At 38.4% G+C, this 144,179-nt stretch overlaps 4 protein-coding genes across 5 annotated transcripts; 1 reads left to right on the top strand and 3 right to left on the bottom strand.

The window, feature by feature from the left end:
• Nucleotides 1-38,775: 38,775 nt before the first annotated feature.
• LOC140236223 (uncharacterized) lies at nt 38,776-43,809 on the bottom strand. The gene is made up of 2 exons (XM_072316189.1): nt 43,146-43,809; nt 38,776-42,359 (listed from the first exon to the last, which is right to left on the bottom strand). The coding sequence occupies exons 1-2, from the start codon at nt 43,807-43,809 to the stop codon at nt 38,776-38,778; spliced, it is 4,248 nt and encodes a 1,415-aa protein (XP_072172290.1).
• A 35,091-nt stretch (nt 43,810-78,900) lies between these two features.
• LOC140236195 (uncharacterized) lies at nt 78,901-83,323 on the bottom strand. Its single transcript, XM_072316163.1, has one exon. The coding sequence runs from the start codon at nt 83,297-83,299 to the stop codon at nt 79,043-79,045; it is 4,257 nt and encodes a 1,418-aa protein (XP_072172264.1). The 5' UTR covers nt 83,300-83,323; the 3' UTR covers nt 78,901-79,042.
• An 8,212-nt stretch (nt 83,324-91,535) lies between these two features.
• Nucleotides 91,536-120,034, bottom strand: LOC140235688 (NADH-cytochrome b5 reductase 3-like). Its single transcript, XM_072315708.1, has 9 exons — nt 119,904-120,034; nt 103,641-103,790; nt 102,612-102,684; nt 101,836-101,942; nt 98,722-98,851; nt 95,986-96,069; nt 94,566-94,651; nt 93,725-93,824; nt 91,536-91,981 (listed from the first exon to the last, which is right to left on the bottom strand). The coding sequence occupies exons 1-9, from the start codon at nt 119,922-119,924 to the stop codon at nt 91,809-91,811; spliced, it is 924 nt and encodes a 307-aa protein (XP_072171809.1). The 5' UTR covers nt 119,925-120,034; the 3' UTR covers nt 91,536-91,808.
• Nucleotides 120,035-121,363: 1,329 nt separating this feature from the next.
• Nucleotides 121,364-136,058, top strand: LOC140236082 (uncharacterized). Of its 2 annotated transcripts, none has more exons than XM_072316057.1 (8): nt 121,364-121,461; nt 123,164-123,341; nt 124,580-124,685; nt 127,597-127,742; nt 129,963-130,076; nt 131,455-131,565; nt 132,646-132,907; nt 135,095-136,058. In XM_072316057.1, exons 1-8 carry the CDS (start codon nt 121,429-121,431, stop codon nt 135,558-135,560), a joined length of 1,416 nt encoding a protein of 471 aa, XP_072172158.1. In that variant the 5' UTR covers nt 121,364-121,428; the 3' UTR covers nt 135,561-136,058. The 2 variants fall into 2 exon arrangements, with proteins under 2 accessions (XP_072172158.1, XP_072172157.1); XM_072316056.1 differs by having other exon boundaries at nt 132,643-132,907.
• Nucleotides 136,059-144,179: the final 8,121 nt, after the last annotated feature.

Here is a 144,179-nt window from a genome sequence, read left to right as displayed (position 1 = left end):
AGATCATAATGCGAAAAAATATGATGAGGCCTGCGTAAAAGCAAGCTTGTATAGAGCCGCATGTCCCGTGATAAAGTCAGATTAGGGGAAACATAAGTACAGATATTTTTTTTTTAGACCATACTATAACTGGGGGATCCGATTAAAACGAACAAAGATCAAATCAAAAAAGTGTTACTAAATAAAATACAGAATAAAATACAGAAAGGTCACATGTTGCAACTATAACCTACTACAAGTAAGGACATTGAGAGAACAACGACTGAGATTGTAAGGATTTAAGTGGGTGTGGAGGTATAGATGATGACGTAACAGTTTGGCATAAATCCAAATGGAAGGTGGGCTAATAGAATTTTGTCGTGAATACAAAATATACACACAAGGACAATGGAGCTCAGGAGTCAAAATTCCAGCGGGGTCCTAAACCATGCAGACAGCTGCCACGCGCAAGAATTCCAACAATCGAAAGTAACAATAGGCGTTTTCACATCAGCCCGATAAAAATCCAAGCTCGAGATATCTTTCGTGATTGCGAATTAGCGCGCTATTTCATTTCTTATTCACATCAGCCCGAAGAGAATTAGCCTGCATTTTTGTCGAGCTAATTCGACAGCTGAGTATGTGCAAACAGCATCAGTAATGTGTGTGCCCTCTCAAAAATTCCTCATGATTTGTGTGCAGTTTGCCTCAGTTGATCGGGTCACACACGCTAGGCATAATGGGATGCATCGCGCTAATTTCTCGAGTCGTTTTCACATTATCAAATAGCGTGCTACTATCCCTCTATTTCAGTTATTTCCCGAGTTGGACTAGAGAAATTTTCTCGAGCAGAGCGATACAATTAGCGCGCTAATTTGTGTTCACGTTATCAAATAGCGCGCTATTTCGTGATCGGGTTAATTTCCCAAGCAGAAAATAGCGCGCTATTTCGAAACATCGGGCTGATGTGAAAACGCCTAATAAGTGCTTAGAGAGCGCAACAGGCAGGCTGATCGAAAATAATAATGTACATGGTTAGGATCCCGTCGGACGACTAATAGAAGTTAAAGGAGACCTCCGGATGATTTTCAGATTTTTACATTTGAACAACTATGAATTAGTTCTACTGAGGACAGAGTTTCAGAATTTGTGATAATTGGGATGAAGAATAAGAATATTTTCAAAATTTAGAACCAATTGCAATGAACAAGGATGATGACATGGCAGAGTCACCATAAGAATGCATGAGTTGGGGCTCAAGGAAGTAGAACAAAAGAAGAAGGCATGCATAGATTATACACAGGTGAACTTGCAAGCAAGCGGTATTGTAATGAAATTACACTGCTACATTTCTGAAATATGTGAACCTCCTTTGTCATCATCCTTGTTCAGTGTTATTTGTTTAAGGTTTTTAAAAGTATTGTTTCTCTGCTCAAGAACCACAATAAATTCCATAAATCTATACATGGAGTTGTCGATTTATGTACTACATGATGTGAAATTATGAAAATCGTCTGGAATGTCCCTTTAAATAAGATAGACAATGGGGAAAATACTGAGCAACAAGTACTATACAATATGCATGCCGTAGCTGCTCAAAAGATATTGTTTTAATTTTCGTTTGAATGAGGCTAAAGTGGTGCAGCTTGTAAGTTCCGTAGGGAGTTCATTCTAGTAATAGGCCCAATGAACATAATAGTTTTTTTTTTTTTTTTTCGCAAAAAAAAAAAAAAAAAATTGTTCGGGTACGTGGAAGGTGATACGCATAACGTGGGCGGGTTGGATAATCATGAACTGTATAGTTTCTTGTAAACATTTGAGAAAATGCATCTGGTAATTGGCCAGTTGAGAATTGAAACATAAACAGGCAAACGTTGTAAGAAAATAACTCAGGAATTTTCAAAATTTTATTGCTCACAAAAAGTTCATTCGTGTGCAATAAGTATCCAGGGTGGTTTACAATTCTAATAACGCGTTTTTGCACAATAAATAACGAATCGATAAGGTTTTTAGAAGCATTTCCCCACGCCAGAATCCCATAATTAAGATAGGGAGATATCAAAGTTGAATCCTCTGTAGAATACTACATGGAAAATAATAACTAAGTTTGTTTACAACCCCTGTATTTCTAGCAATAATTCTACTTACATAACCAACATGGGTTCTCCAAGATAAATCACTATCAATGTAAAGACCCAAAAATTTTGTACTATTGACCTGTGACAAATCAATGTTGTTGATCTTGACAGAGATAGGTAGTACAGGTGGGGAATTACTAAACAAAATATAATGAGTTTTTTCAATGTTTAAGGAAAGTTTGTTTGCAAAAATCCAAGATTGAACAGAAAGAAGTTCTTCATTTATTATGTTTATAAGCTCATCAGGATTTTGATGAGAAAAGAACAAATGTGTATCGTCTGCAAAACAAACGAAGGAAAGGATCTTAGATGAGTTCTGAATATCGTTAATATACAAAATAAAAAGAAGTGGACCTAACAGGGAACCCTGAAGAACACCGCAAGAAATTAACTTAGGTTGGGAATCGTGACCGTGGATACTTACAAAATTGTTTTCTATTTGTCAGATAATCAGAAAACCATTCTAGCGCCTTACCCCGAATTCCGTAATGATTTAACTTATAAAGTAAAATATCATGATCTATTGTATCAAACGCCTTTGAAAATCAAGAAAAACACCAACAGTATGAGATACATCATCTATATAGCATGAGCTATCTTATCAATAAACTTGAGTAATGCGTGAGTTGTACTATGTTTTTGCGAAATCCAAATTGAGAATCAGTAAAAATTTTTGACTGAAGAAGAAAATTAAGGGTACGTTTATACACAAGTCTTTCGAGTATCTTTGAAAAGGAAGTTCAAAGAGAAATAGGACGATAATTATTAACAAAATCTTTTCGCCCTTTTTTAAAAATGGGAACAACTCTGGCTACTTTCATTTTACAAGGAACTTTACCACTAGATAAGGATTGATTTAAAATAAAAGTAAGAGGTGAAATTATTTGATAAGTCACGTTTTTTACCAAAAAGTTTGTGATTCCATCGTATCAGGAACTTTTTTTGTTATTTAATCTATCAACAATCTTTATTATTTCATCTTCAACAATCGGTACAAAAAATAAAGATGCCACATTTCTATCATCCAGAAAAGAGTGAAATTCTTGCTGCGCTGAAGGGATTTTGTCAGCCAGATTTGGGCCAATGTGTACAAAAAAAAAAAAATCATTAAAAACTTCAGATATGTCTATGGGGTCATCAATACGAACATCATCCTCTTGAATATAAGTAGGAGCATTATTGTCAGTATTACATTTCAACGCCTGATTTATCACCCTCCACGTACCCTTCACATCATATTTGCATTTATCGAATTGATTCATAAAATACATCCATTTGGCTAACCGTAATGAAGAAGTGAGGATATTACGATACCGAGTATATCGGGACGTATTCATAACAGTGGGTGCTTTACGATATTTACGAAACAATTTATTTTTCTTATTGATAGATTTTAAAAGTGATTTAGTAACCATCATCATTGTATTTTCACGTGCAATGAGGCATCAGTGAGGCAGATCCAGTTTGTCAAACACCTCTTTCTTTCTTTTTTTCCTTTTTTTTTTTTTTTTGACTGGCGGCACGAAACATGCTCAGGTTAGAAAAGGACTGATAACGCCTCCAATATCTTCTCGAACTTCCTTAGAAAATAGATAACAGTGTTTTGTGCTTGACTTATTAGGTATAGTGAATATTGCTCTTTATGCATGCAAACAAAGTGAATGACATATCAGTTATAACATTTGGAAGGTATAACTCTTTAGTCTTCGAGAAAAGTTAGTCAAGACCTGCATCTATGAATTAAAAGAAACGAGACTTTAATGATTTGTGTGTGTGTGTGTATGTGTGTGTGTGTGTGTATGAGAAGAACGATAAAGAAAGTTTTTTTTTCTTAACTTATTACGTTGGCTATAATATATATTGCCAGGAAATGCAAAATAGATAAGAAATAAAACGTGTCAATTCAAGGCGAAGAGGAGACATTTTAGTTCTGAATTGTATCTGAGAATCACTAAAAGTTCAAGAAAATATCTAAAATCGTTCAGTTAAAAGTGAAGGCATAGATGTCAGCAACCAATTACATTAATGAAGCCAATGCGAGATATGTGTAAAGGACTGTAAGTAGAGTTTAGAATAATATTCATTTCAATTCAACTCATTTGAAAATTGTGTAAAATTATGTGAAATTGAATTGAATTGTTGTAAATTTTGGAACGTAATGTCACCTTATTGGTCAGAATATCAAGAGGGAAAGCCATGCAATTAAGTGTTCGCGAATTACCTTCATGTCTATTTAACTTTGGATGACCCATCATCATACAGTTATAGGGAAGACAGGCTACTAATCTTTCTTCATTAACTGAAAACACAAAATTATGCACCGGAACCCCCTCCCCCTTTTATCATTACCGAAAAATCATTTTCCCCAATTTTGGGACGTAATGTCACCTTATTGGTCAGAATATCAAGAGGGAAAGCCATGCAAATAAGTGTTCGCGAATTACCTTCATGTCTATTTAACTTTGGATGACCCATCATCATACAGTTATAGGGAAGACAGGCTACTAATCTTTCTTCATTAACTGAAAACACAAAATTATTCACCGGAACCCCCTCCCCCTTTTATCATTACACAAAAGTCGTTTTCCCCAAGAATTGCAACTTAATCACAAGGTTCAGAATTTTTGTGCTTTACACATAAAACGGAAACAAAAATAAGACGCCTAACTTATAAGCCTAGAACTCCACAGTGATGCTAAATGGATAAACTATCACCAAAGTCATAGAAAGTGTATTATGATTTTGAAAACAACCTCTTACTGTCGCGATACTAATGGACAATTTAATGTCACCACTAATGCTCTGTTTCTCGAACAACATATCGTAACACTATGTGATGTTGAACATTGCAAATCTCGTCATTTGATTATAAAGTGTGACATTTTACTCTTCTTTTGCTTTTTATAACTGGCAGCATGCATAATGACATATGAAGCAAAGATTTTAAAACGGGAAACATGAGTGAATATGGTACTCTAAAGTACAATTCAAGGCATCAGCTTGTTAATACGACAACATAATTTTTTTTTTTTTTCGTATTCACTTTCATGTCAGGAAGAGGTCATTGGAGCTTCAAAAGCAGTAATATGACTTATGTAATTTGCATACGTGCACGATTGCTTCTAAACTATACTACTTATTATATAACATGCATGTGTATAGCCTATTCTATGTCAGCATTTAATAGAACCGTTACCATTCCTATCGTTGGAGTCTATACTATATCAATGCCAACTTACTTGATCTTCGGGTGCAGTGCCCATTAAAATGGCATGTAGTTTTCTTCACCTTATCATTTTGTTCGCAGGGTACAGTTCGTTCGAGATCCTCTTTTCCAGCTCCTATAGTTCCAGCATCTTTCCCAACCTGACCGATGATGAACTGATTGACCAGTGTGAGTATGGATTAGATTTTTTGAAGTGCCGAGGGCGTTGGTTTATAAAACTGGTTGCCATGGTGATGTTTTCATAGACGAACAGGGACCCCGAACTTTTTTTTCTTTTGAGGGGGATGACTGCGATCACGGTCATAGTACCCGGCATCCTTTCTCACCCCTAACACCACCGCTTTAGTAGACGGGGTGGGGGGGGGGGGGGGGGGGGGGGGGGGGGAGGGGAGGGAGCTGTTTTGACGAGCCAAAAAGTGAGGGATGTAGTCCCCATCCGCCATCCCTGGTTCCACGGCCCCTCATGAGATGAGCAAGGCATGAGAGTTTTCAGATGCACGATTGGCGGCATGCTGCAAGCTCTGATTGCTGGTGTAAGTTGAAGGGATAAATGCAAAGAGTAAAGATAGCAGTATAACAAATTTTACCAGTGTTACAAGACATATTGGTTGTCCTATCCGAAGCTTATCCTTGGACATGTAGTGGTTGTTTGTTAGAGCGAATAGGTCTAATCCATGAAATTGTTTTTGTTTCCTCTATCAATTGTTCTTGTTTCTATTGTCTTTTAAAGGGGAGGCTATCAAATGCGGGAATGAGTCTTGCCACGCGCCTCTCGCCAATCGACTCTGCCGATGTGACCCTCACTGTAAACTCTTTAACGACTGTTGCCATGACTACAGTGTCACCAAAGATGAAGATGATACTGCCTTAGAGACGATGATGGATCCTAGTCTGTGGAAGTGCTTCTTCTTTGAGCACACTTGTGCCATTATCTCCTATGAATTGGGCTCAGTCGGTTTTCAGTTGGTGTCTTCTTGTCCACATTCCTGGACCGATGTCCGTGTGCGAGACGCGTGCAACCTTGAAAACGAGGATGATCCCGTCGTTGTCGACGAACGAGGACTTCATTTTCGAAACAAAGAGTGCGCGCGCTGCAACGGCGCGGACATGAACTCGTTGGAAGTGTACTTGCAGTTCGAGGATCATCCCTGCCCTTTGTTTGACTACAAGTGCGCATTCTTTCCCTATGCCAATGGATCACTCCTGAATGACTGGATTCCGGAACCGCACTTTTGTTTCCATGATGTTGTCTCTTCCTGCCCCGCTGATTTCCCGACAGATGACATCACCAGCAAAGAGTGCGAGGAAGATTACGCGCCGGTTTTGCTTTCAAAACTCTATAGGAACAGAGAGTGCGCGTCATGCAACGGTGGCTACCCGTTCTCACAGTTCAAAGAGCCGCAGTGTCCAGGTATCAGTAAAACCAAAGATATTTCTTTTACCTGCTTTGGAACCCCGCTTTCTCAAATCCCTATATTTTTCTTCGACTACACAAAAGAGCAGTATATCGTAGCTAAGGTAACATTTGGTGTTTCGTGCGCAGCTCTCACAGTTACCTTCCTCACGTACAGCTTCTTCGCCTCTTTGAGGAACATGCAGGGAATCCTCGTCATGCACTTTATGGCAAACCTCTTTGTCGCCCAACTTCTCCTGCAGTTTGTTGCCCCTAGCCTCCGACTGCATAGTTACCTAGATGCCCTATACAACGACAACCAGAAAGAAGGGTCGATGCCATGTGTTGTCGTTGCCGCACTTTCACATTTCTTCTCGTTGGCGGCGTTCTCTTGGATGAGCGTCATGGCCTTTGACCTCAACCGGAACCTATCCAAAACAACCGGTCCGTCAAGAAGCAGATCCCTGAACAGAAAGAAGCTTTTTCTGTATGCATTGTTTGGCTGGGGAGTACCTGTAGTCATCGTAGCGACATGCACTGGACTTCACATCCACTCCTCGACGGAAGGTCGCTACGAGCTTTTCTATTACGGAGGCGGAGACTGCTGGCTGCACCCTGAGAGACGCGCCATCGAAGCCTTCATCGCGCCCGTGGCCGCTCTCCTTCTGGGAAACTTCGCGCTTTTCGTTGTGGTCATCATTCAGCTGAGGAAAATCAAGAAGGAATGCGCAGTGTTGCATACCGGGGAAAGCAGTGACCAGCGACGGAGGGAGTTGGCTAAGTCCCTGCGTCTTTATATCAAGGTATGCTTCATTAATTCACTGATTCCTCTGCTCGATTGATAATAGTCGGAACCATGATCAACATCGTCAAAGTGATAATCGACGTTCCCCAGGTTCAAATTATGTCCTAAGTACCAGGCCCTTTCACATGACATCTCCACATGGTTTATGCTATATGTAATAGTAAGGTTTTGGTAGCGGTTCCCCTTTAAAGCTCATAAACAGGTTATCCGATTTGGTTTATTTTTTTTTCAGTGAATCAAGAGTTAAAACTTAGTATGAACTAACATATTCGATTTGCAGAGGTAAGGCAGTTTTCCTTTCCTTCACAGTTCCATTCTAATTTTCTAGAATTTCATGTTCATGCATGGTTAGCCATGACCGACACTGATAGAAAGAACACAGTGTCCCACAGTGTGTTCACAGTGTGTTCACAGTGTGTTCACAATTAATGTGTTCACAGTCGACTATGATGTGAAAACGCTCGAATTTAACCGTGTGAAGGTGATTTCACACTGTGGTGTGGTTTTTCGCAGAGAGTTCATAAAGCAATGTTCTGTTTCACACTCTGAATTTAACAGTGTGAAGAGATTTCACACTGTGCTCACACTGTGCTCGCACTGTGTTACACGTTGTGTTTCACACTCTGGGACACAATGCTCTTTCCAGCAGGGGAATTTTAGCAGTATTTCAAAGGGGAAGAGTCTTATCATGATAGAAATCAGAGATCAAAATACATACATCGTATGTCATTAACTGATGATGGTCACTAATTGCTTAAAGAGTACACTTACTGACCACATAACCTTTTACATTTAAGCTTCTCTTTGAAAAACTCAAAAGGGATCTTCAGCAGAATTAGACTCTTCCCCCTTTTTTTTTTTTTTCCGAGATGGGCTATCATTATAACATATAATTATGAAGTAGTTGAGATGTGTGTAGGGTTTGCACTGAGTCGACTTCATTGCTCTATGTGATGGAAGTGTTCTGCCGTCGGATGGGCTCTGGTTTGAGGTTTGGAAAGGGTTTTGTTTTTCCTTTGTCCGTTTAGTCTGAACAAACTTTGTTATGTTGAGTTATGTGAGGGAAACCAGTGTCTTTTAAGACTTTTCGGGACAGATTGTCGTCATTTGCAATTTTTTTTTTTCTCATTTGTAATTTATTCGGCTAAGGAAGAACCAAAGTGGGGATGTCAAAATTCATTGCTTTGACATAATTCAATTTTAATTTTTGACCCAATGTTTATAATAGGTTGAGGCCATTGGATTAATTGTGTATCGGATTGATATTCGGGAGGATTTGATGTCGGGCATGAGTTTTTCTGAGATGGGCTATCATTATAACATATAATTATGAAGTATAGTTGAGATGTGTGTAGGGTTTGCATTTAGTCGAGTTCATTGTTCTATGTGATGGGAGTGTTATGCCGTCGGGTGGGCTCTGGCTTGAGGCTTGGAAAGGGCTTTTTTTTTTGTCCATCTAGTCTGAATACATTTTGTTATTTTGAGTTATGTGAGGGAAACCAGTGTCTTTTAAGACTTATCGGGACAGATTGCCGTCACTTGCAATCACTTCTTCATTTGTAATTTATTCGGCTAAGGAAGAATTAAAATGGGAATGTCAAAATTCATTGTTTTGACATAATTTTATATTAATCCGTGGCCCTATGTTTAGGTTGAGGCCACTGGATTAATTGTGTATCGGATTGATATTCGGGAGGGTTTGTTGTCGGGCATGAGTTTTTGTGAGACGGGTTAGCATTATAACATATATATATATTTTTAATGTATATGAATATAAATTAAAGGTTTATAATAATGGTGTGTCCCCATCCGGTTCTGGGCTTTTCCAGGGTTTTTCCGGTTCCCCGGGGCTGAGTCGTCTCATGTGATATTAATAATTTATGTAATTTACTGTGATTGTTATGTTAATGTGCGCGGAATGAATGACCGTGTCTCATTGTGAATAATTTATGTATGCGGAATCGCCCCACTTTATTATATTGGACTCACTGGAATACAAAATAATGCAAATGTTTGTTAAATTTCAATAGGTATGTTAAATGCCGTCAAGAGAAAAGTGTATCATGTATGTACTACACTTGGCCGAGTTCTCTTCTTCTTCTTCTTCGTCTTCTTCTTCATGCTATTTTACTTTTCTCCTTTTTTCTTTCTATGTCTCCATTTTCTCTACTCCTAATCTTTCTGGTCTCATTTCTTATCCTTTTGCCTGCTTATACAATATTTTTCACACTTTGAATATGTGTAGGATTATGTCAAAGTTATGTGTATTTATGTACGTAAATCTTCTGTAACATTGTGTGATATTTATGTATATGCCCTGCTTATTCTGTTCATCCAGTTATGTCCTGGGCTTTTATGTTTTGTATCTATGTATTCCTTTGTTCGATTTGTATATCAATAAAGTGATGAAATATAATATATTACTTAAAATGGAAACAATTACACTCTTCTGAGCCCCAGGGGGCCCAGAAGCACCAATCTGAATATCGTTCGAAAATCTTTCTGTAAAACGATATATGAAAGAGGTAATAATATAATTATGCTGCAAGTAGGTTATGTTCGTTTGTGAGTGCGGATTCAAGTTTGTTCATTTCAGTTTCAGGGGTTCCTCGTTGGATCCCAGCAAGGATGTCTAAGAATGTGCATCTTCAAGCTCTACATTACACTAAATTTTCAAGATGCTGCTTTTATTTCTGAGATTGTCGTGAACCCGACCTCATTACATAAAAATTAATGTATATTTTAGATAAAGATGGATATACCACGCATAAAAATCGCTGTATCTAGATTTCGAATCAATGAATTTGGCATTCCAGATTTCTTGCCTCTTTGGTTTCGGTTGGCTCTTTGGATACGTGGCTGCCTTCGTACGTCTCTCTCAGCTGTGGTACGTCTTCATCTTGCTAAACTCCATGCAGGGAGTTCTCTTCTTTTTCGCCTTCGGCATGAATGAGCGAGCCCGTAACCTGTGGAGGGACGCGTGGAGAAAACGACTGGACTCGCTGCACGCGCGCTTGCGCAGTAAATCGAATGACGTTCCTGGTAGTGTTCCTACGTTGCCCGACCACCAGCCAAATAGCGGTGACACGAGCACGAAAACTACTTCTATTGATACCTAAACCCTCAAGACACTTAAAACGCGTTGTATTGAATAATGCTGAATATGATATCACCCCTGTATGTGTATAATTATGCACTTGCCTAAATGTTTCAACACTAATATGTACAGATGTGTCCTTGTGGTCGGAGTAGATAAGTGCAAGGTTAATCTTAAACTTATAACCTTGTTATATTACTCACTTGTTATATACAGTAGGGCCTACTGTATCGTATAAGTTATTGTATATTATGCGTATACCTTTCATGGTCAAACATAGGTACATAGGATATCGGGCAGTTGAGAACTTCTTTCTTTGATCAAAAAAGTATTGCTTAATGATTCTTTGTCACCTTATAATAAAAAGAAAAAGAAGAAAATTTAACGAGCATAGTGAGCAGCCGAAACAAAAGTCTGAAAGGTCATTTGTTTTGGAACTTACTTCAGAATATGCTTATAAAAATATGAAATGAATATTGAAGATTTTTATAGTGTCTCTTCAAACGTTCATGTATATTATACTGCAAATTCAATGATACTTATTACTCATAACTACTCATTACTCATAAATATACGTTAAATGAATTTAACATAAAAATGTTATATTGGCATATTGGTATTGCTGTTTGTTTTCTTTTGAGTGTTCAACGTCCTACAAGCTCAGCTTTTTAGTGGAACATCCTTTCCCATCCCTATATGATTAGGCCTTCTTCTTCTTTTTTTTTTTACATTTACAAAGTGTGCATGTTCTTTTTTTTTCGCTAATACCATCCGTGCATTTTACATTGTTGTAACGATGTAACTCAAATTGACACAGGTTAATGCTTTGTATCAGGTAATCTTTTCTTCATGTTAATTAATAAACTATTGAATTGAACTGAATTGAAGAGAAGTGAATTGAAATATATATATATATATATATATATATATATATATATCATTTTTTTTTAATGGAAAGCTTCTAGTGAGGAGAACTTTATTAAAGTACAAAAACCCGAAGTGTTGAAAGAGTAAAGTTCTCAAAGACATAGATATTAGGATAATAATTAAAGATCAATTAAAGAAGGTTTGGAAACGAGCCAAAACAAAATCATTATTCAAATGTGATGGTGGTACTGCAGGTACTGCACAAAACAATCCTACATCCGTCTTGCCTGAAGCGTTTTAAATTCAGTGAAGCAGACACATATATACTTGATTAGATACTCCTCATAATCAAATTTCACAAAAATGATATCAGGAAATCTTTGGATTATATTAGAAAAAGGGGAGGCATGCAGTGCTAATGGTAAGCTTGCGCCATTTCAGGTAGGGCCTAATTATGCAAAGATGCTTTGTGTACACTACTGATCTGATGAAAATTCATACAATGTACCTGTGATAATAAAATGGTGTAGTGCTCAGTCAACCTCACCTATTTAAGTCGCATCCAAAGGGCCCGCAGAAATCATTCGACCAACGTAAAGTTCACCTCACACAATTTAGAATCAACTCATGTCAATATCCAACCGGGGTAGAACCCTTTTTTTTCCCCGACTTGTGCGGGTCGCTTTAAGGTTGACTGTATTCTGTAGGACGGTGCCAACGCGTTCAGAATCGCTCAACCAAGCAGGTGCGTGTGTGTATCTCCACTGATCGGAACAGTTTAAGTACAGTAATTGGTTTCTGCTGACAGATACCAGTGGCAGACATTGGATGACACCAGTGTATTCAGTGTATCCTGATCCAGCAATCATGCACGAATGCGAAAAGGTGGTTAAAGAGCAAATCTTTTTCATGTTCGTGTTGGTTATAACGGACTTTTCATTGAACTGTTGAAATCGAATAAGAAAAAGAATTTTACAAGCTTTTACCAAAAAAGTATGAAGATTAGTCTCTATCAATATGATCTATGCAGATTGTATCGGGATGTTATGTCTGTATAAAATTCGCATGATCCCAGTTATCCGGATCCATATTACCCAAATTGATTGCCTGTTATGAGTTTTGACATTTTCATCTTCTTCTTTAAAACTGATGGCTGCTCTTGACCAAATATCCGGATGTATGATACAGATATATTGTATTAGTCCTCTGGATGCGCTTTGGGCGACAATGACTGTACATAACAAACATGCGTGTAACCACCCTTTTGACCTATACCTTGATGTAGTCATCCCTTGTAGCAGCTTGTACCTATGTCTTGATTATTATTGTCTTACATTAAATCATAATGCATTCACCAATCAGATCATTTTTGGATGGTTTCGTTTTCTATGTATTGGATATTACAAAATTCTGTTGTAACAAACGCAAACAGAAAAACTGACCAGAAATGAATATTATTTATTAGTTAAAAATTGAGCAAAGAAAATGGGATAACATCGGGATTCGAACCCGAGACCTCCGGACTGCTAGCCCGGTGCTCCATCGACTGAGCTATAACCCGAGACCTCCGGACTGCTAGCCCGGTGCTTCATCGACTGAGCTATAGAAAGTTCAGCTATAGAAAGCTCAGTCGGTGGAGCACCGGGCTAGCAGTCCGGAGGTCTCAGGTTATAGCTCAGTCAGTGGGGCACTGGGCTAGCAGTCCGGAGGTCTCGGGTTATAGCTCAGTCGGTGGGGCACTGGGCCAGCAGTCTGGAGGTCTCGGGTTCGAATCCCGATGTTATCCCATTTTCTTTGCTCAATTTTCCACTAATAAATAATATTCATTTCTGGTCAGTTTTTCTGTTTGCGTTTGTTACATATTCAAAAAGCTGCATCACTTCGGTGATCCCTCGCATTTGTCTCCAAGTTGAATTATCATTCGGGTTTATGCCAGGTTCAAGTGTGTACGTGTGTGTCACACACAAACACACTGCTATAGCTTCTGACCATTCGAGCATTGAGAATTTGGGGTTTCGAGGGCGAACACTGAACTAGGGCTTTCTATAGCTCAGTCGGTGGGGCACCGGGCTAGCAGTCCGGAGGTCTCGGGTTCGAATCCCGATGGAATCCCATTTTCTTTGCTCAATTTTCCACTAATAAAATTATATTGTGTGAAATTCCATTATGTATTGAATGATAACAATCATAATGATTAATAATAATTTCTAGATATGTTATATTGTTTTTTGTGACTGAAAGCCGAATAAATAATAACAATAACAATAATGATAATAATTATAATAATAGTAATACTCCGGCATTTGACTTTCTTAATTGTATTTTCTCATTGATTGCTTTGCAAATGCATGTTGACCTATGTTGATTTATGAAACCTTGAACATCACTTATTACAAATATGTGGCCAAATGAATATTTAAATACGTGTCCTATATAATTTTATTTCATATAAAGTTCTACTATTTATTTACTGATTACTTCGATAAGCCAACAAAAATGAAAAACAACTCCAAACCAAGATTCTACCATTAGTGACATCATCTGTGAATCATTGCTAAAGTATTTAAATGTGACTGACGAAGAAACTGGATGGAATGCGCTTTTCCCTAAACTGAGCATAACACACATAAATTATTTTAGCGCAACTTTATACTGCGATAAACAAAATACATTGCAGAGAAACATCCAAATTATACTCGATCTAATCTATAGGGGAAAGTACATTCAAATGCCTTTTGTTAATACCATTAGCACTTTCTTAGTGAACGAATGTGGATATAATCAACAGAATCTTTGTTTTTAAGGTATTTTATTTTTATGTTGGCGTATTCCAACATAATCCTGAAGAGAAAATAGTGGAAAATTATCATCAGAGTGTTATGGCATCTTATTATTATGCACATTTTTATTCTTCATTTTGTATTTTTTTTTCTTCTTTGGCCTGTAAGTGATCGGGAGTCATGAACCGATACATTAAGTCAACATTTGCACAATTATGTAATTCCTTTAAGAAGGGTAATCTTAAGTCTCTTAATTGTACGTGGCAAATGGATGCGGTTTGCTGACTTCGCACGTCCGTCGTAACGATGGTGATGGGAAAAAGAGCGAATAGCTTTGCAACCCATGTAAGGTACTGCTCAGAGATTAGAAAGGGCCCGTTTGATTGCTATGCGAGCTATAGACACGCTCCATTAAGATGATTACCTGACATTTCTTACATACATGAACCGTCAGGCAGGCTCTCTTTGACATTAATCAATGTCTCGGGGATGTTCGTTATTACAAAGGTTCGTTAATCCGAAAATTATATAAGGTTCATTAATCCTCGCAAATGTCAAAGAAGATGCGAGCAAATGCGACCCTTTCTGAATAACTTTACGAACCTAATTACGCATTTGGGTTAAATAACCTTCAAAATGACGAACCGCTTTTCGTTTTCGGATTAACCACAAACAACCAAAACAACGAACATCTTTTCGTTTTCAGATTAACCACGGATGAAACCTTCGGAATAACGAGTTTTATTTTGTTTTCGGAAAGAAGAACCTATGGGATAACGAAATCACATTATTTAAATTTCAGATATTGTACTAACGAACCTTCGGAATAACGAATATTATTTCATTTTCGTATTCATGAACCTTAGGAATAACGATCCTTCGGAATAGCGTATTATATTATATATATATATATATATATATATATATATATATACTATATTATATACTATATATTATTGTATACTGTAACACATTTATCACGTGTGACATTGTCAGTTAGCTTCTCTGTTACATCAATATGTTAACGTAATTTCGTTTATACAAAGAGTGTCGGTAATGTCAGTGGCATTCATACTAACACGTGGATTTTATTGTGCAACCCACTATACTCACACTCTTAAAACATCCAAGTCATGTTTGACCCGGAACGGTGTGTGACCCCAACGGACCCAGTTCCAGGTCAGTTCTGACTCGGATGTTTTAAGAGTGCACGAAGGAATATAATAAGGTAGAAATAAAATTTCTAAACGAAAAATGAAATACAGATGTCATCACTAGACATTTTCGCAAAAGAAAGAAATATATATCTATGTTATTTGAGTGAGTTGTAAGAATGAGTTTCGTGCAATGACTACAGCGTGTCACTCCAGATCCGTCTTCAAAACTATATTACTAAAATGTCTTTGTAATATAAAATCTCTCTGACACTTCATAATTCAAAGGATTATTTTGATTCAGTATTATACTCCTGATGTCTCTCTTTCCCATACCTTGCATTGAAGCTTTAAACCCAGCACTGATGACGATACTGAACAAGAGGTGAGAATAATGAGTGTGCTATTTAAGAGATCAGTTGGGATGGGGGGGGGGGGGTCTTACTACACGGTTCGTGGTTGGGAGCCTCTGTATTTTTCATTACCTAATCGTTCAGTCAGGTGCAATATTTCGGTATATGACATGTATGTTTCGTAATAGTTGACTTATTGACGTATATCTATATCCTTTGTAAATGGGATTCAATCTATCTGGTTCAGGTCATTATCACACGAAAGAATTGTTCTTTGTATAAACTGCATGCAGTAATCAATCCCCACCGCACCAATGAGGATGATGCATAATAATGATAATGTTAATGATAATGTTAGTAGTAGTAGTAGTAACAATAATAATAATAATAATAATAATAATTATTATTATTATTATTATAATGTACTAATACTATCTGACTAATGATAAAAATAATAGTGATAATAGTAATAATAACAACACTGATGATGACAATAATTACAATTATAATACAATGTCTTGCTCTCTTATTCATTTAAACATCATAAATGCGTGAAATAATGCGAACTGTCAGTTTAAAGGGCATAGCATAAGAACCGAATGCCCGAAGTGCTCTGTATTGGATCGCCATTAGTATTAAAACACAACTCTCATGCGAAGATTGCTTGACACGCAATAGCAAGCGTGAAAGAAGTCTGCCTCACTTCAAACAATTGCCGGATTTGGGGGGGGGGGGAGTGGGACGGGAGACCACATTGGCGCCACCCCCCCCCCCCCCCTGTTTTTACCCGGAAGTGCGAAAGCGGCGCTAGTTGCTTGTTAGCTCATGAAACCCGGAAATGCCCCCCCCCCCACACACACACACACTTTAGAAAGCGTGGCGCCGGCGTTGTCATAGGAGGCATTATGTGCCTAAAAAGCCATAAGGATGGCTACCACAAACACAATGGACTCCCATTTTAACGAAGTCCTCGGGACCAGCAGTTTTCTTTCGTTGTATCGAAATTTCGTCGTAACCGAACAATAGAAATACATAGATCGGATAATGCTGCGGCCTGAATTTTTACTTCGTTGTAACCTCAATATCGTTATAACAGTGCTCGTTATAACGGGAGTGCACTGTAATGCCTATAATGAATAATGTGACAACTCATGTAATTTTCGTATCAAAGTCGATCACAATGCTTCAAATTTTGATTTTTGTACTCATATCGCAAGGTTTGTTGGAAGTCACAAGAAAAGATGACAATAAACATCCTTTTAAAACAATGACAACTATTCAAATTCAAGAAATTCTACCATCGAGGTGTTCTCATTGCAACTGGTTGACAAATTGCCCTACATCGGCGTAAATAAGCACTGAATTGATCAATGTTCTAGTAGTAGCCATGATAAAAATCATGGGCGTACATTTTCGAGCAGGATTTACGTCGATGTAGGGCAATAAATTTGTCAATCAGTTGCAATGAAAACACCTCGACGAATTCCATGCACTGGAATGATTACGCAGTACCCGCTGCATGAAGGATTAGAACCAACACCCTTACGGAACATACGGACATACGGAAGCTTTTAAGTCACGGTAACTAGTGCCACCACGAAAATGAAGCAATTCCCCAGTGACTCCGGAAAAGGCGAGGAATTATCTTGTCATTGCCATGGCGCCCACTACTTGTATTAAAGGGGATGGCTAGTACCTGATCAGTGGGAATCAGTGGGAATGCTGGGGGATGATTGTTCCAATCCTTGTGGGATTCATTTAAGAGTACATTATATTATATATATATATATATATATATATATATATATATATATATATATATGAAGGGTTTGTTTGCAAAAACCGATAAGTCCATTTTTGAAGATTTTCAAGTACGATCTCTGTCATGAAGTACAAAATAATACCTTTTAAATGATATATTGGTCACTACATATAAAGGTATATTTTTGAGGTTATGGTCAAAGAAGCAAAACATTTCTTATTATTCTCTTTATTTTTCTTGACCTTTAATCGCAAATATCTCCATTTGGCAAATATGGATTTATCGGTTTTTGCAAACAAACTCTTCATATATATATGTATATATATATATATATATATATATATATATATATATATATATATATATATATTGTTGTGTGAAAATTATATACTTCAGGATGGTCTCATATTCAAGTAATTTGCAGTTTAATGTTTCCAGGTTAGCTTGCCTGTACAGTGACGGGACATTGAACTGCACATTACTTGAATATGAGACAGTTCTGATGTCTGAAGCAAATAATTTTCACACAACAATAATTTATACTCTTAAATGAATCCCACAAGAATTGGAACAATCATCCCCTAGCATTCCCACTGATTCCCACTGATCAGTTACCAGCCATCCCCTTTAATACAAGTAGTGGGCGCCATGGCAATGAAAAGATAATTCCTCGCCTTTTCCGGAGTCACTGGGGAATTGCTTCATTTTCGTGGTGGCACTTACCGTGACTTATAAGCTTCCGTATGTCATACATCGTTATGCTTGTTGACATGACTTTTGGAGAGATTGACAATCCCCTGCCACCATGTCTTATTCGACTGGCATTTAATCTGTCCGGATCGATAAAACTCAAAATTTATCCTATATAACAAAGATTTCTTGTTTGTTTGATTGTCCGTTTCTTTTATTTTTTCTAATCAAATGCTCGAAAGTACTTTCATGGAAGTTGGAGGATACTAATGATAAACAAATCCAAGTGTTTTTCAGGTTTTCAACTATCGTTTGTAGTATCGATTTTGACGCAACTGAGTGCACGTCCGCATCAGATGCACGACCACAATCATGGCAACATTGAACCCTCCGTCTAATTAGTTTTGCAATCCTATTTCCATTATACGTTTTGTTTATTAACCTTGTTTGTGCCATTGAGTCTAATACGCACAAATTTCGCACACACACATACACACACACACACACCTATATATACAGGAAATTCAATGTGGCATGCAGTGGGTTATACATAAAAGTGCAATTCGCCATAATCTGGGGCATATTATTAACTGCTGCCATATGAGATTTATAATGGTTTTAACCCCCCTCCAACATTCTGTCAGTGACATTACGAGTTAAAGGGGAAATTCAGTCCAAATACAAGTAATTCGTCTGGTAAGAAAGAGTAAAATATTACGAGTTCAACGATATAAATTTGATTGAAATCGGATGAAAAATAAGGAAGTAATGACATTTTGAAGTTTTACTATTTGTGGGGGAAACAGTTATTGAACAGTAAATATGAATATGCAAATAGCAGAGTGAGCATGTCTTATACCCTCACAACTTACCTTATAGTTTGTACATAAAGTTTTGAAATATCAAATTTTTCATTCAATCGCAATTAGGCCCGAGGCTCAAATCCTCATAATTATATCTAACTAATAACTATTCTGAGGTTATTCAACCAGGAATAACGTCATGTTTCAGACTTCAATGACAGAAACATTGAATTTTCTTCATTTTTTTTTTCTACACGATCAATGCAAAATTGTGAGGGTATGACATGGTTAGCTCACTCATTTGCATATTCCTACCCATTCACTGTACAAGAACTATTTTGGAAAAATTATCAAACTTTAAACTTTCATAACTTCCTTTTTTTTTTTTCATCCGATTTCAGTAAAATTTCTACCGTTGAACTTGTAAAATTTTACTCTTTTCTATCAAACTAACTTATATTTGTACTGGATTTCCTCTTAAAGGGAGTTCTCCTGAATTTATTTTTAGACTTCTGCATTTTAATACGGTAATAGAGGAAGACAGAGGGAGAGTGAGGTAGAGAAATATAGTGGTTATTGTCAATTCGTAATAGTGTAGGCTTTCATTTATTCATTTTGAAATGTGTCCGAGTTCCTCCTGAATATCTATGTACATTAATGATCGAAGTTTGGTTGGAAATATACAACATCATTCATTCATCCTTCGCAAGCTACTCGTTTGTTTTACATGTGTTATACCGTGTGTATATATATATATATATATAATATAATATATGATGTATATATAATATATGATATATATATAATATATATATATATATATATATATATATATATATATATATATAGATAGATATATATGTATTTCTCTGTGAAATAAAAACAGTAACAGCATCATACTTGGCGTTTACTTTGTTACTTTGTGTGTTTAAAGCGTTTTTCGAGCTCTATATGAAAAATTTTACATCATGATGGCTATGCAACATGAGAAAAGTTCATTGCCGGGCAACAGACTAATGGTAACGTTTTGTATTTTTACCCCTCTTTCCTTCTTGACAAAAGAACCATCAGATTCGAAAGTATACCAACTTCTCTGAGATTACACCTTATTCCTTTCCGAGCCAGCGACTTGGGAGAGTGTGTACTCAAAGCACACAAACGGTTGAAAAGAAATAATTGACAAAGAAACATTTACGATCAAACCAGCGAATGTCCTCTTGAAATGGAGAGTTTGTTCGCAAAACTCTTTGACCTCAACTTTTCAAGCGGCAGATTCATCATGAATTAAAGCAAAATAAAAACCTCTCCGGTGATACTTTACTTCAAGGAATATTCTTGAAGTTCTGATCAATAATACGACGTGAAGTTGGTGTTAAACTTTCGATCTCAATACAAGATATTATCTCCTGAATGTTCAACTGTTGACGCTAAAGCCTTCATCAGCGGAATGATCTGTCTTCGTCTTGAACACGTGACGGCCAATAAGCGGGTCATAGACTTTCGGAAGTTTGCAGCTCACCACCCCTGCCCCGTCTTTATTGTGAGAAGATTGATAGACCCTGTAGCGGTGACAGCTAGCGAAATTACCGCAAGTGTAACACCAATTTCAGTTGAGCTCCGATGAAGATGAGCTGCTATAGGGCCTACATGTATTCTAACAATACATGTTTGTGATCATTTCCTTCGTTTTTCCCCTACTGGTTGGAACGCGGTCGGCAACAGTGTGTTCACAAAGTCAACTATGTGAAAATATTCGAATTCGTGTGAAGATGATTTCACACTCCATAGTGTGGTTTTTCAGTGTCCACATGTTGATATTCTGTTTTACACTCTAAATGATTCAAAATGTGTTCACAATACTAAAAACAAAACAAAAAAAAACACGCTAACAATGTGATGAGATTTCACAGTGTGTTCAAAATCTGTTCACACTGTGTTTCGCATTATGTTTCAGATTGGGGGCCACTGTCTGCTCTCCAGCAGAGTTAGCAGCTAATATTGATTGCAAATACTGCTCAAATTAAAACGAATGGATTTTAAACGTTTTACGATAAAACTATGCACTATGCATTCTTTTCTCTCAAACTATCAAAGAAATAGTATAAAGTGAAACAAGAATCGACAGCTCTCTATCTGTACTCACTTACCATCAAGAAAAAAGCAGACGGCGAAAGGAAATTGACGACATGTTGAACAAAACAGCCTCCGTTACTTTGAATTTCTTGATCCATTTATACGGGTAAATGACTGATTTCCTGAGACACAAATAATAATGTTAGCCATTTATTCAAAGAAAAGGATAATTTCACTAAAACGTTTGGCGAATTAATGTTGGATCTAAATTAATGGGCTGTGTCATTTCTCAGCGTTTGAGCCATTATCCAAGGTCCAGTCACGTATACAAGTTAAATATTTTCAGCGTTTAGGATAGAATGAATAGAAATTCAACATGCAGCTTGGATAAAAAACAAAAACAAAAACAAAACCTGGAAAACTTTGTTATGGAGGGTGTCTTTCTTTTAAGTTAACGCCCATATAAGCTTCAAGCGTTACTAAACAAAACGCCATTGCTGTTCACAGTGTGTCTTTGGAGTACGATACCATTTGCTGGAGGAGACGGTTCTTTTAGCTATCGCGTCTGAAAGTTATAAGCTCACTACTCAAATTGACAATACAGTACAACGTAGTAAAAACTGATTTGTGTGTGTGTGTGTGCGTGTGTGTGAGATGGGGCATACTGTACTACTCGCCACATCAGGAGATGAATTAGAGGTGCAAAATCTGTGCTTTTTTTCTAGTCTGCTTCTACAAGCTTTACAACATTACTTTTGTCGTTTTCTGTCGAATCTTGATCACACCAGCGAGAGCTTTTGAAAGTGCCTAGATCTTTGTTAATTATGTCATGAGAACTCTTCCACTTCCGATCAGGAATATGGTGAACATTGAAGACAGTTTACATGCATCTATCAAAATCGATTTTAATACACATTGTTCATATTTTGTAGATTTATCAATACTTTAATAAAATATACTGATTAACATTTTTACTTTGGTTGTTTCTATCCCTAACTTACATTTTACATGTTTTAGAGCTATTTTGAAGTCCTTGAAATGCTTTTTTTTTTCTCATAATTGGCATTTAGTATACATTGCAATCAAAGTATGCGTTATAGCTCCAACTTTCTCACTTGAATTCTCCGTCAGGGAGCTATTCATACATACAATGTACTAATCAAGCGCATTCCGTTCACTTCTACGAATGCAATTTCCTAAAGAGGATTCCAGGCATGTGCAGGTTCAAGCACAAAAAAAAAGAAAAAAAATAATAAATAAATAAAAAGACGAAATTTTGTAAAACAATATCAGCGCCCAGCAACTTAATGACCACTAAGAGCCACGAGAATCCATACTATCATACGTATAACTATTGATTTATATTCCGATGTACGGAATCCTGAAGACGCCTGAAGCGCAGAAAGTTTGTTACAACTATCGAGAGTTATTAGACACCCATGCTGGATTACAATGATAATTATCTTATTTTAAAGGGATATCAGACAAATGAAAAACAAATCGACATCTTGTACCGCTTTGAATCATGTTTAAGCAATTAAGCAATGTTTCATTCATCCTGGAAATATAACACTCTCTCTCATCTGTTTTTCACATTTTTGCAGGCCTATATACCGTTCATTACTGTAAACTGACGAACTACACACTGGACATCAAAAGCAGTCTTCCAGTCCAGCGATGGTGCGCTGAACTGTATTGACAAATTACAATTTGTAATAACCTTTGAACTAATTGTCCAAGACACATGTATTCCTCGAACTTTTTCTCACACACTGATATTGCTGCAATCTCTCAATCCACATACAATGTAGCTATTAGTGCTAAACTTCTCCTTTAAACTTAAATCCCGGAACTCTCAGGGAAGACACTTAATTCACTCAAGTACACGGTAATTGAGATTTGCAAAGGAGTGTGTTGATTTATTCCACTGCCCATCACATTGTACCACAAGGTGGCGCTGTTGATACATTGTTAATTGTGGTGTGCACACTGCACATCTATCAAACTCTAAAATACAATTGTTTCCCTCATTCTTTGAAAGTTAATATCATACAGTCATAACGTACAATGTGTAGACTGATCAATTTGAATAAACACTAAAAACAAACTGACATTGATTTCCATAATGTATAGTGCATCATGCATGTATACAGGAACCAACTGCGGTTGTAAATAATGGAAGCCCATAATACATTGTATCTTGTATAAGGAACGATGGCACACAATCCATTCATGCATGCACTGGCCAAAGCTTCTGACGCTTTTTGATCTGTGCATGTCTATAACAAATTGGTTTTGCAAGCACTGTGGAGAGTGCACTTTTTAATTGTCCTACAAGTAAACGTATTCATAAATAGGCTTCCATATTCCGTCTTGTTTTACCGTCAATTAAAAATTGTGCAATATCTCCTAAACACAACTGTTCACTTTGTGTTCCAATGGTATAAAGGGTGACTTTTCAAAAGACATACCACCTCAATATACATTATCACCGTGGGTGTCATAAGAAATATGGGCGGCATTCCCAAGATTACCAAATTACTTTCCGACATGACTCTGATAACAAATATGGGTGACTGTCCCAAATAAGACTTACCAACTTACTTTCAATTATCACTTGGCTCTTAAAATGTGGGTGACTTTCCTAATAAGACTTACCAATTTACCTTCCATTATCACATGGCTCTCATAGCAAATATGGGTGACTCTCCCAAATAAGAGTTACCAACTTACTTTCCATTATCAGATGGCTCTCATAACAAATATGGGTGACTTTCCAAAATAAGAGTTACCAACTTACTTTCCATTATCTCACGGCTCTCATAATAAATATGGTTGACTCTCCCAAATAAGAGTTACCAACTATACTTTCCATTATCACATGGCTCTCATGATATCGGTGACTCTCCCAAATAAGAGTTACCAACTTACTTTCCATTATCACATGGCTCTTATAACAAATATGGGTGACTTTCCCAAATAAGACCTACCAACGTATACTTTCCATTATCACTTGACTCTCATAACAAATATGGGTGACTTTCCAAAATAAGACCAACTTGAATACTGCTTGTACTTCACATTATCACATGGCTGTCATGACAAACGTGTGACTTTCCCAAATTAATCAATATACACTCTACTATCCAGCTTTATCACTTCAACTTGTAGTCACTCACGTAGGCTAATGTAGCTGTTTACATTGGCTTCTTTAAGCTGCTTGGAGTTTGCTTTCGAATTGTCTTAGCTCGAAACTGATGTCAGTTAGGAACTACGAGTCTCAAAGTGTGATTCGTTTCATTCATATTACATACAGCTTGGTGTTGAATCATTACTTGTTTCACACTAAGGTTTCTCTGTTTTTCTCAAGCATGTCAAGTGCACACAATTTACTCGTAGACCAACACCTTGCTCGTTTGCGACCTTGTAGGATCAAATTTCCATGCGTGCAAGCACCCTTGCTTTTTCCGAAATAATCAATTTGAGTGTTTGGTTTGTTTGAGCCTCAGTGTCTCCAAAACTCAAGTCTGGCAAGTCTCTTGCAACACTGTTGTAGCAATGTGTCTGCTTTGTGTTGTTTCGCTCTTTCCGCTCAAGCACTTCAGTTTATCTCGTTGTAGAAGACTGTCAGCGATGGGCAAGTTGTTTCCAAGCCCCTGACCGAATATAGTCTCTGTGCTACTGAGCTTTTCACTCCAACAGTCCAGGTGTCACGCCAAACCAAGGAGGTATGAGAGAATATACCTCCTTGGCCAAACTAAGGCTCATGCAGAAGTCGCCTCCCTTTTGTGTAGTGAGTAGCTTTGTGAGTTTAACAGCATTCTCGACTTTGATACTGCTTTTGCGGGGTACGTGTATTAGGGAGAACTTGTTGTGTGCCAGAATGCTATCATCACCTGCCTCTAGGGGCCCTGAAATCCAAATGCATGTTGATTTGTGTTGATTTATGATACCCTCAACATCACTTTTGCGGCAAAACGAATATCTAGAAGCATTCCATATATTTTTAACCATTTTTTCTTCTATATTTCTTCAGATTACTTGGGAACACAAAAAAAAAAAAAAAAAAATCCATCCAAACCAATATTCCTCAAATGACCTCATCTGTCAATCATTGCTAAAGTACTGAAATGTTTAACAAAAGACAATGGAATGCACCTTCCCCTTGGCTCAGCATAACTTGCATGTTCCCTCGTCATGTCTTTTGTTAGTCACTATCACAAAAAAAAAACATACCTTTGCTACTGGACATCCTAGGGAGCGCAAGACTAACACCTCTTCATTGTCATCATCATCAACTACAGGGTTGTACAGTGTACTACTGTTTCATCTTCAGTCTTATCCAGTGCCTTGAATTGACATTGTGCTTTGCATTGTCTTAGTCTCCATTTGCCTTTATCAGCCTGACAAACCGCTTGCAAAGTGATTATCCTTGCCATACATAGCACACTTAATGTATGAGGACGTCGTCTACAACCTCATGTGAACCATCGCAGTAATATTTGCATTTCGACACAAATTTACCTGAGACTGTTTGTGCTTTGTCCTTGGTTAGAACAGTGACTGACTAACTTCTGCTCGGACTTGCTCGGACACATCATTTCCTTTAAGATGTGGCTGCCATACAGTATCTGTATAGTGTCCAAACTCTGCGAGAGGTTCTTTGGCATTTTTTTTTTTTTTTTATTTAATGCGGTCTCAAACACGAATGATACTGTCTGCATTAACGGACCACAGCCACAAGATTTTACCAGTGACTGTAGCTTTACAACAAATGTATCGGAACTATCAGAGCCTAGTGTACAATTCTTGAATTTGTACCGTTCATAGATTGCATTTGCTGCTTCTTGAGCACTGGTTCACAAATCAAGTACAAAACTCATTTTCTGACTGTTTAAGATGGGTAGTTATTGTGGGGCACATCTAGGTCATCTGCATGGTATTCTTAAACATAGTTACAAATTTTGCCAACGAATCTTGTCATCGGCTTTGCATCTAAGCCTGTTATGATTTCATTGAATAATGTCCCACATTGCTGTTTGAATATCTTCCAAGTTGATCTAAACTTGCAAGTATCAATTTTGGGTAGGGGTGGTGTTGGCAATGGGTTCACACTTTTCACTCATGACTCTTAGCTTATTTGATTACTGTGTGTGACCGACATTTACTAAACCTCAGCACATATAGACCCTAATTATAAATACACTTTCAAGTACATTGTAGGCCTAATATTACTGCCTAAACAAGGTTAAGTGAACTTGTAGTGAACTAATAGGCATATACTTGTATTATACAGATGGACAATGACGTAGCAGACATGAATCATTTTCTTAAATGTCAGGATAGATCCCAGGTCTGAGGACTAGTGCTGATAACAGCTGTTTAGGATTGGCGAAAAAACAATGAATAAACCAGTTCTATAATGAATACATTGTATTGTATTCAGATTTTATGCATGCTTTGTTCACAATAGTCACCCTAAACAACCACAACAGCTTATTGCAAGGGGCTTGCCGTAACTAGCAATAACTAAAGCGGCCTGGGATGATTGTTCTAATCCTTGTGGGATTCGAAGAATATTTGCTTCAGAATGGTCTCATCTTCAAGTAATGTGCAGTTTTATGTTTCGTGTAGAGTTCTGTGCGGTGACTCCTTCGAGGGAAGTCGACTTTGACGCCGCGGAGGGCGCATTGACTATTTTCGGGAAAGGAGTTCTGTTGGTAGAGGGTCTGGAAACCAGACTATACCCTATCAACTCTTTGCACCTTCATCGCAGCAAAAGCTCCTTCAACTGTACATTCCATGATTTAAAAAAAAAGGGGGGATTACGAACTCCCATGACTGCCCCCCCGACTGCCTCTACAGGTCAAATATCAGTAGGGATCGAGGTTAGAGGGCTCGCACCCGTAAATACAATGGAATGCCCCACACCCCTTCACAAATTCGTACCAAAGATACCAAAATAAATGAAGAAAAAATTAATTAAAAATCAGTGATGTAGTTTGGCAAAAAACTGAATAGCTGTAGGTATTGAGTATGAATTTCTCTACAAACTTGTTGGTTGGAAGATGAAAGTTTTTCTGATGGAATTTGAGGGGACTATATTTCATTGGGTACGTGTACGGAAAATAGGTGATTTGTTGAGTGACAAGAACTCGTAGTCTGGCTTTGCTGACCCCTGGACAGAATTTGGGCTGAAGATTCCACCCTGAAAATTTGATGGATGAAAGGGTACTCTCACTTATCCAGGCTAGTGAAGCTGAAACACCTCATTTCTCCCAGATAATTTACAGATTTTTTTTTGAAATTTGATTTTTAACACACATTCCTTTGGGGAAATGTTTATGGGTGTGAGCCCTATAGAGGATGCATGCAATGCACACAAGTCTATAGGAAGTATTCATCCCATACAAGCTCTGCTGGTTTATGTTGATCTATTGTGTCAGATCTCTTCCCCCCCCCCCTTCTCCTTCCTATCCCCCCCCCCCTTTACCCCTCTCCTCTACCCCCCCCCCCCCCAACTCTGGTTGGCTACAATTTGTTTTCTTATTATGTTGTTGTGTAGTACTAGATCTTTGTATATAGCAGTCATCAGTATCACACAACTTTGAATGACTGTGTTATTTTAATGTAGGCCTATTTTTTTTGTTTTGGCTACCACTGAAACAGGTCAAAATTCATAAAGTTAGTCTGTTTGACAAAACAAAGTCTTTTAAAGTACTTTGTGGGCAATAAGGTGATGATGACACCCCCATAATCAAGGATTACTGCCTGCATCTATGTATTCATCTTATGAAGAACTGATCAACACTGCAAGATTTATTAAAAAAAAAAAAAAACCCAAAGGGCATGATTTTCAAAAGTGTCCCTTTGAGAAGCTTTATATAACCCTTGAATGTGTAATTTCCCATATGATGTAGGGCAAATATCATCAAAAACACATTTATGATATTAAAGAGTCAAATGAGAAATATGACTTCCACTTTACTACCTCATCTCCCTGCCTAGCCTTTCACAAAGGCAGTTCGCTATAATTTCACTACTCGCACACAGATACACAGCGCGCGACCGGTAAGCTGAGAGGGAGCTTGCTCCCGGCGTCCGATCGCTGTGGCGAGCGAGTCCAGAAATTGTTAATAGATATTTGCTTTGGCGATTGAGAGCCACAGTTCAGTTTGGGGAAGAGATGGACCTATTTTACTTTGTTTTTGCTAGTTAGCTGATTTGGGAGCATGATTAATATATATATTATGTTTGTATATATATATATATATATATATATATATATATATATATATTACTTGTAAGCTTATCGGGCACCACAAGATTGTAGCAAGAAATGAGAAGACAATATTGGGCACAACGATGCGCCACAATGCGATTGGGAACCTCTGAGGTAGAGGGCCTAATTGGCAAAGAAAGTTAATCCCAGACTCTCCAACTTCTGCTATTCTCTCTACAACTCGAAAGAAAAGACCCTGCAGCAATGTTCATTCCCATTAAAGTTTAATCCCCACTTTGTACAAGGCTGATTACATTCGGGGTGATGGGTATTCAATTCAGAACACTCATGCAATCCCCTGCGGAGCCTGTGCACATAAAATCACGCACTCAGTTGCGCTCACTTCGTTCGCCCCCATTCACTCACCACCATGCCACAGCGAGAGGGCCTTGGCAAAAGGCTAATCCCAGGCTTTCCCGCTAGAGATTTTTTTTTTTTCCCGTAACCCTAATGGGCTCACACCCATAAACATTTCCCCAAAGGGATGTGTGTTAAAAATCAAATTTCAAAAAATTCTGTAAAATAGCTGGGAGAAATGAGGTGTTTCAGCTTCACTAACCTGGATAAGTGAGATATACCCTTTCATCCATCAAATTTTCAGGGTGGAATCTTCAGCCCAACTTCTGTCCAGGGGTCCGCAAAGCCAAACTACGAGTTCTTGTCACTCAAAAAATCACCTATTTTCCGTACACATACCCAATGAAATATAGTTCCCTCAAATTCCATCAGAAAAGCTTTCATCTTCCAACCAACATGTAGTTTGTAGAGGAATTCATACTCAATGTCTACAGCTATTCAGTTTTTTTTTCCTAACTACAGCATTGATTTTTAATTAATTTTTTCTTCATTCATTTTGGTATCTTTGGTACGAATTTGTGAAAGGGGTCTGGGGTATTCCATCGTATTTACGGGTGTGAGCCCTAATGCGTCGAAACTTGTGCACTGATAGTCTTTGCTCAAGTGACACAATTGGCAATTTCGACGCGTTAGGGTTATGGAAAAAAAAATCGCTTCCCGCTAATTGCTTCCCGCTACTCTCTCAACTCAACAAGTCGATACAAAAGACCCTTCACAGTCAAAGTTCATTCCCATTAAAAGTTAATCCCCATAGCACTTTGTCCAGATCTAATTACATTCGAGGTGGCTATTAATTCAAACAATGCAATACCCAGCCGCCGAACGGCGCAAAAACTTTCTTGGCCACATACAAAAGAGCTGTAAATCCCTCGTGCCATTACAGGCCCTTAAAAAGAACTACTTATTTCCTCTGGGAACACTTGTCGCCTACCCTGACAAATGCAAGAAAGGGTATTAGAACCCAGTCAACTTCACCATCAGTAAATGCACTAAAGCTATTATATTATACTACACATGTATAGGTCTATAATATCTTATTCCTGTACAAAGTTTACCCAATCAGACCCCCAGTAGGGACCCAGACAACTTCAAAAACTTACTGAACACTGCCTTTAACAAAATTGTGTTTCAGCACCACCCTAAAAAATGGGGAAAAAAACTGCATTCACCAGAAATGTTAGTCCAAAATTCAGGAAGGGAAGACAAATAGTAAAAAAGGCGTTTTCATCTCTCCATTCTCTCTTTTACACTATCAAATAGAGGCACAAACTAAAACATCACAGTGGCCGTTATGAGCAATGGCCTTGATGAGGTATGGAACAGTATGTCAAAGAAAAAAATACAATCAGATTTTCGCATTGATAACACTCATTATTATGAAACTGTCTCAATGCTAAGTTAGGGTCTTAAAATATAACATTTTAGGTCTATTTTGCAGAAAACCCCGTTCAGTTTGGTTAAGCGGTCACAGAGAAATGTGGATTGTTGTAAAGCATGTCATGAGTCTGATTCTTCTAAGTTCAGCACTTGGATGCTCTTGTGTGTGAACACAACAGACAGAACCTGGAGGGAAGAGATTCCTGACTAATGCTCTCCAAAATTCCTCATTTCTCTTTGACCACTGAAGCAAATCGAATGGGGTAACCTGCAAGGTGCCAGGTAAAAATGGCAGAGGTAAAAATGGCAGAGGTAAAAATGGCAAAGGTGAAAACGGCAGAGGTAAAAATGGCAGAGGTAATTATGTTAGAAGTAATAATGTAAAAGGTAAAAATGGCAGAGGTAATTATGATAGAAGTAATAATGTAAGAGGTAAAAAAGTCAGAGGTAAAAATGTCAGATTTAATGTCAGAGGTAAAAATGTCAGAAGTAATGAGAGCGATTTCGGCAGAGGTATGGAAAGGTATGAAAAGGTTTTGAATAATAACCTAGCCAGAGCAAACTGTATCTATCGAATTATCAAATCCAAACTGCAGATTTGAATATTTATGAAATTATGTTTTTGAAAAAAAATAGATCACTATCATTATTCTGAGTTTGATTCAAGTGCAGCGGCGTAATCTGTCTTTTCATAGGAATATTAAACCAGCTAAGAGCCTAGTAGAGCTATGGGAAATTATTATTATTATTATTATTATTATTATTATTATTATTATTATTATTATTATTATTATTATTATTATTATTAAAACTATTACTATTATCATTATTATTATTATTATTATTATTATTATTACTTTTATCATTACTGTTATCTATTATTATAAGGGGGTTGGGTTCTAACAATACGTTGTTTCGCCCAATGAAGTTATCACACACACACACACACACACACACACACACACGCACGAACCCACTTTTGGTATAAACATATACTTTTATACGTAGATATACATACTCTCACATGTTACACACTCTTACACAAACGAATTCCGCTCACGTCCAGGCTAGTACATTGTCATTATTTTCCTTTTTTTTTAAGTGTTTAGTGTAAAGAAGTGATGGAGACATAGTCAAAGCAAACCGCTCACCTGTTCTATGTTATTTTCTCACATTCAGGTTTCGTAGGAGCCTATTTATCTCACAAGGCCTGATCACGACACAATGTAGAAGTAAACATACAAAACGCAACCCTCCAAACTACAGCAGATGTAACGGCAGACATAAGCAAGCTCTTGCAAAATATTCTATTACATTGTTCAAGTATTACATGGCGCAAAAACAAATATCTCGAAGTTTAATGAACACTTTGTGGTCACTTTACAAACTTATGCCTATTAAAACTGGAGACGAACTTTAGCAATAGACTGTTCTAGTCAGCATGACTGCTAGTGAGAGTAAAAACCGATAGTTTGCCATGAGATTTCTTTCATCTTTCAAATATTGTTGAACGAATCCGCAGGCGAAAAAAAAAATGTAAATGTTTGATGCCTTTCAAACTTAGCTGTTGATCCAAAGTCAGTTTCCGTTATGATTAACGTAGTAAATTTATCAAAATAGTGTGTTGCTAAAGATTGGTAGATTCAGCCTCTGAAAATGACGTTGTTTCCTCGTTATACAACAACAGTAAGAAACCTTCACTAAAAAGTAATACGAATCTTTCAGTTGAAATTACAAAAGGGGAGTAACAAAAATATAAAGGCTCAAAATTTGTTGATATTTGTTAGCAAAAATATGGATATACCCAGGTGTCAAACGACGATTTTACCATTCTGATCGTTAAAAACATTTCATTAGATTCACGAACATATTTTTTTTTTTTTTTTTTTGGGGGGGGGGGGTAGTTAAGTAGTATGTAGCACAGGAGTGTAAGAACATTTGGGGCTCGTGATTGACTTCCAGATTTTGATTTATAATGTATGCATTCAAAAACTGTTTACAGTGACTATACAGATTGCACCATGTCAGTTTAAAGGTGAGAATTAATGCTACTCGTTTTCATGGGAAGTCACTAAATTTGGCAGAGTTTGTACTACACACTATAGGGTCATTTACACTTGCTTGGAAAGACCACAATGCTAAGAAAACTGAGGCACATTGATGATTAGAATAAGACACACTGTGCTCTGCGAATATACTACTAACATGATCACATGTGATTTTTTCCTTTTTTTTTTTTTGGAAAGGAAAAGGTTTTAAGGCATTATATTATGAAAATGGATGAATAAAAAAATCAATAGTAGGGTCCTATAAAATCCTGAAAATAGGCCTACACTGTGCAGTATTTGTGGAAAAACTGTCAAGAGTTTGTTTGTTTGTTTGTTTGTTTTTCTGTGTCAAAAATATCTCGAGCATTTATAAAAGGATTTTGATGGGACTGCCAGGAGATGTTGATGATGATGTAATATATCAAATGGAAGAGTGTTGTTGCTTCAAACCCAAGCTTCAACCACTACGGACATGAGGGAAAACTCCTTCATTGTTATTCTCAGAATTTTGTCCTACCCGACTGGTCATCACATCCTGTGGTCAGTCCACACACCCTACCTCCCTAGGAGCCTTACCTCTCCCATAAACATTTCTTGATAACCTGTCTCCCCATTGTCTACCAGTGCTAAGTTTCTCCCCCATCATCCTCATCATGTAATATGTGAGTCATTGGTGTCAGTGACCCATGGACTGACAGTGGTCACTATTAACCTACACCTTTATTTTATTATAATATGAATCCCTCTGTTTTGAATATTTGAATATTATCTAGATTAAGCCCCTCCTTCTAGTATACATGTATTATAAAAGTGACCATGTGCTTAGGAAAAGAGTTCTCTCTTTCACCCTCTTCGGGTAAAGACATACACTGTATAAAGCGTTGGTCTCCCTTGCCATCCCTCTTTAGGGGCACTATATGGCCGTTTGATGGGGAGTACCTATTACACCTATTACATCGAATACTGTATCTGTTAAATCTGGCATATTCCATCGTCGCCTGGGATATTATCACAATTATTATAATTGCTGTCATATTCCGAAGTGAATATTTCTTCGAATAAATAAAGAGCCTGGATTGCACATGTACATGAACTGGTCTCTTGGTCTCTTCTGTGGAGCTGTATGTCGAGAAAACATTACTAATGTAACACCGCCAATACGCCATCGAATATCAACTACAAAATAAAGGTGTTACAATGACACGGAAAGGAAACATAGTGGCGGATCCAGAGGATTGGGGGGGGGGGGCGCACTTAGCATTTATTTAAAAAAAAAAAGGGGGGGAACGCGGGAATTCCTGGATCCGCCCCTTGAAACGCCAACATCATTCTTGGTTGAGCGCACTTGGGAACTGCCCCCTAGGCCCTGCCCAAGCCCTCTTTTCATCCCGTAGGATCAGGCGAGGAGTTAGTTCCTGAATAACACTCTTATTTCTGCGGGTGAAAATTTTGACATGTGGCAGTGTAAGGTAACTTGTTTTCCTCGTTAATTTGACTGATTTGAGTTACATGTAATTCCTTTTTTCTTGTTTTTTTCCTCTCCATTTCACTTCAAATAAACAAAGTGAAAGCAAACTGGGGACCTGAATCGCTCCAAATTGGTATGCGTTTGACTGCCAAGTGCAGCTGCTGCCATTTCTAGAAAAAATTATGACTCTGCCAAATTTGGATGGGCTGAAATAAGAGTGACGGAAACAACAAGGTGATGCAAAACTGAATGCAATGTACATTTGTAGTTGTTAACAGATTTTTTTTTTTCATTTTTCATTTTTTTTTTTACAATGTAATTATCATGCATAATGTACATCCATTCAGTTCAAAGCACTACTACCATTTACTTGGCACACAATATCACAGGCCTACTGAAGGCATACAAGGTTAAGGTTGATCCTGATAATTATGATTGTCGTTATTAAGGTTAGAGGATTAACGACTTCAAAAACAAAATGATAAGTTGAAGTTGAACTACATTGTATATTCACATGTGCACATGACAATAACAAATACAAATGCATAAAAGCAGAATAAAAGGTATCAGAAAATAGCATGAATGTTAATCAAGTCCGATACAAAGGTTATAAAAAAAAAAGGCAAAACGAGTAAAGTACAGTGAATAGCTAGCTACAAATTATAGTGTGAAAATACATAAATCATGAACTAAATATTTACAACATAAAATATTTTAATCTAAAATTGGACATGATAATACAGTGTACATAATACATATGTATATGGGTCTAAAATAATGTAAATGTGACAAGCAAGGAATATAAAATCCATAAACTTATATTTTGTACGTGTATGTACATTAATACTGTATGAAATTCAGCCGTGAAACTGGCAATAGCACACATATTAGCATGAGTCAACAAATGTGATTTCTTAGATTTACAGAAAAAGTATGTTGAACTGCACTCCCATACTTATATACATACCTGTGTTAGCAGCAAATCATTGCATAAAGTATACACTGTATACACCAACAACTGACAAAGAAAACTGTCTTAATTAGTCTTAATTTTCAAGGCAAATTCAAATTGTTTTGGTAACACTTCTTGTCTTATATATACAGTAAATGGGGTACAAATGAACAATTGTATAAAAGATGAATGAGGCACATTTCTGTTCATAAGATTATATAATAATGAACAGACACACAGCTTATGTAATTGAATTAAAGCTTGATATTTACGGACTCATAATAAACTTTTGACATGTGGCATGATGATATGATCTGGGATTCAAGTACACATCTCTTGTTTTCCTCGTTATTTTGACTGATTACTTTTTTCTTCGTTTTTATCCCACTTCATTTCAAGTTATCATGGTGTAAGCAAATTTTGGATCTGAATCGCTCCAACTTGGAACGCAGTTGACGCCATTTATGACTCTGCGAAATTTGGATCGGCTGACATTTAAGAGTGATGGAAAGAACAAGGTGATGTAATATACAATGTTCATTTGTAGTTGTTTGCTGGTTAACATTTTCCCCTTTTTTAATATTGAATAATTATGCATATATCCATTCAAATGTTTATGGCTTTGGATTATGCATATATCCATTCAAATGTTTATGGCTTTTGAAGCAGTACTGTACTTCAAAAAAACATAATGAGTAATGTGGAATATACGTGATCATACAATATCATAGGCCCACTGAAAGCATGAGGTTAAGGATATGATTGTCATTATATCAAGATTGAAGGATTAAGAACTTATATTGTGATAACATGTGAAGTTGTACAATGTTCATTGTTGAAGTTTAAGATTATCTATATTCATGTGTGTACATGACATAATACACAACATAATACAAATGCATGAATACAGAATAAAGGGTATCAGAAAAAGCATGAATGGTAATGAAGTCGGATACATCTGTCTGATACAAAGGTTCTACAATGTAGAAACAAAAGTAAAATTGTACAGTGAATAGCTCTACAAATTGTCATTTGAAAATAATGAAACATGAACATATTTACACCTATTTACAACATAAAAGATTTGAGTTGAAAACTTGACACGAAAATACATGCACATCTCCCATTTGTATTTATACTGTGTCTGACATAACGTAAAGTAATACGCAAGGAATACATGTACGATTGTATGTACAATGCACTGTAATGTATTGATACTGTATAATATCTAGCTGTGAAATTGGCGATAGGACACATTAAAACGTATTTTGGGGACTGGTATTACACAGCCCCAAATTGCGATTTTAGAGATCTACAGAAAAAATATGTTTGGGTCCATACACATATCCCTGAGGAACCCCACAAGTACACTGTAATAAGTCATCCAGAAGACATTACTATAGTATCCCATCATAACTATTGACATATTATGATATACTCAAACAATGTCGGAGCCACAACAGACTTTTGCTTCTGACACCATGGAAGATGAAAGTTGGAATACAGTAAATCTCTCATCAAAATCTCAACAATGCCTGAAGAGAACCATGAAATCAACATTGATCGGCCTTACATGTGCAGAGGTGAGCATGGCAAAAATACATGCAGTGGCAGAATGATGACACAGACAGTACAATAGGCATCGGGTACACCGTATCTGAATCCTCAACCTACAATGCTTCTTTATAGTTAATCTTTCAATAACATTTCTTGTGGTTGTCAGAAAAGTTTAGATTGACCATCTCTAAGTTTCATGGAATTTCAATGAAAATTATGGAAAAGTATATGATTAAACTTCATGGACAAAATTAGCTCATCATGGGTTTGTTTTCACTCCAGAAGCCACTAAATTCCCGGACGTCTGACCATGAGAAAATTTCTTTACTAGGACCCCGTTTACAGTGCGAGGCTCGGCCGCGGCCGAGCCGCGGCCGAGCCCAGCCCCGCTTCAGTGTAAACGCGCAAAAGGCCAAATGCGAGGCCAAAATTGGCCTCGCATTTGGCCTCGCTCTGGAGGTGGTCTCGGCCGCGGCCGAGCCGCGGCCGAGCCCTGCCTCTTCTTGGTGTAAACGCAAACTGGGCCAAATGCGCGGCCAATTGCGCGGCCAATTTTAGTCTGGCTTCCAAACCCTCTGCCTGTATCTTTCGCTATTCATGATATTAACCCCCTCAACGTTGAAAACTAGTATAGTTTAAGGTGGTTTTGTCCTGCAAAGGATTTTTTTTCCTTCGGCAAAGGCCTTTGCCCGAACGGCGACTTCGTCGCTACGGAATTCATTTGGCAAAGGGTCTGAAAACCAGACAATACCAAATTGCGTTTGTTTACAAGCAGAGCGCCACTACGACGAAATATTGAAAGGTTTGAATCAAAAGCGCGGCCGACCCCAGCAGTGTAAACGGACAAAATTGCGAGGCTCGGCCGCGCAATTGAGGCCGGACTCGGCCGCGGCCGAGCCGCGGCCGAGCCCGGCCCCGCACTGTAAACGGGGTCCGAGTTCTTTAGTATAGGGGCCCAGTATAGCTCTGTTTACCAAATGCTGCCACTGTTCTGTCTTCAAGTACGATACAGTATGCCCACCCCCCCCCCATAAGAAAAGAAAAAAAAAATCGTATCAAATGGTATCATCCAATATAAAATTTGTCTTACTGGTTTTTTTTTTTGAGGGGTGAAAATATAAACATCTAACCTACAGTTGTATATATTTTACAGAAAACCTTATATTGGTTAAAGGTAGGGGATACCTTTTACAGACCTCCCAAAATGCAGCAAAAAAAAAAAATAAATATGAACCTCAAGGGACTTGTTTAGGCCACTGCTGAGAAATTTGGAAGTCAACAGTTATCTACAGTTTGAATAATGCACAAAACTCAACTACTCAGTAGTTCTGTGTGTCAGCCACACTTAAGCCTTTTTGTTGCAGTTTTCTGTATTTTTTTTTTTATCTATAAACACAAATCTAAAAGTATAAGAGCTGATGTAATAACATATAGAGTGTGTGGCAAGAATGTATATAGAAATGTTTGTAAGTTTTGATAAACTTTCTTCACAAAATATACATGGTGGACACACATGCAGTGCATGGTTCTGCAAAGATAGCCTAGTAATGTACTGGAATTTATGGTGAGCCCCGAAAAAAATTCAATTCAAAATCTAACGGTCAATAAAAATGTACTAAATGTTACCTTCCACTTTCAATACTTTATGGGAGTTTCTAAAATGATACTCTCTTCAACATACCACTGTATTTATACAAATGGGATTCCCTACCTTTAAGTGGTCACAGAGAAATGTGAATCCTTGTACAGCATGTCATGGGTCTGATTCTTCCAAGTTCAGCACTTGGATGCTCTTGGAACTGTATAATGTGTGAACACAATGGACAGAACTTGGAGGGAAGGGATATCTGACATGCTCTACAAAAGTCTGCATAAACTCTTTGACCACTGAAGCAAATCGAATGGGGATTTCTGCAAGATGTGGGTAATTTAGTAGTTTTATATCCTGAATTGTATTTGGATTGATTTACTATTTTACAATGAGGAGGGTTCCATTGATATTAAATACATGTGTATATATATGTATATATTTTTTTTTTTTTGGGGGGGGGGACATACGGGACAATTCTGAGGGAGGTGACAGATATTTGTAATTTCTGGTTACACAGTCAACCTTGACTTAATCAAATCTATTTGAAGTGAATAAATACCTTAGACTTTTAGAAAATTTGACTTTATGCAATATATGAGGGATTGAAATCAATATCATGATTATAAAGACATTTTGAGGACTTGAAAAGATCTTTGAAAAGGCGATTATTCAACTTACGCGTTTGTATGCGAGGTCGACTGTATAGAAACATGGGATTGTTTCAATAAAGTCAATCAGAATCAGGTGAGCTATAAGGTGGTACAATGTAAATGCTACAAAATGTGAATACCACAAAAAAGTAAAAGAAAAAAAAAAAGACGGCTGGAAGAAAAGGGAACACCCCATCTGAAATTGATAAGACATTGCGCAATGAACATTCATAACACAAATTTGAATTTGTCACCTTATTATTTGTTTTATTAAACAAGAATGGCAAAACTGTTACACAACTCTATGTGCAAGATATAGTGCAGAAGACAGCACCTAAAACAGATACGAGAAATCTTACCACTAAGCTACAGGTTACTCGGGTGGTAAGAATCTGACATCATTGTTTGCATACTCCTCTAACAGAGGCCCCTCCCATGAACTTTCGAGTTCGTCTTCATCATCGTCAACCTCCTCATATGTTACAAGACACTCCTGTCCCTCTGCTGCTGACGAAATGACTCCCTTACACCAAACTACATCATTGTCTACCTCAAATCTATGCATTATGTGCCTACCGATGATGTCTCCAATCACAAGCTGAGTTAACTTTAAGTCCCCATTGCTCAGATCCTCTTCAATTTCTGCCCTCGTGTAATCGTACATAGCCTCTGGTTCCCTGTCGTAGATGAATCTTAGTCCTTTCCTACACCTGCTGATTACTGTTGCTCTGTACAATCCCTCATCTCCATTATCTAAAGTAGTTAAATGGTCAACAATTTTCCCAACCAGGTTCTCATACTTGATTTCGTTTGTGACATTACCCTTCGGTTGCTCCTTCTTTCCTGGACTCTGAGTTGTCTTCTTCCTTCGACTCTGAGTTGTCTTCTGAGGTGTCTTCTTTCTCTTCTCCTCCACCATACTCTTGTACTCTTCAATCTTATCATCCGAGGCACAAGCATACGCACAGTCATCCTCCTGTTCATCCTCAACTCTCTTCCCCCTCTTGTTAGCCTCCTGTATGATTTGAAGTACACTCTCTTTCAGTTCTTTCACACCCTTCTTTCGGCCTTTTTCACTTAAGTTTAACCTGCCATTCACATTCTTCTCTTGGAACAAATGTCTCCTAGCTTCCAGTTGAGCTTGAAGCATTTCCACACACTCCTCCTCACACGCTCCACGCATCTTCTCATGTACCTCGTGCTCCGACAACCAGATCCCTCCACACTTCGCCATGACATCAGCGTACACCTTCTCACTTTTCACGCACTTTGTCACCATATGTTCTTTGGCCTTCTGCATACTTCTTCGCTTCTCGATTCTTTCTTTCCATAGATGCTTCGCTCGCTTCGCGTACTCCTTTTTCTGCGCCCTCACACTTCTTCGTGCATACGCCATCAACTCTTCCCTGTCAGTCACAGAGAGCCCTTTCCTCCACTCGCTTGTCTTATTTTTCACACCCATGATGATGCTCTCGTACACCAACATACTTGCAGAAGGCTTCAAATTAATCAACCTGTCCAACATGCTGAAATCGCGCTCGACACCAACATTTGTTCTCGGCACACTCTGAGTCGCCCTTACTTGCTCTTCTCCCATCTTGGCGTGCTTACCAGAACCCAGATGATCCTGCAACATGTTTTCGGTGACCTGGCAGAAAGTAAGAAAGACAAGTTCAAGGACCTGCTTCGTCATTTGATCGAGTTCTGCATTTGGGGTCACCAAAGACTTAAAGACTGGATCATCTGGGTTGTGTTTCCCTTCGAAGAGCACATCATCACCGCGCATAAACTGACTGGCATCATCAGCCCACCTAATGAAGCATGTGTGCAGGTCGGCATATTGTTGATTCATTTCGGCAATGTGGCTCGACTCGTTGATGACACGCCAAAGAGGAGCTGTCACAAGCTTGTCAATGAGACCAAGCGCTCGCGCAGCCGCCATGTATTGGCTCACGCGCAGGTCAGCACCGACAGCTTGGAGATGATCTTCCACCTGCTCTTCACAGAACTCCTTCAATTCCGATCGAAGGAAGAAAACGCCACCACCATTGTGGAACAGGATATTAAACCTGTTCCCCTTGAAGGGTGCAAGAGGAACATGTTCGATACCCTTTGACTTCAGGAAAGTCCTGAATTCCACAGGCTTTCCGGACCTCGCACATCCTCGATCCTGCACTGACTTGCAAACGGTCCGCACCAACCGAACAGTCCCACACTCACCACTCTCAACATGCATCTCACCCAGTGACTCGGCTCCAACTCTGTCACTACCAAAGATCATTTCCTCCCACGCCTTAATGGTCTTGCTTGCATAATCTGCCAATCCAACTAAATAATGCAACCCACAGAAGAAATTGTTCATAGATGTGAACTGTTTCTTTTCAGCATCGTTCATTTCCCCCCATCCATCTACTATTTCAGGTAGAAGGTCTTGTCTGTAGTCTTTGAGGAGTTTGTTGAACTTTTTTTCTGCCACATGACGATCACTCATTGTGTTCTTGATATTTGCAATTATCTTGTTTACGGTTTGAGTTGATCCTGGCATGTCAGTTATTTCATGCAAGAGTCCGAGGAGTGTGTCCAGCGTTGTTTGGGCAGTCCCACTTACACACTCTCTCATCCCAATCATCATACTTGAGCTGCCCCCATCTGACTCCTTGTAAATATCAAATGCTGCATAATGTTGCCCAAATTTAGTTGTGCCATCGCTTGATAGTGTTGTATTGCCTTCCTCTTGTAAAGCCCTTGCTACTTGTATTTGGGTCATTTTTCGTCCTTCATAGAACATGGAGCTTGCAGTAGTCTTCTTTGGGAGTTGAACTTTCTTCATGTTTATATCTGTCAGACCCCCTAACACAGTCCTAACGACTCCCTCGCAGTTTTTCGAACTCACTCCATGATTAGTCAACAAATCTTGGTAGACACCCCTCACATTACTGTTATATATTCCCTTCTGTTTGAATGAAACATCTGCCTTTTCAGGTTCAATGAAACTTTGTGCCTCTTTTAATTCCTCTCTCAATTTCTTGATTTCTCCCCGCAAAGAGACTACTTTAGCAGAATGTGTCTTCCTCTCTTGAGCCATCTTTTCTTTCATTTTTTCCTTGTTTCGTATCTTATATCTCTCACGCCTTTGACCTTGTTTTATTTTTTTCCGCAGTGTACTGATGATAGACTCAAGCTTTGCTCTTCCTTGCTCAATTTTTTTTGCTTCCTCTAACTTTTGCTCACATTTCTTTGCTTCCACGAACTTTGTTTTGATTTCATTCTTTAGCTCTTTCTTCGTGCTTTTTAATGTTATCCTAGCATCTTGCAACTCCCCTTTACACTTTTCTAATGCCTCCTTGTACTCGCACACACTCTCGGCATCACTGCCACTGGTATCGTCCGATGCTTCTCCCGTGGTGGTACTTGACGGAATTGTCTTTTCACATTTTCTTAGCTTTTTCTTGGGTTCCTTTAGATTTTGTTCGAGTGCATCGACTTCCTTTTGTCTTATCGTGCTCCTGTTACGATATTCACGCAACTCCCTGTCAGATTTCTTCCAACTGGCGATCAATTTGGCAGATAAATTCATTTGGAACTCCAACTTTCTCTGGACACTCTCTAGCTGTGTTTGCAAATTTCGGCACCTGCTAACTTTTGACTTATACTTTGATCTAACATCCTCAAGTTCCCGTCTCAACCTTTGAATTGCCTGAGGAGCGCCCTCTAAGTCGTCTGGCAACCTTGGATTTTCAAACCGCACACCCTCTGGCTCCGATATGCTTGCCCCTCCTCCTCCCTCCCTTCTAGTTCTTCTTTTTCTATCTTCTTCTCTTCTCCCATCTTGCGATTGCCCCTCTCTTGTCCCCCTTTTTCTCTTTCCTCTCATTTCTGTTCTTCCTTCATCTCTGGTGTCCCTTCTCTCCTCCTCCTGTCCTTCATTCTCTCCTTCTTCCTCTTCTATTTCCATCCTTTCCAACTCTTCAGTTTCCCGTCCTTCCTGCTCCCCCTCTCCCTCTTCTCTTTCTTCATCTCTAACTTCCCTTTCACTTCTTCTATGTACTTTCCACTGAAAGGGGGTTTCCAAGAACACCCTCAACATCTCCACACCACTTGCTCTCTTGGTTTTACTCAACCTTCGATCCTCTACAACCAGCCTCCCGACTTTCATTCGAAGTCCTGGCATGTCTGTCTTATCAATCTCCACATCAAACAGCACTGGAATTAGATCGCACGTCATGGTCACACGATATTTACGCGTTTTCACCCACCTGTACAACTCCAAAACAACACCATTTGTAAGATACACATCACTCAACTTGGTCCATTCCATCGGTGTCTTGTCTAGGATTGCCGTCACTGCACGCTGCAGAACATCTATTCGTATTCCCAGCTTGTCACACGTAGCCATAGAACACCCCGCCCGCGTTTTGTACATGTGGTGGTGCCTCGTAATAGGACCTTGCTCTGTACGGACCACAGGCTCAGCTTGCGCCGCGGCCACAGGCGCAGGCAAAGCCTCAGATGGTTCTCTCACCGTCACACTCGAAATCACACCCTCCACCGATATGCTTGCCCCTCCTCCTCCCTCCCTTCTAGTTCTTCTTTTTCTATCTTCCTCTCTTCTCCCATCTTGCGATTGCCCCTCTCTTGTCCCACTTTTTCTCTTTCCTCTCATTTCTGTTCTTCCTTCATCTCTGGTGTCCCTTCTCTCCTCCTCCTCTCCTTCATTCTCTCCTTCCTCTTCTATTTCCATCCCTTCCAACTCTTCAGTTTCCCTTCCTTCCTGCTCCCCCTCTCCCTCTTCTCTTTCTTCATCTCTAACTTCCCTTTCACTTCTTCTACCTTTCCACTGAAAAGGGGTTTCCAAGAACACCCTCAACATCTCCACACCACTTGCTCTCTTATTTTTCTTCAACCTTCGATCCTCTTCAACCAGTCTCTCAACCTTCCTCCGAAGCCCTGGCATATCTGTCTCATCAATCTCCACATCAAACAGCGCTAGAATGAGATCACACGTCATGGTCGCATGATAATAATACCACCGTTTCACCCACGTGCGCAACTCCAAAACTACACCATTTGTAAGATACACACCACTCAACTTCGTCCATACGATCGGTGTCTTGTCTAGGATTGCCGTCACTGCACGCTGCAGAACATTTCTTCGTATTCCCAGCTTATCACACGTAGCCATAGAACACCCCGCCCATGTTTTGTACATGTGGTGGTGCCTCGTAATAGGACCTTGCTCTGTACGGACCACAGGCTCAGCTTGCGCCGCGGCCACAGGCGCAGGCAAAGCCTCAGATGGTTCTCTCACCGTCACACTCGAAATCACACCCTCCACCATTACCACACTTACCTCAACTTCCGATCTAGATGTGCTGTTCATATCTCCGCTTTTACCTTCTTGCGCCATCCTTCCAGCTTTCACTATGCATTACCTGGCTTCAAAGTGTCTTTAAAAGGAGAACAGTCAGTGTCCTTGAGAGAATCATTGATAACGACGAGAAAGAAATAGTGAAAAAAAAAAGCAAATGTCTCCATGCAATCAGTTGGCTGCTAACCCGGGCCAAACGCTGAGCGGAGAGCGGACGCCCGACACACGCCAGTCAGGGTGCCTTTGGTTTGAATCATTAAACTTCAGTGTGGAGTACAGTGTCGTATATCGGTGATTCAAATGATGCGCGGTCCCTCAATCCGGCCATATGTACACGTGACTGCACACCACAGCTGCAGCTTGTTGATGTACACACTAACGAGCGGAAACTCTTTCGTGTACACACACACACACACACACACACACAGCAGAGATTTTACACCGGTCGGGTGGGTCAAAAGTTAGTTTACAAAACATAACAAAAGCACCTGACCTATAAGCTGCACGAGTGCACGTGCGTGCATAGCTGCAGGGAGGTGTCTCACCTCCCTGATAGCTGCAAAGAGTATAGAAGCGCACGCAGGGCAGTCTGATTTTCAGACCATGTGCATAGTCTGATTTCCAGACCATGTGCATAGTCTGATTTCCAGACCATGTGCATAGTCTGATTTCCAGACCATGTGCATAGTCTGATTTCCAGACCATGTGCATAGTCTGATTTCCAGACTACGTGTATTTGCATAGTCTGGTCCCAAGGCCTGCATGGTTCCAGACCATTACCTAAATACAATTAGCTAATTGACTTCTACTCCTTTCCGCCGCTCCGCGAGCAATGCCACGAAGAGGTTGAAACCCGTTGCCGAAGGCAGTATGCCAGGACCAACGAACTCGACTGAGCAGGGCACTGAACTCTAAAGGTGTTAAAAGTCTTCGATTTTCACAATACATGTATGCAAAAAAAAAAAAGGTCTAAAAAGTATCATTTGAATATGAGCTAAAATAGTCCATAGATGGTACCGCGCACTATTTTTGCATAATGACTTGAAAAAAAAAAATGTGTGTGAGTCTGTGTTAGATACGGGTATTCAAGTAAACTGCACGAAGGTAACTTAGAAATTGAAACCCTTCCTACGGGAACAGTTCTAATTTAGCACATTCAGCTAATTACTGCAATGCAAACTGACCTTTTGAGCGTTCTATGTAGACCAGGGTTCCTGCCGAGTCATCATTATGGAAAGACTTTCCGTCCGTACGAGAGACTTTAAGAAATGGAGTTGAAAGAGTGAAAGTAAGTCCTATGTCGATCAGATCCCAAACTAAATAAATTATGAGCGACTCTGTATATCAATTCTGAGATTTATGTAAAGACTCATAGGCGACTATCATAAACTATAATTCAAGAAATGGAGACAACAGCTGTAGAGAAAAGTCCAGAAGATGGTAAATACTAGTATTCAGTAGGCCTATAGGTTGTGTTGCATGGAGGTTTGCATTTGGCATATACTAGTAGTTTGCATGTACAAACCTTTATCTTCAAAATAATCCCCTTAATCGATACAAAGCTACGACTATAATTTTTAAATGTTATTAAGGTTATAAAAATACCACGACCTTTGGAAATGAATGTTTCTAGGTGTACTGAGTTTGTACTTAGCTCTCTAAATTGTATCGTAATGTAAGGTAGCCATTTTGTGTCCATTTTTTTTTTTTTTTTTTTTTTGATTTGCGAGAGGAGTACACTGTGTAATTAGAAGTCGGATCAGTAGACGCACCCATGCTGTGGAAACCTATATCCAGCCTACAGTAGTTTCCTCATCCAGTAGTTCCAACACGAAAACTTTAAAAATTCAAAACTTTTGAATCGATTGTTCAATTTTCCTAAAACTTTCACTGATATGTTCTAATGATGTTGCTGCTTTCATTCAATCCAAATTGGGTTCAGTGACAACATGGTAAGCTGTGGCTGTCTTATCATATGTGTGAGTATTCTCATGGTATGATGAAGATGCGATTGGAGTAATGATTAGCGTAAAAAGATGCCACATGCTTTGGTAACTGATTCATCTAGATCATAATATTCTTGATGTTTTGCTGTTAGACTATTTAAAATGGAAAGGGATGCCTTAAAGGGGACCTCTGGATGATTCTCAGATTTTTACATTTGAACAACTATAAATTACTTATACTATGGACAGAGTTTAAGAATATACGATAATTGGGATGAAGATAAGAATATTTTCAAAATTTAGTAGAAACTGGAATGAACCATGATGACATGGCAGCCTCACCATAAGAATGCATGAGTTGGGGCTCAAGGAAGCAGAACAAAAGGCATGCATAATATCACGGGTATATTCTACACAGGTGAACTCGCAAACATTTTAATGGAATTACGCTGCTATATTTCTGAAATATGTTTAGTGTAATTTGTTTTAACCCTAAAAAAAGACTGGGGGGGGGGGGCTTTTTGGCCCCTCCCCCCCCCCTTCACCTCGACATTTTTCGCAATAAATCTTGAACGTAAAAATCTCGCGCCGCGACCTTTCATGACTTTTTTCTTGCGCAACTTTTGAGACCAAATTCGCGGCGCCCGGGTACGCGGTTCTGCAGTTACGCAATATTTTGTAAGTGCATGTCAGACCCGAAATTGCTCAAAAACGTGATTTCATTTACAAATCCAATGCAAATTCTGTTTCTGACCAAAATTCATAAATGTATCATTATTTTTACTTTTACTGATCAAAATCAATTAATTCCATGTCCTTTATGATCCAATATATAAATATTATTATTTCCATATATATTATATATTTCCATATATAAAAAGTCAAAAACAATGAAATACATAAGAAATTTTAAAAACAATAAAATACATAAGAAAAAATTTGATACCGCCATTTTTTCATTGTGCATTCAATAAGAATCCTACATAGAGTACCTAAACCAGACGTTCGCAGTTTTGGACCTTTGATTACGGATTTACAGTTTTTGGTTTTTTTTTATTCACGCATAAATTAGCATAATTAATTGTTCAAAAAATAAATGTGAATATTTTGTGAAATAATTACCTGTTCAGTTTTGTAGATTGCGGGTGACGCGCGTGCCAATTTTCCTTGCGATCGCGCGGTCAACGGCCAAGATCTTGGGGGGGGGGGCCAATGAGCCCCCCCCCCCCCCCATCCAGTCCTACGAGGCATCAAAATAGCCCAGTCGTTTTTTCAATACTTTCAAGAACCACAATAAATTCCATAAATAATTTTTATGGAGTTGTTGATTTATGTACTTCATTATGTGGAATTATGAAAATCGTCTGGAATGCCCCCTAACATGGTGTCATTTTACTAGCATTTTACTGACAAATATTTGTAGACTGCTTTTCCAAAATAGCAGGTATATTCTGTCACTACAGAGATAAGCTAGATTATTAGATAATGTAATGCACCATCTCATCTGCCAACAACCTCTAACACTAAGATTTTGCACTGAAATATCATACAATCACAATTCTGTAAATGGTAGCAGCATGACTCATGACCGACCTAACAATTGGACTGCATGACTTTTGGGCTGTATGACCTGACGGTGTTGGGCTTGTGGCATGCCAACATCCGAATGTAACTCCTACTTTTGACTTCATTTCAAACAGGTGAATTTACTCAAAGTGTGTATCAGTAAGTAAATCCCTCTCGAGATACTTCACCTGCTGAAAAATAAATAAATGAATAAATAAATAAAATAATAATAATAATAATAATAATAACAATAATAATAATAACAGTCTAGAAGTCTTTGATGCCACAAGACAAAGCTACGTAGAAAAACGAAGAAACAACAAAGAAAACAAATTCCCATGTACCTTACTTTTATTACATGATCCAGTCATCTGAACTGTGATAATGAGTACAGAAATTCATCAACAATGAAAACAATATCAACTTTGAAATTTACCACATCTACAGTAAACTTACAGCTCATTTACATTAAATTTCATTCAACAAAATTATGGTTTGAAGATGTTTGATGCATCAGCATTTTGAGCCCTGCACAATGCACATCATAGGTGAACATTATCCAGTTTTACTGGATTTTCATTCATTGATCGTAAATCATGCAATGTTGTAATTTCACAAAATTTGCGAGTCAAGATTTGCAAAAGTTAAAACGCACACGAAAGTTCTTGTCTGCACTATATGCATTGAATGCCAGTGACAATTCACAAAAATTTCATGTCGTGAATTTATCATGATTTGCATAATTCACCTTCACTTTATATACCCAAAACAATTACAGACATATAACATAGAAATTTGATTTCCAGAAAAAGTTCTTGTTGTGAGGGCAATGTTTGTAACACTCCATCATTCTGGGGAAACTTTAGACCATATCAAAACTCAATATCAGGTGCAGGTATCGTGATACAATACTGTATTCTAATTGGCTGATCAAACACACAAATACTAACTAATCTGACTCAAAATCTTCGAAATCAGAGTAGTTTTGTAAAGTTTGATTGTACAAAGTATGTTACTTCTTCACTGTTTCACACAAAATGTGATAAGATTATCATTTTTGGAGTTTTTTCATGTCTCCACAGCACATTTTAACATTCATGAACTATACTGTACATACAGTGTACACTGCTTTAAACAATGTGGATTCTTTCAGAAAGTCACATCATTTGCACATCATTAACATATTTTTCATTTCTTCAGAATGACTGAAATCTTCATATGTGCCTGTATCCAAGACTACAGCACCTTTTTGTACTCTCTACATGCACCTTTTACAAAACTAACTCATACTCATCTCTTTTGTATCATTCAATGAAAACACAAAAACAAGGTTCAATACAAAACTTTAAATTATTGCTTGACACACAAAATTTCACAACCAAATACAGTAGGACCTCATATCCGGCCAAATCGATGATTTTGCAGATGCCCGCCGTGGGTGGATAATCCATGTCCTACTGTAATGCATTTTAAAAACAACATTGAGTCGACAAGAAAAAACATATTTAAATCATTTGTCTGAAATACAGCCAAGACTGGTACACTTTTTGCATATCCTGTTCAGTATTAGTGGTGGTGGTGGTGGTGGGGGGGGGGGGGGATTAGTGGAGTATATTACCGTAATACTATCATTACCGTATTACCGTATTACTATCATTGAAAGGAACACAGTAACAGAGGAATGGCATTCCTCTGTTACTGTGTTCCTTTCAATGATAGTAATGTAGTCACTGAAAGGCCCCAAACTGCCTGTAATAGGCCAATTATTCCTGAAATGGCTGAAACCACAGATCCCTGTTTAGAATTTACTAGGGTCCCGCAGCCTGATATACAAACATTTAACATTGTTGTGCTTCCTTCTACATGTTTACTCCATCTACCAAGAAAGTCTCGAAAGCTATGTATACTAGCTATTCTCCAATAGTTTTGACAGTACAACAGAGATTTATATACGTTTTGTACAATTTTGGTCATTCACGTTCAGTGGCGTATATAGGGGGGGGGGGGGGCAAGGGGGGCACGTGCCCCGGGCGCCACTCCTTGGGGGCGCAAAAAAACGAAAAAAAAAAACAAACGAAGAAGAAGAAAAAAAAAAGAAAAAAAAACTGAAGAAGAAGAAGAAAAAAAGAAAAGAAGAAGAAAAGAAGAAGAAGAAGAAGAAGAAGAAGAAGAAGAAGAAAACTCGCCCGGAAGGGGGAGGGAGAATGGTGGGGGGGGGGGGGCAGAAAACCAAATCAAACAAGATAAAAACAAAACATGATGATGACGCGGACAAAATGACAATGTTTATTGTGTTCACACAAAAATTCCATGTTCTGTAAGCTGAAATACAAAATTTATACAAAAAAGAAGGTAAGAACAAAACGTGATGATAACAAAATGACAGTGTCTATTGTGTTCACACATGTCATTTTATATTTAGCAGTCAAAATGTTTCATGGAGCAGCGGCTGCAATTTCATTCGTTCTGAAGCGATCGCCAATTGGATCGAAAGAGGGCGTCAACGGTTTCGAACATGGCGGAGGGGGGGGGGCGCAAAAAACAACATCAAATCAAACAAGATAAGAACAAAACGTAATGATGACGCGGAAATATACAAATTTCGGCTCACTCGCTCGTACTAATTTAGAGTATTTTTTCAAGTCCTCAGTTTCTTGGTATAAATCGTTATCTATAAGGCCGTCACTATATCTTGATTAGAATTGTAAAAAAAAGATGACAAGAGTTTCATGATTTTGTAAGCTGAAATACAAAAATTTTCGGCTTTCTCGCTGCGCTCGCCCGCCAAAGTTTGTATAAAAAAAGAGAAGAAGATAACAACAAAACGTGACGATGACGCGGACAAAATGATAATGTCTATTGTGTTCACTCATGTCATTTTATATTTAGCAGGAAAATGTTACACGGAGCAGCGACTGCAATTTCATTCGTTCTGAAGCGATCGGCGATTGGATCAAAAGAGGACGCCAACGGTTTCGAACTTACGGGGGAGGGGGCGCAAAAAAAAATAAAAAAAGATAAGAAAAAACCGTAATGATGACGCAGAAATATACAAATTTCGGCTCACTCGCTCGTACTAATTTAGAGTATTTTTTCAAGTCCTCAGTTTGTTGGTATAAATCGTCATCTATAAGGTCGTCACTATAATTGTGAGATTTAAAGCAAAAATGACAAGAATTCTATGTTTTGTAAGCTGAAATACAAAAATTTTCGTCTCGCTCGCTGCGCTCGCTCGCCAAAATTTATATAAAAAAGATAAGAACAATACGTGATGATGACGAGGACATTTACAAATTTCGGCTCACTCGCGCGCACTAATTTAGAGTATTTTTTAAAGTCCTCAGTTTTTTGGTATAAATCGATATCTATAAGGCTGTCACTATATCTTGATTAGAATTGTAAGATTTGGTAAGCAAAAAATGACAAGAATTCCATGTTTTCTAAGCTGAAATACAAAAATTTTCGGCTCGCTCGCTGCGCTCGCTCTCCAAAATCTATCAAAATTCATTACATTTAAATCACCCTCAAAAGATCCCTTTTAAGTGCTTGAAAAAGCATCATGTGGACTTTGTTTAAAGTCCCTACCGGGATGGGGTTGGGGTTGAACACTTTTTCAGAAATTAGGGGCGCAATTTTCGTGCTTGCCCCGGGCGCCATTTTCCCTAGATACGCCACTGATCCCAGCAAATGTTATTAACAATTTATAAACTGCATCAGAATGTCAGTCTACATGCTTATTTTTGCTAAAGGGCAAATCCAGACCAAAAGTGTCATTTCATAAACGAGAGACGGTATACGCTGCAAGAACATCGAACAAGCTCGATTCCCACTTTGCTATACTATTCGCAGCTATTCGGTGCTTTCGAATAGTGCCCTTTTATGTGAACCGGTGTGAGGAAATCCTATCGTTCAATTCAAGCTATTCGCGTGCCCTCGAAAAACGAGCCCGAATACCCGAATAGTATACTTCTATGTGAACGCAGCCTAATGAAGCAATATAAAGCCCATTCCTTTCCTACCTGTCTACAACTCCGTTATTGGGTCAAACAATAACAACTTGGAATTTCCACGAGATGAGCGAGACGCCATATACACCTTACGAAATATGGTGCTATATATATTGTAACTACTTATCACTGACCCATTTTAAGGGCTCTGCTGCTTGAGTATCTATGTTCAGCTAAATGAATTGTTATTTGGCGATAGCCAAAAATTCCCATGAGCAATAGAAACACTCTAACCTCTGATACAAAACAAAGGAAATTGCGTGTTTATGTTCGTGGGGTGCGTATACTTGTTGAAATAGTAAAATAAATGACATCGGAGTGAAGCTGAACTGCCTAACATTGCCTAAGAAAAAAGAAAAATAATGAAAGCCCTTACAGCTACAAGCCTGTGAAATTTTCCAGCAGTAAGAGCGATGAAGCGTCCAATACAAAACAAAGGCAAGTAGAGTGTGTGTTTGTTTACACGACAATGTGAATTGTACCTGGACGAAAGCGGTATTACCTCTATTAGAATAAAGAAAGAGACATCGCTTCTAACCACGTAACTAAACGATAAATCTCCACGAACCAAAATTGTGGAACGCTAGCTTCTACGTGAAAGATGAATCATGACGACCAGCCGTGAACGACACATCTTCAAAGGGGATAATTAGAAGTGGAAGGAGTGCCAAACATATTGTCTTAGCAATTCCAGAGCAATGTCACCCTTACATTTAGGCATACCATAATTTCGCCTCTGAAATCAATGGTATTAATCATGCTCCATTGCTTCCTATTCCATAAACTTTGATTTACAAACTTTCAGTGAAACGTTTTAAAAAATAATTCTGTAACTCCGTTTCAGTGATTGACTACATAAAGAAAGATGTATCAAATATATCAAACGCTTAGCACGTATAACCCAGGGAGATTTTAGCCTGATATTCTGTTCTTCACTGCCCAGATACCAACAGCACTCATCACCTACGGCTACGTATAGAGAAACAGCCATGCTGAAAATAAAAGTGTTGCCTTTTCTTTGGCAGAACGACACACAACCCCTTCAAACACACTATAATTGGCAGGGAATGACAAGAAAAAAGTTCATTACTAATACTAAGCAGCATATGCATTCCACTCATATGGCGCGAGATACGTCTATACCAACATAAAGCCTGTCTACAACTCCGTTGGTCGAACAATGACAACCTAAAATTTCAAAGAGATGAGCGAGACGCTATACACCTGGCCTAGAGTTTATTAATTCAATTTTCATTCCTACTTCAAGTTGGATTATGTTAATGTAATCATTCCCATCTGCAGTATAACAAAACAAACGGAGTGAAAAGATATACAAAAAAAGTAAAAGATTATAAGCATTTTGTTTCGTGCTCTTATGGGCCTGAATTCTCAAAACTGGAATAACTATTCCGCGGAATAGTTATTCCGGGGAATAAGTTATTCCACCTTTGACAATAGATTCCGGGGAAGAAATCGCGTCATTTTACGTCACGAGGGCCTGATTTGCATAAGAGGCGTAATAAATCGGCGAAATAAGGGTGTAATAAAGTTATTCCACCTTTGAGAATTCGGGCCATGGGGTTCGAACCCGTACGTGTGCAACCTCACGTCTCTGGTGACGTCGCCTTTATCCTCTCGGCCATGTACGTCTTGACGAGAAAATATGAGGAACGTAAGCTTATTATGTGAAAGATGATTCAGGAATCGTTTGGTCCACATTCCATTCTCATTTTCAGTTTTTAGCTGCAAAATTATCAACCTGATGAGGATATTTGAAAGAATAAAATGCATGATTACTGCAGCTTATTGTCTGAGCTAACACATACTTAAGTTTCAGAGGAAATGGAGCAAAATCAGCTAAGATAAAAGTGCTTAAACGTTGTCAAGTCAATGCATGGTTTAAAAAAAATCACCTCCCATAGACATAACACGTCAACTTGTCTGATTTTGAGTCTTTCTCTTTAATCACAATTTGAAGTATGATGGTAAGTCTTCTCGAACTAAGAGTGTGGAACGTAAGCTTTTACGTGAAAGATGAATCATGACGATCACCCGTGACCGACACATCTTCAAAGGGATCAGTTATTAGAAGTGGAAGCCCTCGTGCCAAGCATATTGTCTCAGCAATTCCAAAGCAATGATACCCTTACATTTAGGTATACCATAATTTCCCTCTGAAATCAATGGTATTATTCATGTACAATTGCTTGCCTTGTCCATAAACTTTGCTTTACAAACTCTCAGTGAAACGTGTCATAACATAATTCTGTAACTTCATTAGCAGTGATTGACTACATAAATAGAGATATATCAAATTAAAGGGACTGTACAGTACTGGTTGAGGTAGGGATTCATGTTTTGAACATTCCTAAGTGGGATAATGAAAAGCTTCTTATGAAATATTAAAGAGCATGTAATTTTAAGAAGGATTCAACGTTTATTTGATGAAAATTGGTTTTCAAATGGCTGAGATATCCAAAAAAGTGCTAATAATAAAAGGCGACATGCCCCAACTTAATTATCTCTTTGTTTCACGTTGTTTTTGGATATCTCAGCCATTTCAAAACCGATTTTCATCGAATTAACTTTTGATACCCCTTAGAACTGCATGCTCTTTGACATCTCATAGAGTGGTTTTTTAATATCTCACAAAACGTTAAAAGCTAAATCTTCACCTCGACCAGAACTGTACACGCCCTTTAAACGCTTAGCGCGTATAACTAAGGGTAGTCTGGTTTCCAGACCCTTTGCCAACTGGACTCCGCGGCGACGAAGTCGCCGCCTTTGCCGAAGGCAAAGGGTCTGGGCACATTCGCTTCAAGTGGGAGGAGCCTAAATTTACAAAGAGCGAGGGCGATCATTCTGTCATTACGTAATAAGGAAGAGGTCACGTTAGTGACCCCTGCATCCTCACCCAGAGGTCCCAAGGACACTCTCCATATACATTACATGCATGCATCCACTGTCCGTGGAGTATTTCCATGCACTGTTTACTGCATGGAAAGGTTTTCTGGTGCGATAATCCTGTTTCTGATAGGGCCTATTTAGTCACTATATCCACACTATGCACGGAGCTATACACCATGCCCAAGACACATGGCATCCAAAGAGCGAAAAATGAAGTCGAAAAAAGAAAGTGCAGCGGAGTATTGTGCAAAATTTTTTGTAAAAACTTTGTATGTGGAGATGAGTTGTGGGTGGGCGGCCCATGTGATATATAATGCATTATTCTATGTACATGTATTTTTTATGTTCGTGTTTGCTGATGAATACGTTCAGTTGAGACCCTTCTTTCTATAACTTAAAGGGAAGATAAACCCCAAGAGCAATGTGGATTGAGTGAAAGCAGCAACATTAGTAGAACACATCAGAGAAAGTTTGAAGAAAATCGAACAATCGATGCAAAAGTTATGAATTTTTAAAGTTTTGGTGTTGGAACCGCTGGACGAGGAGACTACTAGAGGTTATGACGTATGAGTGGACAACAATACCTAGAAAATATAAAGAAAATTCTACAAAAATCCATTTTTCATGAAAATTACAAATTCCATCAACTTGATATTGACATATGTTAGGGGTAGCAATTATTCCCCCTGCTTTCTGAAAGAGGTTGGTCCATTGCTCTTTCATAATTCTAGAAAAGTGAATTTTTGTTGAATTTCCTTTATATTTTCTTTGTATTGTTGTCCACTCATACGTCATATCCTCTAGTAGTCTCCTCATCCAGCGGTTTCAACACCAAAACTTTAAAAATTCATAACTTTTGCATCGATTGTCCGATTTTCCTCAAACTTTCACTGATGTGTTCTACTAATGTTGCTGCTTTCACTCAATCCACATTGCTTTTTGGGTTTACCTTCCCTTTAATAGCAGCTAGTGAATAAAAAAGAAACAGATGATTAGCAACGTGCTCTTCCGATCAGTTCTTGTCTTCATAATATCGTGTCCCTCTCGTGGAAACATTGCGGCAACTGACTAAACTTAAAAATATAACGATATTGTTTACTAGTATTTCTTCATCTCACACATATGATAATCACCAAGATAATAACATCGGGATATCACTGTATGAACCCACACAAGAAAAATGAAGTACACTTGCATGTATACTCTCTAAAAAAATTCGAGTGAAAATTTTCACTCTAAAAAGAGTGAATACAAAAAAGAGTGAATTTCGAGTGAAATTGGAGTGAATTTTGAGTGAAAATGCTCATTTTCACTCATTTTGGAGTGACGTCAGGGATCACTCGAAGTGAATTTTGAGTGAAAATGCTCATTTTCACTCATTTTGGAGTGACGTCAGGGATCACTCGAAGATTTTGGAGTGATCCCAGACGTCACTCCAAAATGAGTGAAAATGAACATTTTCACTCAAAATTCACTCCAATTTCACTCGAAATTCACTCTTTTTTGTATTCACTCTTTTAAGAGTGAATATTTTCACTCGATTTTTTTTTTAGAGAGTAGGTGAGCTGGGGTATTGTGGCCCCTCAACATAAGATGTCTTCATACACCATCTTCTATCCCTTGAAATAGCCCGCTTGATAGCAGTACATGCAAGGTCACTTCTTACCACTATATGCTCCAACATCCATTCATTTAGCAATTATTATAGCATCTATAGGGGGACCAGTTTTTAAAAGAACGCGCGATAAGAGCCACATCTATTCATTTCCAATTTATTTTTCATAAAGTCACGTGATGATAAAAACCTTGTCTGAAGTGGTTATGCATAATGAAACAAATAATTAAAAAAATATTTCTTTTACAGAAGGCCATTGTTTGAAGCATGATGCGCTTCGGGGCAATTATGCCCCCCCCCCCCTTAAAAAGCTTTGTTTTGCTAAGAACATATGCAAGAAAGAATACTAATTATTTAGTTTAAGTCGCAATTAACATGGTTCATCGCTGGCATATCAAGTGGACGTATACAGTGCAATCATAATGAATTATCATTGCAGCTTGGTTTTGGATATTTTCAGCTGAAAGACTTCACTTCCCAAGGTCATTATGCAACAAAATTAACGGCCAAACGTTACAAACAATAATAGACTCTGACTTACAGTTTTTGTATTCACATAATTAAGATATGACAAGCTCTAGCATTTGATATAGATTTGTCCATGTAACTCATATATTTTTCGGCTTATTGCAGATTTATCACTTGTATATAGGAAAGTATCGGTTTTGTGGAATATTTTGCCTCAATTCAAATTCTCAAGAGATGCGCATGTACTTTTTTTTCATTGTTTTTCATATGCTCAGAGACCCGTCCATATTAGTTAATCATAATAAACTTTCTATAAAAGAAACAGGTGCCAAGTTTATGGCAAATGATATGTTTAGAGACAATTATCACTCCATCGTAAGACTATTAATTGTTTTTTTTTTTCTATATATAAGAAGCAACGCAAGTTGGCTGCTTTTATTACCTCATTCAATGCAAAATGAAAAATGAGTGTAGAAAAGTAGAGAACAGAAATAAGTTCGGTACTATATGGCACACCACAACCAATTATTAATTTTGGTCTCCATCCTGTAATTTTTGCTTTTTAATCCCTCGACGACAAACTTCTCCATTTCACCATATGCATGTCTTTAGTTGATATGCTCCTTGGACCTTATAGGAAGCGTGTAGGCCATATAGGTGGTATAACCAGGGAGGTGGGAAAACCGAGCACTTGTGTGACCTTTTGTAAATATTGATGTTGTTACATTCCTGATTCCGATAATTGAATGGTGAATGTGGCAAAGAATGGTTCATCTCGATGACGATGTTGGCTATAGAGTATATGGGAAAGGTGGGATACGGAGGAAGAAGAGGAAATATTCGTTTTCTATCAATAATGCAATCCAAAATTCCAATTGTATTCCAGCGCTCTTCCCTTAAATTTCATTGCGTAATATTCTATAAAGTATCTTAACAATAACAACACTGCATTTCGCTGAAAAATGAAACATATTTTATTTTCGGAATTACGAATCCTATTTCATCACCAGATTGACGCGCCTTTGGAATAACGACCCTTCATTCATTTTGGGATAAACGAAACTTTGGAATAAAGAACCCAATTAAGTTTTTCGGAATAAGAAACATTATTCAATATCATCTGATGATATTGAATAATGTTCGTCATTCCGAAAAACATGATCTGATCAACAAACCTTCTGAAGAATTACGACTCTGCATTCATTTTGGGATTAATCATAACTTTTTGATTCACGAAACTTATTACATTTTAGCACTGACAAACTTTCGGAGTAATGAACTTAATCATTCGCATTATTTATAGCGAACTTTGTTCTGAACGTAACGAATTATAACAATGAGAATTATACGTATGAAAGCATTGACAGAAATTTAAAGAATATAATATGTCCAATTCAGATACTTTTAGCTTGAATAATTTTTTTTTTTATTTTTCCCGTGCACAGGTCATATTGAATCATAGCTCTTCTCCGAATATTAGCCTGCCTTATGCAATAATAATAGCTTGTCATCAACATATTTTACAGAGCATGTGGAAGCACTATGCTTTTCAGATGGAGAAATTGTGTGTGTTTTTGTAATGTATCTCATCGTTCTGACTCTTAAGTATGAGTTTAACATTATACGAAAAAATACAGCGGAAGGCGTTGTGCATCAATCAATATCGCCACAATCAAGTCTATTATACTTGCAGGGTTTTGTTGTTGTTGTTGTTGTTTTGCTTTTTTAGAGGGCCTCAATTTTTTCATCCACAAAGATGCCTGATTTTGAAACTCACAATTCCGGATACCTGATTTGGGAAACCTCTTTAGAGTTTTCATTGTTCGTCGAAAATGATCATTGATATCATGAGAACAATAATTATATCTCTCTAAGATTTATAATGTTTGTTTTTTGTTAAGTGCTGTCTGGGGCAAATTATTTGTATAGGGCCCCATTTTCTCTCTCTCTCTTCTTTCGTTCTTTAAAACAACAACAACAACAACAATGTCTACATGAATTGTTCACTTGTTTCTCTCTGAAAAAACCCAAACCATCCCCCCTTCCCCCCCCCCCAAAAAAAAGCAGCAAATTAAAATACTTCACTGTTGATGCTGTTCATTTGGATATTTGAGCACCAATTCGCACATTGATGAATGTCGGAAAGATTTGGGACCTCAGATAATGTTCATTTACATTGAGCTGATGATTGCATTCCACGTCTATAGCACCTATAAAGGGACTGTACAGTACTGGTTGAGGTGGGCATTCATCTTTTGAACATTCCTAAGTGAGATAATGAAAAGCCTCTTATGAAATATGAAAGAGCATGTAATTTTAAGAAGGATTCAATGTTTATTTGATGAAAATTGGTTTTCAAATGGCTGAGATATCCAAAAAAAAAGTGCTAATAATAAAAGGCGACATGCCACAACTTTATTAGGATCTCTTTGTTTCACCTTGTTTTTGGTTATCTCGGCCATTTCAAAACCGATTTTCATCGAATAAACTTTTGATACCCCTTAGAACTTAGAAGGTTTCTGAATATCTCGCAAAACGTTAAAAGCTCTATCCTCACCACGACCAGAACTGTACACACCCTTTAAGATTAAATCATTGAAGTGAACTCAATATCACATATAGAAAAAAAAATGTGTATCTGAAATTGCCAGTTTCTATCAAAATATGCATCCATTTTGTATTTTTTCATTAGTCAAAGATCCGTGAATTTTGCTTTATTTGTAGGATTCAGTATAGGCCTACTAGTAGTCAAATTAGACCGGTTTTTACATTCATACTCATAAGGCCTACTAAAAAAAAAAAGGTTAAAAAAAAATGTTGCTGGTTTTCCCCAAGTCGAGCCTACAAAAGAAATCCATTAGACAACATAGTGGAAACGAGAAAACGACTCAGATGGTAATTGAGATACTTTGTAAAGGAAGGAAGGGAAATGTGGTTCGCAATTGTTAACTTTACTGATTGTATTGCACTATAGGCCCTACATTAGTTAAAAAAAAAAAACAACCCAGCACAAATGAAGAAACATACAAAAAAAAAAAAATCTTCCTTGGACACCTATTCCTCATTGAGCTTACAACATAAGTAACAAGGATATGTGGGCCATTCTCCGATAAAGCGTGCAAAACTGCGATTTTCGTGTCGCCAGCATGTTTATACAGTTTAAATCGATATTTTGTCCCTCAGAAATCATTTTTTTTTTGCTTAAATTCATCTGAGAGGTCGGACCTGTAAAATTAATACCAATAAAGCTATTGGGACGTCCGGGATAATATTAGAAATACGATCCGAAGTTTGATGTAACCCTAAAAACCCCATGTCGCCAGGACAGGAAGTGTTCATATAACAAGTTGTTACTTGTTAACATATCATTCAGATCAAATCTTTTGTACCTCATTACATTGCCCCTCGAGTGCCTGGATGAAAAATAATATTACATAACAATATGATGTTTTGATATTTTTCTAAGAGATAATTTATATCATGTCGCCAAATCGCAGTCAGATACGTTATATACCCTTTTTTCTGACTCTTGAGAGAAGATCAAAGAAATGCCGCATGGCAGTGTAATTTCATGTGTTAAACAAAGTCAACCTAACGCATACATGGAACCATGATTTATTTATTGAATCTCTTGTTACAAAATGAATATACTGATCCGAAGCCGCGGAAGCCTCATGTTACGATAAGCTGACATCAGATACGTTACTTAAACTTTGATTCATTTAGAAAAAAAGTATGCTGTAAATAAAAACGAAGCTCAGATACTTTTGAATACTTAAGGCAATGATTAATCACACAACAAAAATTTTTTGAGAAAATGAATATTTTAGTAGATAATAGTATGAGAACGGTAACGGCACGTCAGATACGTTACCATCAAAAGTGTCAGATACGTTGCCAACAAAATAAAAGGTTATCCGCGCCGCGCTTTTGCGCGCGGATTTAACCGGGTTACAACGGGCTCTCTTGTTATGACTTGCTAAAAGGATAGTTCTAAGAGGAATTAGGAGTTTATTTGAAGAAAATCGGTTTTGAAGTGGCCGATATGTCCAATATAAAGTAAAAGAATAAGTTTCAAACAAAATGTGGTGGCTCATCTCCTTTTATTTGGACATCTTTCTTGTACTTTATTTTGGACATCTCAGTCACTTCGGGGCCGTTTTCATGAAGTAAATGCTTAATTCTTCATAGAGTTATATGCTGTAAAGTATTTCGTGTAAGTGGATTTCGATTATCTTGCAAAAGGTTGAAACCTATACTCATCTAAACCAGAAATGTACTATCACTTATTGTGACATTTACAAAAAGTGCCGTCAGACATGTTACAAATTCATTTTCTTTCTGCTTTGTTGTGTTTGTGTGTGTGCTTGTGTGTGTGTTATGTTCCACAATAACATAGAAAGACTTTAGAGGCTGAGTTTTGGTACCCACTTTTTTTTTTCAACTTCACAGCAAACGCAACTACATGAACAGTCTACCTTTCATTATTACCTTTCATTATAATGTTGCATCTTATTTACATAAAATGGGGTTAGTATTATGGTTAAAGTCAAGATCACTCCTTTCGTTGCAGGTTTATGTTCTGAAAATATCGATAGGATTTGATGTCTAACAATTTCTAACGTTTTGCATCAGGTTTTTGAATCGTATGTTTGAGTGATCGGGGTTTGATGTAAATTGGTAGTTTATTATGTCAATAAACATAAATACTTTGTCAGATACGTTACCATCGCTTATTGGTTCTTCAGACCTAATTTATTACAGACAGGAACAAAGGAATTTGAATTTATATTTTATTCATTTATAATTTATTTTTGCTTATATCTTTTCCAATTTCATTCTTACCGTCTTCCGTGTATCATAATAACAAAATTTCGGAACTATATCAGAAAAGAAGCACTGTGGAATTGTGCCTGCTTGACTCGTATTTTACGTACATCTCAAAGTTTTATTGAAGAATGATCTAATCTTCCATCGATGACGAGAACATTTTTTTACGTTTAGAAGTGCGGTGTTTTAACGAAAATAATCATATTGTGATGTTCTTACACGTTAAAATAAATATATTGGCATGATTGTGTTGGGTTTAAAACTGTATACTAACGGAACGTCTGATGCGTCAGATACGTTACCACACACCGTTCTTCTTTCGATCCGAAATGTATTCAATCTGACAGAGATGTTACCTGGCATTTGCTATTTATGAGAGGTATAATACTTGTTCATAAAGTTGCATACATAATCAATGAGATTATTGTTGTAATTCAAATGCAGGTAAAAAGTTAGATTAGGGAAACATATTTCAAGCCGAAATATGTACATGTTCTTGATTTTTATTTAGCCTTCATTTTATAGATTACGATCATTCTTATTACAGATTAGATCAAAGCTGACTCCAAAATGTTTCCATGATGCTTGTAGATGTTTAAGCTTGTAGTTTTTCATTATCATTGCCATTTTAAAGCAAGAAATAAGCAGACAATCAACAGTTTTGTGATGCTACCTCTGGTAACGTATCTGATATTTGGTTTTGATAATAGTGATTATGCAAAAAAAAAGGACTCTACGTTTGGAAATGTTTCTAGGAAAAGTATGGTCTCTCAAAAATCACCCATTGATTGTTTTGTATTCCTAAGGGATTGAAGTTTCTGAAATGATGAAAACTAAATGAAATCTCTGATGTTGATTTTTTTGTCATTTCTACAACGGTAATTGCACGCTTTATCGGAGAATGGCCCATGTGATTTTTGATTTCGTCGATAGACACAATGACACAAAATGGTCTGCTTTAATTTTATTGGAAACATAGTTCACTTGACCATTGTGCGCATCTATAGTAGTAAACAGGAAAAAACGGGAGTAACAATCAAAAACATCGAAAACTTTTAGGAATACACATCATGGAGTACACACTGTCTACGATTGCCGATTCTTCCATCCGACCTTACTTTAGATCTTAGAAAAGTCCGAATGTTCGTGTGCAGAGAGGTGGAATATACGCCTCCCTGAATGTATACCATCACCCTCATCCTGCATACTACAGTATACAGCATCCACACCATTGGTACACACACGCCGCAATGCCAACACACAGGTAGTAGGGAGAGTCCTCCCACCACCCGGCTCTGATAACACGCTGAGCAGGATAATTCGAATTTCGCGCTTCAGAGGACGGGAGCGCTGACAGATTTATGGATTCCGCCCAAAATCGGGCGGAATCCATTAACTCCAAGACGAATGCTTCCAGACCCTCTGCGCGAGAAAATCAACTTAAATTATACTAGTTTTCGACGTTGAGGGCGTTAATATCATGGATAGCGAAATAGTATGGGCAGAGGGTCTGGAAGCCAGACTAAACTAAGGGGGGTTTTAGCCCGATGCTCTGTTATTCACTGCTCAGATACCAGCAACACTCATCTACGGCTACGTATAGAGAAACAGCTGTAGCAGCTCAACTTTCTCTGCTTCTCTCTCTTCCTCAATCTCCTTCCCTCCGCTCTGATCTCTCCGTCTTTCCCACTCTCTCTCTCCTCCTCTCTCTGTGGGTCATTCTTCTCCGCTGGTTCTCCTCAAACAATCACTCTCTCTGTCCTGCTATCTCAGCAAACTCTCTAATGATGATTTGCGAGCCTCTGCTCGCCAGCGTGTCTGTCCACAACGTTATGACGGACTTCTCTACCACCTGACGTCCATTCGTCTTACCATGGACCTAGGTCCATGGTCTTACTAGGCTGCCGCTGTAATGTACATAAATAAGGCCGCCCATTGATAACCTCAAAACAAGGTAATCGCTTGTCAACACTGACCACTGCTTTGTAACCTTTGACACCCCCTGTTTTCCTGCCTGATACCATGGAGCTACCAAAAGTGGTAGCTCCATGCTGATACCAGAGAGGTGAGTCACCTCTGTGCTGTTCTACATGTATAAATACCGACTGCTTTTTGTGTGAATATGCAGTGTGTTACAATTTCACCGTCGTCACATCAGTGACTGGCTCCCACAACTTGGTGCAGAGCCTCTAATAAACCACCCAATCTACAATGTACGCTCGGAGTGGCTCGTTGTCTTCATTTCCTATAGTGTATCCGACCTTAATTAATTAGTGAGTAGGTGTTGCTACCACTTCACAATCATCATCATACTACTCACTAAACAGCCATGACGAAAATAAGTTTTCCCTTTTCTTTGGCAGATAGACACACAACCCCTTTATACACACTATAATTGACATGGAGGGACATGAAAAAGTTCATTACTACTGCTAAACAGTGATGCCTTCTACTCATGTGGCACAAGATACCTCTATAGCAACATAAAACCTGTCTACAATTCCGTTATTGGGTCAAACAATAACAACCTGGAATTTCAAAGAGATGATGAGCGAGACGCCATACACCTGGCCTGATTCATTCAGTTGCCCTTCCTGCTCCAGTTGAGTTATGTAAATTATTTTCCGACCTGTCTTGTGACAGTGTAACAGGAACAAACGTAGAGAAAAGAAAAGAGAAAAGGAAAGGTGGCAAACGGAAAAGATGTTTGTGTGCGCATGCGCTGGCCGTGGTATTCAGTGTATGTAGCTTTCTCAAGGTCCTCTCGACCGAGTCACATTCAGTCATCAATTCGAACAGAATGGGACTATTGGCAGAACCAAACGTTGCCCGAAGCCAGTTTTCAATACTTCAACTTAATAGACCGGTTTACTAATGATATGCATAATGACGTCAACCCCACGCGACCCTAGTGATTGTAACTAGGTCGGGCAAGCGAAATAAGCGCGGACGCGCGCGCCACACTGTTTTTGCATTCACGCGTGTATTGTCTACGATCATTACTCGCTGCGGATTATCGACAACTTTTGTTTGCTATAATCTTGCTTTGAGATGGCGTCAGCTTCAAGTTCTAGCCAAAGTTCGAGCAAGCCATGGAAGAATTGGACAGTTAAGGAATTAACTGAGTATTTGAGGGATATAGGTGTGAGCACAAGCGGCTACAACAAGGAGAAACTCATCAAACTAGTGCAACTGCCGTAGCCGATTTGGATTTGCCCATCAATCCCGACCTCTCCCGGGCGGACACCGGCCGGTCACTGCAGGAGAAGCTCGCTCTGGTAGGCTGCTCGTTCTCCGATCCTAACAAGCTCGCTGGGTTTACATCCAACTTTGACAGATTTTGGACTCTTTGACGTGTTCAACTACCTGATCATCAATCGGACTGACTATGACTGTAAAAGCTAAAGGGATACAAGTCATTTGACGACTACCGTCTTTTCGCGGATGGGAGTGTTTCAAGCCTGAAGTTCAACGAGGTTTCGGACACGAGCCCTTTTCGTGTTTTCCTTAGTGAGGTTAGGCCGACCTGACATACCTCAACAAACCAACGTACCAGACCTGGGTCGTGATGATTAAGTCAACGGGGGAAATAAATGTTGCCTACTGCGAATATCAGGGAGGTTAGGTCTATAATTGTTTTTGTTTTTAATTTTAGGTCTACGTCTAGATCTACTCTAGATCTAGTCTATATAGGGCTAGGCCCCTAGGCCCTAACTGTTATTGTTAATAGAAAAATAGGTCAAAATCGCCATTCTATTTCATGAAGTTTAATCAGTCTGAGTCTAACTTATAAAAAAAATCCTTGGAAACATATCGATTATGAGAGATTCGTTGTCTAGTTTAGATTTCACAATCAATCATAATGCTTAGAATCATTGAAGTTTGAAGTGATGCGGTCATACTGTTGTATGTTCCGTAGCAGCAGTGTTTTCCACCCATTTTCAGAACTACTGAAGACAAAATCGAAGCCAAAATTCAATAAAATCGAAACTATAGTCCAAATTGCGTTTGATCACAGCAGAATTTTCCCTCATCTAAGGTTGGGAATTGATTTAGAGCCACACGAAATGCCACGAGGTAAAGTCGAAGTTGATGCATCTTACACATGTACACAACATACACGTAAGTCTACATGTGGGGATGTATCGGGGACGGCTGCAGCAGCCGACGTTGCAGGCTCGCATCCTTTGTTTGCCCGAGGTTGCGGCCGTGTGCAAAATTAAAGATCTGTGCATACATTAGTAAACCGGTCTATTGGTAAGTCTTCAAATTGAAGAAATTTCTTGATTTTAAGTTGATATTTACCCGCGATACTAAATCTGTCATGATCCTGAATGCTACAATGCGAAGCCCCATTACGCGGCTTGTGCCGAAAGGGTGGGTTGGGTGGTGGCGCGTCGCGTTAATGGGAACACCACCCTTCGTCCAAAGCCCACCCCCCCCCCCCCGGGTTTTGCCGAAAGGGTGCGTTGGTACTTTTTCTCATGTAATATTAAAAGACGAGTTTTGAATTTATATTTAACCTTCAAACATGGACCCTACCACAGGGTCCATGCTTCAAACAACCATTTTAAAGAGGCTATCGTCCGGATCGGTTTACACTCTATTACCACTTGGTCTACAGCCAGTAGGTCTGGCACCATGGGGGAGGGGCGAGGGACCCTAAACTTTACCCTAATCTTATTTCATGTGTATGAACATCTGTTTTCTCCCTCAATGCAGGGTCAGAGGGTAGTCCGTAGTCGTAGAAAAAGGCCCCCCGCCAAAAAAAAAAAATAAATAAATAAAAATAGCCCAGGTGGTCATATAGACGAAACGATGATTGGACCAAATGGTACCTGATTAGACCAGGAGGCTGGCTATTAGACCAAATGACAGTAAGATCAATGGTTATTAGACTAAATGGGTGTAGACTAAATGACGATAGACAGACGAGGCTAGACCAACTGGGCAATGGACAAAAATTAATGATGTGTACACCAAATCAATATTTATTTTAGACCATTTGATGATTAGACGAAATGGAATTAGACCAACTCATAATAGACCAAATCGGTATTTGATGATATAAATTGGTGCTAGACCAAAAATAGACCAAATTGCTATTATTAGACGAATTGACTGTTATAGACCAAATAGTAACTAAACCAAATAACAATTAGACCAAACAGTAATTGGACAAAATGATGACTAGACCAACTGGTTATTAGACCAACTGATATTAAACAGTAATAGACCAACTGGCAGTAGACCCAGTGGTAATAGAGTGTAAACCGATCCGGGCGATAGCCTCTTTGAAATCGTTGTTTGAAGGTTAAATATAAATTCAAAACTCGTCTTTTAATATAACATGAGAAAAAGTATACCAACGCACCCTTTCGGCTAGTCTGGTTTCCAGACCCTTTGCCAACTGGACTCCGCGGCGACGAAGTCGCCGCCCCGCGACGAAGTCGCCGCCTTTGCCGAAGGCAAACTCTGCGCGAGAAAATCAACTTAAACTATACTAGTTTTCGACGTTGAGGGCGTTAATATCATGGATAGCGAAATAGTATGGGCAGAGGGTCTGGAAGCCAGACTACCTTTCGGCAAAACCAGGGGGGGGGGGGGGGGCTTTGGACGAAGGGTGGGGTTCCAGTCAACGCGACGCGACCCAACGCTCCAAACGCACCCTTCGGCAAAACCGGGGGGGGGGGGGGGGGCGGACGTACGTTGATGGTGTGGGTGGGTGCCGAGTGTGTGGGGACTGCGGATGATGAAAATCGTCCAGTATCTGGACTAGCCTTTTACTTGAATCCGTATGCATAAAAACAAGCAATTGCTTGCTAGCAGAAGCTTTTGCTAGCAAGCTAAAGCAATTGCTTGCTGCCCGCAAGCAATTGCTTAGAGACCAAGCATTTGCTTATAAACGTATGCATAAAGCATACCTTTTGCTTGTTCTTGCTAGCAATTGCTTACGATTTTCCAAGCTCTGTAAAATGAGCTTGAGCTTTTGCTTAACTGGGACGTTCCCTTTCAAGTATCATTATTCATATAAAAAAAAGACCACACTTGGGCAGGAGTGGTATAAAATACTTAATCTAGAAGAAATTACTCCTAAGTAGTGTAAGAAACTTTTTGTTTCAACAACGGGAATGACCAGTGGTTAGCACGCAAAATGTGATGAAAAACAGGTAGGATGTCTGACTTCGGTGGAGAGCAAGGAGACCTCGCTCCACGTGCGATCTGGAACATCCGGGCTATTATAAGCAGTGATGGGAATCAGCCAGTACGTGTGTGTGTGTGTGTGTAGATGTGTGTGTGGGTCTGGGTGTGCATTTTGTGTCATTTCATATCTCCTTTGCTATGTCAGGAGATGTTTCCGTACACACATGCCCTTTCAAATACATGCCGTCACACTCGCCTTTGTTCTTGTGTTCGCACAGGCGTGACGTCCTTTTTGTTGAAAACGCAAGCAATTGCTTGTGCGGGACAAGCAAAAGGTATAAGCACAAGCAAAAGTTTATGCATATGGATTTAAGCAATTGCTTGAGCTAGACCTTTTGCTAGACAAGCTTGTGCTTTTGCTTGAAGAAATTGCTTACAAGCAACTGCTTGTTTTATGCATTCGGCCCAATAACGCGACGCGCCACCACCCAACCCACCCTTTCGGCACAAGCCCCATTACGCTATGCGTATCGGGCTGCTGGTCGCAGTTAGCTGTATGCGTATGGGGCTGCACGCTGCTGGTCGCAGTTATCATGCAATAATGGTTTCGTACAATTACGTGTACTACCTCGCCGCCGTACGGCGGCGGCTCTGGTACGAAACCATTACCGCATGATTAAAAAAGACATGAGAGCACTTTGGGGCGAGTAAGTCTCACAGCGTTAGTTATATGAAAGGTACTTTAACCTGAAACACAAACTAAGACAAGGAAATTCAGGGAAACTTTTGAGGTACCAAAACTTTATTATTAGGAGTATGGTAGTTAACATGATTTGAAAAAAAATGCAGGAAAAAGTGCAAAAAATGGCGGTTGGGGTAGGGGTAAAGGAGAAGGAAAATTTAACCCAAAATATGGGAAAAGGGTTAGTATCATGTGGTAGATTAGGTTTTATGCTAAAATTATCATTTTAATCCATTTCCTTGACGCCTATAACATGGGGTTAGACACCAAAACCATCTCAATAGACCAAAAAACTGGCCAAGTTATGGCCAAACATGTCTTTTTCAAGCTGTAACGCGGCCATCTTGAATTTTTAACGATTTCGGCCAGGGCACCCTAGATTTCGCATTTTTTAAATTCTTTTTTTCAAAAATGGTGTCAGTAGGCAAAAACTCATCAAACTAAGGTGTGATGAGCATGTTCTGAAAATGTCACCCTCTATAGCCCACCTCTAGTATCAGGGGGTGAAGTTGTGCCTATCAACTTTTGGGTGCACATGCTCAAGATCAAAGGTCAAAAGGTCAAGGTCAAATACGTAAAATTTCACTATATTTACACCATACAATGCAATGCTTGAGGATATTTTCTTGAAACTTAGTGTATACATGTATTACCCATTAAGATTCTCTGGTGAAAGTTTGGGGTCATGAGGTCAAAGGTCAAAAGGTCAAAGATCAGTTGAAAGTGCTGAACCAACTTTTTCGCCATATCTCGGAAGTGGCTCAGGTTATCTTGAAACTTACTACATATTTATGCATGTTCTGCCTGTATGACAGTGATTATCATATGAATTTTTAGGGTCAAAGCCAGATGGAAACGGTTAACAATTTACTATTCAATACAGAAATTGCGCTCTTTCTCCACACCACGCTGTAAAAACATGGGTGTTAGATTTAACACCACGGGTGTTAAATCTAACACCGATCAAACTTCAATAAAGGACCACACCCACAGGTGTTAAAAATGCACTGTGATGGTGTTGAAAAGTGTTCACCTGACACTTCGTGGTGTTAATTTGACACTGTACCAGGGCCCCGTTGCTAGAAACTTTGCGTTTAAACGCAACTTGCAACTGATTGTCACTGGCCAATCAAAATCATTGTTGCATGCATGTCTTCTTAATAGGGCAGACCCTGAGCCAATCAGAATGGTTGTTTCAAAATTAGCAATCATTTGCAATTGATTGCAACTTTCTTGCAACGGGGCCCAGGTGTTATTTTGACACTGTATTGGTGTTAATTAAAAAATGACACCACATGGTGTTGATTTGATACTTGTTGGTGTTAATATCAATGGTTTAACACCCGTCCAGCTTCAATAAGGGACCACACCAGCTGGTGTTACTTTGGTGTAAAATTATTTTCACATTTTTTCAAAAATCTAGTATTTCAACGTAAAATTCTTGATCGTCTTGTTTAAATTAAAAATCAACAAGAAGTGCAGTTACTCAGAAACTCTTCAAAAAACAGTTTAAAATTTGGAAATGACACCCGGGGGTGTTAATTTAACACCATAAATGAGCACCGAAAATTTAACACCAGCTCGGTGTTCACTATTTAACACCGGACTTTTTGCAGTGCATGAAAATTACTCAATGCATAAACGTATGAATGGGTCAAAGTCAAGTTAAAGTCCTTAAATCCCCAAATACATGCTCTCCTATTCATCCAATTAAAGTTAGGTCAAGGAAGGTGAACATTCAACCCATTTGTGACAAACTTGTAGTTTTTAATATTTTGCCAATTTTGCGAAAATGTAATCACATTGTCCATTAGGTACGATAGACCTATACTAGTAGGAGAATCATGCATTATGGCGGAGGCATACCAGTCGCCATAACGACATTTCTAGTTCTGCTTTGTAGCCGTCTGGGCAACTTTCAGAGATCGCCACCGCTGCATTCATCCCCCATTCAGTCATAATAATGCACTAGTGTCAAGCTTTCTTCAAGACAATACACATATACCACTGTGCAACAATTTCATATGCACCGGCAAGGTTGAATTCATGAAACAGACGATGTGTGCATACGTACACACTTACGTACATGTATAAGGGTACAACGATTATACATGTACATGACACTTGTAAGCAATGCACACAAAATTCGATAACCTGTCTATAGCGGCCACCTGTCTATAACGGCCACTTTTTCCGTCTTCCTTGGGTGGCCGCTATGCGTATTTATACCTGGATAAGTGAGATATACCCTGCATCCCATCCATCAAATTTCCAAGGCAGGTTCTCCGGCTCAAACTCTGTCCAAGCCAGACTACGAGTTCTTTTCACTCAAAAAAATCATCCATTTCCAGTACACGCACCCAATGAAATATAGTCCCTTCAAATTCCATGAGAAAAGCTTTCATCTTCAAACCTAAATGCATTTTCAAACCTAAATGCATTTTTTTTTTGAGGAATTCATACTCCAATATCTGCAGTTATTCAGTTTAATGCCAAATTGCATAACTCATTTTTAATTATTTTCTTCTTTTTTGTGGTATGTTTGGTACAAATTGTGAAGGGGTCTGGGACATTCCATTTTATTTACAGGTGTGTGCCCTTTTTAGCAAAGACGGCGATTTCGACGCCGCGGAGGAAGCGTTATCTTGTAAAAGGAATCCAGTTGGCAAATGGTCTATGAGTAACCAGACTATAATATACTATCAAGCCTTTGCACCTTTATCAAAAGCTTCCACAATACATTCCGCAATTGAGCTACCATGACATCGAGGTCAAGTCTCAGCAGGGCAGCGTGACCTCACCTCCCAGCCTAGCCTTTTGCAAAAGCAGCTCGCTATTTTCATCACACGCACACACATACCACACAGTGCGTGAGCGGTGAGCTGAGAGGAAGCTTGCGCCTCCCGGCGGCGTGTGTGTGTTTTTTTTTTTTAGACGGCGCAGATTGTGGACCCTAAAAATCTATTGGGGACCCTATCCCTAAACCTAACCCTAATCCTAATCCTAACCCTAACCATCAAACCCTAACCCTAACCCTAACCCCAACCCTAACCCTAACCCTAACCCTAACCAAAAACCCTAACCTAACGTTTTTAACACGCGCCATGCCCCAATCTGCGCCGTCTTAAAAAAAAAAAAAAAAAAAAAAAAAAAAAAAAAAAACACGCCTCCCGGCGTCCGATCACTGTGTGCGCGCGAGTCCAGAAATTGTCAATAAAAAAGTTGTTTTCAGTTGGGAGCTTAGAAGGACTTTTTTTTTGTTGTTGTTGTTTTTGTTTTGTTTTTTCACTTGTCAGCTGATTGGGCACCATAATTAATATAAATGTCTTTTTCTTTTGCTTGTGAGCTTATCGGGCACCACAAAATTGTAGGAAGAAATGGGAGGACAATATAGTGGGCACCACGATACGAACGGGCACCACAATTCTGAGGGAGAGGGCCTAATTGGCTAAAAGGCTAATCCCACACTCTCTAACTTTAAATTCTGCTATTTTCTGAACAACTCGAAAGACAAGCTCCTGCAGCAATGTTCATTCCCATTAAAGGTAGGGAATCCCATTTGCAGGCCTTAAATGAAGAGTTGTATAAATACAGTGGTATGTTGAAGAGAGTATCATTTTAGAAACTCCCATAAAGTATTGAAAGTGGAAGGTAACATTTAGTACATTTTTTATTGACCGTTAGATTTTGAATTGATTTTTTTTTTTTCGGGGCTCACCGTAAATTCCAGTACATTACTAGGCTACCTTTGCAGACCCATGCACTGCATGACTAAAGTGTGTCCATCATGTATATTTTGTGAAGAAAGTTCATCAAAACTTACAAACATTTCTATATACATTCTTGCCACACACTCTGTATGTTATTACATCAGCTCTTATACTTTTAGATCTGTGTTTATAGATAAAAGATACAGAAGACTGCAACAAAAAGGCTGAAGTGTGGCTGACACACAGAACTACTGAGTAGTTGAGTTTTGTGCATTATTCAAATTGTAGATAACTGTTGACTTCCAAATTTCTCAGCAGTGGCCTAAACAAGTCCCCTGAGGTTCATATTTAATGTTTTGCTGCATTTTGGGAGGTCTGTGAAAGGTATCCCCTACCTTTAAAGTTTAATCCCCACTTTGTACAGAGCTAATTATATTCGGGGACGGTGTGCATGGGTATTCAATTCAGAACACTGCAATCCCTTGCGGAGCCTGTGCACATAAAATCTTGCACTCGGCTGAACTCTATCGTTCGCCCCCATTCGCTCACCGCCATGCAGCAAGAGGTCTTGGCAAAAGGCTAATCCCAGACTCCCCGTCTGCCAAGAAAGCTACGCTGTATAACTCTTTCCACTCAACAGCTCGAAACAAAAGACCCTTCACAGTCAACGTTCAGTCCCATCAAAAGTTAACCTGCACTTTGTCCAGAACTAATTACATTCGAGGTGGCTATTTAGCTCAAAATAATGCAACCCCCAACCTGCGTATACAGCATACAAACTTTTTTGGCCACACACAAAAGAGCTGCTGTACTGTGTAAATCCCCCATGTTATTACAGGACCTATAAAAGAACTGTTTAATTCCTCTGGGAACACAACTTCGTTGCCTACCCTGACAATAATGTAAGAAAGGGTATAAAACCCAGTAAACTACACCAACAATACATCAACAATACATGCACTAAAGCTACTACACGTGCCATATCTTATTCCTGTATACAAAGTTTACCCGCTCAGAAACCCAGATAGACAACTTCAAAAACCTGTACTGAGCACTGCCTTCCACAATATTGTGTTTTAGAACCACCATATCAAAAAAGAAAAAAAAAATCGTTAACTAGAATGTTGTCCTACAGAAAGGGAAGGCATACAGTATATATAAAGGTAAGCTTTTTCATCTCTCCACTCTCTCCCTCTCTTACACTAAAGGGGATGGCTAGTACACATTGTACCTGATCAGTGAGAATCAGTTGGAATGCTTGGGGATGATTGTTCCAATCCTGTGATTCATTTAAGAGTACAATATGTATTTATTGTTGTGTGAAAATCATTTGCTTCAGAATGGTCTCATATTCATGTAATGTGCAGTTAATCGTTTCCACGTTAGCATGCCTGTACAGTGACGGGGCGATCGTTAACGCAGTTATCTAAAAATCAATGCACAGTAACGATCTGTAACATTCATTCACGCACAGTGATCGTTAAAGGGATCGTATAGTTTTGGTTGAGACCTAATTTCAGGTTTCTAACATTTTTGGTGAGATAATGAGAAACCTCTTATGAAATATGAAAGAGCATGTAATTCTATGAGGAATTCAATGTTTATTTGATGAAAATTGGTTTTGAAATAGCTGAGATTTCAAAAAAAGAGAGATTTGATAAAGTGTGGGACCCACACTTTATTACGATCGCTTTGTTTTACTTTGTTTTTGGATGTTTCAGTCATTTCAAACGCGATTTTCATCAAATAAACTTTGAATTGCTCTTAAAATTGTATGCTTTGTACTATGTCATAAGTGTTTTCTTGGTATCTCGCAAAAAGTTAAAAGCCCAATTCTCATCTCCACCGATACTGTACTATCCCTTTAATTTTGTAACGCGGAAAGATTCCGCAGTCCCGTTCGGCGCTTGACTTACACGTAACTTTAAGGCAAAGTTTCTTAAAAAAGGGGAAAACAATGCATTCATCAGAAATGTTATAGGAAGGGAAGGCAAGGTATACTGTACAGTGAGCTTTTTCATAATTCTCCACACACACTCTCTCTTACACTAATAGAGGCACAAACTGACATCACAGTGACCGGGATGAGCAAGGTCATTGATGAAGTATGGTATAGTTTAGGTAGAAATATCCGTCTGTCTAGAGGAGCCTTTTATTCTATAATATTATTTTCATTATTATTGACGTTATATCGCTCTCCTCCGTGAAGCCAGACGCAGTCTCCCTGGAACATTATTATCCCCGACGACCAGATACAGACCAATCTTTCGGTCAAGGTATAGCTAAAATGGGACGAATAAGACACATTGTGCTCCACAAATACTACTCACATAATCACATGATTTTTCTTTTTTTTTTCGGGGGGGGGGGAAGGAAAATGTTTAAAGACACAGTTTGTTTTTGTTGAGTCTTGATTTCAATTGTTTTCAAAACTATAATGTCTGTACAATTATATTATCAAAATGGATGAATAAACATCCAATAGTAGGATCCTATAGAATCTTGAAAATATATACATTGTGCAGTATTTTGTGGGAAAACTGTCAGAGTTTGTATGTTTGTTTGTTTTTATGAGTGAAAAATATCTCGAACATTATATTTATAAAAGGATTTCAATGGAACTGCCAGGAGATGTCGATAATGACACGGAAAGGACAGTGGCGGTTCCAAAGAGTGGGGGGGGGGGGGGGGGACAGGCGCACTGGGCATGCGCCCCATCTTTATTTGTTTTAACCAAAAAAAAAAATAAAAAAATAAGAAGAAGAAAAAAAAGGGGGGGGGGGGCGTGCGCTTCCCTTGAAATTTGACGGAATTCCTGTATCCGCCCCTGAAACACCAACGTAATCTTGGTTGAGCGCACTTGGGAACTGCCCCCAAGGCCCTGCCCAAGCCCTCTTTTCATCCCGTAGGATCAGGCGAGGAGTTAGTTCCTGAATAACACTCTTATTTCTGTAGGTGAAATTTTGACATGTGGAAGTAATGATACGATCTGGGAATCTAGTAACTTGTTTTCCTCGTTAATTTGACTGATTTGCGTTAAATGTAATTCTTTTTTTCTTGTTTTTTTTTTTTCACTAGACTTCACTTCAAATAAACAAGGTGAAAGCAAACGAAGGATCTGACTTCCAAGTGCAGCGGATCATAGTGATGCTATTTCTAGAGAAAATTACGAATCTGCCAAATTTGGATGGGCTGAAATAAGAGTGACGGAAACAAGGTGATGCAAATACTGAATGCAATACAATACCTTTGTAGTTGTTAACAGGTATCTTTTTTTTTTTCATTTTTCAATTTTTTTTTACAATGTAATAATCAGGCATAATGTACATCCATTCAATTCAAAGCAACTACCATTTACAACATGAGCATACTGCAGTACATGGCATACAATATCACAGACCTACTGAATAATTATGATTGTCATTATTAAGGGTAGAGGATTAAGGACTTCAAAAACATAACAAGTTGAAGTTGAACTACATTGTATATTCACATGTGTACATGACAATAACAAAAGACAAATGCATGAAAGCAGAATAAAAGGTATTAGAAAATAGCATAAATGGTAATCAAGTCCGATACAAAGGTTCTAAAACAAAGGCAAAACGAGTATAGCTAGCTACAAATTACAGTGTGAAAATACATAAAACATGAACATATCTATTTACCACATAAAATATTCTAGTTGAAAATTTGATATGATTGATAATACATCCGGGTTTAAAATAATGTAAATGTGATAAGCAAGGAATATAAAATCTATAAATTTGTATTTTGTATACGTGTATGTACATTAATACTGTATGATATTCAGCCGTGAAATTGGCAATAGCACACATTATTATTAGCTTGAGTCAACAAATGTGATTTTTTAGATTCACAGAAAAATATATGTTGAACTGCACTCCCATACTTATATACATACCTGTGTTAGCAGCAAATCATTGCATAATGGATACACTGTATACACCAACAACTGACAAAGAAAACTTTCTTAATTAGTCTTAATTTTCAAGGCAAATTCAAACTGTTTTGGTAACACTTCTTGTCTTATATATACAGTAAATGGGGTACAAATGAACAATTATGTAAAATATGAATGAGGCAGATTACTGTTCAAAAGACTGTACAATGAACAGACACGAAGCTTACTGTATGTAATTGAAAAAACAATTGATATTTACGGACTCATAATAAACTTTTGACATACACCATAATTATGTGGCAGTGATGATGTGATCTGGGATTCAAGTACACATCTCTTGTTTTCCTTGTTATTTCGACTGATTACTTTTTTCTTTTTTTATCCCACTTCATTTCAAGTTATCATGGTGTAAGCAAATTTTGGATCTGAATCGCTCCAACTTGGAACGCAGTTGACGCCATTTCTAGAGAAAATTATGACTCTGCCAAATTTGGATCGGCTGACTTAAAGTGATGGAAAGAACAAGGTGATGTAAACATACAATGTACATTTGTAGTTGTTTGCTAGTTAACATTTTTCCCTTTTTTTTTAGATATTGAATAATCATGCATATCCATTCAAATGTTTATGGCTTTTGAAGCAGTACTGTACTTCAAAAAAACATAATGAGTACTGTGGAATACGTGAATATCACAGGCCCACTGAGAGCATGAAGTTAAGGATATGATTGTCATTATATCACGATTGAAGGATTAAGAACTTATATTGTAATATATATATATAACATGTGAAGTTGTACAATTTTCATTCACTGTAAAACATCGGTGTTGGATTTAACACCACGGGTGTTAAATCTAACACCGATCAAACTTCAATAGAGGACCACACCCACAGGTGTTAAAAATGCACTATGATGGTGTTGAAAAGTGTTCACCTGAAACTTCGTGGTGTTAATTTGACACTGTACCTGGTGTTATTTTGACACTGTACTGGTGTTAATTCAAAAATGACACCACATGGTGTTGATTTGATATTTGTTGGTGTTAATATCAATGGTTTAACACCCGTCCAGCTTCAATAAGAGACCACACCAGCTGGTGTTACTTTGGTGTAATTTTTTTTCACATGTTTTCAAAAATCTAGTAGTTTAATGTAAAATTCTTGATCGTCTTGTTTTAATCAAAAATCAACAAGAAGTGCAGTTACTAAGATACTCTTAAAAAAAAAAAGTTTAAAATTTGGAAATGACACCCGGAGGTGTTAATGTAACACCATAAATGAGCACCGAAAATTTAACACCAGCTCGGTGTTCACTATTTAACACCGGACTTTTTGCAGTGTTTTTGAAGATTAGGATTATCTATAATTCACGTGTGTACATGACATAATACACAACATATGACAAATGCATGAATACAGAATAAAGGGTATCAGAAAATAGCATGAATGGTACTTAAGTTTATTACAACATAACCTCACGTGTGTACATGATATAAAACATAACATTTAAGACAAAGTTATGAATACAGAATAAAAGGTATCAGAAAATAGCATGAATGGTAGTGAAGTCGGATACAGCTGTCTGATACAAAGGTTCTACAAAGAAATGTAAAATCGTACAATGAATAGCTGTACAAATTGTCATTTGAAAATAATGAAACATGAACATATTCACACTTATTTACAACATACAAGATTTGAGTTGAAAACTTGACATGAAAATACATGCACATCTCCTATTTGTATTTATACTGTGTCTGACATAATGTAAAGTAGTACGCAAGGAATACATGCACATTGTATACTGTACAATGCACTGTATTGATGTATTGATACTGTATGATTTTAGCTGTGAAATTGGCGATAGGACACATTAAAACGTATTTTGGGGACTGGTATTACACAGCCCCAAAATGCGATTTTAGAGATCTACAGAAAAAGTATGTTTGGGTCCATACACATATCCCTGAGGAACCCCACAAGTACACTGTAATAAGCCATGTATGATATACTCAAACAATGTCGGAGCCACAACAGAGTGTTGCTTCTGACACAATGGAAGATGAAAGTTGGAGTAAATCACTCATCAAAATCTCAACAATGTCTGAAGAGAACCATGAAATCAACATTGATCGGCCTTACATGTGCAGAGCTTGAGCATGGCAAAAAATACATGCAGTGTCAGAATGTTGACACAGACAATATACAGTAGGCATCGGGTACATCGTATCAGAATCCTCAAACCTACAATGCTTCTTTATAGTTAAAATTTCAATAACATTTCTTGTAGTTGTCAGAAAAGTATAGATTGACCATTCTCTAAGTTTCATGGAATTTAAATGAAATTTATGGAAGAAAAGTATATGATTAAACTTCATGGACAAAATTAGCTCATCATGGGTTTGTTTTCACTCCAGAAGCCATGATGAGCTAACTGTGTCGATGAAGTTTAATCATATATGAGCATCCTCCTGACACCACACCACACACAAGCAAAGCCCCACGCCTTGTTAAAAGCCCTTGAGAAAGGCTGGTGAAACAGCCGAAAGCTTGGGGAATAAAGGCAAGACTGAACATCACTGCAACGCCTATACTGCAAGTTTTCCTTCCGTCACACATGTATACCAATGATGCAGTATCCACCACGTACGAGGCCAAGCCCGCTTCATATATATATAATATATATATATATATATATATATATGAATTATGTATTTATTTTGGAGCAAGCGCCATGAGCGCCTGACTTGGCGGATACCGGCACTACACAAGACTTCATCATCATCATCATCATCATCATCATTTTTTTTTTTTTTTTTTTTTTGGGGGGGGGGGGGGACATACTTGACAATTCTGAAGGAGGTGACAGATATTTGTAATTTCTGGTTATACAGTCAACCTTGACTTAATCAAATCTACTTGAACTGAATAAATACCTTAAAGTAGACTTTGAGAAAGTTTGACTTTATGCAATATATGAGGAGTTAAAATCAATATTATAATTATAAAGAGAATTTGAGGACTTGAAAAGATCTTTGACTAGGCGATTATTCAACTTACGCGTTTGTATGTGAGGTCGACTGTATAGAAACATGGGATTGTTTCAATGAAATCAACCAGAATCAGCTGAGCTATAAGGTGGTACAGTGTAAATGCTACAAAATGTGAATACCCAAAAAAAAAAAGCAAAGAAAAAAAAAGCAAAAAAAGAAGACGGCTGGAAGAAAAGGTAACACCCCATCTGAAATTGATAAGACATTGCGCAATGAACATTCATGACACAAATTTGGATTTGTCACCTTATTGTTTTATTAAACAAGAATGGCAAAACTGTTACACAATAATGTACAAGATATAGTGCAGAAGGCAGCACCTAAAACAGATGAGAGAAATCTCACCACTAAGCTACAGGTTACTCGGGTTGTAAGAATCTGACATCATTGTTTGCATACTCCTCTAACAGAGGCCCCTCCCATGAACTTTCGAGTTCGTCTTCATCATCGTCAACCTCCTCATATGTTACAAGGCACTCCTGTCCTTCTGTTGCTGACGAAATGACTCCCTTACACCAAACTACATCATTGTCTACCTCAAATCTATGCATTATGCGCCTACCGATGATGTCTCCAATCACAAGCCGAGTTAACTTTAAGTCCCCATTGCGCAGATCCTCTTCAATTTCTGCTCTCGTGTAGTCGTACGTATCCTCTGGTTCCCTGTCGTAGATGAATCTTAGACCTTTCCTACACCTGCTGATTACTGTTGCTCTGTACAATCCCTCATCTCCATTATCTAAAGTAGTTAAATGGTCAACAATTTTCCCTACCAAGTTCTCATACTTGATCTCGTTTGTGACATTACCCTTCGGTTGCTCCTTCTTTCCTGGACTCTGAGTTGTCTTCTTCCTTCGATTCTGAGTTGTCTTCTGAGGTGTCTTCTTTCTCTTCTCCTCCACCATACTCTTGTACTTTCCAATCTTATCATCTGAGGCACAAGCATGCGCATAGTCATCCTCCTGTTCATCCTCAACTCTCTTCCCCCTCTTGTTACCCTCCTGTATGATTTGAAGTACACTCTCTTTCAGTTCTTTCACACCCTTCTTTCGGCCTTTTTCACTCAAGTTTAACCTGCCATTCACATTCTTCTCTTGGAACAAATGTCTCCTAGCTTCCAGTTGAGCTTGAAGCATTTCCACACACTCCTCCTCACACGCTCCACGCATCTTCTCATGTACCTCGTGCTCCGACAACCAGATCCCTCCACACTTCGCCATGACATCAGCGTACACCTTCTCACTTTTCACGCACTTTGTCACCACATGTTCTTTGGCCTTCTGCATACTTCTTCGCTTCTCGATTCTTTCTTTCCATAGATGCTTCGCTCGCTTCGCGTACTCCTCTTTCTGCGCCCTCACACTTCTTCGTGCATACTCCATCAACTCTTCCCTGTCAGTCACAGAGAGCCCTTTCCTCCACTCGCTTGTCTTATTTTTCACACCCATGATGATGCTCTCGTACACCAACATACTTGCAGAAGGCTTCAAATTAATCAACCTGTCCAACATGCTGAAATCGCGCTCGACACCAACATTTGTTCTCGGCACACTCTGAGTCGCCCTTACTTGCTCTTCTCCCATCTTGGCGTGCTCACCAGAACCCAGATGATCTTGCAACATGTTTTCGGTGACCTGGCAGAAAGTAAGGAAGACAAGTTCAAGGACCTGCTTCGTCATTTGATCGAGTTCTGCATTTGGGGTCACCAAAGACTTAAAGACTGGATCATCTGGGTTGTGTTTCCCTTCGAAGAGCACATCATCACCGCGCATAAACTGACTGGCATCATCAGCCCACCTAATGAAGCATGTGTGCAGGTCGGCATATTGTTGATTCATTTCGGCAATGTGGCTCGACTCGTTGATGACACGCCAAAGAGGAGCTGTCACAAGCTTGCCAATGAGACCAAGCGCTCGCGCAGCCGCCAGGTATTGGCTCACGCGCAGGTCAGCACCGACAGCTTTGAGATGATCTTCCACCTGCTCTTCACAGAACTCCTTCAATTCCGATCGAAGGAAGAAGACGCCACCACCATTGTGGAACAGGATATTAAACCTGTTCCCCTTGAATGGTGCAAGAGGAACATGTTCGATACCCTTTGACTTCAGGAAAGTCCTGAATTCCACAGGCTTTCCGGACCTCGCACATCCTCGATCCTGCACTGACTTGCAAACGGTCCGCACCAACCGAACAGTCCCACACTCACCACTCTCAACATGCATCCCACCCAGTGACTCGGCTCCAACTCTGTCATTACCAAAGATCATTTCCTCCCACGCCTTAATGGTCTTGCTTGCATAATCTGCCAATCCAACTAAATAATGCAACCCACAGAAGAAATTGTTCATAGATGTGAACTGTTCCTTTTCAGCATCGTTCATTTCCCCCCATCCATCTACTATTTCAGGTAGAAGGTCTTGTCTGTAGTCTTTGAGGAGTTTGTTGAACTTTTTTTCTGCCACATGACGATCACTCATTGTGTTCTTGATATTTGCAATTATCTTGTTTACGGTTTGAGTTGATCCTGGCATGTCAGTTATTTCATGCAAGAGTCCGAGGAGTGTGTCCAGCGTTGTTTGGGCAGTCCCACTTACACTCTCTCTCATCCCAATCATCATACTTGAGCTGCCCCCATCTGACTCCTTGTAAATATCAAATGCTGCATAATGGTGCCCAAATTTAGTTGTGCCATCGCTTGATAGTGTTGTATTGCCTTCCTCTTGTAAAGCCCTTGCTACTTGTATTTGGGTCATTTTTCGTCCTTCATAGAACATGCTGGCTGCAGTAGTCTTCTTTGGGAGTTGAACTTTCTTCATGTTTATGTCTGTCAGACCACCTAACACAGTCCTAACGACTCCCTCGCAGTTTCTCGAACTCACTCCATGATTAGTCAACAAATCTTGGTAGACACCCCTCACATTACTGTTATATATTCTCTGCTGTTTGAATGAAACATCTACCTTTTCAGGATCAGGTCCAATTAAACTTTGTGCCTCTTTTAATTCCTCTCTCAATTTCTTGACTTCTGTCCGCAAAGAGACAATTTTTGCAGAATGTTTCTTACTCTCTTGAGCCATCTTTTCTTTCAATTTTTCCTTGTTTTGTATCGTGTATCTCTCACGCCTCTGACAATTTTTTATTTTTTTCCGCAGTGTACTGATTTTCGACTCAAGCTTTGCTCTTGCTTGTTCAAATTTCTTTGCCTCCTCTAACTTTTGCTCACATTTCTTTGCTTCCACTAACTTTGTTTTGATTTCATCCTCTAGCTTTTTTTTCGTACTATCTAATGTCATCCTAGCATCTTGCAAATCCCCTTTACACTTTTCTAATGCCTCCTTGTACTCGCACACACTCTCGGCATCACTGTCACTGGTATCGTCCGATGTTTTTCTCGTGGTGGTACTTGCCAGCAATGTTTGTTCACATTTTCTTAGTTTTTTCTTAAGTTCCTTAAGGTTTTGCTTGAGTACATCGACTTCCTTTTGTCTTATCGTGCTCCTCTGACGATATTTACGCACGTCCCTGTCAGATTTCTTACAATCAGCGATCAATTTGGCAGATAAATTCATTTGGAACTGCAACTTCCTCTCGACACTCTCTAGCTGTGTTTGCACATTTTGGCACCTGCCAACTTCTGACTTATACTTTGATCTAACATCATCAAGTTCCCGTCTCAACCTTTGAATTGCCAGAAGAGCGCCCTCTAAGTCGTCTGGCAACTGATTTTCAAACCGCACACCCTCTGGCTCCGATATGCTTGCCCCTCCTCCTCCTCCCTCCCTTCTAGTTCTTTTTCTATCTTCCTCTCTTCTCCCATCTTGCGATTGCCCCTCTCTTGTCCCACTTTTTCTCTTTCCTCTCATTTCTGTTCTTCCTTCATCTCTGGTGTCCCTTCTCTCCTCCTCCTCTCCTTCATTCTCTCCTTCTTCCTCTTCTATTTCCATCCTTTCCAACTCTTCAGTTTCCCGTCCTTCCTGCTCCCCCTCTCCCTCTTGTCTTTCTTCATCTCTAACTTCTCTTTCACTTCTTCTACCTTTCCACTGAAAAGGGGTTTCCAAGAACACCCTCAACATCTCCACACCACTTGCTCTCTTATTTTTCTTCAACCTTCGATCCTCTTCAACCAGTCTCTCAACCTTCCTCCGAAGTCCTGGCATATCTGTCTCATCAATCTCCACATCAAACAGCGCTGCAATGAGATCACACATCATGGTCGCATGATAATAATACCACATTTTCACCCACGTGCGCAACTCCAAAACAACACCATTTGAAAGATATACATCACTCAACTTGGTCCATACGATCGGTGTCTTGTCTAGGATTGCCGTCACTGCACGCTGCAGAACATCCATTCGTATTCCCAGCTTATCACACGTAGCCATAGAACACCTCGCCCACGTTTTGTACATGTGGTAGTACCTCGTCATAGGACCTTGCTCTGTACGGACCACAGGCTCAGCTTGCGCCGCGGCCACAGGCGCAGGCGCAGGCAAAGCCTTAGATGGCTCTTTCACCGTCACACTCGAAATCACACCCTCCACCATTACCACACTTACCTCAACTTCCGATCTAGATGTGCTGTTCATATCTCCGCTTTTACCTTCTTGCGCCATCCTTCCAGCTTTCACTATGCATTACCTGGCTTCAAAGTGTCTTTAAAAGGAGAACAGTCTGTGTCAATGAATCAATGATAACGACGAGAAAGAAATAGTGAAAAAAAAAGCAAATGTCTCTATGCAATCAGCTGGTTGCTAACCCGAACGCTGAGCGGAGAAGCGGACGGCCGACACGCGTCCTCACGCCACTGAAGCTTTTGAACCTGTACCTGTGGTTTGAATCGTAAAACTGCATGCAATGTAGATTACGTATATCGGTGATTCAAATGACGCGCGGTCCCTTAATCCGGCCGTACACGTGACTGCACACCACAGCTGGTGGTGGTCGATGTACACACTAAAGAGCGAAAACCCATTGGTACACACACACACAGCAGAGATTTTACACGGGTCGGGTGGGTCAAAAGTTTTAGTTTACAAAACATAACAAAAGCACCTGACCCATTGATACTGCGCTGCACGAGTGCACGTGCGTGCATAGTCTGATTTCCAGACCATGTGCATACTAGTAGTCTGATTGCCAGACCATGTGCATAGTCTGATTTCCAGACCATTTGTAAGTCTGGTCCCAAGGCCTGCATGGTTCCAGATTTTATTACCTAAATACAGTAGCCAGTTGTACTCCTTTCCGCCGCTCCGTAACGACGAAGTTGAAACCTTTGCCGAAGGCAGTATGCCAGGTCCAACGAACTCTGAGCAGGACATGCACTGAACTCTTAAGAGTTTTCGATTTTTACAATAAACAAAAAACTATCCAAAAAGTAAGATTTGAATATGAGCTAAAACATAGATGGTACAGCGCACATAATGAAGACCTGAATATAAGAACAACCCAAGTCCAATTTTTGGCCAAATTCAGTTTGACGTGGGATTTTGTAGCTTATGCATGGACTCATCTTGTGTATAAATGATAGATACTAATTACGCCCGGAAATGCCTGAAATGAATGAGTTACATGAATGTAAAAATGAAGGACTTGCGTCATTTTTACATTCACATTATAGCGCCCTCTCTCATCCTTCTCTTATCTCTATAATAGCAGAATATCATGTACAATAAATGATTCAAAGAACGACCCAAGTCCATATGATTCAAAGAACGACCCAAGTCCATCACACAAAATGGCCTCTCCACAATTAAAGTAAATGTGAATTGTCATAATGATATATGTTGTAATTTGCTGAATGTTGCCTTCCCATATATTATTGGACAAATGAAAAAGATATGAAGTTTTTTTTTTTTTTTTTTTTTTTTAAGTTTACTCGAAATGGTCTTCAATGGACTTGGGTCGTTCTTACATTCGGGGGCCTGTCTTATAAAGACTTGTGATAGAAATCAATCACAAGTTTTTTGTGTGCTGCAATGCAAGCTGCGATTGATTTGGGGACTTGTGATTGATTTGAAGGCTTTATTAAGATGGGGCACAGATTCTCATATATATTTTGCATAATGACCAGAAAAAAAAAATGTGTGTGAGTGTGTGTTAAATACGGGTAATCAAGAAAACTGCACGCTGGTTACTTGGCAATAACCCTTGCATCCTAGGGGAACTATTTCTAATTTAGCACATTCAGCTAATTACTGCAATGCAAACTGGCCTTTTGAGTGTTCTGTGTAGACCAGGGTTCCCGCGGAGTCATGAAGGTACGAGCTATATAGAGACTTCAAGAAATGGATTTGATAAGTATGTTGATCACTGATCCCGAACTACATTAATTATGACGACTCTGGATATCCAATATTCTGAGATTTATGTAAAGACTCATATATAGGCTACTTAGTGTATCAAAGACTATTCAAGAAATGGAGTCAACAGGAATCCATTTTTACAAACACCGGTTTGTAAAACATCATAGGCATAATTAGGTGATTAGCATAATGTAGAGAAAAGTCCAGAAGATGGTAAATAAGTATAGCTTGTGTTGCTTGAAGGTTTGAATTTGGCATAGTAGTTTGCAGGCACAAACCTAAATAGACCCTCGTTGGTCGTATGAATCTGCGTCACCGCACCGCCCTGGCTGTCCCAACGGGTGAGTACATGTAGTCTTGGCGCAGACTCCTTTAGAACAACAAGGGTTTGTGTCTGCGAACTCGGGGTCGGGGTACAACCATGTAGGGCCTACATGACGTACGTGGCCCCGATAGCAACTCTTGCTGCAGTTGGAACTTAATATTCTCATAGAACAGCCAATCAGGAGGCTGTTCCAGATTCTTGCCATCACCACGACAACTGCCATTCCAATTAGCTATCATATCAACTTTTATGAAATTCGGGTGCAAGATACGAAAAGTATTTGCTTGTTGTTATTCATTTGTGTTTTAGATGAGAAATAAACCAGTATCGCAGAAAACTGGCTTTCTAGTTAGCCATCTATCAGAAAAAAAAAGAGAAAAGGGAAGTACAAGTATCTACATCTTCCAGTCGAAGTTGTGATTTTTGTGATTTGCGAGAGTAGGCTATACTGTGTAAATTAGAAGTTGCATCGGTGGACGCACCCATGCTGTAGAAACCTATCCTACAGTAGTCTCCTCATCCAGTGGTTCCAACAAGAAAACTTTAAAAATTCAAAACTGTTGCATCGATTGTCCAATTTTCCTAAAACTTTCACTGATATGTGCTAATAATGTTGGTGCTTTCACTAAATCCAAATTGGGTTCAGTGATGACAACAAGCTGTACGTGGCTGTCGTATCATGTGTGAGAATTCTCATGGTATGATGAAGATGCGATTGGAGTAATGATTAGCATAAAAAGATGCCACATGCTTTGGTAATTGAATAATCTAGATCATAACATTCTTGATGTTTTGGTGTCAGACTATTTAAAATGGAAAGGGATGCCTTTAAAGGACAAGTTCACCAGTGTCCTTCATAGACATGTGGGTTGAGTGAATGCAGCGATATTAGAAGAACATATCAGTGAGAGTTTGAGCAAAATCGGACAATGCGTTCAAAAGTTATGACTTTTTGAAGTTTCTGCTCAGTCACGGCTGGATGAAAAGACTAATATAGCTTGTGATGTCACATGAGTACAACGATATAAAGAAAGAATAAAGAAAATTCAACATATTTCCATTTTTCTCGCATAACAAAAGAACACTCGACTTCTCTCTTTCAGAAGGCAGGGGGAATAATATTACCCTTAACATACGTCAGTAGCAAGTCGAAGGAATGTGCACTTTATTCAAAAAGTAAAGTTTTGTGAAATTCTCTTTTTATTTTCCTTATATAGTTGTACGCATGTGACATCATACACTGTTATAGTAGTCTTCTCTTCCAACAGTGACTGCGCAGATACTTTGTGTGTAAAATATTCGTAACTTTTGAACGGATTGTCCAATTTTCTTCAAACTTTCACTGATGTGTTCTACTAATATTGCTGCATTCTCTCAATCCTTGTATATGAAGGTGGACTTGTCCTTTAAGGAGACCTCTGGATGATTCTCAGATTTTTATATTTGAACAACTATAAATTACTTATACTGAGGACAGAGTTTCAGAATACATTGTATACGATAATTGGGATGAAGATAAGAATATTTTCAAAATTTAGAACAAACTGGAATGAACCATGATGACATGGCAGCCTCACCATAAGATTAAGAATGCATGAGTTGGGGCTCAAGGAAGCAGAACAAAAGGCATGCATTCTAAACAGGTGAACTCTCAAGCATTGTAATGGAATTACGCTGCTGTATTTCTGAAATATGTGTACTTCCTATGTCATCAATCTTGTTCAGTGCAATTTGTTTTAACCCTAAAAAGACGGGGGGGGGGGGGGGGCTTTTGGGGCCCCCCTCGACATTTTTCGCGATAAATCTGGAACATAAAAATCTTGCGCCGCGATGTTTCATGACTTTTTTCTTTTAAGTCTTGCAGAACTTTTGAGACCAAATTTGAGGCGCAAGGGTACGCGGTTCTGCAGCTACGCAATATTTTGTAGGTGCATGTCAGACCAGAAATTGCTCAAAAACTTGATTTCATGTACAAATCCAATGCAACTTCTGTTTCTGACCAAAATTCATAAATGCACCATTATTTTTACCTTTACTGATCAAAATCAATGTATTTCATATTCTGTATGATCTAAATAATGTCATTGATGATTTTCCATCGGAAAAAAACAATAAAAAAGTCAAAAACAATGAAATACATAAAATTTAAAAACAAAATACATAAGAAAAAAATTTCATACCGCCATTTTTTTTAATGTACATTCAATAAGAATCCTACACAGAGTACCTAATTACAGATTTACAGCCATTTTTTAAATTCATGCATAAATTAGCAAAATTAATTGTTTAAAAATAAATTTGAATATTTGTAAAATAATTACCTATTCAGTTTTGTATATTACCTTGCGGGTTATGCGCGTGCCAATTTTCCTTGCGATCGCGCGGGTCAACGGCCAAGGTCTTAGGGGGGCCCAATGAGCCCCACCCCGTCCTAGGAGGCATCAAAATAGCCCAGTCTTTTTAGGGTTAAGGTTTCTCAAAGTACACTTGTATTAATTTTTCTGCTCAAGAACCACAATAAATTCCACAAATCCTTTTATGGAGTTGTTGATTTATGTGCTTCATTGTATGGTATTATGAAAATCGTCTGGAATGCCCCTCAAAATGGTGTCATTTTACTAGCATTTTACTGACAAACACTAGACTGCTCTTCCAAAATTAGACGTATGTTCTGTCTCTATAGAGATTAAAGCTAGATAATTAGATAATATCATGCACCATCTCATCTGCCAACAACCTCAAAAACTAAGATTTTGCACTGAAATATCATACAGTCACAATTCTGTAAATGGTAGCAGTATGAATCATGAGAGGCATGACTTGTGGCCTGTGTGATCGGAGGGTGTTGGGCTTGTGACATGCCAGCACCTGGATGTACAGTAACTTCTACTTTTGACTTCATTTTAAAAAGGTAAATTTACTCAAAATGTGTATTACAGTGTTAAACGTGAATTTCTCACCAGCTACTTCACAGGCTGAAAAATAAATAATTACCATATAAACAAATAAGAAAATAATAATAATAATAATAATAATAATAATAATAATAATAATAATAATAATAATAATAATAATAATAATGATAATAATAACAGTAACAGTCTCAAAGTGTTTGACGCCACAAGACAAAGCTAGGCAGAAAAACAAAGAAACAACAAAGACAACAACTTCCCATGTACCTTACTTTTATTACATGATCCCTCCATCTGAACTGTGATAATGAGTACAGAAATTCATCAACGATGAAAACAATATCAACCTTGAAATTTACTACATCTACAGTAAACTTACAGCTTACATTAAATTTCATTCAACAAAACTACGGTTTAATGATGTTTGATGCATCAAAATTGTGAGCCCTGCACACGCACACGAAAGTTCTTTTCTACACTACATGCATTGAATGCCAGTGACAATTCGCAAAAATTTCATGCCGTGAATTTATCATGATTTGCATAATCCACATTCACTTTATATATGGTACCCTAGACAATTACAGACACATTTATGTAGAACATATCTATGTAGAAATTTGATTTCTAGAACAAGTTCTTTTTGTGAGGGCAATGTTTGTAACACTCCCTCATGGATCATTTCTGGAAACTTGAAACCATATAAAAACTCAGTATCACGTGCAGGTGTCGTGATAAATTATTTTTCTAATTGGCTGATCAAAGACACAAATATTAAATAATCTGACTCAATACCTTGAAATCAATGTGGTTTTGTACAGCCTGATTGTAACTTCTTTGCTGTTTCAAATAAAATAATAATGATCAGATAATTATTTTATGCAGTTTTTCATCTCTCCACAGAGTTGAAATTCACTGACATCCACTGTTTTAAAACTATTCATTCTTTCAGAAAGTCACATCATTTGCACACCATTAACATATTTTTCATTTCTTCAGAATGACTGAAATCTTCATAAGTGCCTGTATCCAAGACTACAGCATCTTTTTGTACTCTCTACATGCACCTTTTACAAAACCAACTCATACTCATACTCATCTCTTTTGTATCATTCAGTGAAAACACAAAAACAAGGTTCAATACAAAACTTTAAATTATTGCTTGACACACAAAATTTCACAACCGAATACAGTAGGACCTCAATTATCCGGCCAAATCGATGATTTTGCAGATGCCCGCCGTGGGTGGATAATCAATGTCCTACTGTAATGCATTTTAAAAACAACATTGAGTCGACAAGAAAAAACATATTCAAATCATTTGTCTGAAATACAGCCAAGACTGGTACACTTTTGCACATTGTGTTCACAGAGACTCCAACCCAAAGCACCTACTGATCTGGAGATTCTCCCACCTGAAACCCCTAGCAAACGGGAGACTCCAACTTGACGGGTGCGAAGTTTCTAGGGTTGTAGATGCTCTCTGGTGCTATCTAAGGTTTATTTTTTCAACGTACAGTACGATAGAAATAAGTAAGAAATCCTTTCTAACGGGAGACAAAGAGCCAGGGCGGGAGAAATTAAATCTCAAGCAGGAGAACGGGCTCCAAACTGCCTGTAGTAGGCCAATACTCCCTAAAACGGCTGAAACCACAAATCCCTGTTTAAAATTTAGGGTCCCGCAGCCTGAAATACACACATTCTAAACATTGGTATGCTTCCTTCTACATGTTTACTCCATCTACCAGAGAAAGTCTGGAAAGCTATACTAGCTATTCTTCAAATTAATAGTTTTATATGACAGTACAACAGGGATTGACATAAGTTTTGTACAATTTTGGTCACTCATGTTAATTCAGATGTGCATGTGTTTCACTTGAGATATTTCTTCAACCTCACACTCTACATTAAAAAGTGATACAACTAAGGGAGGATCAAATGTACTTATACGTCATATATTTAATGAGTCTATTCTTTTTGTGAGTCATGACTTTACAACAATTTGCATTCATGCTGGGATCAGAGTTAATGTTTTCGTACAATCTTAAATTCCAGGAAAAACACCCAACTTTTATGAAATTTGCAAAAATACAATACCTTCAAGATAACTGGTGCATACAGTATAGCAGTCTGTCGCTTAGATACGCAACATTTTTCAACACTCCTTTGAAATGCAGAGGGAGGCCAACATAGGAAAACTTTGATTCTTATCATCTTGATGGTACCCAGGAGCAAAACAAGGTGAATAGAAGAATACATTCCAGTTTAAAGCTACATGTAGAGCTCTTCTTTATAATCACTGCATGAGATATTGAAAAGACAAAAGCTTTCTGTAGCTCGGAAACCATGCTGCCTTATCTAGCAAACAATATACACGTACCAACATTTCATACATGTAGTAAGTCAGTAGTTCTACAATAAAAAACAAACAAAATGAAACAAATCACTCTGAAGGTGAAAGGACGAGGCACTCAAAACTTTGAATTCATGAAAGTGTTCTCAATCCTTTTTCTTATGGCATGAAAAGTACAGAAGTCTTGACTTTTCAATCTAAAAACTCAACTGCACTGTCAAATATCCTCTAAACTTTTAAGACTTGGTAGCGAAAGGAAAAATGGGTGGTGTGACTGAATTGATCTTCATGTGATTTCCCATCAGGGAACTTTGGAAAACCATGAATAGAGCTCATCAGCGAATATGTGCATAAAGGACTACACTCATTTGTAATGGTCCACTCCAGTCAAGATTGTTTTTTGGCTGTGTGTTTGCTAACAGGGACATACCATATGTCCCAAAAAATTATAACGGGACCCTCCGCAATGATAACTTTAAAAATAGTGAAACAATCCAAATGCAATTTCAGGGTATGAAACTTAACTTATTACCCATATCTTGCTGAAAGCCCCATCCGATTTGCTTCAGTGGTCAAAGAGAAATTAGGATCTATTGAATCACGTCAGGAATCCCTTCCCTCCAAGTTCTGTCCATTGTTTTCACACATTGATATGTAGTTCAAAAAGCATCAAAGTGCTAAACTTGGAAGAATCACACATCCAAAACATGCTTCACAATGATTCACATTTCTCTGTGACCACTTAACCAAATTGAATGGGGTTTTCTGCAAAATATAGGTAAGATGTTATATTTTTAGACCTTGATATAGCATTCAGACAGTTAACTCATATTGGAAGTTATCATGCAAAAAATCAATTGGAATTTTTTTTTTTGGACATACTGTAGAGAAATCTGTGATAAAGCTATATGCAATTCATAAAGGGAGTTCTCTAATATATCCGAGCTGGGCAAGTCTTCCCATCCCATGGCATCCCAATGCTACCGGGTCTTTAAAGTTATAGGGAAGAAGAACATCTCCTTCAGAACAGGATGTTACCTGTCCAGTACCTCTCTGAAAATGAATATACCAAGGCAAACTCCACTGTAAAGGGAACTCTCCTATATTAATGATATAAAACAGACCCCTTGCCCTCCAGGGCATCTTCTACCACCACAGGAACATGGGCAGGGCAGGGCGGGCAGGGTGGGGCAGGGTGTGGTCAGGCACGCAATGAACAAGGCCTTCTTAGTAGGCAAACCTCATCTCCTTGGTGTAGCCCAGCTTCTCCAGGTTGGGCATGCAGGCGTAGTCGATCATCGGAGGCGGGCCACACATGAGGATGAGGGTATCGTCGCCCGGCGGTGGCATGTGGGCTTTCAGCATCTCCTCGTTGACAAACCCAGAGCTGTACTCCCAGCCTGAGTGTGATTGGATGAGAGTAAAAAGGGGGGGGGGGGGGGAGGGTGAAAGATTAGTACCTGCACAGACAGAACTCTAAGGAGAATTTAATATACAGTGCACTTCTCTTACAACGAACACAGTTATAACGCAATGTCAGATAGAAGGAAGTAAAAATTTGTGTCCCAAAATTATAGCCTCTACATGTGCATATCTGTTTGGTTATAACAAAATTTTGATAGAACAGAAGTAAGAAATACAGAACTGCCAGTCCCGAGAACGTCGTTGTAACAGGAGTTAAATGATCAATACTAAGGTTCATTTTGTTGATACAGAGTCATATGAAAAAAAAAAGAAAGGAGAAACTTTCACTAAAATCATACAAATTCTACAATGTACAGTGCACTCCCGTTATAACGAAATGCTCGGGAAAGGAAGTTTTCTTTCGTTATAACGAAATTTTGTTATAACCGAACAAATACAATATATAACGAAAACAAGGAAGCCACGCACATATGATATTCTGTTTGTTGAATACTCGTCATACACTGGAAAGCTATGTGAACAATAAAACAAATAGTTAATCAATTTCAGATTATTGTATTACAATAACGCAAGTTCCCCTCGGAAACTGCGTGACACACCAAGCGAACACACAGTAATGTGACGCGTTCGCCCATGCAGAGACGCTGTAAATGCCTTGTTCTGCTACATATTTTTGAAAGCAATCTGCATTTTGTTATAACGGAGCACATTTCTTTTGTTTTTCTTTGTCAGTGGTGCTCGGAAAAGACTTCGTTATAACGAAAATTTCGCTATAACCGTGTTCGTTATAAGCGAATTTTGTACCATGGACTTTAATGGCGATAATTTTGGGACCAGAAGTTTTACTTCATTCTAACGAAATTTCGTTATAACCGTGTTCGTTGTAACGGGAGTGCACTGTATATGATTTACAATATCAAAGTTTCAAACAAAGAAGAAAGCACATTTATCCCAATGAGATGGAGTGACGTTAACCTATACCTGACAAGCTTTCAACTGGTTTGCACTTTTTACAACCTCACGGAGACGGCTGTATTCAACAGCACACACATAATTTTTTTGACACCTGAACAGTATTAGGGCTGAATCATCACTGTATGTTTAGGAATAATGAGAAAGCCAACTCTATTTCTCAAGTGCTATGTATCCAATCTCTTCTATTTACGTAGTTAAGTTTCCAACAACATGAGTTTCCCCAAACTTTTCGGGCATACATTTAATTTGCCTCTTACATGCATACTCCTGATGCAGGGAATGATTTTCCTACTTGAATTAGATTAGTAATTTCAGCTGATTAACAATATTCCAAATGGTATCCTGTACACTTCTATGGAAGAAAACTGCTACACAAAAGTTAGGTTGTGTAGTGGTGGTGAAAAAATGCATAGCAAATTGCGATGCGACACTGTACGAGCTGAAATTTTCATGGTGGTTTTATTCTAGTTTCGCGAATTTCGCAAATCGCCTTTGAACCGTGAAAATAACACACGCAAAAATAAGAACGGGTGAATAACTAAGTTCAGTTAGACCCTTGAACCGCGAAATTAACGACACGTGAATGTCCTCCAAGTAGCAATTCGCGAAAATATCTGTACGCGAAAATTTCAGCTCGTACAGCACCAGGAAAATCGTTCCCTGTAATGCACTCATATCTTCCAACCGAAGCATTTATGTGATCAGAACCAAGCTCTGCCCTCCTCATCCCCCCCTCTCCTCACCTTCCTGGGGCCGGTCCAGGGTATACCAGAGGTGGAAGCGGTCTGGCTGATCCTCCTTCACCTCCTCCAGCTCCTTGCGAAGCAGGATGTCTTGCTCCGTCTGAGCATGAAAAGGACAGAAAGAGACAATATTTCATTATATATAAAATAACTACATTTTGTTTGGAACGAAATGACATTTCACTGACGAAATGACAATATTTCATTGACAAATGACAACATTTCATCGATGAAAATAATGACTGATAACACAATGAAATAGGCCATGCGATACTTGACGCCCCATAGTTTTGTCATCACGTCTGCTGATCACCAAAAGGGCTTTATTGCAATTTGGGCGTATTGAGTTATTGGTATGATGTTGCAGAACTTGATCTCCTCTGCATAATTGTGTCTGATTTAAATTATTTTCATTTTTTTTTGGTAAAATGTTAAAAATCAAAACCACAAGGGTGCTATTTACGTATCCTATATTTGGAGCAACACTTTTAAATGTACCCATTTTTTATTATATACATTTTTTTTTCACTAAAAAAAATGTTAAGTTTTTATTTTCGCTCTAATCTTAGAACGTGATTGTGCCCTTCTGGCTCTCAGCTTACCATCTCACCTCCATGAATGAATCAAGACCAAACAAATGCAAAGAATTGTTGACAGTGAAGTTGGAATCTCACATATCTATCAATATATCTATCTATCTATCTGTCTGTCTGTCTGTTATCAATCTATTTATCTATCTATCTATCTATCAACCTACTTATATTTATATCTCAAGTAAAGTCTCTTTATTCCATCCAGAAGATGGACACACCCAAGCTCACCCAGGAGTCTGATAACCCACCTGATTAGCAAAGAGGAGCCATAGGTTACTCTCATCTTCGCTGTCTTTGAAGACGTGGCGGATCAGCTGGAGCATGGGTGTAATACCTGGTCAAGGTCAGCAGAAAAGTCAAAGGTTAACAGCAGAAAGGTCAAAGGTCTACGGCACAAATGATATCCGCACTGGTACTCAGTTTCACTGTAAAACGGAAAGGTATTATTTACTGTAAAAAAACTCAGGCTGAATTTTTCCAAAATGTCCTTTTCATTCCAGTAGAATCTTTACCAGATGCATAAATGATCCCCAGAGTAAGGCCTTTCTGCCTCTGACAAAGATTCCGCTAGAAAGCTTGGGCCCCCTTTGACTCTATTTTACTCCACTAGTTCACTACTAGTGCATTATAGGCAGTTTTTTGTTTTCCAACAGCTATTTATTTCTACTTTATTCTTTGTTTTTGTTTGTGTATCATACATATTTGTGCTAATTATGTCCATTTATGCATGCCTATCTAAATTTACCTTTCTTTTCCCCTTGGATTCTGTGCCCCCCCCCCCCCCCTTTCACATAACTATGTGCTTTAATTATTATCATTTTAATTTCTTTCATCAATATCATTATCATTATTAGTATTATTATTCTGTATTCATATTTTGATATGTTTGATTACTTGCATTCGTTTGTAGACTCTCACTTTCATTTAGTTGCCTCCTCTTGGTACACCTTATTAGGGCTCAATGTGTGCTCAGCCCACCCCCCCCCCCTTCCCTTTGCTGTTGCCATTTCACTCGTTTCCTATCTTAATCCGTCTGTTGTTCCTTATCTTGTTTGATGTTGCCTCCCTATTTATCATTTTCCTTCTATGGTTCCCCCCTTGGTCCTCAGCGTCATTACTGACCCTCCTCTGCCTTTTGTCTGTCTGTCCCCCTCTGCCTTTTGTCTGTCCACCCTCCTGCTCTAATCCCCCTCCCTTTTATACCTGTTGGGCTCCTTGCCCATGACCTCCTACCTTCTCCTTTTGTTTTCTCTGTTCTGTGTCCCTAGCCTGTCCCTGACTGTTCTTGTTGTGTGAAGTTCTTTTTGTATTATGTGATTGCTTTCCCTGCCTGTTTGTCATTTTGCTTCTGACGAAGATTCTGCTAGGATCGAAAGCTCAGGCCCCTTTTGACTCAATTCTACTTTATTCTTTCATACATAATTGAGGTGAGTTCCAAAGAAGGCATTTGAAGTTGGTTCATGGCTGCTAAAAAAAAGAAAGAAAAGAAAAGAAGAGATTTGAATAAATAGTGCACAAATGGCGTGCCGGCATGAAATATAATTCTCAATCATGCATGCATGCATGGCTTTGTAGGCAAGATTTTGAATCAGTCGTCGCTTGAATGTGATGGCCTCGGTAAATTGAGAAGCGACTCACAGATGAGGCATGTTTCACTGCTTTACAAACCTGTTCCTCCGGCAATCATGCCAATATTCTTGGCAGTCTTCTTCTCAGGTGCTGACTTCTTATCTGGCCTGATGCTGAATGTGCCTGGATGTGGCGGAAAGGAAACAAAGAATTAGGAAATTATTCCTTCCTACATGGCCTCAACTGGAAGGCTAACTACATCTTCCTGTGTTTCCTTATTCCAGAAATTTCAACACTAATTCAATCCATTTCCTTGACCAGTTGTTGTGAACCAACCATGTATTTTAACTGCAAGTCCACACCAAAATTGCTTCAATGCATGTGGGTATAATCTAGTTCATATATCATAAAGGGGAAACTCGATATAACGAACACTGCTGTAACAAGCTATCGGTTATAACGAGGAAACTTTCACGGTCCCAAAGTTCCTTCCAAGCATGCTTCTTTATCTCAAGAGATATTGGCTATAACTAGGAAAACTGCTTGGTCACGACCTCCTCGTTATATCGAAACATTGGAAGAAGTATCATCAAGAATGGACATGAAGTAAAAAGATTGTGAAACTGTTAAGCTTCAGGTTTTTACCAAACAGCAATATCAATAGTCATGAAAAACACACATGTATATATGCTTGATGAACTGATGTCCTCGTCCCAAGTCCATATAAACTTTCAAATCTTTACCTAATTTTTGTTTTGGCCAAGGAATCAAGAAGCGAAAGTTGTACTCTTTTCATTGAATTAAAGTGGTATTTTGGTTAACCAAAGAAAGACCATTTTTAGGGTGAAGGGATCACCAACCAAATCAACCAGTGTGATTTAATGTCAACAGATCTCTACACAAAGTACAGTCAAACCTGTCTATAGCGGCCACCCAAGGGATACGGGGAAAGTGGCCGTTATAGACAGCTGGCCGCTATAGACAGGTAACATGTATCATCGTTGTATACATCTATATATACTTACATGTACATGTACATGTATGTGTGTACGTATGCGCATGTGTGTATCATGCATAGAACAATGCCGGTGTTTATGAAATTGTTGCACAGTACATGTAGCATGTGCACAGTCATGAAGAAAGCTTAACACTAGTGCCTTATTGTGACTGAACAAGTGATGAATGCAACGGTGGCGATCACTGAACGTTGCCCAGGAATGACTGGCACGGCTAACAAGCAGAAAAACACGCTGAATTATCGGCTCGGCTACTGCTCCATCGGAGTTTTGGCCGCTATAGACAGGTTAAAATCTACCGCGGGAAACAAAATTTGTGGCCGCTGGCCGCGTTAGACAGGAGGCCGCTATACACAGGGTCTTTAACATTGCTTTTCTCTCGGGGGGATTTTTCAGTGGCCGCTATAGACAGGTGGCCGCTATAGAGAGGTGGCCGCTAAGGCAGGTTTGACTGTATAACTAATGGAACTCTAAGAAAAAACTGAGCCCATGACAAATATCAAAAAGTTCTGGCAATCTTTTGTTGCTAGGCTTTACATAGCAGTAATCACAGAGGCACCTCCGGGAAGCCACCCTGGCTATGCGACCTATGTAGCTTGCATCACACTGTTTTCTTTCTAAACACAATTTATCCCTATCACCGCTTCTCAAAACAAACATTTCCCTCATTACTCCACTATCGATGTCCTCAAGGAAAACACGGTCTCACAGCAGCTTTTCAATGATTAGTTTGTTCCACTGTTTAACTTCGGGAAATTGGACACTTTAAATTTTTTAACTTAAAAAAAAAAAATGAAATCTGTATCATTATCACTATTCATTATTAGCAAGCATTTGGATCTGCTATACAAGGTACAACTATACTGCAGCACTAATAGAAAATACATGTACTCTATACAACAAATTGTAACAACTGAGGACAATTTCCAAATGTTCCAAAATTGTCTTAAAAGTGCATTCTGAATTTGCAGATATGGCTAAAACCGAGTGGCATTATAGTCTAGAGTTGCAGGTGGCTAGGGTGTAGGCATTCAAATTTGGATCTCTTAATGTTATTCCATTGTTTCAACATCACTGAAAGGTCATTTTAATGAAAGATGATTTTGGACCCTTTAATTTTTTTTTTTTTTGAGACCACGGAGACCACAAGATTCCCTGAAACATGAGACAGCAATCATTAAAGGTAGGGAATCCCATTTGCATGCCTTAAATGAAGAGTTGTATAAACACAGTGGTATGTTGAAGAGAGTATCATTTTAGAAACTCCCATAAAGTATTGAAAGTGGAAGGTAACATTTAGTACATTTTTATTGACCGTCAGATTTTGAATTGAATTTTTTTCGGGGCTCACCGTAAATTCCAGTACATTACTAGGCTGCCTTTGCAGACCAATGCACTGCATGTGTGTCCATCATGTATATTTTGTGAAGAAAGTTCATCAAAACTTACAAACATTTCTATAAGCATTCTTGCCACACACTCTATATGTTATTACATCAGCTCTTATACTTTTAGATTTGTGTTTATAGATAAAAAAAAATGCAGAAGACTGCAACAAAAAGGCTTAAGTGTGGCTGACACACAGAACTACTGAGTAGTTGAGTTTTGTGCATTATTCAAATTGTAGATAACTGTTGACTTCCAAATTTCTCAGCAGTGGCCTAAACAAGTCCCCTGAGGTTCATATCTAATGTTTTGCTGCATTTTGGGAGGTCTGTAAAAGGTATCCCCTACCTTTAAAACCCCGCAGATCATTGAGAGATCTGTCAATTTTTATGGTCTTTCACAGGTCTAGCCCTGCAGGGAATGGTTTCATTACCTCTGCCATCGTAGACCAAGAGACCACTGGGACCACGAAAGTCGATGGCGTCCATGATGGGAAGAGCCTCCAAATATTGAGACATCTTGCCTCCCTCAGGGAACTTGGGGTGGACATTCTTGAAGTACACCTTGGATGAAAAAGATTATATAAGGCGCCTTATATGTTGTACATTTTGTGAGTCTAAATGTGTGCAAATCTGGACATCCCAAAAGCTTTGCAAGTGTTTAGATTTGCAATCATGAAGTAAAGCTGCGGACAGAGAAATGTACATGTGCCAGTCTGATTTCCCAAATTTGCAAAAATAAAGACCTGCAAAATGCATGGTGTATCAAACAGTATCTGAATCAAATCTTCAAATTACATGAACTGTTCAACTCTAGTCATTTTTCCTTTTTACTTTGTACTGCTTTCTTCATGTAAATATAAAGAGTCACTGTTGATAAATTTGCCATTAAACATGCTATTAAAACAAAAGCAAAGATTTTACATTCACCAACTTGCCAGACTACTGTATCTAGCTTGAGTTCTCCATTTTGAATACTATTCTTTGTTATGCATACAAGTTTCCATTTAGTTTAAAAATTTACTTTTGACTTTATTACTTTAAATAATCAAATCTCATTTAGGGTTCCACAAAGCTGAATGGGGATGGGGACTGTGGGAAGGGGATACTTGTGTGTTACCAAATTTAAATATAACGCTACAATAATTTCAAGATCAGGTAGGATTTTTTTTTTTTTTTTTTTTAAAGCTGTAAAGATTTAAGCAATTTTTCTGGGATCCTCTTGCAGAATCTGGGACATGTGGCAGCTCTGGTTTTGGTTTATTGCAATCAAAGAAATTATGCTAGTACATACGTAGGTACTAGTGTGCTTACTTGCAGTTCGCCTTGTAAACTGCTCTGTGTGTACGCTGAGCAAGGCCTATTGCCCCTTGGCCTAATATCAAGTTTCAAGTTTCAAGTTTCTTTATTTCACCAAGCAAAGCAGATATAAAATCAAACACATACAACAACATTAGAATACAATTACAACTAGAAATGTCGCTTTGGCGACTGGTATGCCTCCGCCATAATGCATGATTTTCCCAATAGGTCTAGATAGTACATGTGGACAATGTGTGATTACATTTTCACAAAATTGGCAAAATATTGAAATGACAAGTTTGTCACAAATGTGTTGAATGTTCACATTCCTTGACCTAGGTTTAATTGGATGAATAGGAGAGCATGTATCTAGGGATTTAAGGACTTTAACTCGACTTTGACCCATTCATACATTTAGGCATTGAGTAATTTTCAAGGTACAGGTGTGGAGAAAAAGTGCAATTTCTGAATTGAATAGTAAATTGTTACCATTTTCATCTGGCCCTTGACCCTAAAATTCATAAGATAATCACTTTCAGGTAGAACATGCATAATATGTACTAAGTTTCAAGATAACTTGAACCACTTCCGAGATATGGAGGAAAAAGTTAGTTCAGCACTTTCACTTGATCTTTGACCTTTTGACCTTTGAGGCAAGAAAAGAAAAGAAAAAAAAAACTTTCCAGAGAATTTCTATTAGGTTACACATGTATGCATACACCAAGTGTAAAAAAATAACCCTGCAGGCATTGCATGATAGGAGGGAAATAGTAAAATTTTGAAGTGTTGCACTTGACCTTTGACCCCTGACCTTTGACCCATGAACCCTACATTCTCTAGATAATCAATTCCAGTCAGTATATGCATATACTATGTTCCATGAAGATACCTTGAACAATTTTCCAAGGTATGGAGAAAAAAAAAGAAGTTTTAATATTTTTACTTGACCTTTCGACCTTTGACCTTTGACCTCATGACCCAAACTTTCACCAGAGAATCTTAATTGGGTAATACATGTATACACTAAGTTTCAAGAAAATATCTTCAGGCATTCAATAGATATGGTGGAAATAGTGAAATTTTATGTATTTGACCCTGACCTTTTGACCTTTGACCTTTGACCTCATGACCCAAACTTTCACCAGAGAATCTTAATTGGGTAATACATGTATACACTAAGTTTCAAGAAAATATCTTCAGGCATTCAATAGATATGGTGGAAATAGTGAAATTTTATGTATTTGACCTTGACCTTTTGACCTTTGACCTTGAGCATGTGCACCCGAAAGTTGATAGGCACAACTTCACCCCCTAATACACATACATGCCAAGTTTCATTAGGATACCTCAACAGGTTTTGATAGTTACCTTGTCCACAAAATTCATTACGGACGGAAGGAGGGACGGACGGACGGACGGACGGAAGGACGGACGGACGGACAACCCGAAAACATAATGCCTCCGGCACCACTTCGTGGCGGAGGCATAAAAATATCAGTTAAACAGTGTAAAAGGAATTGCTATGGTAGGCAGCAGCCAGAAAGGAAATGTCCCTTATTTTCGGCTGACCTAAAAACATTCGTTAAATCAGAAGGTCTACTTCCCAGTTCCCACTTCTCCATTTGGTCTACTATCAATTTTGTTGAATGCCCAGAAGGCCTATGGCTATTAAATTATCATTCATCTAATGATCAAATGGTCTAACTGCAGTTTTGTCTCCTATTTTCCCCCCATTTTGTCTAATGAAATGTGGGCATTAGACAAAATGGGCATAGCCCATCTGGAAGTAGACCAACAGGTACATGTACATGTAATGAGGCTAAGTGGCAATCAGACTATGGTCATTAGGTGAACTGTTGTAGACGAAACAGACTATACCAAGTGGGCTGAGATTACGTAAATGGGTATTAGACGAAGTGGGTGCAGACCAAGTAACACATCACTGAAGCCAATGAGGAGCCAAGAGGTATGGACTCGCATTACAGTTTAAAAGTTCAAGTATGCCCTGTACAACTGTTCTGTGAGGGCTCTGAGAACAAGAGAGTAGAGCAAAGTTAGTAATTACAAAAGACAGGCAATTTGAAGTCTCCTTGAGATCACAGACATTTACAGAGTCTGCCCTCTATAGGCAGTCAGTATATAACCCTATGATTGCAATCAGCATTGTGATACTTCTCCTTTTATTCTGTTGACCAATGCTACAACGTCTCAATTTGATGTCCGATGACCCATGACTTCATTTTTACCTTGATGACGAGATCCACGTAGCCCTTGTCGTCATCACTGCTGACCGGAGTGTAGGGTCTGACCACTAGCTTGCCGTCCACGCGGGTCGTCAGGTAGATGTGCTGACCTACAAGGAGTGGAAGAGGAAGGATCGGTACAGGAAAGAGGCAAACATCATGTACCACTGCATAGACACCATACATGTTTGTTCCCGAATAATAGCGAGATGGCGGTAGTAGTAGCACAAACAGTACTAGATGAAAACACACTGTATAGCTCGCATGCTCGTAAGAATCATGATTTGACAGAGATGATGACCTTTGCTATGCAGAAGGTTCAAAGTCAATATCATCAGCATCAAACCACAAGTCCCCTCCATTTTCAATGATGTAGGGGGTCAACATTAAAGTCAGTGCATTTATTATCTAAAACCCTAATTTAAGGTCAAAACTACATATGGCTGATGCCTTATTTCCAGTAGTTTTAAAGTTAATATGTTATTATCATTCCCCCACATAAATTCCTAATGAAGTGGGGCATATCACAGATAGGACTATCCATCTTATTTAAAACGTAATCAAGCGTCAAGACGATTGACAAGTAATGTCTGTTTTTGACCAGTAATTTCTATATTTTGATATTTTTATCATTATCATTGCCAATCCATGAATTCTCTCTAAGGCAGAGGGGATGCTGGAAGGGGGATGGGGACGATGGGGGGAGGGGGTGGGGACTGGATGAGGGGCAGGGACAATGGAAGGGGGGCGAAATGGAGTGCATATTTAAGGTTCCTCACCTGTTGGAAGCCCGAGGATGTGGTCTTTGGTTGGCAGAGCAAACCGGAAGCGCCTCGTGTCATGACTGATTTCCTGCACACACACAACACACAGGCAAAGTATACTGTATACGCCATATATTTCGCGAGTATAAATTTTCGCGAATCGGAAATTCCCGACGATTTTGCGAGTGGTTAAATTCTCGATTGTGGAGTCCTGTACTGAACGCAGAAGTGTACACGCGTACGTCACATCCACATCTAGGGGAAAAGAGTCAATATTTTTGCGTGTCTTTGATTTGGCGAACAGCACCTTACTCGCAAAATTCGCGAAAATAAAAACCTCGCGAAATATTCGGCGTATACAGTACGTAGGACATTATTAAAAAAAAGTAAAGATCATGATAAAATTGATGATACATGTATATCAATCAAGACTTATTGCTCTGTTAAGTTACTGCAACTTTAGTTCCGTTTTATGGCAGAAGACAAACGCACTGGTTTAATCATCTCTTGGCGGATACCATACACCACTTAATGAGACTTTATATTAAACTGACATGTAAAAAGCTCTTCTTGTATACTGACAGTAGTGACAGACATGTACTGTAAAAGCTGTCAGATATCTCTGCGTACAGATATTTTTGAGAATGAGATCACAGACAATTTTTGTGAGATGTTGCTTTTCGCGATCTGACACTGAGGTTATCATACACTTTGTAAGTGCACTACGGTCTATCCGTTCACACCGTCACTTTACAGCAACCAAGATCACTGCACTCTCTAGCGCGCGAGGTTTGTCAAAATGGAGGGATGCAAATATCCGGCCAGCCTCGGCTGTGGTTTCGCCCCGACACCAAAGGCGCCAAATGCCGCAATATGAGCACATTGATATCTCTGTGCCACAGATTTAAGGCAATCAAGATCAGGTGGCAATATCACCAAATTCACGGCCAAACAGTGATTTGTGAAATCAACGATAAATTAAACCCTCGTGAATAAAAGTGCTCTTGCAATATGTAAGGAAGGATGCTCAGATACATGTCTTACCTCCCTCTCAACAAGCTGAAGAGGTATCTTGGTGTCTGCATCGATGAGGGTCTTGGGTGATCCCTTCGGCTTCTTCTGGCCAAAGAAGTACCTTCCCACTACAATGGTCAGGATGATAGCACCAATGCCAACCACGACGGGAACACCAAACTGTACACAGACAACACAATAAACACCAAGGTGGTTACATGTACACTACACTGCACACTGGACTCCCCAACACTTCAAAGTCAAGGTGAAAATGGGAGCAAAACTTTTTACACTGCACACACACACAAAGCTGACACAAGCACTAAGTTGACTGCACTGCAAGAATTCATTGACTTGTGGTATTTGTAACATTGTTTCACTTTCAAATCTCATGCAGCGTAGAACTTTACATGTAGCACAAAAGTTTGAATCACCACCCTAAACACCAGGGTATTTTGTGCTGTATTTTGCAATATATCTGCACTGATATTATGAAATACCACGTGACATAAAATCATATTTCACCATTAATGTGAATGCCCCCCACTAGAGAATAATGTCAAAATATGGTCAAACTTTCAAATGCACCCAGATACCAGTGCTGTATGAAACAAGCATAAAGATAACATTAAACTTAACACCTGGCTTTTCCCAAATGTCGGTCAACATAGGAAAAAAAAAAAACAGTATAAAAACAGCCACAACACCAACAACCACCAAAATGACAAGTGATAGGGTGTTTGGGTGTTACAATCTGAGCAGGCAAACAAATAATGAACAGAATGTTGTGAGGATGGTATGGAGGGCTTTCAACACAACTCAATCTGTGCAGTAGAGCGGTCATACAGAAAACAATTCCAGTAATTCAGTCTGAAGAGAGTAAACGATCTATAAAAATCATGACTAAAATAAATGAATAAATAAGTCTTAAAAGTAAGTAAATAAAATGAATGAAAGAATGAATGAATGAATGAATGAATGAATGAAATAATGAATGAATGAATGAATGAATAAATAAATAAATAAATAAATAAACAAATAAATAAGCAAATAAATAAATAAATAAATAAATAAATAAGCAAATAAATAAAGAGGAAGTTTGGCACAATCAATACAGGCAAGTCAACAGTGTATGAATAGACCACTTGATTTGACAGCAGTGTTGTAAACTTGACACTAAATGTGACACTGGATACCAACCAGCATGTTTATATTGCAGAAGTCTCCCACATACACACTAAAACAACTTCCCACCCTAAAACTACATCCCACCCATTATACCATGTAGACTTCATGCCGTACACTCTGTAAAATATGTTCTTCAACGGCAAGATGTAATCAATATACACATAATTCACACAAAATAACAGGGGCTTCAAGAAGTAGGACTTTTTTCTTTCCCGAGGCATGTTTAATTGTACATATTTCCTTACACACATAGTTATAATTGTAGCAGTCTCTGAATCATGATTTCTGAATGACATTTCCACTTCAACATGTTATGTATAAAAACACGATTCAAAAGACAAAAGTTGAAAAGAATATGGGCAATTCCACGGTAACGGAAGGACATTCAGACAGAATTTTCACAGTTTAAAAAAGTACTCTAAGAAAAGTTTGATGGATACAGCATTTCAAACTACAGAGATGTATTACCAGAGCCAAAGACTATAATTTCCACCAAAATTTTTGTCATACCTGCTAAAGAGTAATGGTCAATAGCACAATCAGGGTATGCAATTGTGTAACAGGGCAAAAATGAAAAAACTTGGTGAAAATGCTTTTTTGTTTGTTTGTTGTAGCCGAGTGTTCAAATTTTCATTTCATGTAAAGAAAGAGTCAAAATTTTGCATTAAACTGCGCATAAATTAGCATTTAAATTAGGGGTGTCGAATTACAGTGAAATGACTAATATATTGGAAAAATTCATTTTAAAAAAGGAGAAAGGTTTTTTTCATCTGATATTGCTGTTAGATATTCCTGATAAATATCCCTTTCATTCACCACCAGCACATAGCCATAACATATCACAAAATATGAATGAATTTCATATTTTCACTTCTCGAAATGGATGATCAATTTTGTAGGCATTATTTTGAATTCAAATAAAACCACTTTTACATATCTTATCATATTTCACTTTTGCCAAAGAGTGAAGAGGCGAAACTTTCAGGAATAGGTAACAGACATATAGTGGCCATTATTACAAATTTTTATGAAATTAGGGCTGGTACTTTGGAAGATATTATATTTTTCATCAAAAAATTATCTGTACAGTTTGACCTTGAATGTGCGCACAGTGTTTGGATCAGTTCTCATATTTGTAAACACAGATAGAAGAATGAATGTGAGATTTATGATGACTTGAGTTGATATCCAAGCTGTGACACTCAAACAATGACATATTAAGCCAAAATACTATGTTTTTGCTTATGATATCTTTAGAAATTGAACAAGCATTGAAATATGAACACTGAACACTTATCATATGACCTTCATGCAGTATAACATGGGCGTGTATCGCACTTTTTTATGCTCAGCAATTTGTAAAAATATTAAAAAATAAGTTCCTATTGCTCAAATTTGCTAAAATTTTCACACAATAGATTTCTACATATGTACAATTCATGGTTAAAAAAACAAGGATATTCAATAAGGGGAAAAGATTCTTTAAAGTAGTCAAATTAGGATATACCTCACTGAAAATACTGAAAAACGGTTGCACTTATTTTACTCAGCATTTGAAAATGGCTCAAAACTCAAAACTGGCTGAACATTTATTGGCAAACAGCGCACCATATTGTAGTGTGTCTTCAGTACTTTCAGGAAGAGCAGAAAAATAAGCTGTTTCTCCATGTATAGCTGTACACCATGGGTTAAAAGGTCACAATGTCACAAAAATAAGCCAGCATTACACTCCTACCAGGATGGGACTTCAGACCTTATAACTTTCTCCAGCTGAAAGAACCACTGTTTTTTATTGCATGCAAGCAATGCCAGGAAAAAATCCATTAATTTGATACCAAACACATAGGGGTAGACTTAAAATATGGACCTCAAATCTTGATTTTACGTAAGTTGTAAAACGCTTTTTTTGACGCATTACGTGGGTTTTGGGGGACTTTTTGGTAATTAATCTTTAATAATTAAGAGTAAATGAGAAGAAATTAGCTATTGTCCTATCACATGTGATTACTGATGTCTTAGCATGCTGCATGTGAATTTTTAAGTCAGTTGGTGCATTCTTTTAGAAGTTACAATTTTTTAAAGTGAGAAAGTCATGATTGCATACCCTGATTGTGCTTATCACCTAATGAAATATGCATATTAATGAGGTCGGTAACGGAAGGACATCAAAATGGACATGGGTTTTCAGGCAAATTAGTTTTTATCAAAACTCTGTGAAGTTTATGGAGCTATTTTAATTTGTTGGTATACAGTTTAATTGCCATAGTTTTAGCTATAATGGAATATATTTGACTTTCAAATATGTTTATTTATTTTTTAATTACACCACATAATGTCCATGTGTGTGTGGTAACGGAAGGACGGTAACGGAAGGACATGCAGATCGTCTGTGTAAAGTGTATGGGGAAGATGGGTTATGGTTAGTTTTTATTAAACCTCTCTAAGGTTAATAATTTTTTTCATATGTGGCAGGTATACAGTTTGATCCGAATAGTTTTAGCTTTACTTTTATGTATTCAACTTTGAAACATGTCACCTGGTTTTTTAATTACAGCACAATGTTTTCATTAAATGTGTGGTAACGGAAGGACAAAGAGCTTCGTGTGCATACAGTGAAGGATGTTATTTCCAACTTTAATGTTAATCCTTGTAGTCCAATGTGATATTTTTTCTTTCTTTTGCTTAATCCCCCGTAAATAAATCATGATTAAAATCTGCACACATCACCCTGGAGAGTAATCTACACGAGACCATAGTTAGATTGTTCAAAATACTGCTAATTCCTAATCATATGAATTGATTAAATGCAAATTTATTCAATAAATTACATTTTAGCCCATAGAATACTAATGTGAAGCAATTTATGGACATTTCTTGGTGTGGATCTTCATTTTGAGGTATTAAACAAATGTAGTGATAAAAAATTGCAAAATCAATCTCGATTCTTTTATTTTTTATTGTTTCTTGAATTTCTTTTGTATTTCTTTGTTTTTTCCCTTTTGTTGTTTAAGTGGTTTTTTTCCAAAGAAAATTGTTGCAGACCACTTTTTAAACATAGTTAAGCGAAAGTCAAGTAATCAAAGTGATCGAAAGAAAAAAAATTATCAGATTTTTATGAGTTTTATGAAAGAGCACTATTTCCCATAGGGTTTGTACACAAAATTACAAAATTGAGCCAATTTTGGGTCGACTTGCATTCAGGAAAGAGGTGTGGCTTCATTTGTTATTTGAATTTAGTCAAGGGTACTTAGAGTAGGTTCTGACACATTTGTGTTCTCATCTTAGGGATATTAAATAGCTAAAAACAGACTCTAAGTCCTTCAGTTACCACACCTTTGTCCTTCCGTTACCAGCTTCGGTAACGGAAGGACATTTTTAATTTATTTATAATTATTCAAAGAGGAGGGGTTTCGTGGATGGATGGGTGCCAAGTTATAGGCCTACCTAAACTTGCTTTACACTGAAAATTTTATGGTTTTTATATTACTATTTTTCATAAAATATTAAAAAGACCTCTTTTTGTGGTAACGGAAGGACAAAATACAAGGTCACCTTTAGGAAGTCACTGAAGCGTTACAAATCATGGAAACCGTAAAAATATTAAATGAACTGTTTCTTTCATAATTACTAAGTTCTAAATATAACAATTCATAACATTTATTTCTCAAATATTGAATACAGGCCATGCTACATTTGTATTATAATTTATGCATTTTTGAAAATTAATAAGGTTAGTTAAACAATTGAAAAATTGACCCCGAATATGTTATAATACTAAACATTTTTACTCAAATCAATAAAATTCACACTTTAAGCTTTCATTTGATACCAAAATTGCGTGGGAAATATGAATTTGAAATTTTAGATGTCATGTCCACTTTGGCGTGGAATTGCCCATATACAGCCTCTGCGACATGCAGAGAACTGTATCTACTATAAAGTAGTGTTTGGTGCATGGCATACAACTAGCACTTTTTTCTCCTGCATTTTTATATGCCTCAAAACCTTGCACCTACACAATTGTAGTCTGTATGGACTACAATGTATCATATGTGTATTCTTAATCTACAGTATTATATGTCAGAGTGATGTTTACGGCCTTAATCTGTACGAACTGTCACTGGATCTTTTCAAACACTGGTTGGACACGAGACACCGTTAATAACACTATCAATTCCAATGACGGGGTCTGAACGCCTATTGCTTGCAGGAATCAGTTTCCATGTTAACGCTTATGTATGATATATAAGCCATAAAATTTCAGAATAATCAAACATTCACTGTACATGTGTAGCATCAAAAACTGCTGCTTTTGCATCATCTGTAACTATTCTTGTGGTACATTGTACATCACATGTACGTACATGTTAGAGATGAAAATAAAGATGCCATGGATAATGTATGCTCTGGTAACTAGCTGACCTATTTAGAAGCTTCATGTCATCTGCTGGTTACAGGGCATATGGACGCCTTGAATAGTGTGATTTTACTAGAATGTACATGTAACTGGCAAACATTCAGACTGCTCCACCCACATACATATTAAAATACACATTGGATACACAGGGCTGCCAGCTCTCACGCATTGAGCGTGAGACTCACGCATTTTGGTCCTTTCTCACTCTAAAGCTTTATTTCATTTGCATGCATTTCTATTGATCTCACTCATTTTGACTCCTAAATTATAGCATTGGCCTCTGGGAGTCTCACTCTCAACTAGTTTCCAGTGTTGGCAGCCCTGGATACATGTGTATCCCGTTGCTAAGACCAGCTAAAAATTTGTGTATGCATGTCACAATTTCACCTGAGAACCACCCTCAAAATCTATGATTTTGAATTGCATACGGTCACAATAAAGTGAATGATAGCAAAACCTACGTAAAATGATATCACGGCTATGTGATAGTAACATGCAGTCATATGATGAGGTAAAGATGACAAAACAAACACTCTACAAATGTATGTAGGGCCTTCAAGTGAATGTACTCCTACTGAGTAACATAGCAAACAATAGATGAGGTTCTGTAACATTAAAAAAAAAAAATGTGTTGCCTGAGGGGCAAAAACAAAATAATTGTGTGTGTATCCCCGCGTTCACATTGGTCCCCGCGACGCGGGGAAAGTCCCGAGCTGTGGGACTTTTTCCTCAAAAACCATAATGTGAATGCTCGCTGGGACTTGTCCCCTCGTCCCCGCGAAGCAAGTCGGGTACGGGGACAAGATTTGGAGGGGAGAGTGACCTTGGGGCGTCCAGCTGTGGTCATCAAATGTGCGCATGCGCTATGCCTGGATTCAAGTGGCAGAGCTCGCTCCAAGCCCCAAAATGCCCCACAGCTCGGGGACATGAGATACTAATGTGAACGGTCAGTCGTAAAAAAAATAAGATCTCTTGTGGCTGTCCCCGCGTCGCGGGGACCAATGTGAACGCGGGGAAAATTGAAATAGCAACGATCATAGTTCTGCCTGACTGGCCTGATTAAATTGCCAGGATGATGGATGGGGCATAGGATTTGACGATAGCGCACATGCCACGCATATATGCAGTTTTTGCCCCATGGCAAGTTGAGCCATGGCTTGACGACGTCATCGGAACCACGTCTATAGATCAAGGGTCTCTACTGTCTCAAGGTCCAAACTGACATTTGAAAGTGCACACGTGGGCAAACACTGCAAAACTAGCATGTGATGTGTGCAAGAAATAAATTTATCTTACAGAATGCTGGTTTGGGTTGTAAGTATTACATGGCTGCAAAATCTGCTGAAACAAATGATATATCTCCCCCCCCCCCCCCCCCCCATGCTCAAGACAAGAATGGATAACGTGCTGCCCATTTCAAAAGTGTACAATTTTGCATAGCATAATTTCACAGTTCATCATCCCATTTCTGTGCTCATCCCTATCTTGGATCCCCCCCCCCCCCCAATAGGATCTTTTCAAACCTATCAAGGAACAATTTTCCTGGTATCGCATCACAATTTGCTATGCAGTTTTACACCACTGCTACACAAGCTAACTTTTGTGTAGCAGTTTTCTTCCATAGAAATATCGTCGCTGGGGTGACAAGACCTTGTATCTCAAATTTTGGTGAAAATGACTTTTTTTGCATTAGTGGTCAAATAATCGGTTAAGTGATGTCCTGTCCAAATCCCAGCTGTCTTACCCCAAAAATGAAGCCACCACGGCATGTCAAAGGAACGGCTATCCCATTCAGTATAGTGCTTTGGCCACCATGTTTTTTGGCTCTCCTGAACATTTGACATTTTTGAGATACGAGGTCTTGTCGCCCCAGCGACGACATCAGCTGAAATTGCTAATCAAATCTGTGATGGAAAATTATTCCCTGCCTATTTCTGGATTGTGCTTGAAGATCTCATTGATCTCTGTACTATACATGCCAACGACCGCAAGTGTATCCAAACAGAAATGAATGCAATAACAAACTACCGGTACTATTAAAGTGTTAGCTGTTACGGCTCAGCAAATAAACCATATAAAAAAAAAGGGGAAAAATATGGTAACACATTTTCCATGCCATCACTCTTATGAAAATATCCTTGGCACTCTTCTGAAGGGTTTGCCCTGCACTGACCAACAGCTAAGGACTTCCCATATTTATCTAGGTTACTACAAATCATTTCTGTGGCATCATCTTTTTATACCCTGGGCAAGGATGTTACATATTTGTGTACACACTGTTCTCTAGATAGTAACCTTTTTCCCTTTCAGTCAAGGAAGGTCAGAATTCTTTTCTGTTACAAATTTTGTTGCCTTGATACAAATTGTATAACAACAGCTGACACAAGAATAATGATCTACAAAGTGGTATCTAGTGTATTCTCATAACAGGGACAGCTCTCTCTTCAAAAACACTTTCCATTTGTTCAAAAATACAAATAAAAAAATGATTCCAGTGTTATTTGAAATTAAAGTGATCATGTTAGAAAGGGTTCAACACTTGGGATCAAACATCCTCTCTATTTGGCAAAAAGAAAGAAAAATACTTGCAGAATTGTCAACTCATACAGCAATTTTCAATCAACTTCAATCAAATAAAATTTTATTCTGAAAGCTGGGAGACAACATTGCATCTACTGTACAGAGGGAGAACAATCACTGGTACTACTGTACTCCCCCCCCCCCCCTTCAGAATATTATAACGTTATTCCAATTATACAATCGCCAATAAGATTTGAACATCATATATTGAACCCTTTTCCTGTAAAAAGTCCTCTGCAAGAATACCAGTACCCTGAAGACACAACAAGATGAATTTGAAGAATTTACTTTTTAGATTCCTCCATACTTTTTAAGGACTCCATTTTATTGGAGCTGCACATTTCAACAATGCTTGCTAAATCAGTGTATAGAAGATTTGAGATAAATGTAAATTTTATGTAGAAGCAGAGCACTTTTAGCAAAGATTTTAGCAAAAATTTCGAAGACTTTCAAAAGAGGGCTTGAGTTTCAAAATGTTATTCAGAAACATGCTATACAGGATGTACAGTTATGTATTTGAGTAGTTCTTTTCAGGTTCTTCCACAAAGTTGATTGGAGGTTAAATCTTTGATAGCACAGGTTAAATCTGCATATAATTGCAATTTGAGCTAAAATATGGAAATTGTGCCCAATATCTATCACGTGACAGATCTTTGTAAAGTTGAAAATTGGAGGGCTTTATAAGAGGGCCACCACCATCAATTGAGTTTTAATACAAATTATCTTATCAGCATATTATAGGTGTTACCTTCTATGGGTTTAGATTGCAGGGAGCATGGGATGATCATTGTGCGGAGTATGGGATGAAACAGGGCGGGAACCAGCGATTTGGACCAATAGGACGGCAGCATCATTAGACAAGGAGCCAAGGGGGCGGGGTTGAAAGGGAGGGGAATACAAAGAAAGAAAATGACAGAAGTGGTGAAGAACTGAAGTGAATTATTCAAATTACTTCTTATGTTTACCTCCAAGTTTCTGTTTAAAAAAAAAACAAAAAAAAACAAACACATAACTTTCTGACTAAATGATGAATTAAAGGGGCAGTTTTCCCAAATGTACACAGTGTACATTATGAACAATGTACATGTATAAGTTTGTGGATTGACTGGATGCAGCAATATCAGAGTATCTGTAGAACACATTAGTGAATAGTTTGAGGAAATCTGATCATCTGTTCCAAACTTATAAATCTTTAAAGCTTGGCGCTACCAACACTGAATTAGAACACTGGAAGACTTCTTGACATCACTGCAGAAAAATAACAAGAAAATGTATACAGCCTTCCACAAATGTTCATCTTTTATGGAAAGTAAATGTATTATTGTGATTTGTTACCAGTACTGACATACAAGTGTATTGACCGATTCTGTGACGCGCTATGTGTATTTTTGGCATGGGCAGCGCCATTACTGCGGTGTATCATCCGACCCCCCTTCCCACTCCCCACCCCTCTCCCTACATTAGCACGCGCGCAGAATGAAAAACTGACGCATGGTTGCTTTAGCCAATGGGCGTCTCGTACTGAGTGCGCGAATGCTTTCTTAGTGCACGAACCTTTGTTACAAGTGCGCGATAAACATGTTGCCCGGGGGGTGGGGGAGAGCAGGGGGGGTTGGCTGAGACACCACAATTTGAGCTCATGGCTGCGCCCAGTGCCACAAAATGTCTGCTGCCCTCAACGAACCCGAATCGGTCAATAGGGGTAAACGGTACTTAAGGGTCAAATTATTCCCCCTGCTTTCTGAAAGAGGTACATGTAGTACTGTAAAAGTGGTTTCTTTCACGGTGGTTTTATTTTCGCGCTTTCGCAATTTGAGATTGAACCGCAAATTTAACATCACGCGAAAATGTTTTGAACGCGCAGCTTGTTACAATGCTATTGCGCACACATGCACACATGAAGATTTCGTACACTGAGTGTATCGATGGTCAACACACACACAGCGATACCGCGCAATGTAGGTACAAGCATGTTATAAAGTACTCGAGAGACGGAATTTCAGGTAAGCCTGCCTTTAATTCTAATTTCTATTTAATGAATAAAAGAATAATTGGATTATAGTCTGGGTTTTCATGTGCAAAATAAAACGTTTTTTGCCAATTGTGAATTCACAGATTTTGCCGACCACAAATTTAAACGCACACGAAAAATTTGGCACCAATGGAAACCGCGAAAGGATCTGTACACAGTAGGTCAATTGCTCTTCTGCCATGCTAGCGAAATAGAATGTTGCAGTCTTCTCATCCAGTGACGGCAGCACAGAAACCAAAATATTCATAACTTTTGGACAGATTGGTCCAAACTTCCTCAAAGATTCACTGACATGTTCTACTACAAAACTGCTGCATTCACTCTTCAATCAAATTGTATTTGGTTTGGGGAAACTTCCCCTTTAATCATGCACGCACATACAACCTTCTAAAGACCATGGGTAACAACTCATATTCAGGATGACATTTGTAATTGTTGATGAAATATTAAACATATGAATTAGCACAAAAAACCTGCAAATGAAGTAAAATATTTAAATGAATGCAAACGTAACTTACATTGACAAAAAGCATAGCATGCACTTTTTTTTTCTTGTTGATGGAAATGCAGCCAATTTTCATGTACACAAGCCCAAGACATGGACTGAATTGCACAAAGTTCTACTTTTTTCTCTCTCTTTAGTGAAGCAATTTACTACGAAAAGAATTAATCATGCATGCTAATGTCTTACAAAAAACAAACAAACAAATAAAAACCCAAGCAAAAGAGGATATTATAACAAAATGGTCCTATGTTTGAAACACCTGAAAAATCATAGAATCACTTTCTGAAAAACTGCCAGGTGTCATTAACAAATAAGAAGAAAGACAAGTCCAAAACAACAGTATAGGCAAGCATGGACTGCCTGAAGGCCGCCACGTTTGGCAGCTGACTCAGTATAATCAATCCATTTCCTGAAAAGGCTTAAAACATCTGGGACAATCAACTACAATACATGTATGTGTGTTCGTGTGTTCCAACTGGTCATCTCCTAGGAACATCGCCAAGCACTATTCACAGACGGGTGGTTTGGGCCAGAACATGTAATCCTATTGGCATGGATCTACACCTTTTTTGTACAACTGTTATGTACAGGTACAATGCTATGCTTGTATGCCATATGTACTGAATTGAATTTACCGGTACCAATAGTTACTAAATTGAATTGAAGAATAATTGAATATTTCATCAGCTGTTGTATTTTACAAATTGGAACTTGTGAAGCCAGTATTGCCAGTCTTGCACATCTCCTTTCAGTGCACTGCACATTTTAAAACTGTTCCACTTGAATTCATTGAGAGCACCCAGTAGGCAATCCTACATGTAGAGTTTCAGGGCAGATGGCAGTTTTATGACCCCCAAACTATGTATACTCTTTGATCATTCAAATGAAATAACATTAATACCATTATTACCGATCAGTATTTTTGCAAGTTTCAGCTTCTCAGCGCCGTCATTACAGCTCATTTTAACAGTCAAAAATGAATTTACATACAGCCATTGATATACTGCCGGATGCACCCAAAAATATTATATTGCAGAGACTCGCTCTTCAATCGATCGCTTAAAGGGACTGTACAGTGTACAGTACTGGTTGAGGTGGGGATTCATGTTTTGTACATTCCTAATAAGTGAGATAATGAGAAACCTCTTATGAAATATGAAAGAGCATGAATTTTTATAAGAAGGATTCAATGTTTATTTGATGAAAATTGGTTTTCAAACAGCCGAGATATCCAAAAAAGTGACAATAATACAAGGCCACAGGCCACGCCTTTTATTAGGATCTCTTTGTTTCACCTTGTTTTGGGATATTATACTGTACGAGCTGAAATTTTCGCGTACAGATATTTTCGCGAATTGCTACTTGGAGGACATTTTCGCGTGTTGTTAATTTCGCGGTTACGAGGGTCTAACTGAACTTACTTAATGCACTTGTCAATTGAAGTCCCGGCCCATGGGTACCCGAGGATGGCCGGGACTTGCAACCCAGTTGGGCGGGGATTTCAGCATTTTTTTCGCCCGGGTTGGTCGGGAATAGACCGGGCTTTGTAGGGGGAAATTCACCAAATTTGCCCCGGTGGGCCGGGGATGTACCGGGGTGCTGTCGGGGGAAATTCAATTATTTTGCCCCGGTGGGTCGGGAATGGACCGGGGTTTGTCGGGGGAGATTCACTTATTTTGCCCCGGTGGGTGGGGAATAAACCGGGGTTTGTCGGGGGAAATTCGCCCCCAACCAAATGGCAGGCATTTGGGGCGGGAATTTTGGCCGGGATTGAGCCAGATTTTGCTTGAGAGTTGATTATGACTTGTACCATTTCCAGTACGGTAATGTGACCATAAATTATTTCGCTTGACTAGCAATTCCCCGCTACTGAGGACTCCGTAACGTTGCCCAAAAGTTGCGTAAACGCATGAATCACGTAAAGAGCCTAGCGCGAAACATGCGTGATTTGCGCATTTCATGAATTTTTCTGACGTGAAACCTTCGATCGTATTGTCCGCGGATGTGCGCCGGATCGGCGCTTTACGCGATTCCACGCGGGCGGGCGGGCTCGGTCACACTGCCCAAAAGTTCGTAATCGCATAAATCACGTACCGGTAACTAAAAAATTTGGTTTTGTGTGCTTGTCCGTCGAGAATTTTACCATTTTCGCTGATTTACGCAATGAAAAATCACCGATGAATTGCGCAAGAACTACGGAAAGATCACGCAAAAATATAGCGCCACAATCATATGTGAGTTGTTAGTGATACATTTAGTGATTCCTCGATCAATATTTCGGGAGTATTTACCGTGTTCTGTTAAAGATACATAGGCCTACGCCAATATTTTTTTTTTCAGTGATTTTCAGTGATACGTACGTGTTTCAAGCGCGAAACATGCGTCATTATTTTATAGTCTGCTTTTTTATCAGTGGAGAGTCGTTGGTGAACGCGATAGCGGCAACATTTTTGCGAACAATCGCTGATATTCCACGCATATTTCGCGCATTGTACGCGTAAGAACCACGCAAACTACGCAAAAATTACGTAAAACAGCGCAATACTGCGTAAAATTTTTACGCGAAGCCGAGTTTTGAGCTCCTCAAAACATGGAATTGCGTAAAGTGCCGATCCGGTGCACATCGGCTGACAACTACGAAGGTTCAAAATTGTAGACAAACTCATGAAATGCGCAAATCGCGCATCGGATTGGATATCGCGTAAAATAAGGTTCGAATTTCCTACGTGATTCATGCGTTTACGTGACTTTTGGGCAGTGTGACAGGTCCTCAAAAGCTAGGTTTTTGAGCAGCTCAAAACTCGGCTTCGCGTAAAAGTTTACACACTTCTAGGCAGTATTGCGCTGTTTTAGTTTTTACGTAATTTTTGCGTAGTTTGCGTTGTTCTTACGCGAACAACGCGCGAAATATGCGTGGAATATCAGTGATCGTTTGCGAAAATGTTGCCGCTATCACGTTTATGTGCGATTCATACGCAGTTAATTGTGATAAAGCGCAGATTATGCGTGATTTTCCGTGGACCTCTGTCGTCAGGCGTCGCGCACAATCACGAATTCGCCCTATTTGGGGCCTTTGCGTGCCTATGCGCTGATTAGTGATATTTGAGTGATATTTCCGTAGTTCTTGCGCAATTCATCGGTGATTTTCATCGCGTAAATCAGCGAAAATTCTCAACGGACAAGCACGCGCAAAACCAAATTTCTTGCGTGATTCACGCAAACTTACGCGACTTTTGGGCAGTGTGACCGGGCCTTGAGGGTCGGGACTTGGCCGGGGATTGTTATACAAATATGCCCGACTTGTCGGGGACTTGGCCGGGGATTTCTGCACACTATATTGCCCGGACTGTCGGGGAATTGGCCGGGGATTTCAACTTCAATTTTGCCCGGCCTGCCGGGGACTTTCCGTGAAAATTTTGCCCGACCTGTCGGAGACTTGGCCGGGACTTGGCCGGGTAGTGTAACATCCAAAATTGCAAGTGGGATGCAAGTCCCGGCCATCCCCGGGTACCCATGGGCCGGGACTACAATTGACAAGTGCATAATTGCGCGTTGTTATTTTCGCGTGTTGTTATTTTCGCGGTTCGAAGGCGATTCGCGAAATTCGCGAAAATAAAACCACCGCGAAAATTTCAGCTCGTACAGTATCTCAGCTCGGCCATTTCAAAACCAATTTTCATCAAAATAGACTTTAGATACCCCTTAGAATTGCTTGTTCTCTTACACTTCATAGAGTGGTTTCTGAATATCTCACAAAACTTTAAAAGCTAAATCCTCACCTCAACCAGAACTGTACAAACCCTTTGAATAATATAATAGCGAGTACAATCACTAAAAGCATTAATTACCAATTACTGACTAGCATCATCGTCATGCATGTATCAGTCTGTGTATTCGCCTGGTAATACCACCCAGTGGTATGCATGCACTCCCTACTGAATTTAGTGAGCCATCGCTAGCATCATCAGGGCAGGGTATGGTGGCTTTGAATGGCCAAGCAAGAACCACTAACACTACAACAGGACAGCATTGTTACATCGGTGGCTGTTTTGCTCTTGGCTGGTCATGACTCATGGTGGAAATAGAACATCTATATCATAACTTACACCTGTACCCAGAATACTGTAGGGCCTACATGCAAATACTTGCAGTAAGACCTAGTACTAGTCACCCCTGCAGGTGAAACCTGTGGATACTGTGAATTACCACCGTGTGAGACCCAAAGGCTGAATGAAAAGTGAAAATGTGAAAAATTGGGCTCCTTTATGTGATTGGTCCCCTGGGATCCCTCTGGCCCTGACACTAGTAACGTTAGAGGGGTCACCCTAGCCCCGGAGACCCGCCGCCTAACACTGTACGTTGTACGTTGGGGCTGCTGGTCGCAGTTAGGGTCACCCTAACTATACACAGCCCAGTCGCTGTACATGGTACGTCGCGACAGGGCTGTACGCGCGCGACTACCAACCACTAGGAGAGCGACGTAATCGTATTACGATAGCTTTGAATTTTGATACTTAACATCATTTTTGTCACCTCAAACTCAACGAGTATACTTTTCAATATTTACTACATCTGATGCTATCAGTATTCAAATGTACGCAATGAAACTTACCGAAATTGATCATCATATCCAGCATGTCCACACGGTACACAATCTTTCACGCCAGGCCTAACTATACACACAGCCCAGTCGCTGTACATGGTACGTCGCGACGTACCGACGGTCAGGAATTGCGCCAGAAAGTGTCATTTATTTGTTCCACGGACTTATCGCAAGTGGTCTCCATGGACCCAGTGTGGCGAACTATTCTTCTGTAATAGAAACATGCATTTAACGTGAGTAAAGTATTCTGTTTAAAGGAGAAAAGTATACATTTTCCTAAGTTTTGTAGTTGTGTTGAGGTTCCTCACTTTGAGGCTGCATGCCGCGCTCGTCAGACGCTGTTTTCGCATAGCGTAACAGCGTCTGGTCGGGCTAGGGTCACCCCAGCCCAGGCCCCGAGCAGTAAATTTAGTTTTTGTCTCTAACGTTCAAGATCTAGACTAGGCACTTTTCGAATTCAACCCCTGCCCTGGATGTATTGTAACGTTAGACATCAAGCCGCAAAGTCAGAAAGTAGGCCTAGGCCCTAAACTTGAAACTACATTCACCAAACACTACTACAAATACAACTAGTCTAGCTATTTTTACACTGGGCCAGGGCTCCTACCTACGCCCTACCCTCTTTTTGAGCAGGACATTACAAATGAAACCATGGGCCATTAAATGGGCCATCAGCATGGCAGCATGCATGCAGCATGGTTTTGTTACCCCGCGATGCAATGCAATGCGAGGATATAAATGCAGCCGAGACTGAGAGGTCAGGTCACTCACAGTAAGCAGTGAGATCGAACGGGCGAGCGACCTTGCACTGTCTGTTGACTGCAAAGTTATGAGTAGAACTAAATTTATATCCCCTCATCATGAGCTCTTTACAAGGTTTAGAACTTACGTTGTATCTGTGACAGAAATTAACCAAACTCCATTTAACAATGAGTCGATTAGGTTTACGAATAACGAAAGAAAATTACCATTGCTTCTTCCACGCCCATTTTTAGAGTTCGACACAACACAGCTGACTCGAACAGTACTTTCGCATGCACGTTGTGTACATGTGTAACGTGCGTGAGAACACGACGACACGTCGACCCTGGCCTGCCTCGCCCCTACCGTAGACACTGCTGCTAAACTCCCTGGCTAAACTGTACATGCTGCGCTGGCGGATCAGTATGCGTACACTTAGCGGCAACACAGCACCATCACTCTGTTGGTACTGCGCGCGTACAGCTGACAGGTATGCAGTGGATATAACACGTAAGTTTACGCCTGAGAAGCACCAAGATAAGTGCTTCGGAATCGTGTACCGCTCACAGAGCTGCCAGTTTGTTCCACATACCACCAGCGATTTACGACCATTGAAGTGACGAATATATTCGCAAATTTCTCATTCCTGTACCACCTACGTGAAAATGAACACACCGATTTGGGAAGAACGTATATTTAAGGTAATTATGACATGTATTTTGTGTATGCTATTCCCCATTTTAACATTAATTGAAAACTAAGCCGTTTTTCGGCCTCTGATAGTGTACTGTACTCTGTCTGAACGAGCTGAAATTTTCGCGGTGGTTTTATTTTCGCGAATTTTGCGAATCGCCTTTGAACCGCGAAAATACAACACGCAAAATAATAACGTTTGAATAACAAAGTTCACTTAGACCCTCGCAACCGCGAAATTAATAACACGCGAAAATGTCAGCCAATTAGCAATTCGCGAAAATTTCTATACGCGAAAATTTCAGCGATCCGACGACCGCGCCGGTCCGTCCCACTGATCTCCCCTCTAACTGGATGTGCTGAGCGGTCCGTTGATTGGAAGCCGCTGCGTTATATTGTCCGCCATGTTTGTTCCCCCAAGAAGAGCGCGATCTCGTTGCTGACATACACTGGACATGTTGTGAAGGAGCTGCCTGCAAACGCTCGGAAATCTTCATGGAAAATAAGATATAACAACGTTGGAAAACATTTAATCTATCCCTCCCATCTCTTCTCAAATCCACATACAGCCTGTACATATATATTACATACATATTTACATATTTACTCTACTTTTCTTTTTATTCTCTGTAGATCTTTTCTGTTTTCTCCCCATCATCGCATATCTCTATCTCGTGCGGTCGATTGCTCTTTTTGCACGTAAATATACTGTTGGTTTTTTTTTTTTTTAGTCATCTTCTCACTCTCCACCCGTCTCCCTTTCTTCAGATTAATACATGTGTCATGTATATGCCTTTCAATATCTATCTCTCTCTTCTCTCCTTATTCCATATTACTCCCTCTTCTTCCCCAGCCTAATCGCTCTTTCTTCTCTCTCTCTCCCTCTCTCTCTCTCTCCCTCTCCCCTTTCCCTCTCAGGGGGAGGGGAGATCAGTGGTACATGGTCCGTCCTCATCACACAGTCAGTACAGACTAGCTGACAGAGTGCTTAGTGACGTTATTCATTGCTAGGGACTTTTTACTCCATCTTTCTCCACCAACATTCACAATTAGATCACAATGGATGACTTCAAGTTGAATGCCAAGAAAATCGTAAGATGCTTGCTTTACTTTCTGTAAAACACTGAGATTTCATATTCTGGAGAAGAATTTTTGCATACTAGTACTAGTAGTTGCTCGAATGAACCGACGTACGCGATGGACTGGGCCGGGGAAAGAAATTGAGCTCAGTCCCAGGCTTTCAAAATTTTGTCAGCTCTTGTTTTGAGTGCCTGTGCCATGCTCTTACGTGTGTGTGTAGCCTGAAGCTGTAGGCCTATGAGCTATGTGAGGATAGCCGGCATAGCCGGCCTATGTAAAATCTAACACTGTTAGATTAGAGGTCTAACATCCAGCGCATAGGCCCTAACGCCTAACTTTTAGGCTGCTACTCAATATTCAATCCGGCCTGCCTGTTCAAACTTTCAAACCTTCTTCAGTAAATTTTAATTGTTAACTTAAGCTTCACCATTCACTGTGGCTTTAGTTTATGACTCGTTTTCTATGAGTTTGAGTAAAATTTTAGATCTAAATTTTATGACCAGTGCACGCAGCACCTGCTGTGTAAATTTACAAACAATTGATTTAAGCAGAGAGACATTTTGTGTGTGTGTGTGTGTGTGTGTGTGTATGTGTGTGTGTGTGTGTGTGTGTGTAAATTTACCCATCCATGATCACTGATGATGATGTACCAAATTGAATGGCCAAAATCGGCCAGGCCATGTGTAAAGGTTGAATCACATGGGTAAAGTTTTTGTTGCAATAAGATTGTGTTGTGTTGTTGAGTAGTTTGAATTTTTGTTTTTATTTTTGTTTTTGTTTTTTCTTCATGGCTAGTTAAGGTTATACCTGTGGTGAAGTAAAAAAACTTCCGCTTTGTACGATAAAAGTAGAGTAAGGGATGATGGTAGGCCTACAGCTTTGGTTGAGATGTGGTTTCAGGTTTGAACTTTTCCTGATGAAATAGAACCTCTAATGAAAAACTTCTAGTAATAGTATACAGAATATGAGAGCATATAAAAAGATATCAAATGAATTCAAAGTTTATGTGATGAGAATTGGTTTTGAAATGGCTGAGATATAAATACTTTTAGAGCAAAGCAATCAAAATAAAAGGTGGGACCTTCCTTGTTTTATTAGGATTGCTTTGTTTTACTTTGATTTTTGATATCTCGGCCATTTCAAAACCAATTTAAATCAAATTAACTTTGAATTTGTCTTGCAGTTATATGCTCTGTAACCCAACAGTCATTATAGGTTTCATAAAATGGTTTCTTAGTATCTTGTAGAAAGTTAAAAGCTAAAAGTTAAAATGCTTATGCCAACTCAATACTACTAGACTGGTTAGTAAAATTTTATTAGTACTAGATCATCTACATGTTAGTTAGGCCTACAATTTTAGTAAATATTGGCCTACATTTTATCTATTTAATTGTACTTAAGAGGGTGTTTAAAAGACATTCTACAACAAACAAATATTGTGATAAAGATAATGACTAGCATTCACTGCATTGTGATGTGAAATCCATCCACTCCACAAGCACTATAAATATATGATATAAATATATATATTTTTTCTTTTTTTCTTTTTTAGATAGAGCTAGACAGGAATCTTGACTAATTTGTGATTTCAGATTAGTCATAAAGGTAGTAAATGATTTACAAAATGAAGAAATGATATGTTATTGTAATATGCCTTGGACTGTTGGACAAATGCTGTTATTGCTGTTTTTATCTTCATTTTTTCTTGACTCAGATTGCTGCCCAAAAGGCCAAAGACCGACGAGCGCAGTCTCCCGAGACCGAGTCTAACTGGGACAGTTCTGAGCCAGAAGATGACGACACAGTCACCCAGATTAGCTCTGGAGAGGAGTTTAGCGTCCGGTCAACTCACTCGCAGAAATCTGCCAAGTCAACCAAGACGACCAAGCAAGGTGACCCATGCTGAGAGGAAAGATTGATTTTTGTTAACTGCTGTTTGAATAATTTATCTGTCAGATTAAATTATGAGAGTTATGAATTATGAGGCAGGGTTAAAATGACTGTACAGTTCTGGTTGAGGTGAGAATTCAACTTGAAACGTTTTGCGAGATATTTAGAAACCACTCTATGAAATATTAAAAAGCGTAGAAACAACAATTCTAAATTAAGGGGAATCAGAAGTTTACTTTATAAAAATTGGTTTTGAACTGGCTGAGATATGAGATATCTAAAAACAAGGTAAAACAAAGAGACTCTAATAAAAGTCTTGGCATGTCAATTTTATTATGATTGCTTTTTCGGAGAACTCGACAATTTCAAGACCAATTTTCTTCAAATAAACTTTGAATTCTTCTTGAAATTACATGCTCTTTCATTTTTCGTAAGAGGTTTCTCATTATCTCACCAAAAAAGAAGAAAAAAATCTTATAAACCTAAATCCTCACCTCAAACAGTACTATACAGTCCTTTTAAAGAAGCAAAATTAAATCTCGAGTAGCAGAATATTATTATGAATATGATGAAATTACATGTAAATGAAGATTTGTTGATACAGGTCTGCCATGTGAATGCTACCATTCTGAAGGTAAACATGCCTTCTACCTTGACTTTGTTATTGGCTCTAAAATTTTCAGTGTTGTCAATGTGATATATGATTGCTTGTAAAAACAGCTTTGAAATCAAACTCTCGCGTACCCTATTAAAGTAAACCTAATTTTGATCAGCAGGTTCCAAGTTGTGTGTAATGCAGTCTGCTGTGTACATTATTATTCCAGAATTCAAGTAAATTCTTTCAAATTTTAATTAATTTTCACATTGGGTTAGGAAGAAGAGGATAAAATATACATTGCATATCCTGTGTGTGCTAATCACTGCTATCTTGTTGTCTTCTTGCTACACTTTGTCCTCTTTTTGTCAACATACAATAGTATATAATTTGAAAGCCAAGGGTAATGACATAATGGGTGTCCTCTCAATTAACCTGTTGAGGACGAATCCCGAGTATACTCGGGCAGGTGTCTATGGGAAATGTGTGTTGTAGCAAAATCAAACCATCCTCAACGGGTTAAAGATTGTGCCTCATAGGAACTTGTAGATCTGATATCTGCTTTTTGAAATAATTTTCACTGACAAAGTACAAAACTTACTTTAACCTGATTTTTTGTTGTTGTTGTTGTTCTTACTCTAACAGTCAAAGCTGAAAATCTCAAGAACAAAACACCATCTAAGCCAGAAACAGCAAGCTCAAATAGAAAAACATCAAAAATCAACGTTGAAAATGCATCTGCAGCTAAGAGGTAAGTACGTATGTATTACATTACAATGAATTGAATAAGAAAATAAAGGAGAATTTCCAGCCAAAGTAGGTTCATGATTACAATGTGGAAAAATGCAACATAATAAGAATATGATACTGTGACCTACAATTAGTAACTTGTCCATGATATCAACTGTCTTTTTAACACCATAAGTTTGCCTGGGCCCTACGGTTAGCCTCGGACTGCCTAAATCTACATCTAATAGGTTCTTCTCAAAGTTGAAAGTATTTGTCCAAAGAGCTACGAAGAATGGCAGCAAGACTAAAATCAAATAATGATAAAAGGAGCCATGGAACAAAACATTTATTTGGCATCATCAAATCCAGATTGGATTCATGCAATAGTGCTAATGTAACGAGAATTTCCATCAAAAGAGAAGGTCAAAAAAGTAAGAAAAAAATAAGATTACTGTTAACCCTATTCCAACTGGGGGGGGGGGGGTCAAATTGACCCCCCCCCCCCTCGACGTTTCGTGCCACGATTCCTTTCCGCAACGTGCAATGATTTTGCCGCTTCGTTTCATGACTTTTTTCACTGAAGTCTCCCGCATATTTTGAGACCAAATTTGCGACGTCCGGGTACACTGTTCTGAAAATACGTAATGTTTTGCGTATGCATGTCAACCCAAAAACGGCTCAAATTCATGATATCGTGTGCAAATCCAATGCAAATTGTGTTTTTTTGTTAAATTGATATAAATTAGATTGTTTCAACTTTTAACCATAAAAATTAATCAATTCTAATGTAGATAAGTTTGAAAAAGTGCCTGCAACAAATTTTGGCAAAAAAGCAATAGAAAACAAAAGGTCGAAAAAATACATAAGAAATTAACTAAATAAAAAAAAAGAAACTCATTTTGATTGTGCTATTTTTCTACAAAAAAAAATTGTTCGATGTGTCTTGAGGAACTCTGACACAAAAAATTTAGGGATCCTTCAGTCATTTTAATGGAGTTATAGGTGAAAATATGATTTCATGTGTAAATTTGCATAATTAATTTACTAAAAAATAGAAAGCTAATATTTTTCTATTGTATGACCATGTAATCTTGTAGTTGACATCCAGCTCTATCTTCAGGCAAAATTTTGCGGCGATCGCGTGATCAACGGCCGAGATCTGAAGGGGGGATCAAATTGACCCCAGTTAGAATAGGGTTAAAGGACAAGTTCACCTTCATAAACATAAGGATTGAGAGAATGCAGCATTTAATAGTAGAACACATCAGTGAAAGTTTGAGGAAAATTGGACGATCGATGCAAAAGTTATGATTTTTTTAAATTTTTGTGTTGGAACCGCTGGATGAGGAGACTACTACAGCTTGTATGCGTACAACAGTATGAAGAAAATGTAAAGAAAATTCAACATATTTTCACTTTTTTCGCATAATAAAAGAGCACTTGACTTGCCTCTTTCTACAGGCAGGGGGAATGATATTACCCATAACATTTGTCGGTAACGAGTCGGGGGAATGTGTACTTTTTTCAAAAGATGAAATTTTGCGAAATTCTCTTTATATTTTCCTTATATTGTTGTACACGTACGTATGTGACATCTAAGTTATTCACACACTGCAGTAGTCTTCTCATCCAGCGGTTACTGCACAAAAACTTCAAAAATTCATAACTTTTGAACGGATTGTCCGATTTTCCTCAAACTTTCAATGATGTGTTCTACTAATATTGCTACATTTTCTCAATCCTTATGTTTATGAAGGTGAACTTGTCCTTTAATAGAGAAGATCAAAGTAAGGAAGAGAGGAAAATGTTTAGAAAGTTACTTGGTGAGTGGTTGAGATTGTGGATCCAAATTTTGACTTTCTGCAAGTTTCTAATAATAAGTAGGTCCCTCTTATTAAGATCTCTTTGTTTTTGGATATTTCAGTTTTCATTAACCAATTTTCATTAATAGATAATCTTTGAATTCCCCTTAGAATTGTATTTCCTTTTCATATTTCATGAGATGTTTATCACTATAAACTTACAAGGAAACCTGAAGCCCCATCTCGATCAAAGCTATAGGGCCTAGTAGGCCCACCTACCATCCCTTCAATCCCAAAGTTAGGAATGACAAAGAAGATAATGCTGACTATGAAGTCACACATTTTATATGTTTAGACTAGTGCTTTGAAATGGAATACTTTCAGATGCAAACATTCCCTCTTCCTCTACGTCTATCAATGTAATCAGTATTCTACATGTATTTTTGGAATCTGCATCTAATTAGAACTCTTATCACTTAACCTGTTTCTTATGGGAGTCTGGTGATCAATGTACACTTGTATTAGCCCTATGGGGATTTCAGAATTCAATATGAAATGGGTTAAATGCTAAGTGCTGGTACTAATAGTGATGATGATAACGTTCATATTCCAGTACCAGCCCCATTATTCTCAAGAACTCTCATCCATAATCTGGCTTTCAAAAACACTCACTTCATATTTTTATATGCTTCTCTTAATACTCTTTCAGATTCATCATTATTGTCATTACCATCATCATGCTGAATAATGCCGAATTGATAATAATAATAATAATAATAATAATAGTTATAATAATAATAATAATAATAAAAGTAATTATTTTTATTAGTAGTAGTAGTATTATTACTATTACTGTTATTATTACTATTATTATTATTATTATTATTATCATTATTACTGCTAAATATTATTGTAATCATCATCATCATCACAATCATCTTTTTGAGCATGAGCAATATAATTCATATTTTCCACATTATCATTGTCATCATTAGTCATTAGCATCAATCATCATTGTTTGCATAGACAACTGTATGAAATCTGCATTGGTAGTGGATGTTCTCCTCTTTTCTTTTCTTTTTATCGTCACATGATCACCGCCATCCACCGCATTTCCTGTGACTCTCTCAGTGCTGTAAGGTCAGGGGTCAACGTCTTTGTGGACCGTGGCATGTACGATTCTGAAGACGACTCTCAGAGACAGACGACCCGGAAAGCAAAGAAGAAGAAAGATGGTGATGGGAATCCACCGTATGACTTCAGGAATGCAATCAATGGTGAATACAACAAAATGTAGGGATTTGCAATTAGAAATTTAGCTGTCACTTGCTTGTAGCTTTTTTTAATTATGTTTTTATGATAACTTTCCCCTCTCTGCAGCTCATCTCCACTCTAGATTACAATGTAAGAAGGTGGGAAATGGTCGTATTGGCATTTAAAGCCAATAAAAAGTTTTTGGTACCTCAAAAGTTTCCCTGAATTTCCGTGTTTCAGGTTAAAGTACCTTTCATATAACTAACACTGTGAGACTTACTCGCCCCAAAGTGCTCTCATTTCTTAGTAATCATGCAATTAACTGCAACCAGCAGCCCCATACGCATAGCGTAATGGGGCTTCGCATTGTAGCATTCAGGATCATGACAGATTGGTTATCGCGGGTAAATATCAACTTAAATCCAAACAATTCTTCAATTTGAAGACTTACCAATTAAGTTGAAGTCTTGAAAACAGGCTTCGGGCAACGTTTGGTTCTGCCAATAGTCCCTTTCTGTTCGAATTGATGACTGAATGTGACTCTGTCGAGAGGACCTTGGGAGAGCTACATACACTGATTACTACGGCCAGCGCATACGCACACATCACATGCGAACAAATTTCAAATCCATGAACGGATAAGATGTTTGTGTGCGCATGCGCTGGCCGTCAATTCAGTGTAGCTCTCCCAAGGTCCTCTCGACCGAGTCACATTCAGTCATCAATTCGAACAGAAAGGGACTATTGGCAGAACCAAACGTTGCCCGAAGCCTGTTTCAATACTTCAATTTAACTGGTAAGTCTTCAAATTGAAGAAATTTTTGGATTTTAAGTTGATATTTACCCGCGATACTAAATCTGTCATGATCCTGTAAGCTACAATGCGAAGCCCCATTTAGCTATGAGTATGGGGCTGCTGGTCGCAGTTAGCTACTCAGTATGCATATGGGGCTGCACGCTGCTGGTTGCAGTTATCATGCAATAATGGTTTCGTACAATACGTGTACTACCTCGCCGCCATACGGCGGCGGCTCTGGTACAAAACCATTATTGCATGATTACTAAGACATGAGAGCACTTTGGGGCGAGTAAGTCTCACAATGTTAGTTATATGAAAGGTACTTTAACCTGAAACACAAACTAAGACAAGGAAATTCAGGGAAACTTTTGAGGTAATACCAAAACTTTATATTATCTTTAACCATCATTTAAAGAACCAGAACTACTGGCAGATGAAATGGGAGAAAGCTTGAATGGGAGAAGAATGGCTGAACCAAACTCAATAATTTGGTTCAGTTCAGTCAATTTGGTATCATAGGTAGTAGTGTTAGTGTTTGTGGATGTTTTAGCTGTTGGGTTACTGAAAAATTGTGGAGTGCCCTTTTGTGGTCATTATATGCTTGGAGTCTTCCAAACTGTATGCTATACAAGTTACTATTATATGCCTCTGGTAAGATGAGGTAATGTGAATGAAATGTTCACCTTACAGGATGTGGAATATACATTGTAATATGTTCAAAGTTATTTATACATAATGTGTTGTTGTTGTTTTTTTATAATATTGCACATTTTCCTTCCACTTTCTTAGTCACCCTAATACATATATTGATAAATTATTGAAAAAGAAGAAGAAAATATCACTGTATGGAAAGAACTTGCTAAATGAGAAAAATTTACCTTGTGTGCTTGTGACAAAAGCAAAATATTTAGAGGTATGTTAAAAAAAGAACAGTATGCCCTTGTTTATACATGTACCTCTAAAAGAGTAAATCTGCAGGCATTATGTTATGTTCACAGAGTGTATATCTATTTGTCTGGCTTTTGTCCACTTATGAAAGATAGTTCTTATCTTCACAGTAACTGGGGAGCACCCAACATTTAGCCATAAGGAGATGGAACCAGTTAATTTACATTCATGTGGTCTATGGGTACGACTGAATTTGAATGTAGAAACTTCACATTATGTACGGTGAATTAAAAAGAGCATATTGGTGAAATCTGAAGTTTTGTCAAGAATGAGTCATGATATTTTAAAGTTAGGATTATTCTGGCTGTCACATTATTATCACATTTATTATTCTTTATATTCCTCTTATTTCTTTTTTTATTATTATCGTGTCTTTTTTTTTCTTTTTAAAAGGCTGCCCAATGTTCCATCTTAGTGACACATTCTCACTACTTTCTGTGCCTGCCATAGCCATAATGTTGTTGTTATTGCTGTTCTCTAATCTTGTTTGCAACAGATGATGACCCCCCAAGTGAAATGTCAAACCAGCGGCCAGGTCGCAGCAGAAAGGGTCAGTCCTACGACCCAGCTTCGTCAAAACCCAAAACACAACAAGCTCCTCCGCAGATAGGTAATTTGGAAAAAGTGATTCTGAATTCACACAGTTCTTGCTGTGAAGAAAAACTTGATATGTGACCCGCTGCAGCAAAAAGATCCTAAAGTCGCTGATGGCTGAGCCGAGAAAATCGAATTTGAATTCAGATCATCAACATTGGTCGAAACAATCTGATTTCTGTTTTTGGCATACTTTTGTAGTCTATAAGAATGTATCGTCTATCATCTGTCGAAATTTCGAAGCTAAATGATCAAAGGAAAGGCAAGAAAATTGTGTTTTTCTTGGCCATGATTTTTTGACTTTCAACGGAACAGAAATATCTTCAAAGATTTAGATTTAGTGCCACAGCTAGACTCCACCCCTAGCAACGAGAGAGTGATCTTATTAGTCAGTGCGCGGCGTCCTGGTTACTGATTGGTCGTGTGTAGACCCCTGGCCCGAGGCTTGAATGAGCATCGTGGAGGTTGCTAGGACCATACCTTCTATTGTCAAGGGGTTAAAACTGTCTTGCCTCCCCTTGATCATGATAGCGTCGGAAGGAAAACTTTGAAGGCAGTTTTCTTGAAACACTGATTTTCTAAACCACTTGACAAGCGCTGATATAATCATCGATATCTTCGCTGCCAAATACTTTTATGATTCCTGTTATACATGTATATGAAATTAAAGTGGAACACTGGGCAGAATTGTCCTCCTTTGACTTTCGGATCCTTTTGTGGTAGTGGGTCACATATGATGACACAAGCGAAGCTCTCTGCTTCTGGCGTACTACTTTTTGGTTGTCTGTCTGTCCATCTGTGAGATGTAAAGACCATACAAACAAACATTTTTGATTATGAGGTCAAATGTCTCTGGGTAAAGTAACTGATGTACATTACTTATGATTTAAGGGATGAAGGATGATTGATAAATTTCAATAGAAAATTGTATCATCATTAGCTATTAAGAATACAATATTTACTCTGAAAATGTGAAAAATATTTTGCTCAGTTCACTCCAAGAACCCTCAAAGCTGCAAACACTGAAACCTATGTGAAAATGGGGAGATATACTGATTCGATTTTTAGGTCTGAGGGTGTTAGGGTGAACACTAGTGAATTTATCACTTTATTTTGTCCAATGGTAAATGTAAAAAAATGTAATTAATCTAAAATTTCTTCTGCATTGCAGCATTTTTATAATCAAACTAAGCATTGGAGACAATGAATTATCTGCCACATTAAATGTTTAGATATCAATGATTGTATTATGCGGAAATATGGGAAGGTGTGATGTCATATAATATTAGAAATTTTCCATGAAGTGTACCGGTAATATCCACAAAACCAACATAAATACAGGTCTCTCCCAGAAAATTTTTATCTTTCCACATGTATGTGACTCACCTTCATAGACACGGGATCGTGGGATGACTCGGATGAGAATGAGAAGGCGCTGGCCGAGATGTTGAGAGAGAGAGATGGCGTTGTACAAAGCAACAACAACAAGGCCCCAGAAGACACAGGTGAACCCATTTAACATATATCTCTGATTAGTATAGTACCATGCAAGAAAAGTTTGAATTAGACTGGTTTTTTCATATCACTTTTTGTTATCAATTAGCCTTGACATTGCTTCAAATCTCATTAGCATGTCAAATATCTGTGAACTTTTCAGAATAAAATTTAAAGTTGCGAAATTCTATGGCATGAAAATTAGTATTTTCCTTCTTGAAGTTCAAAAAGTGTAGAATACCCTTTTTGCCTTCTTAAGTGTGATGATGATGGGGTTTAGTATCATTATTTTTAATACTTGTATCTTTATTACCATTATCAGTAACCTCAATATCCTGAAGTTAGTATCATTATTACGATAACAACAGGCGAAAACAACTCTGATACATTGAGAGTTGATGTAGACGACTCTCGCTGTGTGTGGCTAAACTGCTTTACTGTTGCTAGTGAAAGTAAGGGACAAATCATAGAAATCTGAGTTACATATACATGTAGCATATATATATATATATATATATATATATATATGGGCCGTGACGCGAGGAAAAGGGCCCTTAGCGCCGCTGCGCGCATACGCCAGAAAACGGCGCGGAAGTTTAATAAAGCAATACGTGCAAAAAAAGATCAACTAGCTGACTACGTGGAAATGCATAGACGCATCAAAAAGTGACAGGATTTGGACAAAACATGCTGTTTTGAATGTCATAATTGGAGCATTTAGGAGTGGAATTTCTGACAAAGGTTTGCATATCCAAATACGTCAGAGTTTCTTCTACAATATGGAGGTGAAAACTCATTTTATGTATATAATGCCCTAAGGGCCCTTTTCTCGCGTCACGGCCCATATATATATATGTGTATATATATATATTTTTTTTTTTTTTGAGTTGTCATGTTCTACTTGATGTCAAAATTTAAGCAGAACTGAAACAAGTTAAGATGTGTTTACACTGAGCTGATGTCAAAGTGAGTAATTCGTGTACTTGCATCCTGCTCATGTGTATTAAAGAATTAAAATCTGTTGTCACTTGCTTCCTTTTGCCAGAAATGATCAAAACCTATCACGTATCATGTTGTGTGTTTACCAGTAGAAACGAAGCCCAGCGAAGACAGCCATGTCACCGAAGAAAAGAAGAAGAAGAAAGGTTGGTCCGTCAGTCTGAAGAGCAAAACCAAAGAGACAAAGGAGAAAAAGAAGAAAGAGGAAAAGAGGGAGGAGAAAAAAATGGCAAAAGTGGAAGAAACCAAGCGAGAGATGCCTGTTGCACTCAGGCACACGGAGGTTGAGGTGGAGGAATTTCCGGAAGAGGAAATTCAGAGCATTGTGTCTGTGGAGGCCGACAGTAAAGCAAGGTATGACTAACTCTTGTGAATATGATTAATACATTTTGAAGTTTGTAAGATATGGATTCTTCTTTATTGCTCTGTAAATTAACAATAACATTAATAATAACATTATTTTCCCCCTGCAATATGGCTTCCGTAAGAACATGTCATGTGAACAACAATTACTTGGTTTCACAAGCGATCTACACAGGAACTTGGATGAAGGGCGTCAAACGGATGTTATAATCATGGATTTCTCAAAAGCTTTTGACAAGGTTGGACATGAGCGGCTTTTACGTGAACTGGACTACTACAGTATCAGGGGGAAAAATCTGAAATGGATTCAAAGTTTTCTCAATGGAAGATGTCAGAGGTTCGTTTTAGATGGTATTAAATCTTCTCCAATAGTGGTAGGATCTGGAGTGCCTCAAGGGTCGGTTCTTGGGCCTTGCCTCTTTCTGCTTTACATTAATGACTTGCCTGATGGTCTAGCATCAAAGGCTTGCCTTTTTGCCGATGATGCAATTTCCTACATGACCATCGACAATCAACATCATACGCAAAATCTTCAAGAGGACTTAAACAAAATTAGTGACTGGGCAAAAAAATGGATGATGGATTTGAACACAGAAAAGTGTAAGGTTTTGACAATATCCAGGAACAGAAGAAAGGTGTAACACGTGTATCACCTAAATAACGCCCCTCTTGAATCTGTTGAATCCGTAAAGTCCTTGGATGCAGAGCTGCCAACTAGTACTGATTTTCAGTAATTTCTACTGAAATTGGACAAGAATACTGAAGGTTACAAGCAAATTACTGATTTTAGAAATCATTGTCTGTGATAAATTCTATAACACTGTTAAGGATTACTGATTTTCACTCAAAAAAGGTGCAAATTACTGATTTTCAGCCATATGATAGTACTGAAAGGCTTTTACAAAAGTTGGCAACTCTGTGGATGTATCCATCACTTCTGATTTGAAGTGGACCCAACACATCAACAATACTGTTGATGAAGCCAATAACGTCCTTGCATTTCTAAGACGCAATCTTCGCATAAAATCTTCTGATGTTAAAGCCACAGTTTACAAAACGTTGGTTCGACCAGTTGTTGAGTATGCTTCCACAGTTTGGGACTCATCTTCCAAGAACCTACATATCGTAATTCACCAAGTGGAAATGGTCCAGAGAAGAGCTGCGCGATTCACTTTAAATCGCTATCATAAAACCTCAAGTGTCACCAAAATGCTACAAGAACTTGATTTGGACCACTCTGGAACAGCGCAGAGAAAATGACAGGCTAATTATGATGTACAAAATACACAATAATCTTACTCCTCTTTCAGCACAGGACTATATTATCAAACAGGCTACTCAGTTGACGAGAGCCTCGCAACCACACTCCTATCAGGTACCACATTTGAGAACTGAATCGCATCAGCATTCGTTCTTTCCAAGAACTGTAAGGAACTGGAATTCCCTGTCATCAGAAATTGTTTCAGCGCCATCTGTGGGATCATTTCGAAATCGTCTAACGGTTGATCACAGTGGCTAGTTATTTTCGTCAAATTTTCTATGTGCTTGTAAATATCTGTAAATAAATCGTATTATAATGTAAATAGCACCAGTCTGCAAGAATCTTCAATCTATTGAAGGAGGCAAACTTAATCAGAAGAAGAAGAAGAACTTGGAAATACAACTTCCATTGGCAGCATAACATAGTGTGGTGTGATGTCATAAAGCACTATGATTATAACAAAGCACTCGCACTCGCAAATGTACATTTATACACACAACAATAACAGATATCAATTCCAGTGATATATATAGACGATGAAGACAAACAAGTTGACATAATGCATTAGATTCCAACTTCATTTATCTAATGCATTATGTCAACTTGTATGTCTTCATCATCTTCATGCTCTTATTCCAACACGCGGATAATAATACCATTATATATATACATATATATATATATATATATATATATATATATTTTTTTTTTTTTCTTCTTCTTTTTTTAAGAACGATACTTGTTTAAACTGCTTTTTACCACCAATCACGAATTGGTGTCAAAAGGATGCATGAAATTGGAAAATGTGTGTTCACAAAAGTTTTGCAGTATTTGTAGTACTTTACAAAGTAGATGAGTTCTCTGCAATGCGGTGCAGACTGTTTACTCAGTGTTGTTTTTGCTTGGCATTTTTGCAGATATGTTTATGTCTACCACCATGGCAACACGTCATACTCCGACACAAGGCAAGTTCAAGAGGAAGTTTACATGACGGCCGTCGCAGACAAATCGGAACGAGCGGTCAGGAGGTGTGCACGGGAGATCTTTGCCACGCTGCGCATCCTCGTCGACTTCTTCCTCATATTCCTCCTGGAGGGGCTGCGATTTTTCCTGTACAACGTCATCGGCGCCCTCTTGGTTGGACTGATGCTCGGCTTCGGGAACTACTTCCTCAGGCCGTTTGCCGCGGCGCTCTTCAACGGCCTGTGTCAGCCAATCGCAATGTTTTTCTTCAATGTGGGCGTGGCCACAAGAACTGCCACTCAGCCATTTGTTGAGGTTCTCCATAAGATGTTATCAGTATTTGCTATGGTGATTCGGGCATTCAGGCTGGTGGAGATCAACAGGACCCCGGAACACCGGCCTCACATTCAGGAAGTCTGAAAGGAACTTGCATTCCTCACAGTATTACGGGTTATTCTTTAATATCACCTGAGAAATCTCAAGTACACCTTGTATATTGATATTATATGCCAGTACAAATATAAAAACTATTGCATAGTATGGGAATCGAATGAAAGCACAGGAAGAAATTTGTTATACTGAGCTGCTGGGACAACTGAAATGTTCTGGTTATATTGAGTGTCTTTATAACATTTATATGTCAGGGATAAAAAACATAAGAATACTAAAGGAATTGGACCTGCAAAATTACCTTGCTATTTCAGATATCTTGCTACAGTCAAACCTGTCTTTGGCTGCGACCACCGTCTATGGTGGCCACCTGCTGTATGCGACTGCTGAACACAATTCCCTGCAAGAGAAAAGCCATATGTTAACAACCCTGTCTATGTTGACCACCTGTCTTCAATGGTCACTCTTTTCGTCTCCCTTGGAATGGCTGCAATAGACAGGTTCGACTGTATATCTGGTCTTGTTATAATGAAGTTCCAGTGTACTAAAGAGGCTAGAAATTCAAAGGAACACCTGTATCCAAGTGAACAAATGAGTAGCAGAAACAAAAACTCAATCTTTACCTCAAGTTACTACAAACATGCCTTCTTTTGGGCAATAAAAAAGGGCAAATAAAGGACAATCAAAATCACTGCTGGACATCAAGGTGCTGTAATCACACTTGCTTTAACATAAAAAAACAAAAACAAAGCAAAAAAAAAAAAAAAGACAGGCAAGTTTAAAGTACAATCACCCTACTGGGTCATTTTGTTTGCTTTTTTTTTTCTACAATGCACAGTACTCATCTTGTGGCAGATGAAGAGAAAAATTATCATCTTTACTTGTGGGTAATTCCGTGAAGTTGGGGCACAAAGTGTTACATTTTAGCATAACTCAATACTAATTATGCTATACATATATTCTTTATAGGCTTTACATTTGTATTGAGATCATACATTTTCCTGGAAATTTTGTGCCATTCAGGCTCAATTTTGATGAAGTTATTTTTAAAAAATGTAACGGTGTCCTGTAGCATCATGACGTGTCCATGTAGCATCGTGATAGTTAAAATCTGGCCCTAAAAGACAAATTAATGCAATTAGCTTGACCAAAATTTGATATAATATGCATAATTACTAGATTAGTCAGATAGCTAAATATCTTAACTCTGTTTTCCACAGTTTTACTTTTACAAGAAAATTACACAATGTGTCACTATGCTACACGGTGTCCACCAAATGTAACAAAAAAGGACACCGCGTAGCATCGTGATACATTTTGTAATTAGGTGATCCGAGTATCCTCTCGGATCACCTTCTGTATCTGTACGGATTCTTTGTTCTTCTTCTTCTTCTTCTTCTTCTTCTTTCTTTATTTCTGGACAAAAGTTGTGTATCTACTTACTCAGAAAGTTTTCAGAGTATCAATTTCAAACTCATACCATATATGTATCATGTCCCAAAGACGACAAATCTAATGTATCATAGTGATCAGTCGACCGTGACGTCACTATGACGTCATTATATGAAAACACATTTTCAATCATATCTCATTAATGGAATAGAATTTTTCAATGAAATTTACGTCACATGTATTTCAAGTTATGCGCATTCTCCTCATATTCTCAAAATTCATATTTTCTCTTAAAACGTGCGCGTACGCGCGCGTTGAAATATTTGTATGCTCAAATCGAGCTCAAATTTTTTTTGCACACGTTTCAGACCATTTAGAGCATTTTTTGAAAAATTGAAAAAATTGGACGGACGTGTACGCGCGCGCACATATAGGCACGCACAGCTCATATGCAATGGAAATTTCCCATTTTTTCACACTTATTGGATGCCTGAAATGTCAAGGAATATTTCTACCAAGTTTCAAGTCAATCCGACTCAATATGACGTCATACGGACCCGTCAAAGTTGAAATTCCGCGCGCGCGTCAATGGCGATATACAGTCCAACAATGCCAAAAAACCGCCAATTTTGAATCCGATTTTACTCGTCAGGATGGACGGTGATCCCCCATTTTCTTTACATATTCTGAAAGCTGATGAGTTGTACATGTCAATTCATGGGTTGGCGATGCTGGAAAAATGATTAAAAGATATCAAATTACTTAATACAATTAAAAAAGTAAATTTTCAAAATGACGTCATCAAATTTCAAATTCACTCGAGCGTATCTCACTTATCCTTTGCCAATTTTCACCCAGATTTCAGTATGTTGTAGCTTATTAAATACTCTTTCATGAATGTAATAACAACATTTTGATTGGATGACGGTATCACCTCGTAAAAATGGATTGAAAGTAATCTTGTCAAATTTGACCAGTTTACGTGTTATCTCTATGGGAGTGCAGTTTTTCTGGAAATGAAAATTGACATGACTGTCTTTTTCGAGCACTAGCTCACTTATGCTTCAGTGAATTTCTCCCAGATTTTGATATGTTGTAGCTGAGACTTTGGGCTATCGTTGATATGCCCTTCGTTTTTTCATACGGTGTCGGGATCATGTCCAAAAACTTGGTTGAAATTAAAGCTTATCTTCGATGTATTGAGATATTCCTTTCTTTTTGCAACTTTCTTTACAATGACTCAAGAAAAACAAGCTCTATCAGCCCAATATTTTGCACATGTTTAGTTCATGTCATGTACATTATTTCATAAAATAACAACTACTTGATCAGACGTCATCTTGGGTATGTAAATTAGGGTCAAAGGTCATAAATGTATCATCTTGTATCTTGGTGAATACATGTCCTATCTTTTCCATATTTTGCACATGTAACGACCATGTTACAAGGATCATTTCACAAAAAAACCACTTTTTGCTCAGATGCCATCTTGGCTGTGCAAAGTGGGGTCCAAGGTCATATGTACTTCTTTCTTTATCTTCGCTATGACGTGTTATCTCTATGGGAGGGAATTTTTGTAGATGTGAAAATTGACATGATTGTCTTTATCGAGCACTAGCTCACTTATGCTTCGGTGAATTTCTTCCAGATTTTAATATCTTATAGCTGAGACTTTGGGCTATTGAAAATAGGTCCTTTATTTTTCATACGATGTCGGGATCACGTCCAAAAACTTGGTTGAAATTAAAGCTGATCTTCGATGTATTGAGATATTTCTTTCTTACTGCAACTTTCTTTACAATAACTCAAGAAAAACAGGCCTTATCACCCCCATATTTTGCACATGTTTAGTTCATGTCACGTACATTATTTCATACAATTACAACTACTTGATCAGACGTCATCTTGGGTATGTAAATTAGGGTCAAAGGTCATAAATGTATCATCCTGTATCTTGGTGAATATATGTCCTATCTTTCCCATATTTTGCACACGTAAAGACCATGTTACAAGGATCATTTCACAAAATAACCACTTTTTGCTCAGATGCCATCTTGTCTGTGCAAAGTGGGGTCAAAGGTCAAATATACTTCATTCTGTATCTTCGTTAGTGTATACGGAATTGTGTACCATAGATGGCAGGTCTGACTCCCTTTTCTAAATGAGAATCCAAACATCACACGGCCAATGTCCACTAAACACAGATGAAACCGGTATGGTCATACCTATTGGGATCAGGAGACTCAAATCGTTGATTTACGAACAGATCGGATCACCTAATTTGTCAGTCTTGACAAATTCCGAGTCTAGTTTTCTTTTAAAATTACAACTGTGCACAGGAAATTTGAGATATTTAGCTATCTGACTAATCTAGTAAATATGCATATTGCATCAAATTTTGGTCAAGCTAATTGCCATAATTTGTCTCTAAGGACCAAATGTTAAAATTTCACGATGCTACATGGACACGTCACGATGCTACAGGACACCGTCACATATTGTTTAATAACTTCATCAAAATTGAGTCTGAATGGCACAAAATTTCCAGGAAATTGTGTGGCCTCAATGCAAATGTAAAGCTTACAAACAATAAATGTATAGCATAATTAATATTGAGTTATGCTGAAATGTATTTTTCAAATATCACGATGCTACATGGACACTGCCCCAACTTCATGGAATTACCCACGTATGAACCATGCTGCCAGAGCTTTCAGCAGAGCTCTTTAATTGCAGAAATTGTATTCATCTTTTGTCAAGTGACTCAAATTATGCTTGTGGCATAATACAAAAAAATTGAACAAAGATTTTGTAGCATTGTCTGTAGATGTTCTCAGACATCCAGGTGAAGTAGGTCATGAACTATATCCGTAAATGTAGCCATCTGGACTTACTTGTGTTTTGGCTAGATTTATTGAATATAGTTTATGATTTTGTGGCATTCTGTTTTTTGTCAGGGTTGAAATATTCAAAACAAGTGTGTGCTATGTTTGTGTAACATTGACTGTACAGTATGTCCCCCAAAAAAAGTACAGTCAGATTTTCGCATTGATAACATCCAATATGATTAAACTGTCTAAATGCTACTTCAGGGTCTTAAAATATAACATCTTAGCTCTATTTTGCAGAAAACCCCATTCAATTTGGTTAAGCGGTCACAGAGAAATGTGGACAGGGCTCGTACGGGTCAGGGAATTTCTGGAAAGTCAGGGAATTTAAAAATGCTTTTTCCAGAAGCAAAAAGTCAGGGAAAGTCAGGGAATCCGTCTATTTCTTCTGGAAAGTCAGGGAAAATCATTTTTCAAGATATTTGTTGAAATGGTATTTGATTTCTCCTATCAACAAAGGAAAAATAGTTTGGCAAATTTGTGGTTTCTCGTATTAAGATCGTTTTCGTTTGCGTCCTTCATGTGCATATGCACGTGTACTTGTGTGTATACAGGACTATCGACTGGCAGTGGTGTAAGGTGCCGTGGTGCCTTTGTGTACACATACATGTATGTGTGACACGAGCGCTGCTGGCGATGTGATTGGGATTAATTGCGTACATGATCGAAGCGTCAGTCATCTAATAACACGAATGTATGATTACTTTTGGATCGAGATAGTGCTTTGATTTTGATATAAAATTTGAATTAAAGCATTTTACCACAGAATATTGACAACATAATCATTTCAATGTAAATAATTTTGCATCATATGCCACTCATGTGTTCTTCAGAACCTCTCAAAAAAATCGTGTCTGCTTAGCTTACTCGACGGACGATATCGCAACCTCGTGGTTGCTTTCTATATTTCCAAAGGCGCAATTATCGCAAGTCCGCATTTAGCCTGCGCATATACCGCGCATGCGAGCTCTAGCTACATATGTAGCTAGCGCTACTTTGCTGCAGTGCGACCGGCCTATCTCATGGTTGTTTTCCGCAAGTCTGCCTTTTTGTAGGTACATGTACAGTCAACCTCGCGTATGATAAGTCGACATAATCGGGACTGAGCAAAATACGTCGACTTACGCGAATGTCGACTTGTAAATGAAAACTAATTTCCCCTGTACAGAGTAAGATTTGGATCACAATGCGGATCGCTACCCAAATCTTACTCCTTTTGCCGCCAAAACATGCCAACTGACATAATGTTTTAGTTTATGCATAAATATCGCGCGGGTTAGTAACGACAACGCACATTTCCCAATCTGTAGAGAGATTTTGAGAGAGCGGGATCGGAAACCTTGGCCCGTTTCTAGACACTTCACGTTTTAAACTTGATTTGAAATATCAAACGCAAATTCCCCAAATTGCATTAAATTTGCGATTTAAATTCAAGTGCGTCGCTGCGAAGATATGCGTGTGATTTCGTATGATTCTGTCGAGATGATTCTGTATGATTTCGTATGATTCTGTTCAGTGCCGACTGAGTTGAAATATGTGTGATTTTCCTTCCCTAAGTCGCCATATTTGTTTTACTTAAATTTCTATTGCCATACTCTGAAAATGAATTGTTCTCGCGCTCCGATTTGCAACATTAATTACCGCTCTGTACGGCGCGGGCCCGTCTGAAATAAAAAGAAGAAGAAAAGTTTGTTCATCCGAAAACGACATCTTTCGGACTACTAACCTTCGTAAAAACAAACCTCTTTCCATTGTCGGACTAATTTAACTTTGGACTGAGATTTAAACCTGCGGCATAGCGAACTTTAACAATAATTTGTTATCATTTTTCATTGACATTTCGTGAAGCAGCATGCGTTTCGGTGGTTTGAAACGTCAGTATAAATGTTGCGATGTCTTTCCCCTGCAAGTGCAGACTAAGTTCGGTCACGGCGAAAGTTCCGTTACGAAATAAAAAATAATGCGAGTCTTTTCAACAATAACGCACTTCCGCAAATTTTTATGCGTTTAAACGCAGTTTCTAGTTTCGGACAAAAAAACGCAAGTCTTTTCTGCAACGCTCTTGCGTTTTAAATACAGCGTTGCTTGTGATTTGATGGACTTGCCATTTGATTTTTAGAGTTGCGTTTAAACGCAATTGAGTTTAATTTCCTACAATTTTCTAGTTTCGTATGATTATCAACGCAAGCTTTTTCAGCGTTCCGTGTGATTTGAGGGACTTGCATATGATTTTCAGAGTTGCGTTTAATTCATAATTTTGCTTACGAAATAAAAAATAATGCAAGTCTTTTCAACAATAACACACTTCCGTATGTAAATGTTTAGAGATTCGTTTAAACGCAGTTTCTTATAGTTTCGTACAAAATCCGCAAGTCTTCTCTGCTACGTGTGATCTGATGGACTTGCATTTGATTTTTAGAGTTGCGTTTAAACGCAATTGAGTTTTTTAAAAAAGTTCCCTACAATTTTCTAGTTTCGTATGATTATCAAACGCAAGTCTTTTCAGCGTTCCGTGTGATTTGATGGACTTGCATTTGATTTTTAGGGTTGCGTTTAAACGCAATTGAGTTTAAGTTTCCTACAATTTTCTAGTTTCGTATGATTATCGAACGCAAGTCTTTTCAGCGTTCCGTGTGATGCGATGGACTTGCATTTGGCTTTCAGAGTTGCGTTTAATTTTTTATTTTGCTTACGACATAAAAAGGTAATGCAAGTCTTTTCAACAATAACGCACTTCCGTAGATGTATAGAGATGCTTTTAAACGCAGTTTCTAGTTTCGTACGAAAACCGCAAGTCTTCTCTGCAACGCTCTTGCGTTTAAATACATCGTTGCGTGTGATTTGATGGACTTGCATTTGATTTTTAGAGTTGCGTTTAAACGCAATTGAGTTTCAGGTTCGTACAATTTAGTTTCATATCATTATCAAACGCAAGTCTTTTCAGCAACGCACTTGCGTTTAAATGCAAAAGTTGCGTGTGATTTGATACACCTACTTTTCTTCGTTCATTTACATTTTACACAGTCATTTCACAAAATTAATGAATATTTTCATTTGTTCAGAATGGTCTCATAATGAAGATAAGCGCAGGAAGGATCCCGAAATCGGCCCTTCCGTGAACTTTTTAAGAACGCATGCACAAAATGTGAAGAGATAATCGGGAGAAAAAAAAAAAAACCATGAAATCATCGCAGTCCCGCTGACATATTTGAGGTACTAGAAATCGGCCAAAAAGGATCATGAATTCGGCCACGTCGTACACCTTTCAAGAACGCATGTACGAAATGCGAAGAGATTATAGAGGAGAAAAAAAAGGACACATTTGGTGCGTTCATCACAAAAGATTACAGCCGAATAACAATTCATGAAATCAACGCAATCCCGTTGAAATTTGAGGAAACAATAGGCGCAAAAAGGATCTTGAATTCAGTTATCAAAAACGCATGCACAAATGCGACGAGATTATCGGGAGAAAAATAAATAAAGAACACATTTTTACCCTTCTGGTGCGTGCATGACAAAAGATTTCAACCGAATTGATTCATGAAATCGCCACAATCCCGCTGATATTTCAGGTAGAAATGGGCGCAAAAAAGGATCGTGAATTCGGCCGTGCCGTATACCTTTTAAGAACGCATGTACGAAATGCGAAGAGATTATCGGGAGAAAAATAAAGGACACATTTTCAACCCCTTTTGGCGCTTGCATCATAAAGATTACAGCCGAATAGTAATTCATGAAATTATCGCAATCCCGCTGAAATTTGAGGAAACATATTGGGCGCAAAAAGAATCTCGAATTCGGCCCTACATGCAGTGTATAATTTTTAAAACGCGTGCACAAATGCGAAGAGATTATCGGGAGAAAAATAAAGACCGCATTTTCATCCCTTCTGGTGCGTGTATCACAAAAGATTACAGCCGAAACAATTAATGAAATAATCGCAATCCCTTTGATATTTGATGTAGAAATAGGCGCTAAAAGGATCGTGAATTCGGCCGTGTCGTATAGGCCTGTACGAAATGCGAAGAGATTATTGGGAGAAAAATACAGGACACATTTTCAACCCCTTTTGGCGCGTGCATCATAAAGATTACAGCCGAATAATAATTCATAAAATCATTGCAATCCCGTTGAAGATTAAGGAAACATTAGGCGCACAAGGAATTTTTTGATTTTTGGCCGTGTCGTATATCTTGTAAGAACGCATTTACGAAATGCGAAGAGTTTATCGTGAAAAAATAAAGGACACTATTATTTTCAACCCCTTTTGGCGCTTGCATCATAAAAGATGACAGCCGAAGTAATTCATGAAATCATCGCAATCCCGCTGATATTTGAGGTAGAAATAGGCGCAAAAAGGATCGTG

The sequence above is a fragment of the Diadema setosum genome, chromosome 12, assembly GCF_964275005.1.
Source record: "Diadema setosum chromosome 12, eeDiaSeto1, whole genome shotgun sequence".
Lineage (NCBI taxonomy): Eukaryota > Metazoa > Echinodermata > Echinoidea > Diadematoida > Diadematidae > Diadema > Diadema setosum.
Note: the sequence above shows the minus strand (reverse complement) of the source record. Positions and strands in the feature narration are given on the sequence as shown.

Bases quoted from the DNA above. Each gene is read 5' to 3' on its own strand.
- LOC140236195 (XM_072316163.1), bottom strand. From the start codon at position 83,299: ATGGCGCAAGAAGGTAAAAGCGGAGATATGAACAGCACATCTAGATCG.
- LOC140236082 (XM_072316056.1), top strand. From the start codon at position 121,429: ATGGATGACTTCAAGTTGAATGCCAAGAAAATC. The intron at 130,077-131,454 runs GTAATTTGGAAA...TCACCTTCATAG, and splicing joins ACAAGCTCCTCCGCAGATAG to ACACGGGATCGTGGGATGAC. The intron at 132,908-135,094 runs GTATGACTAACT...GCATTTTTGCAG, and splicing joins GAGGCCGACAGTAAAGCAAG to ATATGTTTATGTCTACCACC.
- LOC140235688 (XM_072315708.1), bottom strand. From the start codon at position 119,924: ATGGGCGTGGAAGAAGCAATG. The intron at 93,825-94,565 runs GTGGGTTATCAG...TTTCATGCTCAG, and splicing joins GGCTCCTCTTTGCTAATCAG to ACGGAGCAAGACATCCTGCT. The intron at 91,982-93,724 runs GTGAGGAGAGGG...AATCACACTCAG, and splicing joins CCTGGACCGGCCCCAGGAAG to GCTGGGAGTACAGCTCTGGG.
- LOC140236223 (XM_072316189.1), bottom strand. From the start codon at position 43,809: ATGGCGCAAGAAGGTAAAAGCGGAGATATGAACAGCACATCTAGATCG. The intron at 42,360-43,145 runs GGATGGAAATAG...AAGAGTTGGAAA, and splicing joins GGAAACTGAAGAGTTGGAAG to GGATGGAAATAGAAGAGGAA.